At 44.3% G+C, this 144,179-nt stretch overlaps 1 protein-coding gene and 1 pseudogene across 1 annotated transcript; both read right to left on the bottom strand.

Annotated features, from left to right (window-relative positions):
- Window positions 1-39,901: 39,901 nt before the first annotated feature.
- SEC63 (SEC63 protein translocation regulator) lies at window positions 39,902-130,843 on the bottom strand. Its single transcript, NM_001171321.1, has 21 exons — window positions 130,720-130,843; window positions 93,883-93,982; window positions 88,341-88,455; window positions 85,507-85,619; window positions 79,010-79,071; window positions 78,404-78,462; window positions 77,324-77,374; window positions 75,509-75,617; window positions 73,262-73,356; window positions 73,048-73,180; window positions 70,930-71,022; window positions 70,108-70,262; window positions 68,102-68,249; window positions 64,598-64,680; window positions 62,332-62,391; window positions 61,977-62,150; window positions 59,413-59,571; window positions 57,638-57,739; window positions 51,897-51,995; window positions 44,972-45,076; window positions 39,902-40,045 (listed from the first exon to the last, which is right to left on the bottom strand). The coding sequence occupies exons 1-21, from the start codon at window positions 130,841-130,843 to the stop codon at window positions 39,902-39,904; spliced, it is 2,283 nt and encodes a 760-aa protein (NP_001164792.1).
- A 5,622-nt stretch (window positions 130,844-136,465) lies between these two features.
- On the bottom strand, window positions 136,466-137,426 carry LOC127493163 (large ribosomal subunit protein eL29-like; annotated as a pseudogene).
- Between the last annotated feature and the right edge of the window lie 6,753 nt (window positions 137,427-144,179).

Genomic DNA, 144,179 nt, shown 5'->3' with positions numbered 1-144,179 from the left:
CTCTCTCTCTCTCTCTCTAACTCTGCCTTTAAAATAAATAAATCTTTAAGAACAAAAACCACATAGGATTTGAGAATATATGAGGAGGCCAGTGCTGTGGTGTAGTGGGTAAAGCTGCCTGCAATGCCGGCATCCCACATGGCCACCAATTCAAGTCCCAGCTGCTCCATTTCCAATCCAGCTCTCTGCTATGGCCTGGGAAAGCAGTAGAGGATGGCCCAAGTCCTTGGGCCCCTGCACCCACATGGGAGACCCAGAAGGAGCTCCTGGCTCCTGGTGCCTGGTTTCGGATCAGCACAGCTCTAGGCATTGCAGCCATCTGGAGAGTGAACCAGCAGATGGAAGACCTCTCTCTCTCTCTCTCTCTCTCTGTGCCTCTGCCCCTCTGTAACTCTGCCTTCAAATAAATGAATAAATCTGTAATGAGAGAGAGAGAGAGAGAACGAGGAAGGGCAAAAGGCTCATGCGGCCTTTTCATTTCTGTGTCTGTATTTGCCCTGTAATATGGGTAATGCATTAGTACAGTTGGAGGTGTAAGTCTATGAATACTACTCAATAATTATTCCTAATTAAACAATTTCAGAAGCTATGGATGTATGTTGAGGTGATATCACAGGGAACATGGTTAAAACATTTAGTAACCATTAATGTAAAGAATGGCATGTAGGGGTCAGTGCCATGGCATAGAGGGTAAAGCCACCGTCTGCAGCACTGGCATCCAATATGGGTGACAATTCAAGTCCAGACTACTCCACTTCCCATCCAGCTCCCTGCTAATGCACCTGGGAAAGCAGCAGAAGATAGCCCATGTGCTTGGGCCCCTGCACCCACGTGGGAGACCCGGAAGAAGCTCCTGGATCCTGGCTTCGGATCAGCCCAGCTCCAGCCATTGTGGCCATTGGGGAGTGAACCAGTGGCTGGAAGACCACTCTCTCATACACACACACACTCTCAGTCTCTACCTCTCTGTCTCTCTCTCTCTGTCTCTCTCTCTCTGTCTCTACCTCTCTCTGTAACTGCATCTTTCAAATAAATAAAAAATAAATCTTAAAAAAAAAAAAAAAAACAAAAAACAGAAGAGGCTGAGGTACTTGGGATGCAAGTGCAGAGGCAAGGCCGCATGAGGGTGTGGTGGCCACCTGCCGGCCGGGCAGAGGGCCCTCAGGAGCATCCGACCCTGCCAACATCTGCCATCATGGACTCCTGGCCTCCAGAAATGGAGGAGAAGGAATTTCTGTTGTGTCAGGCACTCAGTATCTGCCGGTTTCCCATGGTAGCCCCAGCAGGCTCGCGCCAGCCACATGCATACCTCTGCTCCATAAACCCAGGAAACAGACCACTGCCAGCTTCATCCTCTGCATGTGTAACCAAAATCAACACCACTGTAGGTTTGAGAACCTGTTTGCTCTCTTTATTGAACTCTGTATTTCTCGCATTACTTATGATTCAACCTCCCCCACTCCTGTCTTGTCTTCCCCGGGACAGAAGCTGCCTTCCCTGACAGTGACGGCTGAGTGAGGGCAATAGCAGGTGACACTGGTTTACAGCACTTCGTGCAAGCTGAGGGTGGCCCTGGACAGCACAATCAAAAGCAATCAGCCTAGAGGCTGCTGCTGGGGCATAATAGGCTAAGCTTCCGCCTGCGGCACTGGCATCCCATATGGGCACCGGTTCAAGTCCCAGCTGCTCCTCTTCTGATCCAGCTCTCTGCTATGGCCTGGGAAAGCAGTAGAGGGTGGCCCAAGTCCTTGAACCCTTGCACCTGCATGGGAGACCCTCAAGAAGCTCCTGGCTCCTGGCTTCAGATCAGATCAGCTCTGGCCATTGTGGCCATTTGGGGAGTGAACCAGCAGATGGAAGACCTCTCTCTGTGTCTCTCCCTCTTGCTATCTGCAACTCTGCCTCTCAAATAAACAAGTAAATCTTAAAAAAAAAAAAAAAAATGGCAATCAGCCTAAAGAGAAAGCCGTGTCTCCTTCAGTCCCACCCGGGTGCCCAGCACTGAGCTTCTCAGCTGCAATACACTTTGTATCAAAGAAGCCAAGGAGGTAAAACTGCTGACCGACAGAGTTGGTCCTGCTTTTGGGAGCTGTTTGGACACAAATTCACAGTAGGTGGGTGAAGTTAATCATGCCAGACAAGTGGACCCCGGAACAGGACAATGACCGTGTCCAGCTTCCTTCATGGCCAGGAGAGATGGACCTGCCCTAGCTCCCATGATGTCACGTCTTACCCATCACGTCTGAGCTACTGAGCAATCTCTCCTGTTGAGCCAGACTTGATATTACATAGTGAGAAGGGGATTCCAGCACCGCTGAATCCCCGGGAAGTCATCCTCTCACTAGGGCGGGAGTGGGCAAGCTTCTTCCCGCCAACGGCCATTTAGCTATAACATCATTTGTGGCTCATACAAAATTATCAACTTAGCAATCAGCCTCCTATAGACAGATTTATTGAATTTTTGAGTCCTGCCTGTGATTGCCTTTGGCGGGACCAGATCAGGTGATTTGGCGAGCCTTATACCAGCCATGGCCTGGACACTCCCCACCCCTGCACTAGGGGATGGAGCTTGCTGTGACACACAACACTCTGTGCAGGAGCCACAGAGAGCCTGCCCTACAGGCACTATGCAGCACTGTGCGCTGTGAATGCTGGGAAAGTCCCAGTCCTGAGACAGCAGCAGTAAATCTCAAACATCCCCAGGGCTAGCGTCATTAAGGGACAGTCTCTAAAAGCCACACTGCACACAGAGCAGAAGCTTTCCAGAGGACTGCAGTCCCTGTGGATGAACTGGGCCATTCAGCTCAGCTTGGGGTTTCAGCTCCAAACCCTAGTGATCAGAGACAGGGGCAGCACTTAGCACACTTCAGATCCCTAGCGTACACCTTCTGCAACAGCTGCCATTCTGAACGTCTCCCCTGTGGTTAAGTGTATGGTTCGCCTTGACTGGCCCACAGGGTGCAGATATTTGGTCAAACACTGTTTTGGGTGTGTCTGGGAGGATGTTGGTAGGTGAGACAGATCTTTGCATTTATAGATCCAGTAAACTAGATCACCCTCTCTACATTGGGTGGACATTATCCACTCCGTGGAAGGCCTAAGAACAAAAAGGCTTGCCCTTCTGCGAATAGGAGGGAACCCCTCCAGCTCCGGTGCCTTGCAGCTGAGATGTTGACTTTATTTCTTCCTGACTTCCACTTGAACTCAAACATCAGCTCTTTTGGGTCTCGAGCTTGTTGACCTTGGGGCTTGGAATGGCACTCCAGGGTCTCCCAGGTCTCCAGGTTGTGGATCCAGGGGCTTCTTGGCTTCCACAATCACAAGGGCCGGCGTGTGGTACTAGTTTTCTTCTCACACGAACATGGACGTTCACGGAAAATGGAGTTGAAAAATCGGTTTATTTTGGTGCAAGACTAGTTTAAAGTCCATGCACACAAGGAGTCCTCAAAGAGTTCATGGGTGATGCATGGGTCTCCAGGGCCTGGCCATGCAGCTGTGGCCACCTCAGCCCTTTTTCCTCGTACCTTGGAGCTCCAAGGGTGACAGTTCCAGCGACCCAGGTAGAGCTTGCAGGCACCTTATGTCAGTCCTGGAATGTCACCTCCGTCAGCTCCATGAGCCGAGCAAGTCATCTAGGACAGCCCAGAGTCAAGTGGAGGGGGATTAGACCTCACATCTAAGTGGAAGGAGCGTCAGATAATTTGGGACCACCTTTATACCTCCATCCCACCCTTACCTTCTGAACAAAGAGAAAGTCCTCAGACATGGGACTTGTGCACCATGGATAGAAGTACACCACGGGGGCCAGCGCTGTGGTGCAGCAGCCCTGACCTGAAGCATCGGCATGCCATATGGGCGCCAGTTCTAGTCCCTGCTGCTCCTCTTCTGATCCAGCTCTCTGCTATGGCCTGGGAAAGCAGTAGAAGATGGCCCAAGTCCTTGGGCCCCTGCACCCACGTGGGAGACCCAGAAGAAGCTCCTTGCTCCTGGCTTTGGATTGGCGCAGCTCCGGCCGTTGCAGCCACTTGGGGAGTGAACCAGCAGATGGAAGACCTTTCTCTCTGTCTCCCCCTCTCACTGTCTGTAACTCTCTCTCTCTCAAATAAATAAATAAAATCTAAAAAAATAAAAAGAAGAAGAAGTACACCACGTATCCACAACGAACACAGGAGCAAAGGCATGGATTCCGAAGTCTGAGACACCTGACCTTGAACCCCCGCTATATTACTCAGGCTGGGTGGCCTTGGGCCAGTTGTTTGAACTCATTGAATCTCTAGATTTTGGTCTGTGACATGACACACTGACGGTGCCAGGGCTAACGTGTGTATGCCTGGTACAACGCCTGCACCATCGTGGTCTCTCAGTAACCATTAATATTTTAAGCCAACCCACAGAATAGGAAGGAACTTAAAGAAGCTCATGGAAAATGCACATTAAGAAAATAACATGCATAGATTTCAGAAATGTTTACACCAAAATAAACTTATCTTTTTGTCGCTCCCCCTCTTCGTGGAGGAACGACACAGGACCCTGCACTGTTCTTTTGTCTGCTCGGCCCTTCCCGGGTTTGCTGCTGGTCCTTCCCGGGTTGGCTGCCGACCCCTCCACCTCCGTGGAGGGGCAGTTCCCCCTGCCACTTTCCCCACTTCCGCCGGGGAGCGGCACACCTCCGGCCGGCTCTCTCAGGGGCTGCTCAGATGTTATCCGGATGTTCCCCTTAGATGTTCCTGGTGCATGTTGTCTCTCTCCTCCTTTATAGTCCTCTTCCACCAATCCCAACTCTGCTACCCACACGCCGAGTACGCTGCTCTCCTCCAATCAGGAGCAGGATCAGCTCCTGCAGGTCATCACTCAAGTTGGCAAGAGGCAGCTGCGTAGAAGTTGTTTACTCCCTTCTCAGCGCCATATTGTGGGAGAGCAGGTGCATAGAATAAGTCTTAATTCCAGTAACTTAGTCTAGTCCGAGTTGCTCCCCACATCTTTTAATTCCACTTTTCCACAAAGTTTTTGAAGTACCCTTATAATAGGAATTTCATAGAGGTATTTAAAAATATTTCCTTTGAGAGGCAGAGAGGGGAAGAGAAAGTGACAGAGATTTCCCCATCTACTGATTCAGCCCTCAAATGCCTAAAATAGCCGGGACTGGGCCAGACTAAGGTTGAGAGCCAGGAATTCAATCCAGGCAGGAACCCAGATCCTTGAGCCATCACCACTCCTCCAGAGTCTGCATGGACAAGGAGCTGGAGGCAGGAACCAGAGCCGGGTGTCGCACCCAGGTGCTCCGAGGTGGGACATGATGGCTTAACAACTAAGCTAAATCTGTTCCTACAAAGATCTCTTTTTCAAGACTGATTTATTTGAAAGGCAGAGTGAGAGAGAGAGAGAGAGAGAGAGAGAAATGGTTCGCTCCCCAAATGCCCACAACAGCCAGACCTGTTGTCTCCCACGCGGGTGGCAGGGAGCCAGCACTTGAGCCATCATCTGTAGCATTCCCAGGTACCTTAGTGGGAAGGGGGATAAGAAGCAGGGTAGTTGGGACTTGAAACACACTCCATCATGGGATCTGGGTGTCCCAAGCCATGGTTCAACCTGCTGAGCACAATGTTGGCCCCTACAAGGGTATTTTTTCCCAAGATTTATTTATTTATTTGAAAGTCAGAGTTACAGAGAGATAAAAATCTTCCATCTGCTGGTTCACTCCCTGGATGGTTGCAACAACCAGGGCTGGGTCAGGTTGAGGCCGGAGCCAGGAGCTTCACCTGGGTCTCCCATGTGGGTGTCAGTGCCCCCTCCCCCAAGTACTTGGGCTGTCTTCCACTGCTTTTCTCAGGCCATTAGCAGGGAGCCGGATCAGAAGAAGAGCAGCAAGGACATGAACTGGCACCCTTTCGGGAAGCTGGCGTAGCAGGCAGCAGCTTTATCAGCAATGCCAGCCCCTACAAAGCTATTTTTAATGCAGCATTTATTATAAAAACCAGGCACAATGTGAAGGAGACCTGGACAAGATAGAGAGGGTCTTTTTACTTGGTGTAAGCTGTATTTCTTCCTCCCTCCTTCCCTCCCTTCTTTCTTTCTTTCTTTCTCTCTCTCTCTTTCTCTCTCTCTCTTTCTCTCTTTCTTTCTCTCTCTCTCTTTCTTTCTTTCTTTCTCTCTCTTTCTCTTTCTTTCTCTCTCTCTTTCTTTCTTCTCTCTCTCTTTTTCTTTCTTTCTTTCTCTTTCTTTCTCTCTTTCTCTTTCTCTCTTTCTTTCTCTCTCTCTCTTTCTCTCTCCCTCCCTCCCTTCCTTCCTTCCTTCAGAAAATTCACTAGCAAGCATCTACCCAGAATATCAAGAATGCTCTAAAATCCCTCGCAAGGTCTTCAAGGAGGCTCTGTGTAGTAATCACTGATGCAAAACAGCGCCATCGTTTTTTCCAAGCCCTAAGTAAGCGAGTGTCTGGGGGAGGCAGGCGAGAGGCAAGGAATGGCGGGTCCCGCAGGCGCTCAGCGGCGGGGAGAGCAGCCTCTGCAGGGGGTGTTTGGGACACGTGCGGTGGCGGTTTCCTCTGGCACACTGTTGGGCAGAGTGAGCTGCTGGCACTCAGGCTGCTGGAGGTCCTGCAACAGCTTGGGGAGGGAGGTGCGGGGATCCCCACACAGTGAAGCGCCACCTTGCGGTAGAGGAAGTCCTGGCTTTTCTGAGCCAGGAAATAACGGCACTTCATGTATAAACACCGAATTTCCCGCCCACGCTCCAACCTACACACTTTCTCCCGGAACGCAATCAGCGGAGAAATCGAGGGCAGCATATGGCTCTCCTTCGTTCAGAATTCCAAGAGCATCTATCGTGTGACCCGTTTTAGGTTGTCGGGGCGGGGCGTGGGGCCCGCACGGAGCTTCTGGGAGCAGGTGTCGGGGCCCGATCACCCACTCTGCCACCTGCGTGCGCTGCCAGTCCTTATGAATTCCTTTGCCTTCATTCCTCTTTCTGTCTCGGTTACAACATTTTGTGAACTTGGCTTAAATGACAGGTGGCAGTGGGTTATGGTATCTGAGAAGTTCAGGATTATAAACAGGAAACTGAAAATTACTTGTAATAAAAATGAGGGCTGAGAAGGCACTGCTTTAAAAAGAAGTTTGCCGTGGATCAAAAACGCCTTCCCAAGTGGCAACACAGGGCAGTCATGTCCTTTCGGGAACCTGCTGGGCCTGGAACAGCCCAGCTGGGACGAGCAGGAGCAGCCAGCTGTGGACAATGAAAGAGCTCTTTGTCCTGCTTCATTCTCAAACTGGAGAAGAAAACACTTGGCAGACTTCCTACGGCCACGTGGCCCGCGGCAAGTTAGCTAATGCAAACCTCAGTTTGCCCATCTGGGGCATGGAGATAAAAACAATCCCCCCCCCACATTCATTTCCTGTATGGATCACACAAGATAAATCAGACTGAGCGTGTTTAGTCTGCATCCCTGAGTCTATGTCCAGCAGTGGACATCCCTTCCCCCAGGAGGGGAGGAGCTCCAGCCGGCTCAGGGACGCCACGATACTGGCCCTGGGTCACTCTGGTAGCCATCAGTGGCTTTCCATGCAGCTCCGTTTAGATGCGTTCTGTCAGCTCTGAGGACCAAAGCAAGCCCTTGGAAGAGGAAGCAGTTACCGGAGAAGGAAATTAGGGGGAGTTCTGGGGGTGGGGGGCAGATGCAGGAATGCATTGCTTGCAGCTAGAGCTTGCTCACCGTGGCAAGGCAAAGGCCGGAGCTCTCTGGGGAAGCTCTGAGCCCTGCCCTGGGAGGGAGGCCTTCGCACCAAGCCAGGGGGCAAGTCTGGGATCTACTTAGAGGCCTCTTCTTCAGTTCTTTCTTCAAACGTCAGAGGGTTATTCAACCCTCAAGTTCATTAATTTGCTCGTTTTAACCTTCAGCTTCCAGAGGCTTGAGCCGGCTGGAAAATGGTCAGGGACCGAGTGGATTCCTGTTCCCAGTGTCCATTCTCCTCACTAAGGCCCAAGCTTGTATTCTTGGAGGTGAGAAAGGAGATTCCTAGAAACCAGCGGTCAGTGCGCACAGGGAGGTCGCGGGCAATCTGCAGTGGGTGGCCCAGGTCTCCCCCCCGTCACAGGCCGCAGTGGCAACGGCATACACCAATCTGGCTTCAATTAACCAGTGACCACAAGTTTCTCACAACTGAAAAATACAGAAATCTATTCTTAGAGTGCAGCTCTTTACTGGCCAATAACCCCATACTGTAGCATTTTTGAGTTGTTCTCTTTGGAGTAAACAGCATGTCTCATAGCTAATTGTCTGAAAAGTCACCTAATTTCCCATCAGTGATGGTACCACACCCAGAGAACTGTGAAGGAAAGAGATCAGAGATCAACCTCTGTGTTTTTTGTTTTGTTTTGTTTTGTTTTTGAAGGCCACAGAGGATGATTCTTGTCCTGCACTAGCTCAGAAATGGTTAGGCCCAAAGGTATTGTTTGTGATATGTGACCGCCAAATCCTCTCTCCAAAACCATAAGCCTCGCAGGCGCTGTGGTGTAGTGGGCAGAGCCGGCATCCCATATAGGTGACGGTTCAAGTCCTGGCAGCTCCTCTTCCAATCCAGCTCTCTGCTGTGGCCTGGGAAAGCAGTAGAAGATGGCACAAGTCCTTGGGCCCTGGCACCCGCATAGGAGACCCAGAAGAAGCTCTTGGTTCCTGGCTTCAGATCGGCACAGCTCCTGCCGTTGCGGCCAATTGGGGAGTGAACCAGCAGATGGAAGACCTCTCTCCCTCTCTCTCTGTCTGCCTCTCCGTCTCTCTGTAACTCTGATTTTCAAATAAATAAAAAAAAAAAAAACAGGATCAAAAGCTGAGGCCAGCCCCAGGCTGACCTGCAGGGCATCCAAGGCCTCACCCAGAGCTTCAGCCTTGGCCTCCCTTGAGTGTTGCCTGGGCCTGCTGAAAGTGCTCAGAGGCTGGCTCTGGACTCCAGGCAGCAAAATATACTCCTGAGTATCCAACCCTGGTCTGCTCATCAGAGCAATGATGTCGCAGGGAGACCTGTGCACAAGAGAGCAAGGGAAAAGAGGAAACCTGTCGCTCCCCCTCTTCATGGAGGAACGACACTAAACCCTGGCTAGGCTTCATATCCGAGTCACGGCACCATTATGTCGCTCCCCGTCTTCGTGGAGGAACGACACAGGACCCTGCGTTGTTCTTTCGTCTGCTCGGCCCTCCCCGGGTTTGCTGCTGGTTCTTCCCGGGTTGGCTACCGTCCCTTCCACCTCCGTGGAAGGGCGGTTCCCCCTGCCGCTTTCCCCACTTCCACTTCCGCGGGGTAGCGGCACACCGCCGGCCGGCTCTCTCGGGGGCTGCACAGGTGTTCCTTCAGATAGATGTTCCTCTTAGATGTTCCTCGTGCATGTTGTCTCTCTCCTCCTTTATAGTCCTCTTCTGCCAATCCCAACTCTGCTACCCACATGCCGAGTATGCTGCTCTCCTCCAATCAGGAGCAGGTCCTGCAGCTTGTCAAGTTGGTGAAAGGCAGCTGTGTAGAAGCTGTTTCCTCCTCTCCCAGTGCCATATTGTGGGAGAGCAGATGCATAGAATAAGTCTTAATTCCAGTAACTTAGTCTAGTCCGAGTTGCTCCCAGTTGCTCCCCACAGATCCCCCTTTCTTTTTATTTTTGGCGTTGATACGCGCCTGTCTTCGGTGCCCCGCGGCACACACTCTGCTCTGCTTGCTAGAGTTGCCCACAGGTGCTTACAAGCCCTATCAATCAGGCAAACCAAATCCGGGTCCTCTCTTCGCCATGTTGTGAGGAGGTTTTTAGGCACTGATGCGTGCCTGTGTTCGGTGCCCTGCAGCGCATGCTCTGCTCTGCTAGAACTGCCTGCAGGTGCTTACAAGCCCTATCAATCAGGCAAACCGAATCCAAGCCCTCTCATTGCCGTCTTGTGGGGAGACTTATTGGTGTTGATAACGTGCCTGTCTTCGGTGACCTGCAGCCGCCCACAGGTGCTTATCGCCTTACTAATCAGGCAGACCGAATCCAAGCTCTCTCATTGCCGTCTTGTGGGGAGACTTATTGGTGTTGATAACATGCCTGTCTTCGGTGACCTGCAGCCACCCACAGGTGCTTATCGTCTTACTAATCAGGCAGACCGAATCCAAGCTCTCTCATTGCCATGTTGTGGGGAGGCCTTATTTTTCTCTATTTCTCTATCTCCGGGCATTCCTATTTCTCCTATTTTACTTCTATCTGCCAGCATTCCTATTTCTCTCATTTTACTTCTAAACTTCTGTTTCTCTTATCCCCGTGGCTTCCCGGCGCCTGCCCCGAGGCTGCTTCTCGGCGCCTCGCCCCATGGTGGCTTCCTCCTTGTGGGGAGCAACTCGGACTAGACTAAGTTACTGGAATTAAGACTTATTCTATGCATCTGCTCTCCCACAATATGGCGCTGAGAAGGGAGAAACAGCTTCTACACAGCTGCCTCCAGTTCAACCAATAAACAGCAGGACCTGCTCCTGATTGGAGGAGAGCAGCGTACTTGGCGTGTGGGTAGCAGAGTTGGGATTGGCGGAAGAGGACTATAAAGGAGGAGAGAGACAACATGCACGAGGAACATCTAAGAGGAACATCTATCTGAAGGAACACCTGTGCAGCCCCCGAGAGAGCCAGCCGGCGGTGTGCCGCTCCCCTGCGGAAGTGGGGAATGTGGCCAGGGGGAACCGCCCTTCCACGGAGGTGGAAGGGTCGGTTGCCAACCCGGGAAGAACCAGCAGCAAACCTGGGGAGGGCCAAGCAGACAAAAGAACAGCGCAGGGTCTTGTGTCGTTCCCCCATGAAGATGGGGAGCGACATAATGGTGCCGTGACTCGGATATGAAGCCTAGCCAGGGTTTAGAGTCGTTCCTCCATGAAGAGGGGGAGCGACATCTCCTAACATTTTTCTCTACCCGGTATGTTTCCTAACTTTTCTTCCAACAATATTCCCCTCTCATTTCTCCTGGCTTCTCCCCACAGTCCGTATCCGAGTCTAAGTTTCTTCTAGGTTTCACTTTCGCTTTCGACCTTAGAGATTTCTCCCAGCTTTCACTTTCGCTTTCAATCCTAATGTCCAATCCTAACTTCTTTCCCACAGTCCGTATCTGAGTCTATGCCTAGGCTTTCAATAGCTTCTTCCGGCACCTTTTCCGTCCGGCTTTTCCCTAGGCTCTTTGCTAGTCTCTCTCTCTGGTATTTTCCACTTCTTCCCGCTTCTTCCCCCCTAGGTTTCCTAATCCGAGTCACGGCACCATTATGTCGCTCCCCGTCTTCGTGGAGGAACGACACAGGACCCTGCGTTGTTCTTTCGTCTGCTCGGCCCTCCCCGGGTTTGCTGCTGGTTCTTCCCGGGTTGGCTACTGTCCCTTCCACCTCCGTGGAAGGGCGGTTCCCCCTGCCGCTTTCCCCACTTCCACTTCCGCGGGGTAGCGGCACACCGCCGGCCGGCTCTCTCGGGGGCTGCACAGGTGTTCCTTCAGATAGATGTTCCTCTTAGATGTTCCTCGTGCATGTTGTCTCTCTCCTCCTTTATAGTCCTCTTCTGCCAATCCCAACTCTGCTACCCACACGCCGAGCACGCTGCTCTCCTCCAATCAGGAGCAAGTCCTACAGTTTATTGGCTGAACTGGAGGCAGCTGTGTAGAAGCTGTTTCCTCCTCTCCCAGCGCAATATTGTGGGAGAGCAGATGCATAGAATAAGTCTTAATTCCAGTCACTTAGTCTAGTCCTAGTTGCTCCCAGTTGCTCCCCACAGAAACCAAGTGTTTCAGCAGAGAGCCACCTCTTACCAACCCCTTCCAGAGCTGCACCCGGGGATGTGAGAGGGGAGCAGCAGCCGAGGCCTCCTGGGAAGGGAAAGGTGAGGCTCCCTCCTCTGGGCTGTGTCCCAGAGCTCCTCCGTTCTGGTCCGTGTTCCCCAGGCTGGGCTTGGGTTACTCTTGCCTTTCCCCAGCCCAGTGTTGGTCCCCGAGTTCAGCACCCACGTTCATGCAATGCTGCATATTTCCTTAGGTTACCTCCAAGCGGTGCTGCTCAAAGAACCAGGGCTTTTGATGAATAACCATCAGCAGAGGGAAAGGGAAGAAAAGGGTAAAGGCTTTTGCATCCAATTATTCAGCACCCAAAAGTTGAGTCACCCTGATGGGGCGCAGTGGACAGCAGCGCCAGCTCTCCAGCCCTGGCACTGACACCGTTGTCCCTGGCACCATCATTTCCTCCTGACGGCCGGCTCCACTCCTCCTCCCTGCCCTTGTGCCTAGTGGAGACAAACCGCCACCCCACCGCCCGCCCTCCAGAGCCTCAGGCAGCCTGGGGGCCAGGAAGGACTCACCATTTCTGAAAATCCGAAATGGTGGGCCCACCCAAGTGCCATCGATCTGACCCATAAATGCACCTGCCAGAAGCAGAAACACACATCTGCCTCCCCACGAGCAACAGTGTAAGCAGCACAGGTCCAAGCGGCTGCGAGAATAAAAAGGACCTTGTGTGGCTTCACGTCATCAGACTCTCCGCAAAACACAGCCTGCACCACGGGTGCAGCCGCAGGAACCCCGGCGAGGCCCTCGCGGTGCGCTCCCATGACCGCAGACGGAAAACTGCCGCTGGGTGATCAATTCCATGCTGTCCTAAACAGCATGCCTGTGCAGTGATCATCAAAGAGGCAAGAGGCATTTTATGCCCTCGGGGTAGGAAACGGTCCCTGGAGATGGCGAAGGTTGATTGACTCCAAATGCATCAGAGCTGCCGGCTGCCGCTCCTCACCACCGCATCCCCTACCCCTGGCCAAAAGGCAGAGATCTCCACCCCTGGCCAAAAGGCAGAACTGCTGCTTCACCCGGCAGGGCGCCTTGTCCCCTGGGTTCCTCTCTGGCCAAGGCTCCTGGCTGAGAGAAGCAGGACTCCAGCAATGCTAACATCTGAAGAACCAGGGGTCTGGCTTCTGAACAGGGGATGGCACCCGTGACCATGACCACGGGTCGCCTTCCAGCTGCTCTGACCAAATAGCGGTGTCCCTGGTGAGGCTGCCCCTTAGTGTCATCCACCAGTGACCAGCAGTAGCACTGGAAAGAGTGTGTGTGTGTGTGTGTGTGTGTGTGTGTGAGAGAGAGAGAGAGAGGCTGACAGATTCAAATGCAATCCGACTATTCTGAGCCAATCTTTGGATCTCCGAAGTTTTCACCACGACCTGGGTGATCCTACTTGTCTTTGAACCACATGAGGAAATATCACAATAGATTTTTGAATTAAAATCCAGCAGGTTTTTGCCAAAAGACTGATTATTCACGATTGGCTGTATGCCAGAGAACTCACTACTAGGCTGTGGACCGCCGGGACTGAAGGAATTGCTAATTCCAGAGAAGAGCTAATTATCGCCTATTGATAAAGGGGTAATTTTTAAAGCTTGTGATGTGGCTTTCGTGACTCGTTAATTAAAATTTAAAGTCATTTACTAGACACCCTGGCGGCTTCAGGCGCATTAAATCTGTACCAAGCTGGTTGACTTTTCTCCCAGGGGCTATTTTCAGTCCCCTCATTTCTCCTCTTTTGAAGGCAGTAAAAGCAGGAAAAAATAAATATGCAAATCCCAAACTAACCTTCTGGGACATCACGGGATTAAGAAATAAGATATCCAAGGAGGTGCATTTTTTCAAAGCTCTGGCTTAGAAATGCCAAGTTTGATAACTAAAGAGAGATGTGTGCTTACCCAAGGGAACTGCTCTCACAAACCCCATCCCCCGACCGGTGAGGGTGGGTTTCACTGACAAACAGATCAGAAGGTCTCCCTCCCTCCCCTTGCCCTGCTCTTCCACTCCACCACCAAAGCCTGGGAGTCAAGGGAAGAATGCAAGGGAGGTCCTCAGAATTCTAAAACCCCCAGCCCAGAAGGCAATGTCCCCCAGGGCAACCCTCAGGACATGTGCATGGAGTGAGCACACACACACATCACCACCACCACCCCTACCTCCCCCCCAGCGTTGGGGGGGTGGGGTGGTACTGAGCCCTCCAGGGCACTGACCTAGGGTGAAATCCATCTTTGGGAGTCTAACATGCTCTAAGGCGTGAGTCATAGGGATGAGTGTGTGTGTGTGTGTGTGTGTGTGTGTGTAACAGAAAGAGAGAACTTGTCCTCCAGCCACACAAAACTATAAACCTGACACTCCTTCAGCTCCCCAAATCCCTCTGTGATTTCAGGGAACCACACTTACCACTTCTCAAACTTGTTGAAGTATTCAAGACTGAAAATTGAGATGAAAAAGACATCAAAAGCACCATACTATGAGAGGTTCAAGGCAATCTGTGATGCTTCCCGTGGTTTAGAGTTTAAAATTTTTAAAAAAAAAAAGTTCTATCTTTGGACTTCGGGCGTTGATTGAATGCCAACTCTGGTTGACTGTTGGGCTTTGGCTTGTGTCACTCGGCACCTGATCTGCTCGGTGTACCTGCTGCTGGAGGCAGCCCGAGACCTCCGGCCCTGGCCCCAGGAACCAGAAAGTGAGCGTGCTTCTGCTGGTTTCCCTTTCTTCAAAACACACCACACAAAGCCGAGAGATTTCTGAACGCTGCTGACCCTGTTTCTCAGGAGTTTTCTTGTCTTTCTATCACCCTTCATTAGCATTTATGGGTTTACTTTTTTTGCAACAAATACAAGTCATTGTGATGGCACATTGTGAAGAAAATTAAACATGCTTTAAACATACAGGATCTGGTTAGGGGATGGATTTACACTTTTCTTATAATTCCACAAATCAAGGAGACGGTTAAGAATACCAAAATATTCTCGAACTCTTCTGCAGGCACAATTTAAAGAGCTACAGAAAATGCATTCATATTTTAAAAGATATCTGTCACAGATGTTCAAAAGTAAAGCCTTGGAAGCCACCCAATGACTTCCCCGCACCTTCTTTGAGTTCTGATAACGTTCAGCCAGCGCCAGGGCTCCGGTTGCCACCCTGTTTTCCAGGCTGGTTCCACCAACCAACACAGAAAGAGCCCCACACAAATATTGCCCCCTAGACAGCTTAGCATTCCCTGAATTTGCTAGGGTTATTTTTGCATTTTCACTCCAGATAGTCTATTTTGTTTAAAAGTCTTCGGGGGAAAAAAAAAAAAACATGTCACACACCCTTCAAAATCGGACCCTTGGGTTCGAAGGAAAGAAACCACAGAGTCGACACACAAAGCCTCGGCTCCAGGCACCACACCAAAGCCGCCTTCCTATTGTCTGCCCCTCCCAGGAGCCATCGGAGAACCTGCAGATGCCAGCGCAAGACACCTGTCACCCAGTGTCGCGTCGCCATCGCACATACTGGGAAGAACTTCCACCTAAGCACATCAACTACCAGCCAGGAGCAGCCTGCACCTCACCCCCATGCACGGGTCCCATCCCTCCAACCTCCTTCAGCGACCCGGAGAGAGCCCTTTCCGCCAGCAGGGGAACACGGGCAAGGTGGCCTGGAGGGAGCGCACTGTGCATTTGAACTTCGGAAAATTTCTCCTGACACCCGGTGGTCACCTGTTTCATTTCCCTCAAAACTAAAACCAGCAACTCGCAATCATTGCTATTCTCATCTATGCCTGCTGAATTAGGGAAAATCCATCTCCAAAACACACTCCCCCTGAGATTTTCAAAATAAAATTAAATTAAAAACACTTCTACCTACCTCCCGATTTTAACCAAATGCTAAGTAAAATTTTTATCCAAAACATACTGAAATATTTTGCACAAAGCAAAGCAAAATTATTTGTGGAGAAAACAAAACCGAACAGCTATTTGAGTTTCTAATTGGGAAAAAAAAATGCAGAGCCAAAATGTAGTGACTGGGCATATATCCCAAATTTATAAACTCTGGAGTTCGATGCTACATGTTCCCTTCTGAGATCCAGTTAAGAAGTTTATGGCTGCATTTTTTGCACAGGAAGAACTCAAAGTTTACCTGCTGGGCTCAGTGTTTTAGCAGAGACACTTAGTTAGGCATGCAACCCTGCAAAACGGAAACAGGTAGCTGCCCACCACGCTGCCAGTTACATGAGAGGGAGCCTCGTCAGCGGCACGCCCTCCAGCTGAGCCTCTGCCTTACCTACAGCATGTTCACCCGAGCCCTGATCTGCTTGTCTACGAGGCCAGGAGTGTTGAGTCAGAAGACAGATGACTTCCAGCACATGCAAACCGAATATTGCAAAAGCGATCTTCCGCCTGTGTGTGAGTAGCTCACAGTCAGTCTCCAGCAGCCTTGCTCTCTGCCTGCAAACATCTCATTAGACCAACGCATTCAGCACAGGCAGAAAACTCCATTTACCATAGCCACAGCAATGAATTTCCATGACGCTGACAGCTTCAACCACATCATGTCCGGAAAAGCAGCCAACCACTGGCTTTTAAAGAACACACATATTTTACATGCAGAAAGCGGTGCGTGCGTGTGTGTGTGTGTGTGTGTGTGTGAGATTTCCTTTCTCTTAACATCCAAACTAAGAGTGATGTGCACAACAGCTTTTTGTCAACACGAGCTACAAGGTAGTAACACTTCTGCTTCTTTGGTACTTACGGCCTTGTCATAACCTGAGTCATGTCACAGTTGTCAGAAGGGGTGTTTCAAACATTTCAGTTTTCATTGCCCCTCCTCTGTTGCCATAGAAACCAGACTGTGACGGCATCTTTTTTTTTAAGCTTTCTGGCTTTTTTTTGGGGGGGGGGGGCAGGCAGAGTTAGAGAGAGAGACAGAGAGAAAGGTCTTCCTTCCATTGGTTCACCCCCCAAATGGCTGCCATGGCCGACGCGTTGCGCCGATCCGAAGCCAGGAGCCAGGTGCTTCCTCCTGGTCTCCCATGCAGGTGCAGGTCCCAACCACTTGGGCCATCCTCCACTGTCCTTCCAGGCCACAGCAGAGAGCTGGGCAGGAAGAGGGGCAACTGGGACAGAATCCAGCGCCCCAACCGGGACTAGAACCTGGAGTGCCGGTGCTGCAAGCGGAGGATTAGCCTAGTGAGCCGCGGCGCTGGCCCAAATAAATATTTTTTAAAAATAAACAAATACATCATGTGTCCACACCAAAGAACATATAATGCCAGGACCAGAAAGGATGTCATAGAAGAACATGAAACAACATGAAAAAAAAAATCTCACTATGTGGTTGCTAAAAAATTGTGGGTTACAAAGCAATACATGGGATAGAATCTTAAGTTGAAAAAAAAATGATTTGCAGAATACAGAAGATTGTTAATAGTAATGGTTCCTTAATGATAGGATTATAAGTGATTTTCATCTTTTTTCTTTTTTATATTTTCTACAAAGGAATGCTTACTTTTTGGTGACAATAAAAAGTTGCATGGAATAATCTATTGGGTTAGTAATGGAATTTTTCCTTGTCATATCAGCAAACATATTTGCTTATAATCCTCATAAATCTTCAAACTCAAATTCAATCATTGTGTCAAGTCCTGGCTGCCCCACTTCTGATCTAGCTCCTCACTAATGCACCTGATAAAGCAGTGGAGGATGGGCCAAGTGCTTAGGCCCCTGCACCCATGTGGGAGACCTGGAGGAAGCACCTGGCTCCCAGCTTCAGTCTGGCTCAGCCCTGGCCTTTGCAGCCATTTGGAGAGTGAACCAGCAGATAAAAGATCTCTCTGTGCCTCTCCCTCTCTTTCTGCAACCCTGCCTTTCTTTCTTTTTTAAGATTGATTTATTTATTATTTGGAAGGCAGAGTTATAGAAAGGCACAGAGAGAGAAAGAGAGACAGGTCTTCCATCTGCTGGATCACTCCCCAAATGACCACAATAGCCAGAGCTGTGCCTATCCAAAACCAGGAGCCAGGAGCGTCTTCCAGGTCTCCCATGCGGGTGCAGGGGCCCAAGGACTTGGGCCATCTTCTACTGCTTTCCCAGACCATAGCAGAAAGCTGGATCAGAAGGGGAGCAGCCGGGACTTGAACCGTCACCCATATGGGGTATCAGCACTGCAGGTGGCGGCTTTACCCCCTATGCCACAGTGCCAGCACCAGACTTTCAAATAAATAAAATAAATCTTTTAAAAAGTAAAATTAAATTAAAAACGTAATTATTGTAATAACAATGGTCGTAGGTTACACAGCCACTGTGTTATCTTGTGCTCCGTATTTGAAGCCCACTGTCAACTCACTGTCCTCCACTTAGGACCGCAGCATCTCCAGGTCCCATGCAGGGCACTCAGCACTGCTACTGAAAACTCAGGGAGACTCCTAGTCCCCCCACCCAAGAGATCTTTCTTGGTGGGGCCCTCTCAGAGCTGACAATATTCGATCCCAGTTTTAGCGAAGCCGCAGACCAAGCACACGGGAGTTGGTGATGGATTGAGTCCCAGCCAAGGCAAGGATGAATCACCCACATTCTCCTGGGCCCAGAACATGGCTCCTCTCAGGCCGGGTCTTGCTTCTTTGCTGCCCTGAGCCTGTGGCCCTGGCTGATACCTCGAGACTGTCTTGGTGGACACACAAGGTGTGGCAGTCTCCATGGAAGCACAGGCCAGAGTTGTCCACCCAAGGGCGGTGCCTGGTTTTAGGGTCAGTACGATGAGGGCGTGTGGCCGACGGCCAGGAGAAGGGAAAGGGACATCAGGAACTGTGCCAGGGTCTGCATCAGGCTCTGTCCCCCACCCCCACCCCGGTCCCCGCCTCTCGCAGGAAGAGCAGGGTCTGCAGCCCGGAAAGGCCCCCTGTGGCGGGGAGACCCTCTGCCCCCACCACCGAGGGCTGGCCCGATCTCCCATGAAGCCAGTCCCTCCGAGGTTCTGGGAGCTTCGAGACCCGAGTCTAGCAGTCAAGCAAGCCCCGGGCTTTGGAGGAAAGAACCATTTCTTTTTTTTTTTTTTTTAATTTTTTTTTAATTTTTTGACAGGCAGAGTGGACAGTGAGAGAGAGAGACAGAGAGAAAGGTCTTCCTTTGCCGTTGGTTCACCCTCCAATGGCCGCCACGGCCGGCGCACCGCGCTAATCCAAAGGCAGCAGCCAGGTGCTTCTCCTGGTCTTCCAAGCACTTGGGCCATCCTCCACTGCCTTCCCGGGCTACAGCAGAGAGCTGGCCTGGAAGGGGGGCAACCGGGACAGAATCTGGCACCCCGACCTGGACTAGAACCTGGTGTGCCGGCACCGCAAGGCAGAGGATTAGCCTAGTGAGCCGCGGCGCCGGCCTAGAACCATTTCTGAAGCACCACTGGACGGCTCCTCTCCCCAGGGAGGTTGTGGGTTACACGGTGTCCACGGAGAAAACGTGATGGCGGAGGCCTAGCTCCCTGGTGCCACGCAACGTGGCCTGCTTTGGAGACCTTAGGACCCACGCAGAGTCCTTAGGAATATCAGAGGGACTTGCCACTTACAAGGGATTGAGTCCTCGTCCCAATTTTTTTTAAGTAAGAGAAATACTGATCCCACAGGTGTGTCCCACAGGACACTGGGCGGGAAATGGTTACCAAGACAGAAGCTCCTGGTCCAGGGTGGTGTCCAGGTGATGCCCAACAATTCCTCATCCACCTGCACCCCAACCAGAAAGCAAATCTCCCTTCAAAATAGCAAAGTACGGATGTTCTCATAAAAACGAGCAAATGTGAAAGCATGAAACCCCTCAGAAGGGAAGTTGCTGTCGCAGCAGGTGTAGCTAAAAGCCAAGTTTAAAATGATTGGTGGCTTCTTTGAAAATATGTGAAGAAAGCTGATGGCTTGGGGACAGGGGAACTGTCACAAAGTTGTACATCAGCTTTCCTGAAATAAAACAGAGAAGCTGGATTTTTCAAGAACTCTCAGTGTTTTATAAGGGGGATTTACGATAGATGACAAATGAAACATACATACATACATGCATGCATGCATACATGGTTGACTGATAGATAGTAGGTAGATAGAGTAAAAAACCCAAGTAGAAATAAATTCGTTCCTGGCTCAGATTCTAGAAACAAACAGGACAGCTAGCCACACTTGAATTTCAGGTAAGCAAGAAATATATGGGATATACTAAAAAATAATGTACTGTTTATCTGAAATTCGAATTAAGCCCTGCATCCTTTTGTGTGTGTGCTAAACGTGCCAAGCCATCAACAGCTCGGCCGGGACACTGGATCCGGTGGCCAAACAAGGATGAAATTCGTGTTGTAGACCCCTGGTGCAGCCAGAGGCCCCCGGGAAGCCACACGTGTGCCCTGGCGAGGAGTTCAGGGCCTGGAGACAGCGTGGGGCGTCCCTGGGGGCACCTGAGGAGAAGCAGCTCGGTCCTGGGGTGGCCCCGGGGTACACTGCTGGGACTTGGGGTCAGGGACACGCGGATGCCCCAGGCCACCCTGAACTGTGGGGCGGTTGAGAGGGAAGGAGGAGACCGGTATCTTCACCGACAAAGTAATTACACAGCTGTGAGTGCCCCCATAGCCCCTACCCCGTCACCCTGCTCTGGTTCAGTGTGCAGGTGAGAGCCCAGCTGCTCCTGGGAGCATCTTTGCCAGCTGGCTTCCGCAGGCATCAAGTCGCCGGTTACTTGGCTGGCCCTACCATTTGGCCACCGTGTGTATTGGGGAAAATCCCATCTTTCTAAATGTGAGATTTGTAAGAAAACTGCACATCAACATCTTTCTCATTCAACAGTAATAATGGAACGTTCCACGTCTTCGGGCTTGGCTTGCACTGATTCCCACGATGAGTGCATCCACCTTCCCCGTCCCATAGTGCAGTGGGAACCTTCTCTCGCCCAGGCAACAACCCAGAGGAAGGTGCTCTGAGTGACAGCCAAGGGCAAGAGGTTCCTGATGTGTCCCACCCTCTCCCTCCCCACCCTAAGCAGAGACTGTGACAGCCAGCGCTTCTATGCCTGACAGTTGATTTTAGGGGTCAGTTTGGCTGAATAATGCTGGTTAAATACAGCACCCAGGGTTTTGGTGGTAATTTGAAGAGATGAACAGGGTTTTAACCAATAAACTTGGAGCAAAGCAGGTTCCCTCGGTGATGGGAGTGGAGCTCGTCTAATCTGTTGCAGGCCTTTAAAAACGGACCTTCTTGGGGCCGGTGCTGTGGTACAGCAGGTTAAAGCCCCAGCCTGCAGTGCCAGCACCCCATATGAGCACCGGTTCGAGTTCCGGCTGCTCCACTTCCGATTCAACTCTCTGCTATGGCCTGGGAAAGCAGTAGAAAATGGCCCAAGTCCGTGGGCCCCTGCACCCATGTGGGAGACCTGGAAGAAGCTCCTGGCTCCTGGCTTCGGATCAGCGCAGCTCCAGCCATTGTGGTCATCTGAGGAGTGAACCAGCGGATGGAAGACCTCTCTCTCTGTCTCTACCTCTCTCTACCTCTCTCTGTAACTCTGTCTTTCAAATAAATAAATAAATAAAAAACTTCCCCAAGTCAGAGGGGATTCTTCCCCTAGATCACCTCCTTTTCTTTACAGAAATTTATTTACTTACTTGAAAGGCAGAGTGACAGAGAGAGGGAAAGACAGAGATCTTCTGTGTGTTGGTTCACTCCCCAAATGGCTGCAATAGCCAGGTGTGGCCCAGCCTGGAATCAGGAGCCCAGAACTCGCCATCCAGGTTGCCCCTGTGAGTAGCAGGGTCCCGAGCACTTGGGCCATCCTCTGCTGCTTTCCCAGGTGCATTAGCAGGGAGCTGGGGAGTAGCCAGTACTGCCGGGACTCAAACCAGTGCTCTGACCTGGGATACTCGCATGGCAAGCAGGGGCTTAACCCACTGAGCGCCAAAGTCTGCCCCAATGCACCTTCTGACTGCATACCGCAGCCCTGGCTCTCCTCTGGGTCTCCGGCTTGCTGGCCTTCATAATCAGTGAGTCAGTGCCTTAAAATAAACTGGCTTCTCAATAGCTAGATCTCTATAGAGATCCATATATCCACCCATCCGTCTAGAGGATTCACACACACACACACACACACACACACACACACTTGATCGTGGATACACATCTACACGGCTGATTTTGTGTGCTTGCGGCCTGGCATGCGGTTCAGCCCAGCTCCACTCCCTCTCACCACCTCCCGAACATGACTCCAGCAACCCTGTGTCGTGTTTTCTCTTGGTCTTGTCTGTTTTTGCCCCTGCAGTAGGCGATTTCCTTTTGCATAAAACATACTGCTGTTTCTCTCATCTTAAAAACCTACATCGATCCCGCCCCTCTTGCAGCTGGTACTCTCGAGTTTTTTGATCTGTTTGCAATAAAATTCCTCTGAAGAGTCATCTGTCTCCAAGTTCTCGCTGCCACTCTGTTCACCTTTCTACTGTGAGACGTAGCGTGCGTAGAGAAAAAAGGGAGAAGACAGGAGCAGGCAGCTGGGATTTCTCCAGAACAAACAGCCTTGCAGCCAGCAGTCAGGTCAGGAACACGTGGGCACAAGCTCAGACGCCCTCCCCTCCCGATTCCCAGCCCGTCTGCCCCCGGGGGTCTGCACTGGACTCACTTCCTGGGTTTGTTTTGTTTGAACTTCTTAGGCGCGAAGCCCCCCAGCACTGTCCTTTAGTTTTACTTGATATTTGAATGTCAAATAATGAAATAAAACAATACGTCTTTTTCTGTGGTTGGCTTCTTTCGCCCAATACAGTCATGTGTCACTTGACAATGATTTTCCTTTAGTGGAAAGAGCATGTTCTAAAATAACAATTAGAAATATAGTGAAGGGAACCAGCATTGTGGTATAGTGAGTAAAGCCACCACCCACAGTGCCGGCATCACATATGGGCGCTGGTTCGAGTCCTGGTTGCTCCACGTCTGATTCAGCTCTCTGCTATGGCCTGGGAAAGCAATAGAAGGTGACCCAAGTCCCTGATCCCTGTACCCACATGGGAGATCCAGAGGAACTCCTGGCTCCTGGCTTTGAATGGGTGTAGCTCCAGCCATTGCGTTCAACTGGGGAATGAACAAGCAGATGGAAGACCTTTCTCTCTTTGTCTCTCTGCCTCTGCCTCTCTGTAACACTGCCTTTCAAATAAATAAATCTTTTTTAAAAAGTACAGTGAATACACCAGTAGCGTAGTTGTCTATCATCCAGCAGTTGCATCGTCCACAGTGGCATGTGGACTAACAGCACACTGGGTCAGCTCACACCAGCATCACCAAGCACACATGAGAAATGCATTGTGCTGGGACCATACGACAGCTACCACCATGAGGTCCCAAGGCGATAAGGATGCTGCAGCCTGTGGTAGCCCTGTGGGGCCACTGGGGCATGTGTAGCTGTGGTTTATCGAAACGCCATGGACCATATTGTGTCGGTGAAATCCACCCATGTTAACTGCATTTCCCTTATTTTTGTTACCCTCTAGGAATCCCATTGTATTATTTATCTAGTGCTGTGTAACAAGCGACCCTAAAACTGAGTGGCTGACAACTAACATTTATTACATCACCCTTGTTCCAAGAGTGAGGGGGCTGAGGATGGCTTAGCCGGGTGTTCTGGTTTGGGGCCTCTCAGCAGTTGTAGGCACATGGTTGCCTGAGCCTGTAAACCTCCTAAGACTTAACCAGGCCTTAGGGCTCCATCTCCAGGGGTCAGTGTTGTGGCTCAGTAGGATAAGCCACTTCTTGGGTGCCCATTCCCGTATTGGGATCCAGCTCCCTGCTAACGCAGCCCAGGAAGACAGCAGATGATGGCTCAAGTGCTTGGGTGCCTGGGAGACCTGGATGGACATCCTAGCTCCTGGCTCCAGCCTGACCCAAACTTGGCTGTTGCAAGGCATTTGGGGAGTGAACCAGAGGATGGAAGGTTCCCCTACCTATCCACCCACCCTTGCTGTCCCCATTGCTCTTTCAAGTAAACGAAAACAATTTTTTTTTTAAAAGAAAGAGACCCACCTCCAAACTCACTCCCATGGTCGCTCATAGTAGACTTCAATACTTCCACATGTCCTTTCTGTAGAGTGGCTCAGGACACAGATCACCCAGAGCAAATAAGCCAAGAGACCCAGCCTGGGAGAGAGGGTGTGCCCAAGATGGATGCTGCAGTGTCACTTCTAGCCTAACTCAGATGTGGCAAGCCACCACGCCATGCCCATGGCACCGATCCCACAGAGCAACCATGGCTCGTGTGGGCGGGGACCACACAAGGATGGAAGCGCCAGGGGACAGGGACCAGGGGCCACTGCCTTGGAGGCTACCACCACCTCTGTTCTACACACAGAGACATGTGTCTAGCTGTTCTCCTATTGGGGCTGTTTCTAGTTTGGAACTGTCAGGAACAGAGCTCCTGGGAACCCCCTTCTGCGTCTCTCCTGGTGCTGTGCACACACGGTTCTGTGAGGTGAGGACACACTAGAGCGCCCCCGCCTGTGCCTGTCTCAGCCTTCCTACCCTATAGCAAGCTGCTTTACCAAGCGCTCGACACAGTCACACTCCCCAGGTGCACACAGAGCCCCAGTTCCTCCAGCACGACCTGATCTGCTGAGTTCTTTAACTTCAGCGATTCTGGTGGGCGTGTAGCGGTATCTCACCCTGGTTTTGACTTACATCTCCCTGGTGGGTACAGAGTTTGAACGGTAGTTCGTGTCTGTGTCGGCCACTGAGATATCCTGTTTGGTGAGGGGCTGTAGATGTGGAGAGAAGACCCTTGGATCTTCCTCGAGGAAGGGCTTGCTGCCTAGCTGTGGGGGCTGCGGGCCTCCTGGGTCCAAGGTCACGTGCTTCCCCGGGGGGAGTCCAGGCACTCGGGGAATGGAGACGCAGCTGTTTCAGCCTGACCCAGGCCAGGCTAACTAGCGACTTCCACAGCTGAGCTCTGGCCACGGCTCAAGCAGACCTGGGGTGCCATCCAGCTCCTTCCTCTGCCTGCGCGGCTGCCTCCCCCTGTTGCTCGCTCTCCGCATTGTGCACCCAGACTGCCTCCCTAGGTTTGCTTCCCAAGTGCCCCGGCCCAGACAGAAGTGCCCTTTTCAAATCTGCTGCACATTTTCCTCTTGAATGTTCTGCAGTTTTGGTTTTTTTTTCTTACCAATTTGTAGCTTTTTTGTTCAGTATGGACATGAGTTCTTTGTCAATTCCGTGGGTGGTAAATGTTTTCTCCCGCTCTGTGACTTGCCTTTGAAACGTCTTTCTTATGTCTTTGAACAACAGAAGGTCTTCATTTCCATATAATTCAATTTATAGATTTTTTTTCCTTTTTTAGAAATATTCTTTGTGTCCTGTGTAAGAAATCTTTTCCTACCCTAAGGTCAGGAATATATTCCCCTATATTATAGAATAAAAGCTTTATTGTTTTGCCTTTTCAAATTTAGATTTATAGGCCACCTGGAATTAATTGTTTTTAAGGCACAGCCTGGAGGCCAAATACCTTTTCCCTCCCCAAATGGCTGTTTTCTTGTCCCATATTTTGAGAATGCCTGCCTTTCCCCCCAGGGCTGCAGTGTCAACTTGTCACATACATCAAGTGGGTCCTCCCGCACATCGGGCCTGCCTCTGGACCCTGCTTCTGCATCATTGGCCTCTCTGCTTTTGTCCCAGGCCACAGTCTAACTCTCATTCTCTTTTTTCCCAAGGTTTTTTGTTTGTCTTTGTTTTATTGTGGAAAAGCAACCATAACCTAAAATTTGGCATCTTTGCCATTTTTAATGGTGGTACTGACCACGGTCATAACGCCGTGCAGCCATCACCCGGTTTCCAGAACACTCTTTTCATCTTGCAGAGCTGAGACGCCCATCAAGCAGTGACACCAACCCCCTCCTCGCAGCCCTGGCCACCATCAATCTGCTTTCCATCTCTAGGAGTTGACTTCTCTAAGCACTTTATATAGGTGGACTCACAAAATATTAGTCTTTTTTAATCAGCTTATTTCACTTGGCATAATGTTCTCAGGGTTCATCTATACCACCATCCTTTTCTTTTTTAAAAAACAAACAAAAAAAAAAACTATTTATTTACTTATTTTGAAAGAGTTACAGAGAGACAGGAGCAGAAACAGAGGGAGAGAACTTTCATCTGCTGGTTCATTTCCCTAGATGGCTACAACAGTCAGCACTGGGCCAAGCCAAAGCCAGGAGCAAGGAGCTTCATCTGGGTCTCCCACATGCGTGCAGGGGCCCAAACACTTGGGTGACCTTCCACTGTTTTTCCTAGGCCATTAGCAGGGAGCTGGATGGGAAGTGGAGCAGCCAGGGCATGAACCAGTGGCCTATATGGGATGCCGGCACTGCATGTGGCAGCTTTGCCTGCTACACCACAACGTCAGGTCCCCATTTCTTTCCTTTTGAAGGCTGCATTAGTCTGTTTCTGTTACTATAACACAATACCCAAAGCTAGGTACTCTATGAAGAAAAGAGAGTTATTTAGTTCACAGCTGGGGAGTTGAAAGTCAGAACAACATGGCACGGGCTCTGGTAAGGGTGCCCTGGCTGCATCACATAATGGTGAAAAGCATCATGGTGGGAGCAGGAAGGGAGAGCCCATGTGTGAGATGGGAAGGCAGACCGAGAAGAGGGGCCGGGTGTGCTCCTTCTCTGAGAGACTTCTCTGAAGAACTAACGCAGAGACCCAAGAGCAAGAGCGCTACCTCCATCCCTCCTGAGAGCAGCGGCTCCAACTGCCCTCCCGCCAGGCCCCACCTCTTAAAGGTCCTACCACCGTCTCTAGCCGGCGCCGCAAGGCGGAGGATTAGCCTAGTGAGCCGCGGCACCGGCACACGGGGTTCTAGTCCCGGTCGGGGCGCCGGATTCTGCCCCGGTTGCCCCTCTTCCAGGCCAGCTCTCTGCTGTGGCCCGGGAGTGCAGTGGAGGATGGCCCAAGTGCTTGGGCCCTGCACCCTATGGGAGACCAGGAGAAGCACCTGGCTCCTGGCTTCAGATCAGCGCGGTGGCCATTGGAGGGTGAACCAACGGCAAAGGAAGACCTTTCTCTCTGTCTCTCTCACTCACTGTCCACTCTGCCTGTAAAAAATAAATAAATAAATAAAGGTCCTACCATCTCTTAACATCACCACATTAGAGACCCAGCTTGAAGCACACGATCCCTTGGGTGATAAACCGCATCCAAACCACTTAGCAAAGGCTGAATACTGTTCTATATATTGCATTCATCCATCAGTGGCCACCTGGTTGCTTCTACATTACAGCTGTTGTGAATAATGGTGCTAAAAATACGGGCATACAAGTTTCTCTCTGAGACCCAACTTTCAGTTTTTTCAACGACACACCCAGTAGGAGAAATTCCTGGATCATATGGTAACTCTAATATGAGGAACACCCTATAGTGTTTCTTTAGCACCTGTATCATTTTGTGTTCCCACCAACAACAGCACACAAGAGTTCCAATTACTCTATATTTTTGTCAATACCTGTTATTTTGTTTTTTATAACAATCATCCTATTGGGTATGGTATGATATCTTATTGTAGCTTTAATTTGAATTTCTATAGTTATTAGTGATATTGAGATATTTTCATATGCCTGTTGGCCTTTTGTCTATCTTTGGGACAATGTATATCAAGTCCTTTGTGCATTCTTTAATAATTTTTTTTAGAATTCTGTATATATTCTGGATATCAATTCCTTATCAGATACATTATTTGCAAATATTTTCTCCCATTCTATGGGTTGCCTTAAAATTTAACAGTTTTTTTTTTTTAACAGGCAGAGTTAGTGAGAGAAAGAGAGAGAAAGGTCTTCCTTCTGTTGGTTCACCCCCAAAATGGCCGCTATGGCCAATGCGCTGCGCAGATCCGAAGCCAGGAGCCAGGTGCTTCCTTATCAGTTTTTAATATTTTGCCACATTCACTTTTTATGTGGTTGTTAGTGTCTTTTGATGAACCCAGTGCTGTAATTTTTATGAAGTCCAACTTACCCATTGTTTTCTTTTGTTGCCTATGCTGTTAGTGTTGTTTCCAATAAATAACTGCCAACTGTGTTTTTTTCTAAGAGTTTTGTAGTTTTCAGTACCACATTTAGATCTTTGATGCATTTGAGCTCATTTTTGCATAAAGTGTTAAGCAAGGGCCCCCTCCCCTTCATTCTTTTGCATGTGAGTATTCGGCTTTCCCTGCACCTTGCATTGAAAGGCTACTTTCTCCACTGAATGGTTGCAAAGATCATTGGACCTTAACAAAGATCATTGGACCACACATGCGAGGGGTTATTTCTGGGTTCTCTACTCAGTTCCATTGGTCTATATGTCTGTCTTTATGCCAGCCCCTCACCGTTTTTAATTACTGTTGCTTTGTAGTATTCTGAAACCAGGGAGTGTGGGTTCTCCAGCTTTTTTTTTTTTTAGATTATTTTGCTTATTAGGGTTCCTTTGAAATTTCATATGAATTTTAAGATGGGTTTTTCTAGTCCTGCAAAAATAATTTTTGGAATTTTGATAGGGATTGGAAGGAAGCTATAGGTAGCATTGGGTAGTATTGACATGTTAATAATTTTAAACAGGGGAGCCAGTGCTGTGGCATAGTGGATAAAAGCTGCCACCTGCAGTGCCAGCATCCCATATGGGTGCCGGTTCGATACCCAGCTGCTCCACTTCCAATCCAGCTCTCTGCTGTGGCCTGGGAAAGCAGAAGAAGATGGCCCAAGTCCTTGGGCTCCTGCACCCACATGGGAGACCTGGAAGCAACTCTTGGCTCCTGGCTTCAGATTGGTGCAGCTCCAGCCGTTGAGGCCATCTGGGGAGTGAACCAGCAGATCGAAGACCTCTCTCTCTCTCTCTCTCTCTCTCTCCTTCTCTCTGCGTAACTCTGACTTTCAAATAAATAAATAAATATTTTTAAAAATAATAATTTTAAACAAGGGATATATTTCCATTTATTTGTGTCTCCATCAATTTCTTTCAGTAACATTTTATATTATTTATTGTACACATCATTCATTTCCTTGGTCAAATTGACTCCTAAGTATTTTATTGTTTTTGATGCTATTGTAAATGGAATTGTTTTGTCACTTTCTTCTTAGATTGTTCACCATTAGTGTATAGAACTGCAACTGATTTTTGTGGATTAACTTCGTATCCTGCTACTTTACTGAAATCATTTATTACCCCTAGTAGGTTTTCTTTTGTGGAATCTTTAGGAATTTCTGAGATAAGCTCATACTGTCTGCAAACAGTGGTAATCTCCTTCTTCCTTCCCAGCCTGGATGCTCTTTATTTCCTTTTTTTTTTTTTCCTAATTGCTCTGGCCAGAACCTCCAGAACCTTATGGAACAGAGGAGGTGACGGCGAGCATCACTGACTGCCCCCAATCTTATAGGAAAAGCTTTCAGTCTTCAGCTGCTGAGTACTGCGTTCACGATGGGTTTTTCACATGGTCTCTGCTAATTCCCCCCCTTTAAAAAAAAAAAAAGATTTATTTATTTATTTGAAAGGCAGAGTTACAGAGAGGCAGAGAGAGAGAGAGAGAGAGAGAGAGAGAGAGGTCTTCCATCCACTGGTTCACTCCCCAAATGACCACAATGGCCGGAGCTGCGCCAACCCGAAGCCAGGAGCCAGGAGCTTCTTCCAGGTCTCTCAAGTGGGTGCAGGGGTTCAAAGACTTGGACCATCTTCTGCTGCTTTCCCAGGCCATAGCAGAGAGCTGGATGGGAAGTGGAGTAGCTAGAACTCAAACCAGCGCCCATTTGGGATGCTGGCACTGTGAGTGGCAGCTTTATCCACTACGCCACAGTGCTGGCCTGCTTCTTGTTTTTAATAGAGAAATATACAGTAACATAACATTATCCATCTTCATTCCACTACGCAATAGAATTCCAGAACTTCCTATCCAGCTGAAACCTAGTCACGTTTTCCAATCTCTCTTGCTCCACTTTCTCTCCAGCCTCTTGTAACCACAATTATATATTTTTAAAGAATTCACTTATTTTATTTGAAAAGTAGAGTTACAGAGAGAGAGGGAAAAAGAGAGAGTGAGCTTCCATCCACTGGTTTACTCTCCAAATGGCCGCTATGGCCAGAGCTGGGCTAGGCTGAAACCAGAAGCCAGAAACTTCATCCAGGTCTCCCATGTGGGTGGCGGGGCCCACACATTTGGACCACCTTCCACTGCTTTCCCAGGCCATTAGCAGGGAGCTGGATGGGAAGCAGAGCAGCTGAGAGTCAAACTGGCACCCACATGGGATGCCAGCATTACAGGAGCCGGTTTAACCCAGTACACCACAATGCCGGCCCTGTATTTTTTTTTTTAAGATTTATTTTATTTATTTTAAAGACAGAGTTACAGAGAGAGGTAGAGATAGAGAGATAGGTCTTCCACTTGCTGGTTCACTCCCCAGATGGCTGCAATGGCCAGAGCTGTGACAATCCAAAGCCAGGAGCCAGGAGCTTCCTCCGGGTCTCCTACGTGGGTGCAGGGGCCCAAGGACTTGAGCCACCTTCTACTGCTATCCTAGGCCACAGCAGAGAGCTGGAATGGAAGAGGAACAACTGAGACTAGAACCGGCACCCATATGGGATGCCGGTACTTCAGGCCAGGGCGTTAACCTGCTGCACCACAGTGCCGGTCCGGCCTCTGTATTTTTAAACTCTATGAGATCACCTCCTGTTTTAATTTTTAAAATTCTACATATGAGTGAGGTTGTGTGATACTTGTCTTTCTGTGACTGGTCTATCTCACTTAACATGACCCCAGTTCCTCCCACGGTGTTGCACATGACATTGAATGGCATTCTATGGTATGTGTGTACTATACTGTCTTTATCCACTCATCAATTGATGGCTGAGATTGTCTCCATATCCTGTCCACTATGAAACAGTGAACAGTGCTGAAAGTAACCTGGGAGTGCAGAGGTCTCTTCAACAGGTTGATTTCCTTTCCCAGATGTGTATCCAGGAGTGGGGTTTCCGGATCACATGGCAATCCTAGTTCAGTTTTTAAGAAACACCCATACTGTTTTCCACAATGGCTGTACTAATGTGCATGCCCACCAAGAGGGTGCACAACCTTGTCACCATGTGTCACCTTCTGCATTTTCGACAACAGCCAATAATCTTACTGGAGGGAGGTAGCACCTCATTGTGATTATGACCCTCATTTCCCTGACAACTGGTGACTTGGAGCATCTTTTCACATACTGCCTGGCCATCTGTATGTCTTCAAGAAACGTCTGTTCAGATCAATCGCCCATTTAAAAATTTTTTTTGCTATTGAGTTCTTATTTATTCTAGATTTTAACCCCTTGACAGATGCACAGCTTGCAAATATTTTCTCCCCTTCTGTAGGGTGTCTCTCCGCTCTGCTGATGTTTCCTTCGCTGTGCAGCTCTTTGGTTGGATGAAATCCCCTTTGTCTATTCTTGCTTTTGTTTTCTGTGTCCTTGGGGCCTGATTCAGAAAACCCTTGTCCATTCCAGTGTTCTAAAATGTTTTTGTTATGGTTTCTTCCTAATAATCTCATGGTTTTAGGTCTTTTGTAATTGGTGAGAGACAGGGGTCTGGTTTCATTCTTGTACATGTGTATATACAATTTTCCAAGCACCATTTTTTTTTAAAGATTTAGTTATTTACTTGAAAGTCAGAGAGTTACACAGAGAGAGGAGAGGCAGAGAGAGAGAGAGATCTGCTGGTTCACTCCCCAGAGCCGCAAGGGGCGGAGCTGCGCCGATCCGAAGCCAGGAGCCAGGCGCCTCCTCCGGGTCTCCCACGCAAGTGCAGGGGCCCAAGAACTTGGTCCATCCTCTATTGCTTTCTTCCCAGGCCACAGCAGAGAGCTGGATTGGAAGTGGAGCAGCCAGGTCTTGAACCAGTGCCCAAATGGGATGCCAGCACTGCAGGTGGCAGCTTTACCCGCTACGCCAGCGCCGGCCCCCCAAGCACCGTTTATTAAAAAGACTGTCCTTCCTCCAGGGCATGCTCTTAGCACCCTTGTCAAAGCTCAGTTGGTTGTGGACATGCGGGTTTACTACTCGGCTTGCAAGAACCTAACTGACTTCCGGCTTCACCGTGCTCCTTACATAAGAAAAAAAAAATCAAAACAAAACCACAACAGCTGGAGGACTCCTTCTACAACACAAGCCAGATCTTTCACTCGTCTGCTCAAAACCCTGCAGTGCTTGGCCGACGCCATGGCTCACTAGGCTAATTCTCTGCCTGTGGCACCGGCACTCCGGGTTCTAGTCCCAGTTGGGGCGCCGGATTCTGTCCCGGTTGCTCCTCTTCCAGGCCAGCTCTCTGCTGTGGCCCGGGAAGGCAGTGGAAGATGGCCCAAGTGCTTGGGCCCTGCACCCCGTGGGAGACCAGGAGAAGCACCTGGCTCCTGGCTTTGGATTGGCTCAGCGCGCCGGCTGTAGCGGCCATTTGGGGAGTGAACCAATGGAAAGGAAGACCTTTCTCTCTGTCTCTCTCTCACTTTCTAACTCTGCCTGTCAAAAAAACAAACAAACAAAAATAAACAACAAAAAACCTACAGTGCCTCTCACCTTGCTCCCACTGGAAGTCAAACTCCTTCCAACAACCTGCAAGGCCCTGCCCGTGGGACTGCCATTCTCTCTCTCAGCTCCTGTCCCATTGCTGCCCTCTCACTTGTCTCGCCTCAGTCGCTGGCTTCTGGAACATTCGTCCCTCAAACATCCATGCAGTTAACTTCACTCCTTCAAGTCCTGGCTCAGATGTCAGCTTCCGCATCAGTTCTGTCCTGGCCACTAAACGTAGGGCCTGCCCCTCTTCCTTCTTCTAGTCCCTCTCCACCATGTCCACCATGCACTCAGCTGCTTCAGCTGCGACACTTCAATGGCTTCTGCATCCCACCTGGTGCTTTCTCCTCCCCCGCTCCCAGACTGCTTGGCAAGGCTCTTTACCTGTGTTTTCTCCTGGTTCGTTCTTTCCATCCGAGCACTTAGAATGGCAGACAATAGTCACAGCTGGTTTCGTCCCCTGCCCCTGCCTAGATGCCCAGGCGCCTGGACCGTGGCCACGTGCAGAGCTGTGCACCGCAGCTTCCTGTTGGAACTCTGCTGCAGAAAGACATTCACGGCCTGGCACCGCGGCTCACTAGGCTAATCCTCCGCCTTGCGGCGCCGGCACACCGGGTTCCAGTCCCGGTCAGGGCGCCGGATTCTGTCCCGGTTGCCCCTCTTCCAGGCCAGCTCTCTGCTGTGGCCCGGGAGTGCAGTGGAGGATGGCCCAAGTGCTTGGGCCCTGCACCCCATGGGAGACCAGGAGAAGCACCTGGCTCCTGCCATCGGATCAGGAGGGTTCACCATTGGAGGGTGAACCAACGGCAAAGGAAGACCTTTCTCTCTGTCTCTATCTCTCACTGTCCACTCTGCCTGTCAAAAAAAAAAAAAAAAAAAAAAAAAAAAAAGAAAGAAAGAAAAGAAAAGAAAAGAAAGACAGACATTCACGGGTGGGGCACTTGGGAGAGCCCCGTTCCAGGCCCGGCTCCGGCACTACCAGCGCGTCTCCCGGTCCGTGTCACTGCTGTCTCTGGGCTTGCATTTGCTGGCCGGTGGAATGCTGACATCTCATCCGTCCCGTCTGTAGGACTTGTGGGAAGGCCAAATGAGATGATGTCTTTGAGGATGCCTTGCAGAGTCTGGAGGGGCAAACGCAAGCCAGCATCACCGTGCTGTGGCGTGCAGCCTTCTCTTTGCTGTTCCCAGGACAGGATGTCAGGTTTGGGGACCCTGTGTTCAGGCTGTGCACTGCACAAAGGATGAGTGCGAGAGCAGGCCTCCCAGGTACCCCACACTGATGCTGCCTTCCCCCGCCGAGAACGCACCCCATGGAGGTACCTCCAAGACTAAAATCCCCGGGATTCTGTTTCCAGGCCTACATTCCAGCTAGAATGGGGTCTGGGGGCAGAGACTTGGTTCCATCAGGTTCTAAGTCCCCTAAATGAATGCAAACAAAACTGTAGCTCTCACACTGAGTGGAAGATGGCTTTTTTTAAAAAAATTTTTTTCTCACCCTAAAAATTGTTCAACACCTTGAAACATTCAAACTTTGACTCAAAACTCTGATTCCGTATTAGCAAGTCCAGGGAGACAGCCCGGCATTGGGTCAGCAGGCATGAAGGAGGTGGGGGTCTCAACCCTCCAGCCGCATCCCCCTTCGAATTAACCCTTGTCGTTTCCATGACAATAGACCCAGGCGGGGTTTTGTGCGCAGGAGTGGGTGGCTGGGACCCCTGAGCTGGTGGGGCAAACACCAGGGACTCCTGGCTCCTCTCAACTGAGGCGCCCCTCCTGCTACCCGGCCCCTCCCCATCATTTTGGAAGAGGAACAGCATTGCTTCTGGAGCAATCTGGGAAGTGACATAGAAGACAGCCAGTGCCTGGAGTCCCAAGAAGGTGGCAGATTCCAGGAAGATGAAACAAAACAAAACAACCAACCAATGGGAGAGAACTTGGGTGCAATTATAAGGCTAGGAGCCCAATTTAGGAGACACTGATGCAGATGAGGAATACAAATGACCGATTTCAAAGATGAGAACTTTTCTCTCACAGAGCTGCGGTCACAAACGCCCATCAGCCAGTGGGACGGCCCTCCCCGCACACCAGCCAGCTTGCTCAAAGACTTCTCACGGTTCAATCTCCCCTCACAGGAAGGCAGGGTACCAGGGAGTCTGCTCAGGCATTTCAGCCAATGAAAGTCGAAGGACTCCCCAGGCATGGGGACATCCCGACACGACTGGAAACTATTATACAAGGAACCAGCCTCCCTAGAAGGCAAATATTCCACTTACCCTGAAGGGAAGGGCACGGGTGTTGTTTGGGGAAGGGTGCAGGAGGTCAGAATTGAAATGGATGCTGGCTCCAAGAGACTTCGTGCCATTTTGTTAGACAATGCCTTTTCCAGGATCTCAATGGGCTGGGTTTAACTTGGAAATCCTGTTTTTTTTGTTTGTTTGTTTGTTTTTTTTTTTTTTTGGTGCTTATGTAATATAAAACTATGAGTCTTTTTTTTTTTTTTGAAAACAAAAATTATGGGGCTGATGTTGTGGCACAGCGAGTTAAAGCCCTGGCCAGCAGTGCCAGCATCCCATATGGGTGCGTTTGAACCCTGGCTGTTCCACTTCCAATCCAGTTCCCTGCTAATGTGCCTGGGAAAGCAGTGGAAGATGGCCCAAGCATTTGGGCCCTTGTACCCACATGGGAGACCCAGAGGAAGCTCCTGGCTCCTGGCTTCAGACCAGCTCAACTCTGGCCATTATGGCCATTTGGGGAGTGAACCAGTGGATGGAAGATCTCTCCTTGTCTCTACCTCTCTCTGTAACTCTTTCAAATAAATAAATAAATAAATCTTTTAAAAAAATTATTTACAAAGCAGAGACAGAATTCTCTGACCTTCTAGTTCACTCTTCAAATGCCCACAACAGTGGCGGGGTGGGAGCACAAAGCAGGAGGCAGGAATTCAATCCAGGTCCCACTGGACGGCAGGAACCCAAATACCCAAGCCATCGCCACTGTCTCCCAGGGACTGGGACAGTAGGAAGTTGGGGTCAGGAGCAGGAGCAGGTCCTTGAGCCCAGGCTCTCTCCTGGGAGACGCAGGCATCCTAACTAGTGTCTTCACCTCAGGCCCAAACCTCCACCCCCGCAAAGCCACCTCTGATGACTTTGGTGCCATTTGCAAGCACACATTCTTCTCAAGGACGAGGTCCTCATTTGTCCTCATTTTCACTAAATACAACTCATTCCCTTAGAAGCATTATGGGCCTCTTTGGAAGAGGCCCTGTGTGTATTGAAGCCTGACTTTCCACAAGTCTTGCCCTTCTCTGCACCCCCGCACCCAGAGGCCCACCTGCTTCTGGCCCAGACTGCAAGGATGCTTGTATGGCAAACCCCTTGGGAGACAGGGCAGCCCCTCCCAGGAAGAGCACGAGCTGTTGGCCCCTCGGATAACACAGATCGCACAGGCTGGCCTGCACACCCTTCCACAGATTCAGTTTCAACCATGCTCTGAGCCTGATGGAACTCGAGGGACAGGAGGAGCAGGCGAGGACACGCTGTGCCGCTGACCTGACACCGTGCAGGTGTTAACACGCATGTGCAGCGAAAATCTCACACCCCTCCATGCTGCCACCAACCACCAAGCAAGAACTTTAAATTGTATAGAGGAAAAAAACAGTCTGTGTCCTACCCAGCCACCCGCCTGTCCAGTACACAATCTAGAATTCTGGCACCGTGAATCAGCCCTGGAGCCTGCTGCACAGGGGCTTAGTGCTTCCAGCCAGAAAACCTACACGTGAATTGATGTATTAAAGAGTGTAGGTAAGGCAAGACATAGCTTAAGAGGATATGCAAAGGTGCAGATGGAAACAAATTGCGAGGCATTGCTTTAACCCTGGTTCTCAGTTCCACAGAAAGCCCTGTTACAGAAAACTATAGCCCTATCGCCCTCTACTGGAACCAAGCTGGAAACGACAGGGAACTAGTCCAGCTGTTTACACATCTGTCCAACTGAACATCCTCGTGCTGCCACACCCACCTCCTTAATTTGCAGGGACCAGGAACAGAGCCTCTGCCTCCCTCAGTACTTCTGCCCCACTTCCGTTCCACAGGCCACCTCTGCTTGGACCCCTCCCCCACCAAGCCTCCTGGGCTCCAGGTCACAATGCGGCTGCCTACTCCTCAGCCCCAGGGCATCACCCCTGGTCACTACCACAAAGCAGTGAGGTCCACCTTTTGATCACGCACCCGAATCAGAAAAAAATATATCTAATGCACCAATAAATGTATTATTTATTTATAAATTACAGAAGTGTACAATTGTACAATATATTATGTACATTATAAAACACACAAAAATAGAAATTTAAAAGGATGAAGATTAAATACAAATAATCACTTTTAACATTTCTCAATGGACCGGTCATCTGTATACTCCTGGGATGTACACACCCCCACTTGAAACCACAGCCCTAAAGCATAACAATGATTGATGTTATTTGGGTTCTTAGCTCAGGTTACAGAAAAATGTACAAGATCACATTTGTTTTTCATTTTTAGGTTTTGCAAAATAGCCCTAGCTTTAGGTTTAGATGTGTGAAGAGGCTTGGTGCTAACTTCTTGAGACACAGCTGGACTGACCATCCCAGAGCTGGTAAAATGTCCCAGTACAGCTCACTGTTCTACTTTAAGGCAGACTAAATAGGGGATTTCATGGAGCTGAGTCAGAGGGAGGGAGAATGCTTTAAACAAGCCTTTAAAAACAAAGGATGGGAATTAGTGTATTTTTAAAAAGTCAAAACTTAAATAGCTAGCCCCTAACCTTTCCTCTACCTACAGTGGAAAGACATTTAAAAAAAATAAAGGCATTCCAAACAATGGCTACTAGCCAAGGCAAACGGATAAACACGGACTGCCACACGTGCCTGGCTCAATCCGAGTTCTGAACTCAAACTTTTTGATTTTTACAGCCCCAGTATCCCACCCCAAGTCAGGCGCACAGCAGTTAATGGGCAACCTCTCAGAAAGGACGGAAGGTGCTGAGTCACAATGACCCAGGAACTGTCACTGAAGAACAGTCCAGAATATGGCTTTGATCGGCTGAAGCAAGTACTGAGGGAATGTTGTAGTCAGGAGCAGTGGGCTCCCAGCGCCTCCTTCCACTCCAGTGCTGGCCTTGGGCCCTCCTGCAGGGGCCAGTGAGGCTGGCCAGCTCCGCCTTCCCCACCCCCAGGGCAAGGGGTGAACCGGGCACAAGCTATGGCTCTGCAGAGTCTGTAGACAGCTTAGTCAGTGTGCTCAATTCTTTAAAATAGTCACAAAACTCTAAGACAAAATGGAAAAGGGCTAACAAGCATCTGCTTAACTTTTAAGATTGATAGGCACACGGAAACCACCACAGGGCCCTAGATGGCTTTTCAAGGCTCCTTGGAGAAGGCTCTATCTTCATAGGTACTTTCTCAATTTTAAGAGGTAAAAATTTAGTTTAAATAACTTTCATGAAAGAACCCACCTCACTTCACATACTGTGTGTCTTTCTATCCACATGCCCACCTATTGTGCTGACAAAACAGTCACCATTTTGTCAGAGCAATGAAACTTGACTTGGTAAGTTTCCACCAGGTTAAATGCAGAGCAAGGCAAGTTATGTATGAGGACGTGGAGTGCATCGGGCTGCTGGGGGAGATCCCGCAGCGCAAAGCCCAGCCTGACTCCCACCCAAGGCAGTCGGGAGAGCAGCGCCACGTGGTGGGGAAAGGGAGCCGACTGGTGGCCCTCACCACTGCCTTCAGCACCCTGCAGATACTAGTTATGAAACTGTCCTCTCCAGAGTCTTAAAACCAGGAAGAACTTTGTGGAGCCTCGTTAAGGCAAAAGAGCCACTAGAAAAGAAACCTCCTGTAGAAAGTATCTTCAAGGGAACCAGAAAAAGCGCTCACTCTGTTGTTCTATCTGCTCCCCTTCCTGGGGGAGGCCACAAGGCGCTTCCCCTGGCTCTCCTCTCCCTGCACACACAGGCTCACTCCCTGTCACCACGCCTGGAGGACCAGCAGCTGCTTCAAGACACTGGAGCCTCACTGTAAAACCTGATTTGAAAAGTGACCGTCTCAAATGATTTTACAGTCCTGCCAGTCCATGAAGGGTCTCTCCCAACTGGTGATCAAAGTTCCAAAGGAAACACATCCTTGACCATCAAATTTAGACCCAAAAGAGCCATTTGTGGGTTGTTGTTGTTGTTTTGGTAATTTTCAAATTTTATTTCCAAAGACTGCAGTAACAGAATACCAGTGGTGACTGTGCATGGCAAGTAGCAAGCTCTGATGTAAAAGAGGTAAACAAGAGACATGCTAATACTCTGACAGGGCCTTGGCCTGTGGAGGCTTCAGAGCAGAGGATGCTTACAATCTGGCCCGTGTCGTACTCCGGGCTTGGGCTCCCTCCAGGTCTGGTGGTGAAAACACTCATTGTGCCTGGGCGATACGCCATGTACACACTATGCTGCGTGTACTGCAGGAGGGGAACGCCTCATTCGTAGGTTTTCCTACAGCATACAGAAACAGTAGTTGCTTCAGCAGCAATGTGCAATATTACTCAATTTTTAGTTGAAAAACAGAAGAACGGATTACTGTAGTTATGTCCTTTCTCTGAGAATAAAGACACACACCATTACAAACATAAAACGAGTCAAACTTCTATTTTATTGACAGGAGTCCAAAATGAATACAAAAAATGCCTCCTTTGCATGTTATATTTTTTCCCTTAAAAGGCTTCTGATAGGTAGATTAAAAGCCAAGAATGTAGTTCAGCTTTTATAGTAAACCTTTTACATAAGCCACCAACATCAGAGAACATATGGTCCCACAGCACTTTCAGACTGACAGCGTATCAAAATAATTAGATCCTGCACTGATCTGCGAAGACAGAGATTTTAAAATGTTTTTAAACCATTTTCATCATCTGTCTGTTAACTCTGGCAATTAAGAAAAGGAAAAACCCTCAATGTAGCCCTCTGTAGTATGTGGAATGTGAGAGAATGCCAACTTGCAACCCAGATAGGTGAAAATAAAAGATTTAAAGCTATGTATGGAGCTGTTATAAACAGTCTTATCACCTGTAGAATGTCAATAAAGGAACAGAGCTTATCAAGAGATTAAAAACTCGAGATGTTACTTAAAACATACTTGTGTTGTTTATCACGCTTTGTTTACTAAAACTAAAGCTGAACAAATGAAAGTTGCTCATTTATAGATTGTTTTTCATGTACCTTTACTTTTACTGGGACCATAAACTGATCAGATAATACACAGCCCACACTTCTGGACAGTCACAATAACCGAGGATTTATTATCATTTGCAGATGTAGTAAATGCACCATCCCAGATTGGAAAGGCTTTAATAAACCTTCAGCTTTTCTCAGATTGTACAAGGGCATCACCAACTGCCTAGTTATTTTATGCACCCATCTCCAGTAAAGAAAATAACGCTCCCTCGACGTCAGTTCTGCACTGCTTCTGGTTTATTATACACTTTCAAAACAGCAAAAACTTTGCAAGTATATGCGAACGCTGTGGTCCATTCATAGCACTGCTTAGTCATCATCTTCCTCTTCTTCCTCTTCTTCCTCAAAGCTATCTTCAAAGCCCTCGCTGTCCTCCTGGTCTTCATCTCCCTCTATTGCTGTATCCCACTGCGGATGATTTTCTGGCACAGGCTTAGCCTCATGAACTTCCAACTATAAAGAATTAAATGCACATGTCAGAAATTTGTGGAAGAATAAGAGAAGAAATTCTGGTTAAAAAAAGCTTTTCTTTGATTATAGCAATCACAAATAAATAGATTTCCAGGGATATAAATAAATTTAACACATTTATTTAGAATAGATATTTCATCCCTAAATTTACTAACATGTAAATATACTTCAATTTCTAACACTGGAAAAAAAATTTCTAACACAGTTTGGTATTTTAATTTTATACAAATTATACTATTTTCGAAACTATTTCTGTGGCACAAAAGATTAATAATTGCAATTTCGGGGTAAGAATGCTAAGCAATATCTTAATAGAAGTTTTCTGCTAAAGAAGAAAAACTCATGTGATTTTCACACATTTGCAGCCTTCAGATTAGTAAGTAAAATTCTGTAGCCAGGGCTGGTTTGGCATAGCAGGTAAAGTCACCACCTGGGACAACAGCATCTCATACGGGTGTCAGTTTGTGTCCAGATTGCTATGTTGTTGTTGTTGTTGTTGTTGTTGTTGTCAGGCAGAGTTAGACAGTGAGAGAGAGAGACAGAGAGACAGAGAGAGAGTTATAGACAGTGAGAGAGAGAGACAGAGAGAAAGGTCTTCCTTCCATTGGTTCACTCCCCTAATGGCTGCTACTGCCAGAGCTGCACTGATCCAAAGCCAGGAGCTGGGTACTTCCTCCTGGTCTCCCATGCTGGTGCAGGGACCCAAGCACTTGGGCCATCCTCCACTGCCCTCCTGGGCCACAGCAGAGTGCTGGACTGGAAGAGGAGCAACCAGGACTAGTACCCGGCGCCCCAGCTGGGACTAGAACCCGGGGTGCCAGCGCTGCAGGTAGAGGATTAGCCAAGTGAGCCACGGCGTCGGCCCTGCTATGTTTCTGATCCAGCTTCCTGCTAACGGCCTGGGAAAAGCAGCAGAGGATGACCCAAGTGTTGGGGCCACTGCCACCCAAGTGGGAGTCCTGGATAAAGGTCCTGGCTTCTGGGTTCAGCCAAGCCCAGCCCTAGCCATTGTAGCCATCTGGGGAGTGAAACGGTGGATGGAAGATCTCTGTCTCCCCCTTTCTCTAACTCTTTCAAAATAAATAAATAAATCTTCGTTGTGGTACAATGGGTTTAGCCACTGCCTGCAATGCTGAAATACCATATAGAAGCACTGGTTTGAGTCCTGGCTGCTAACTTCTGATCCAGCTCCCTGTTAATGTACCTGAGAAAGCAGAGCAGATGGCCCACGTGCTTGGGCCCCTGTACCCATATAGGAATCCCAGATGAAACTCCTGGCTTCAGCTAGGCCCAGCTCCAGCTACTGCAGCCATTTGGGGAGTAAACTCGCAGATGGCAGATCTCTCTTGGGGCAAGGCACTGTGGCATTGTGGGTAAAGCCGCTGCCTAGAGTGCTGGCAGCCAATATGGGCACCTGCTTGAATCCCAGCTGCTCCACTTCTGATCCAGCTCTCTGCTATGGCCTGGGAAAGCAGAAAATGGCCCAAGTGCTTGGGCCCCTGCACTCACGTGGGAGACCAAGAAGAAGCTTCTGGCTCCTGGCTCTGGACCAGCCCAGCTCCAGACCAGCCCAGCTCTGGCTGTTGTGGCCAACTAGGGAGTGAATCAGCAGATGGAAGACCCAACACCGCAACACCCCCCCACCTTTCTTTCTGCCTCTGTCTGTGCCTTTCAAATAAATAAATAAATCTTAAAAAACAAAACAAAAAACTCTCCTCCTGCCTCTCTGCCTTTGAAATAAATATATCTTTTTAAAAAAATTAGTTTCAGAAACTAATAATTACAACAGAATCTGTGGTAAAATACCTATGATTTTGGGGCTGGCTTGTGGTGTGGCAGGGCTAAGCTGCTACCTGTGACACTGGCATGCCATGTGAGCACCAGTTCAATTCCCAACTGCTCTGCTTCAGATCCAGCCAGCTCCCTGCTAATGCACCTGAGAAAGCAGAGTAAGATGGCCCAACTATGTGGGTTCCTGACACCCATGCAGGAGACCAAGATGGAGTTTCTGGCTGGCTCCAAGCTTCAGCTTGGCCCAGCCATGGCCACTGTAGCCATTTGGGTAGTGAACCAGTGGACAGAAGATCCATCTTTCTCTCTCTGCCTTTCAAATAAATGAATAAATATATATTTTATTAAAAAAAAAAACAAAGCAAAACAAAAAAACAGAACTTATCTGCTGAGGTGCTGTAGTTATAGCATATTACAGCACATTTAAAATGTAATGATAAAGTAATCTAATTTATTATATGAGGGGAGTTGTCAAAAGATTCACAGAAAAAAATGTGTACTAGGGGGCCGGCATCGTGGCACAGTGGATTAAGCCACCACCCGAGATACCAGCAGTCCACATAGGCACCGGGGCTCAAGTCCCAGCTGTCTCACTTCCAATACAGCTCCCTGCCAAGGCAGCTGGGAAAGCAGTGGAACATGGTTCAAGTTCTTGGGCCGCTGCTGCCCATGTGGAAGAGATGGATGGCAGATCTTTCTTTGTCTCCCTCTAACTCTGCCTTTCAAACAAATAAATCTTGAAAAAAATAAAAAGAAAATGCATATTTCATAAATTTATACTGATTTTTTAAAAAATGTTTGAACAGAATCTAGTTTGAGGAACCAAGAAGGAAAAGACACCATTTGTCTAGCAGCCCTACCAAAACAACATGAATTCTACTAAAACTGAAGCAAAAGTAAATGTAAAATGTATGGTCAAGTTTGGGTAGGAGAATGGTGAAATCACTGATGCTTTACAAAGTTTATGGGGACAATACCCCAAATAAAGGAGCAGTTTACAAGTGAGTAACTGGTTTTAAGAAGGGACTAGGGGACAGTGCAGTGGGCACAGTATGTTAATCCTCTGCCTGCGGCACTGGCATCACGTTAATCCTCTGCCTGTGGCGCCGGCATCCCATATGGACGCTAGTTCCAGTACCGGCTGCTCCACTTTCAATCCAGCTCTGTGCTATGACCTGGGAAAGCAATAGAAGATGGCCCAGGTCCTTAAGCCCCTGCACCCGCATGGGAGACCGGGAAGAAGCACCTGGCTCCTGGCTTTGGATCGGTGTGGCTCCGGCTGTTGCAGCCATTTGGGGAGTGAACCAATGGAAGGAAGACCTTTTTGTCTCTCCCCCTCACTGTCTGTAACTCTAGCTCTCAAATAAAATCTTTAAAAAAAAAAAAAAAGAATGTTGAAGATGAGGCCCACAGCAGCAGACCATCCACATCAATTTGCAAGGAAAAAATTAATCTTGTTTGTGCCCCAACTGAACATGAAAAGTACAATTAACAGCACAAGCAAATGGCCAACACCATAGATGTGTCAAGTGGTTCCACTTATACAATTCTGACAAAAAAATTAAAGTACAGCAAACTTTCTGTTCTATGGAGGTCAAAACTGTGACACATAGATCAGCCACAAGTAAGGGCAGTGAAAATCAAGATCCTGAAATATTTCTTCAAAGAATTTATCAAGAGATGAAGCCTGCCTTTACAACTACAACGCTGAAAAGAAAGAACAATCAAAGCAACGGTTACCAAGAAGTGAAAGTGGTCCAGTTAACGCAAGTCCAGGTCAAGTCAAGGACAGAGGTCATGGCAATAGTTTTTTGGACTACTCAAGACATTTTGCTTGTTGACTTTCCAGGGGGCCAAAGAATAACAAATCATGAGTGTTTTGAGAAACATTCAGGCCGGCGCCGCAGCTCAATAGGCTAATCCTCCACCTAGCGGCGCCGGCACACGGGGTTCTAGTCCCGGTCGGAGCGCCGGATTCTTTCCCGGTTGCCCCTCTTCCAGGCCAGCTCTCTGCTGTGGCCACGGAGTGCAGTGGAGGATGGCCCAAGTGCTTGGGCCCTGCACCCCATGGGAGACCATGAGAGGCACCTGGCTCCTGGCTTCGGATCAGCGCGGTGCGCCGGCTGCAGCACGCCAGCCGCGGCGGCCATTGGAGGGTGAACCAACGGCAAAAGGAAGACCTTTCTCTCTGTCTCTCTCTCTCACTATCCACTCTGCCTGTCCAAAAAAAAAAAAAAAAAAAAAGAAAAGAAAAGAAAAGAAAAGAAACATTCAGCAGAAAAGCATCCAGTCACCAGAGTTCTTCTCCACCATGACAATGCTCCTGGCTCATTTCTCTCATCCAAAGGACAATTTTTGATGGAAATCAATCATTAGGCAGAAACCTTATAGTACTGATTTGGCTATTTATGACTTCTTTTTGTTTCCTAATTCAAAAAAAACATCTTCAGGGGTTGGTATTCTGTTGCAGAATATTGCTGCCACCTGCAAAGCCAGCATCTCATATAGGAACTGGCTCAAGCTACAGCTGCTCTACTTCTGATCCAGCGTCATGCTAACGCACCTGGGAAAGCAGCAGATGGTCCACTCATATGGGATACCCAGAAAAAGCTCTTGTCTCCCAGCTTTGGCCTGGCCTGTACCAGCCATTGCAGCCATGTGGGGAGCAAGTGAACCAGAAGATGGAAGATATCTCTCTCTAACTCTGCCTTTCAAATAAATAAATCGTTAAAAAAAGAAATCTTTAAAAGGCACCCATTTTTCTTCAGTTAATAATGTAAGAAAGCTGATAATGTTATGGTTAAGACATCAGGACCCTCAGTTCTGTAGGGATGGACTAAATGGCAGACACCAACGCTTAACAAAAGTGTCTTGAACTTAATGGTGCTTATGTTGAGGAAATAAAATTCCTGTTTTTAATTTTTATTATTTAATTCCACTTTCCATAAACCTTTGAAGTCCCTCCCAACTCCTTCTTTATAATCAAGCAACAACTTAAGTTTATTATTGAAAGAGAACAAGATGACCCATTCCATTACTCTATTTCCAAACCTCAAATGCTTCCCTAGTATATTAAACACTTAAACAAACAATTTATCAAAGAATCACTACTCTTACCTTCAATGGTTTAATCTGATCCAAACCCATATAGGAATCTGATCTCAGAAACACTGTATATTGATAATTTCCAGGCTTGCCAGGTGCAGGAAACTTCAGTTCTACCTAAAAGATAAAAATCAGTGCTTAAAAATCTGTATTTGGAAGAGGAAACAAAAGTTCACTCTTAAAATTCTTAGATTACTGACACTAAATATTGCCTAGTATTTAGTAGCCAAAGCTTACTCAGATAATACAGGAAGCCCTAACAAATGTTACCAAAGTCCTACCACCACCACCACCACAAAAAAAAAAAGCGAAATATTGACATTAATAACAGACTTCATTAGGAGGTAGAATATTCTTAGGAAATTTCCTTATTTCTATGATAAATGGTTAGTGCCTTAAAAGGTCAAGAAAGTTTGTTTACTATCAAATCATAAACTCCAAATTCAAAGAGTAAAAATCTCTTAAAAGTTTTTTGATTTTGAACCAGAATTGAGCTATAGTGAGTTTAAGCCACCATCTCCAACACCAGCATCCTATATTGGATTCCTGGTTCCAATTCAGCCACGTGGCTTCTAATCCAGTTTCCTGCTATTGCACCCCGGAAAGCAGCAGATGATGGCCCAAGCACTTGGGCCCCTGCCACCCGCATGAGAGACCAAGATGGAATTCCAGGCTCCTGTCTTTGGCCTAGCCCAGACATGGCCATTGCAACCATTTGGGGACTGAACCAGTAAACAGATCTTTCTTTCTTTCTCTCTCTCTCTTTCTCTCTTCCTTTCCCCTCCCCCTCCCTCTGCCAATCGGCCTGTTAAGTAAATCAATCCATCTTTGGGGGGAAAAATATAAATAAATCTGGGGGAACAAAAGTTTTGACTCTACTTGGATGAAGAAAGACTACATTTTTAAAAATGACACTTGGATCCTCTGGTGATCTGCCTCTCATCTCCAAATGACAAATTTTTGTAGCTCAGATTATACATTAAAATTATCCCATAAAAATAGAAAAAGTCATGAGAACTTTTTCTAAAGATTTATTTATTTATTTGAAAGTCAGAGCTACACAGAGAGAAGGAGAAGCAGAGAGAGAGAGAGAGAGAGAGAGAGAGAGAGAGAGGTCTTCCATCGGTTGGTTCACTCCCCAAATAGCCACAATGGCCAGAGCTGTGCTGATCTGAAGCCAGGAGCATCTTCTCAGTCTCCCACGCAGGTACAGGGGCCCAAGGCCTTGTGCCACCTTCTACTGCTTTCCCAGGCCACAGCAAGAGAGCTAGATCGAAGGTGGAGCAGCCAGAACTCAAACTGGTGCCCATATGGGATGCCGGCACTGCAGGCAGTGGCTCTACCTGCTACGCCACAGCGCCGGACCCAGAGAAATCTTTTTCTTAAAAAAATTAATTTCAGCTTGGCCTTTCTAATTATAACACAAATGTAAAATGTATAAAAAGTTATCAGCTGGTACCACGGCTCACTTGGCTAATCCTCCACCTGTGGTGCCAGCACCCGGGGTTCTAGTCCTGGTTACTCCTCTTCCAGTCCAGCTCTCTACCGTGGCCTGGGAAGGCAGTGGAGGATGGCCCAAGTGCTTGGGTCCCTGCACCCTCATGGGAGACCAAGAGGAAGCACCTGGCTCCTGGCTTCGGATCGGCGCAGTGCGCCAGCCGAGTGGCCATTTGGGGGGTGAACCAACGGAAAAAGGAAGACCTTTCTCTCTGTCTCTAACTCTGTCAAAAAAAAAAAAAAAAAGTTTTCCTGCAGTGGGCATCTGTAGCTTTCAACACCAGCCTATTCCAGAGTGCTTGGAACCACACCCCACCTCCACTTCCAACCTAATTTCCAGTTAACTTGCTGGGAGGCAGAAGATGATGGTCCAAATACTGAGGTTCCTGCCACCTATGTGGGAGAACCAAATAGAGTTCTGGACTCCTGGCTTTAGCCTGCCTCAGCCCTGGCTATTGTAGGAATTTGGGGAGTGAACCAGTAGATAAAAGATCTCTCTCTCATTCTCTGTCAGTCGGCTTTCAAGTAAGAAGTAAGTAAATAAATATTTAAAAAATGCTTTTTCTGGGGCAGGCGCTGTGGCACAGCAGGTTAACGCCCTGGCCTAAAGCGCCGGCATCCCATATGGGAGCCAGTTCTAGTCCTCGCTGCTCCTCTTCCGATCCAGCTCTCTGCTATGGCCTGGAAAAGCAGTAGAAGATGGCCTAAGTCCTTGGGCCCCTGCACCCATGTGGGAGACCCAGAGGAAGCTCCTGGCTCTTGGCTTCAGTTCGGCGCAGCTCCAGCCTTTACGGCCAATTGGGGAGTGAACCAACAGATGAAAAACCTCTTGCTCTCTGCCTCTCCTTCTCTCTCTGTGTAACTCTGACTTTCAAATAAATTAAATCTTAAAAAAAAAAATCCTAGGAAACCTTTATTAACCTCATTTTATGTGTATAAACATGTGAGCTCCTGGCTCCTGGCTTCAGATCAGTGCAGCTCCGGCTGTTGCGGCCAACTGGGGAGTGAACCATCAGATGGAAGACACCTCTCTCTCTCTCTCTGCCTCTCCTTTCTCTGTGTAACTCTGACTTTCAAATAAATAAATAAATATTAAAAAAAAAATGCTTTTTCTAAACTACATACAGGGGCTGGCACTGTGACACAGCAGGTTAAAACCCCAGCTTGCAGTGCCAGCATCCCACATGGGCGCTGGTTCGTGTCTCGGCTTTCCTCTTCTGATCCAGCTCTCTGCTGTGGCCTGGGAAAGCAGTTAGAAGATGGCCCAAGTGCTTGGGCCCCTGCACCCACGTGGGATACCAGGCCTCTGGGTCAGATTAGCTCAGCTCTGGCTGTTGCGGTCATTTGGGGAGTGAACCAGCAGATGGAAGAACCTCTCTGGCTTTACTTCTCTCTGTAACTCTGTCTTTCAAATAAATAAAACTTAAAAAAACAAAAACAAAAACAAAAACAAAAACAAAGACATTAAAAAAATAAACCACATACAACAAATATTAGGGTACTTCAAAAACGTTCATGGAAAAATGGAACCAAAAGCTAACTGGTATAATAGATTTTGAAATTTATACATAATTCTTTCCTAATATGCATCTTACATGAACTTTTTGAAGACTTCATAAGAAAATGAAAACATATTATGAATGTTTATATTTCTATTTGATAAATAAATACATAATAGTAAAAACAGAAACTGAGGGGAAATATTTACAACATACCATAAACTGATCATCTTTGGATGCGTATTTTTTTAAATTAAAATATAAGTTTCTTTTTTCCCTATTATTATAAATTGTACATATTTATGAGATACAGTATGATACTTTAATACATGCATTAAATGTATGATGATAAAATCAGGTTAGCATTTCCATCTCCTTAAGTATTTTTTGTAATATGTTATCGTATCAAAAAATGTATGAGCCAATTACCTAACATTTAAAAACTAAATCTGCAAAACAATAAAAAAGACCAACAAAAATAAACAATGGTTACATACATTCTCCCACCCACACCACATAAGAATTAAGACTCAAACACACAAAGCCTATTCAGTTTTGCTCCAACAGGAAACAGAAAACAAAACTACACTGAATATAATGGGCAGAGTAAATACTGATCTAGACAAGAATCATCAAAGTGTGTCAAAATGAGTGTATTAAAGACTGCTGGAGAACAGCATGTTCACACAGGACCCAAACATCATCCCATGGATTAGAGGCAGAAACACCTTTACAATAGAGAAAAGCCTTAACTAAATGACTAACTGTGGTATCACCAATGTGGGGCAAACTGACACTGTCTAAGAAATGCATCACCAATGTAGTATGCTTGCCAACATGAATTCAACAATGAGTAAGCAAGAAGACAAATTTATATTTTACAAAATATCACTAGTCTCTTAAAACTGTCAGTATCATGAAAGGAAAAAAGAGGAGCAGGTGTAAGGCCTAGTAGTTAAGATGCTGGTTGGGATGCTTGCACTCCCCATCAGAGTGCCTGGGCTCAAGTCTGGGATCCTCTTCAGATTCCAGCTTCCTGGTAATGTGCACCCTGGGAGGTGGCAGGTGATGGCTGCCACCACTTGTGTTCCTGCTACCCACATGGGAGATCCAAATTGAATTGTTGGCTCCTGGCTTTGGCCTGATCCAGGCCTGGATGTTTCAGGTATTTGGGAAGTAAACCAGCAGATGGGAGCTTTCTTTCTGTCTACCTCTCAACTAAATAAAATTTGAAAAATAAAAGATCAAGTAGGCCAAGCATATGGCATAGTGATTAACTCTCTGTGTAGAACACCCACATCCCACAGCAGAGTGCCTGGTCTGAATCCTGGCTCCTCCAATTCCACTTCAGCTTCCTGCTCATGCACCCTAGAAGACACTAAGTAATGGCCCAAGTACTTGGGTCTCTGTCACCCATATGGGAGACCTGGATTGAGTTCAGGTCTCCTGGCTGCAGTCTGGCCAACTCCTGGCCGTTGTAAGCATTTGGAGATTAAACCAGTGGATGGGAGCTGTCTCTCCTTCTCTATTTCTCTTTTAAATAAAGTAAAAATAAGTACAATAGTTAAAAGATCTGATTCCTTCATTAAAAAAAAAAGAAAGGACAAGAAGTGTTCTAAAGTGGCATGACAACCAAATAAAAAGTGCTATCCACAATGGATTCTGAATTAAAAATCAAAACACTGTAATAAACATTCGTGGAGGCCGGTGCTGCGGCTCAGTAGGCTAATCCTCCACCTTGCGGCGCCTGCACACCAGGTTCTAGTCCCGGTCGGGGCACCGGATTCTGTCCCGGTTGCCCCTCTTCCAGGCCAGCTCTCTGCTGTGGCCAGGGAGTGCAGTAGAGGATGGCCCAAGTGCTTGGGCCCTGCACCCCATGGGAGACCAGAATAAGCACCTGGCTCCGGCCTTCGGATAGGCGCAGTGCACCGGCCACAGCGCGCCGGCCGCAGCATGCCGGCCACAGCGGCCATTGGAGGGTGAACCAACGGCAAAGGGAGACCTTTCTCTCTGTCTCTCTCTCTCACTGCCCACTCTGTCAAAAAATAAAAATAAAAATAAAAAAATAAAATAAACATTTGTGGAATATCTGAGGAAATTTGAATATTGAACAATAATACCATATCAGTGTTAAATTTCCTGAGGACAACAATGGTACTGTGCTTATGAAGAAAAAGGTCTTTGCTCTTTGGAGATACATGTCCAGATTATGCAGGTGAAAGAAAAGGTAAGATGGAAGACAGAATGTGTGCTATTGTTTGATTACACTGGGATAGAATCACGTATATTTACTTGCAATTTATATACAATATCACATGAAGGATACATAAAAATCTGACAACAACATTGGCAATCTCCACAAAGAGGAAAGGTGACTAGGACCCAGGGATGTAAGATGTCTCACTGTATGTACTTCTACACGCTCTAAAATTTTTAGGTGAATGCATTGTTTTTAAAACAGGTAAGGGGCCGGTGCTGTGGCGTAGTGGGTTAAGCCGCATCCTATAATGCTGGCATCCCATATGTGTGCTGGTTTGAGCTCAGCTGCTCCACAATCCAGCTCTCTGCTACGGCCTGGGAAAGCAGTGGAAGACAGCCCAAGTCCTTGGGCCCCTGCACCTGCATGGGAGACTGGGAAGATGCTCCTGGCTCCTGGCTTCAGATTGGTGCAGCTCTGGCCATTGTGGCCATTTGAGGACTGAACCAGCGAATGAAAGACCTCTCTCTCTCTCTGCCTCTCCTTCTCTCTCTGTGTAACTCTGACTTTCAAATAAATAAATAAATAAATAAATCTCAAAAAAAAAAAAAAAAAAAAACAGGCAAAATGTAAATAAAAAAATTGCTCTGTTGAAGAAATATCTGAAGTTGGCTCTAACTTGAAGTGTTAAATAAAAAACACTAAGCTACTTCACATGTTATCAATGGGTTATACAAGTTAAAAAAAATTTTTTTAACCAAAAATCAGTCTCATACAAATATCACGAAAGTCAAGAGCCTTGCCCTGCATCAGTGAAGATCCTGGGAGGCAGTGACAATGGCCCAAATGACTGGGTTCCTGCCACCCACATGGCGGACCTGGACTGAGTTCCTACCGCTGAGTTTCAGTACTTGCCAAGGGCCATTTTGGACATTTGGGGAGTAAACCAGTGGATGAGAGTACTGTCTCTGCTTCTCAAAAAAATAAAATAAAATTTTTTTTAGAAAAAGAAAAAAAGCCTTGCTCTTGTCCACCAATCCAGGCAGACGGAACTGTCTTCCCAGAAGAAGTAGCACATAGGGGCCAGCACTGTGATGCAGTGGATTAAGCCACCACCAATAATGCCGGTATCCCATGAGCACAGGATCAAGTCTCAGTTGCTCTACTTCCAATCCAGCTCCCTGCTAATGTGCCTGGAAAAGCAGAAGATAGTCAGAGTGCTTGGGCTCCTGATACCCACATGGGAGATTAGGATGGAGTTCCAGGCTTATTTTCAACCTAGCCCAGCCCTGGCCATTGCAGTCATCTGGGGAGTAACAGAAGTAGATGGAAGAGGTGTCTGTCTCTCACCCTTTTTCCCTTTCTATAACTCTGCCTTTCAAATAAGTAAATAAATCTTAATAAATCTTAAAAATCTTAAAAGAGAGAGAAGGTAGCACATTAAAAAAAGATGAAGAAAACATAATGCATTTCCCAGGGATAAAATATGTTCATCACAATGCTACTTTAGTGATATCATAACAGTGAACAATGACTCACAAATAAAAAATTCCACTCTACAATATCAATTTCTAGTTTTTTTTTATTTTTAAGACAAAAGTCTAATACTTAGCATTAATCCAAAGAGGACAAAAATCCCAAGTCTTTATAAAATATAATGAAATTCTGGAGGAGGAAGAAAGGCAGCATGATGGTGAGATATTGCACATTGCTGAAAACTGAAATTTTGTTGTTGGATAATTACCTCTTCTGTATCTTTTAGTGTACACACATGATATGGCATAGATATTAATGTCTGTTCCTTCCTGTCTGCAATATAAAGCCACCACCATTCTTGTTTTTCCTAGAAAGAATAAAACAGAAGAATATGAACAATCAGAAAGAACTGGAGAGAATCAGTAAGGGTTTATCTTCTTTCAGAGATATTATCGTCTTGTTTTGTTCATTTTGTTCATTGTTACATCCCTAGCACTGACACAGTGCCTGGTACAAAACAGATGTTCAATAAACATTTACTGAATGAACAAACTGTTATTAACCATTTGTAAATCTATTGTCCATTCCCCAAAATAATTCTGCCCACAATTTTGGGGGTTTCAATAACCCTACCTAAAGCCCACTGATGTGCCTCCATCTTAAAACCTTCATTTACCTTAAATGAGAAAAAATATTCCAGTGGGTAGACTTTTGGCCTACCAATTAATACGCCATTTAGGAAGCTCATGTCCCATATCTGAGTGCAAGGGTTCAACACCTAGCTCCACTCCTAACTTCCTACTAATGCAGATTCTGGAAGTAAGCAGTGATAACTAAACAAACTGGGTCCCTGCCACCCATGGGGAAACCTGGACTGAGGTGCTAGCTCCTGACTTTTGCCCTAGCTGTGGAAGTCATTTGGGGAGTGAACTGGTGGATGGGAATGGTCACACTTGTGTGCATAAGCACATACTTGCTCTCTCTAAAATATTAAGTATCATGTAACAAATAATGTTAGTAATCTTACTTAGTAATAAATAAGCAAAGCCACAAAGTAGGAGTAGAAGGGATTTGGGTAGCCAAGTCAATAATCAATACATTAAAACACTCTTATGACTCTAACAGAATATCTCATATTCTATGAGTCTTAAAAATTTTCTATTCATTTATTTTCATTTTTATTTGAAAGGCTCTAAGAGACCTTTTATTATACCTTTCATTGTACATTATTTTTTAAAAAATCTTATTTAAAATATTTTATTTATTTACTTGAGAGGCAGAGTTACAGAGAGAGGCAGACACAGAGAGAAATCTTCCGTCTTCTGGTTCACTCCCCAAATGGTAGCAACAGCCAGAACTGGGATGGTCTGAAGCCAGGAGCCAGGAGCTTCTTCCAGGTCTCCTACAAGAGTGAAGGGGCCCACACACTTTTATCATCTACTGCTGCTTTCCCAGGCCATCAGCAGGGAGCTGATGGAGCAGCCAGGACTCGAACTAGCACCTATATGGGATGCCAGAGCCACAGGCAGATGCTTAACCTACTACACTACAGCGATGGCCCTGAATGTACATTTTAGTAAGTTTGGCATTTCTGGTTGAACTCCAAAAAGATTAAAAGGCTGGGTAAAGAAACTGCTACCAGAATGCACAATAACAGCAGGGATAAATGACAGAACAAGAGACAAAAAACCATTTTTAAAAAATCTTTGAGGGGCTGGCACTGTGGCATAGTGGGTAAAGCCACAGTCTGAAGTGCTGGCATCCCATATGGGTGCTGGTTCATGTTCCGGCTGCTCCACTTCCTATCCAGCTCTCCACTATGGCCTGGGAAAGCAGTGGAAGATGGCCCAAGTCCCTGGGCCCCTGCACCCATGTGGGAGACCTGGAAGAAGCTCCTGGCTCCTGGCTTCGGATTGGCCCAGCTCCAGCAGTTGCAGCATCTGGGGAGCGAACCAGCAGATGGAAGAAGACCTCTCTCTCTCTCTCTGCCTCTCCTTCTCTCTCTGTGTGTAACTCTGACTTTCAAATAAATACGTAAATCTTAAAGAAAAAAATATCTGAGAAGACCAAGCTGTCAGGAAGCATCAAATCTCAGCAATCAATGTTATATTAAAGCACATACCAATAATGGTTCAGTCATCTGCTCAGTATCATCTATTTATGAACTGCAGAAGGAAGATTTTCTTTTGAAAATGGAAAAATGTTTTGGAGCTAAAAGTGAACTGTATATGGGGCTAGATGCAGCAGGTTAAGCCTCCATGTGTGATATCAGCATCCCTTATAGAGTCCCAACTGCTCCACTTCTCATGCAGCTCCCTGCTAGTGCACCTGGGAAAGCAGAGGAAGATGGCACAAGCAGCTGGACTCACGCTACCAAACATGGGAAACCTGGATGGAATTTCAGGCTCCCACCTTCAGCCTGAGCTAGCCTTGGCTATTATGTACATTTGGGGAGTGAATCAACAGATAAAAGATCTCTGTCACTCTTTCAAACAAATAAATAAATCTTAAAAATAAAGAAATAAACTCTTATGATGTCCCAAATATTCATTTAACCAAATAGCATGAGACTATTCTGAACTCTGAATTATCTAAAACAGTTTAAAAAAGCTTCATAGAAACAGTTTCATTGGGAAAATGTCTTACAATTTTTAAACAAAAATCACAGCACTTTCTATTTCAATGAGATTTAAAATTCAGTTATCTTTTGAATACCACACTAAGTATACATTAAGTATCTAGAAAGCTTTTGATACAAAGCACTGTAACATGAATAAGCCTAATAAATAAATTATAAGTACATGATGCTGTGTGTAGCACTGAACAAGAAATTTGAATTTTGTTTAATCCAAAGGTTAGGACTACCACGACAGAGGTATTTGTATACATGTTTGTCTATGTATGTTTTGCATATACAAAATATACAATGGACTCAAATTAGAGTATTAATTAACCTGAGTTTTGTGGGCCAGAGTTTCTGTTGCAACTAACCTGCTACTGTAGCATTAAGAGTAAGTGACTATGTTTGTTTTGTTTTCTCTTCTTAAATATTTATTTTATTTGGGAGCTGGTGTTGAAGGTTAAGCTTTGGCCTGCAATGTTGGCCACGCAGACACTGGGGTTTGAGACCCAGCTGGCTCCACTTCTGATCCAGCCCCCTGCTAATGTTCCTGGGAAAACAACAGAAGACGGCTTAAGTGCTTGGGCCCCTGCACCCCTATGGGAGACCTGGAAGAAGCTCCTAGCTTCAGCCTGACCTAGTCCCAGCCATTGCAGTCATTTGGGGAGTGAATCAGTGAATGGAAGATCAATTGATCTCTCTGTAATTCTAGCTTTCAAATAAATAAAAAATAAATCTTAAAAAAAATTTATTTATGTGAAAGGAAGAGTGATGAGAGAGAGAGACAGGAGAGAAAAAAGAGACAGAGATTGAGATAGTGAGACAGATAGAGAGAGAGAGAAAGAGATGGAGAGAGATCTTCTATCCACTGATTCATTCCCCAACTGCCAGGGCTGGGCCAGGCCGAAGCCAGTAGCCTGGAATTCCATCTAGGTCTCCTATATGGGTGGCAGGTCTTCCCAGGCATATCTGCAGGAAGCTGGAATGGAATCAGAGAAGTCTCAGACTTGAACCAGCACTCTTATATGTATGGAGGGCTAGCATTGCAAGTGGCAGCTTAACCCACTGAGCCACACAGCTGATCCCATGGCTATGTTCTTACGAAACTTTACTGATAATAAAGCTTCATTCACAGAAATTGGTAGAGTGCCAGATTTGACCAGCAGGATGTATTTTGCCAGTAGCTGTTTTAAAGCTGTTCAGACCTGGGTTCTTTCACCTCTCTAGCACTTTCCTTGTCTGTAAATGATGGGTGCCTGCCTCGGGTATGTTGTGAAGATGAACTGAGATAATGTGAGTTATTAATACATGTTAGAATGCCCGGCACATTAAGCACAATAAATGATAGTTATGATTATTACTGAAATGAAGTATAACAATAAATCTCTTTTAATTGATTCTGACATTTGTCAGAAATATCATTATCACAACATGTATAAAGTATAAGCACAGGGATATGCTCAAGAATGCGCAGTTCCTCTTTACCTCCCCACTTACAGAATGCTTTTCCTTCCATTCTCCAGGCAGCTTGATTATAATGATACTCACTCAAGAACATTTACAAGGAGCTAGTGAGTATCCATCAATGGTACATCAGTGCCTAGACTCTGATGCACACGCTAAAAATGAAAATAGCTGTTCCATGAGCTATCTGCACTTTAAATAGTTTTTTTGGTATGTGAAATTTCCAGTAATTCTTAACATAGTAAACATAATAGTTCTGATAATATGTAAGTTAATTATCAATTCTAAGTAGGTTCATTAGATAAGTACCAAAATCTAAGACAGAAAGATGTTAAAAAGATGCTTTGTGTTATGTGACAAACGACACTTTGAAATGTTTATTATGCACACGTAGAATGAATTAGAAAAAAGGCATTTTCACTAATCAAATGGTCTAAGGGAATGAATGAATGTTCCATTTACTAATTAAGCATGGTCTAAAATGCAACACCACCACATGGGTACAAATTATTCAGCTTAAGCATCCCAGGGCACTTTCAAAGCCAATCAATGAGTAGGATTTATCTGCTGGATTTGGGATTGTGTGGTGTTGGCAGACTTCATCCGCAATGGGCAGAATGCCCCTAACAGATGGGCTCAAGCTCAGGACAAGACAGAAGATCAGCCTGTGCATGAGATGGAACCCTGGGCAGACTTCTCTCCAGGTCAAAACAAAAGTCTGTGCAAAGTCTATCTCAGTGCCGGGAGAGCCAAATTATGTAGGAATTTGCCTTAAACGGCCTGCTGCAGCTCTGGATTCACACTCTTGAGCAGAAAGCAGATCTATACATGCACTCTCTGGCCCGACATGACTGGGGAGCAGAGGGTTCAGGGGCAAACTGGGAGGCAGCCTGTGGAAGAGTTCCCGTGCTGGGGGTAATCAGTTCTTGATCTCTGCTCCACACACAGGATCCCCTCAAAATCAAAATGTCAAGAGAATCCCAAAGTACTCTGAAAGACAACACAGGCTACCAAGATCAAGAGTTGAGCAGGCCACAACCATGACGTAAACAAGGACAAAGGAGCAAGCAGCACTATAATTGCTATAATTGGGGCTCAGTCATGCTCAGCTCTTCCTGTACTTTATTCAGGGCCAAGAACACAGCTGGTCACATAGCCATGGGCTCTCCCATTCCACAGTATTAGACTGGCTCTAATACTGTGGCTCAGAGCAAGTCCAGTGGCTCTAGGTGGCCTGTGTAGTACCCTTAAAGAGAGTAATTAAAGTTTTTTTTTTTTAATCACAGAAAAGATAAGCATAGGGAACCAAATAAATACTTTAAAATTTATTAACAATTTCTCTTTTAAACAACACATTCACCAAATGTTACTCACACTGTAATTTACTCTTTAGAAATGCAGCCTATCTAGAAGAGACACATTTAGCACATTCTGAGCTCATACATCCCACAGGGGTGAAAGTCATATGAGAAAAGTCTGAGAAGAAAGTGAATGAATGGCCGGCGCCGTGGCTCAATAGGCTAATCCTCCGCCTTGCGGCGCCGGCGCACCGGGTTCTAGTCCTGGTCGGGGCGCCGGATTCTGTCCCGGTTGCCCCTCTTCCAGGCCAGCTCTCTGCTGTGGCCAGGGAGTGCAGTGGAGGATGGCCCAAGTGCTTGGGCCCTGCACCCGCATGGGAGACCAGGAAAAAGCACCTGGCTCCTGCCTTCGGATCAGCGCGATGCGCCGGCCGCAGTGACCATTGGAGGGTGAACCAATGGCAAAAGAAAGACCTTTCTCTCTGTCTCTCTCTCTTTCACTGTCCACTCTGCCTGTCAAAAAAAAAAAAAAAAAAAAAAAAAAAGAAAGAAAGAAAGAAAGAAAAAAAGAAAGAAAGAAAGAAGGAAAGTGAATGAAGGAAAACAGTAGGCCTGTGTTCAACTCACCTCAGGAAAGTAAAGACTGTACACAGGATGGGTTATCTTTGATTTAGTTTCCAGGAGAGCTCTCTCTTTTCGCTGTATACTTTGTTGTAGTTCTTGCCACTCCTAGTAAAGGACAAATTAAAGTATGTGAAATGTTTTTGATCTTTTTGAAGTGTTTATAGCTGTACTCCTGACAATGCTAATTAACTACTTAGAACAAGTGCATTTTCACAAATCTGATCATCCCTCCACTCAAACTTCCAGCACCTCTTTCTATACATAAATGAAATCAGCCCCTTTGGCTCATGCCACACCACAGCTACTCCAGTCTCCCGTTATTGCTTTCCTTCTTGCAGCTTCACTCTAGTCATTTCAACCACCTCCAGTTTCTGAACTTCCCAAATGATCTCCCTCCTCCTAGACCCCACTTGGGTTTTTGTTCTTCCCTTTCTCTGTCTAGCAAATTCCTACTCAGTATTGTTCTAGAACCAGCTACCGGCTGAAGTAGGGGTGCCTGAGAAGAGCCCAGAGTCTTCCTGTACCTCAGGCTGAAATACGGGTGCCTGAGGAGAGCCCACAGTGTCCCTTCGCCTCGGGCTGAGCTGCTGCTGCCCTACTTCATGCTGCCACTGCACTAGGCTCTGCCCCCTCCACTCATTTACATATCAGTCAGGGGCAGAAACTGTTTCCTATCTGGCTGCATTCCTTGTCATCTAAGACAGTACTTTGTGATGTGATAATGAGTAGTTATTTATTGATTAAAGGAATGTATTTTGGTTATGTGAAGAAATGAGTGTCAAAACCCCTAAGAATCACTTCTATTAACCCTAATATACTAAGAAAGGATATGTCAACTCTTTCCCAAAGTGAGGCTAGGGAACAATGACAGATCTTAATTTCCTAGCAATCAATTTAATTCTCAAAAAATGAAAACAATAAAGGCCCAGCAATTGGTAACAACAGTTACTCCTATTTGTTTCTCACCATTCCCAAGGCTGGGAGGGGTCCTTTGTTACATTTTGACCCTTTAATCTTCTTTCTGCCCTCTCCTTCTGCCCCAGAGGGCTATTCCCTTCTTCTCTCCCAACCCACATGGGCTGCTTTTAGATCAGTGGCCCAGTCAAAAAGAACACCACCACCAAGTGGAGGACATCATCATAGCTCACACTTCATCTACAGTGAGCCTCCAGGGACCCTTGTTTGCCCACCGAACATTTTCTTCTCTATGGTCAGCCCATAGATCATATGCCACTTAATGCCATGAGATCTTTTCCTATACTCTAGATTCCTAACCATCTTAATCAATACCTTTCATGTCTTTTCAACCCCACAAAATCAGGTGTCACTCTATAATGCTAGCTTTCCCTTATTTAACCTTTCACTATCAGGGCCCACAGGAATGTTTCTTTACTTGAAACTGACAAAAGCCTCTGTCACCTGTTTCACAGTCCACTGTCCCTTACTCATACGTCCACAGACATCTACAATGCTGAAAACTCCCTTTAGAGATCAAACTGACTTCACCTCAAAGCAAAGTCATACTTCATCTAGCAATGTAAGATTTAAGAAAATTAGGATTTCCTATTTTTCTTAGAAATAATTTTTACTCATAAGCTCTATTTATGAATAAAAAAATTCTTACAAAAACTCCTTACAAAGTAATGAAATTATGAAATATATGGGTATTACATAAGACAAGTAAACAGATACGTAAGCAAGCAAATAAATGAGGAATAAGAAACCCAAAGCAGTTGTCAGAGGTATAATTTCAATCACTTTAAACCTCTAAGTCGTACCGCTTCATCATCTTTGTTTTGTTTTTCATCTTGTTCTCTGTCAGAGTCTCTGTCACTCCCATCATCTTTTTCGCTCTGGGAATCTCTATTGGTTTCCTCTTCTTCAGAATCACTGCCTTTGTCTGATACTTCTTCTTCATCTTCTTTTACCACAGCTTCCTAAAAGCAAAAAGCAAGCACTAAAAGTTCTAAATACCGCAATGAGTATATACTATTGTGAATCCTGAATCTAACTTACTTTGACATAACCAGCCCAAGATTATAATTTCATTATTCATGTAAAATTTTTAAAAATTATAAATATTCTTATTTATAAAAAATGTGAGCGCTAGATTGCAGACTTTAACATTTGGCTTATCTATCAGTAGTTGTACTCATTCGGTATAGTATGTAAAATAAAAATATTCTATTTATATTTGCAAGGTATACTACTACCACAATGGTGAAGATGACTCAGCTTTAAAAAAAAATCAACAATTATACAAAATACTTTGAGAAAAATGAGCAGTTTACAGCAAAGTACTGCTTTGGGAGTTGAGATCACTTTCTATAAACTGACAGGGTTGTAATGCAGAAAGGAAACTCAATATCCCAGGCAAAATACCCACTAGTTCATTTCAAGAAGAAAAAAGACAGCAAATTAAAGAAAGAAGTAAACAGTATAGAAGAGAAAGCAGATATACAAGAGAACCCCCTCCCAACAAAGCCCAAAATTGGTTCTTAGAAAAGATTAGTAAAATTGATAAACCTCTAGGCAGCAAAGCTGGAGAGAGAAAAAAAAGACAGAATACAAACTACCAACATAATTAATAAAAGAGACGTAACTAGATTTGACAAACTTTAAAAATAACTTTGGGGTAGGTGTTTGTCACAGATGTTAAGTTGCCACCTGGGACATATGCATCCCATGTTAGTGTCTAGGTTCAAGTCCCAGCTCTCCTTTTGATTCCAACTTCCTGCTAATGCATAACCAGTGAGGCAGCAGGTGATGGCCCAAGTATTTGGCTCCCTGCCACCTATGCAAAGACCTAGCCTGAGTTCCTAGTTCCTGGCTTTGACCTGGCCCAGCCCTGGCTGTTGTGGGCATTTAGAGAATGAAATGGCAGATGGAGCATCTGTGTGTGTATGTGTGTATGTGTGTGTGCTTTTCACATAAATAAAAATTGTAAAAATAAAAAATAATTTCAGGTCAATACATTTAATAACTTAGAGGAAACAAATTCCTTGAAAAACAAAACTAAAAAAAACCTAAGACCTATAAAAGAAAACAGCAGAATATATGTTAAAGAAACATATTCTATAACTAAACCACATCTATTACCAGATGGCTTCCCTAGAAAATTCTTCCAAAGAAGAAACTAACAAATCCAAGCTTACATAAAACTTTCCCAGGTAAAAGAGAATATTTCCTAATTTGTTTAATGAGGTTAATAAAAATCAAATAAAAACCTGACAAGGATATTACAAAAAGGGAGCAATAAAACAGTATTATCGCATAAATGCACACAAAAGAATCAAAACAAAATACCACCAAATCCAAATAAATATGAAAAAGGATCCCATGTTATAGAGATCTGTTTAAAAAATGCAAGAATGGCATAAATTTTTTTAATCCATCAATATAGTTCACCACATTAACAAAAGGAGAAAATTAAAAATTCAGTATCTGAAGTTGGGAAATAGAAAGGAATAAATATTTCCTTAAGCTGATTTTAAAATACCACAAAAATCCTCTATTGTTGTACTTTTTGGTGAAATATTGTTTACTTTCTTTCTGAGATCAAAATGAAGACAAAGGGTCCATCATTATTACTTTTTTTAAAAAAAGATTTACTTACTTGTTTGAAAAGTCAGAGCTACAGAAAAAGAGGTAGAGACAGAGAGACAGAGAGAGAGAGAGAGAGAGACCTTCCATCTGCTGGTTCACTCATTTCCTAGATGGTCACAAGGGCCAGGGTTGGGCCAGGAGCTTCATGCAGGTATCCCACGGTGGTGGCAGGGGCCCAAATAGTTAGACCATCTTTCGCTGCTTTCCAAAACCATTGGCAGAGAGCTGGATCGGCAGTGGAGCAGCCAGGACTTGAACTAGCATCTGTATGGGATGCCAGTATGGCATATACAGGTAGGTGGGAGGCTTTACAGGCTTCACAACAAAACCTACCCCAAAGCCTCGATATTAACATGTCAATTCTCCCCAAAATGAACTACATCAATGTTATACCAATCTGAATTCCAGCAGCTTTTTAAAGTAGAAATTGTCAAACTTATTTTAAGTATTTAGCTGGAAATCCAAAGGACAAGTTAAGACAAATTTGAATTAGTAAAATAAGAGGTAGAAGACTTATACTGGGGTCAGTGCTGTTGTGTAAACAATAAAGCATGGGTCTCTGCCACTCACAAGGGAAGCCTGGATTGAGTCATGTGCTCTCAGCTTTGACCTGGCCCACTCCTGGTAGTGAAGGCATTTGGGGAATGAACCCGCACATAGATGGGAGCTGGTTCTAGTCCTGTCTCTTCCTGCATTTCCAAATAAATAAATGAATTAACAAAGTTAATAAACTTACACTTCCAACAACTCCATTTGCCTGCTTTTGTTTCTGTTGTTTTGTCTGTGGTAATGGCACAGGCGTAGGTTTTTTTTTTAAAGGCTTCTTTTTTTTTGATTTAGCAGTTTTCTTAGGTCCTTTACTCTTCTGTTGCCATCCTCCTTTTGTTCTGTTCTTATTAATATCACCCTGCTGTAAATCACAACACACAACACACTCAGTGACTTGCAGCAACAGGTTCACCTGGAACTCACAATAAATTTTAGATGGAAAGGACTGAATTACTCTCCAACAGTTACAGAAGTCAATCAGAGAAGCAAATAAAAGCTTTCTTTCACTAGGAAAGAGAAGCGCAGAAAGCTCAAGTTTTTACCGCATCTTCTGCTGGCTGTTCCTCTGCAGCGCAGATTGACTGTTCCTTTTCAAATACTTCCTAGGGATAGCAAGACAAAACGTAAAATCTGTAAACCGACATTTAACATAAACAAACAACCTTTAAAATACATAATCAGTAAGTTTCATTCAACTGGCTACAGTGGGGGATGGAGGGGCTAAGCAGTTACTAACTGAGAAATGTGTACATTTGTACATAGCTATCTTCTGATCTTCAGTATATTTTGAAAAGCATAGTCTGCTTCAGAAATAAAGTGACTCAAGATATGTAAATTTATTATAAAGCTAAAAATATTTCATAGTTTAAAATTTTACTATAATTCTAACAGGAGTCAAATTTGAGTGTTTTAATGTCATGAGAATTTAAAGACATCAAATTATTTTCTCACATTCAAACCTCATTATAGTGACACTGCTCTCAGTTCTGTGACTAAGAAATGGATCACCAATAAAATCCACATATTCCAGAATATATTTATCTGCTGCATCATCAGTTTAGAATCAGTACAGAAGTTATAAATTTAAGATTTAAATCTCATAAAGAACCCAGTAACAAGCTATACTAGAAGATGACAAAGATGTAGGCTGTGTTTTATAAACCCCCTATAGTTATTAAAGCTAACCTTATGATCTATACAAGTGTGCTGCAAAAAAGTTCATGGGAAATGGAATTAAAAGAAAAGTTTAAAGGTAGGTGTTTGGTACAATGCTTGGCATGCCTGAATCCCTTATTGGAGTGTGTTGTTGGAGTCCCCAGCTCTGCAACTGATCCAGCTTCCCACTAATGTGTACCCAGGGAGCCAGCAGGTGATGATGGCTCAAGTACTTGGAATATTGCTACCTATGTTGGAGACCCAAGCTGAATTCCAGGCTCTGGACTTCAGCCTGGCCCAGACTGGGAAGATCTCTTGCTCTATGTCTGTCTGTCTGTCTGTCTGTCTCTCTCTCTCTCTGTATATGTTATATATATATATATATATATATATAAAACATAAAGCTTTCCAAATAAATTGAGGCCAGTATTGTGGCACAACAGGTTAGGTTGCTGCTTGGGACACCAGCCTTCCATATTGGAGTGCTGGTTCTAGTCCCTGCTTCCCATCCAGCTTCCTGCTAATGTACATAGGAAGCAGCAAATGCTGACTCTAGTACCTAAGACATTCATTGTTACTCAAATGGGAGACACAGAGGAAGTTGCTGGCTCCTGGCTTCAGTTTGGCCCAACCACAGATGCTGTAACCATTTGGGTAGTGAACTAGTATATCAAAAATCTGTCACTCTGTCTTTCAAATAAATAAATTTTAAAGAAGGGGAGAGGAGGAAAAATTTTTTAAAGCAATGTACCTGATTACCCTACCCTGAAGGACAGGTTATACATGAATGGGAATATAAATACTCAATTATTTTCCTTATTCCAAGGCAATTTTGCTTTTTCCACTATCAACTAAGTTACAATTTTACTGGTTGACTTGGAAGGTAATATATATGTATGTAATAGAAATAAAAACAAGATGCATAACATGTAACAAAAAAATTAGAGAAGCATTAATGTCAAAATGTCCAGATAAAAAATATGAACATGCAGACAGCCATGAAAGGACATACATAACAGTGTGAGTTATGGTCACCTGGTACTGGCAAGGGGTTTAATCAAGGGACCCATGATAAAAACACCACTGAATTCTGCAGGCATACATGCACTAGCAGACACGCAGGGATGGGCTGTAAAACTAATCGTCTCAAAGCCGTAGGTAAATTTAATTTCTTTGCATACTTTTCTGCATTGCTTGATTTTTACCAGACAGCAAGAATTTTTCACACCAGAAAAAGTGATTTTCATTGTAATTTTTAAATGTTTTAAATTTTATGAAAGTAAATCCTCTAAGGAATTGATTGAAAATGAGTAGCTGATAAAATTCTTAATGATCAGTAATGAGCCTCTGTGTAGTACAACTTAACAACCAATATCCACATTACTTTGTTATTAATATAATGTTTTATTGATAATTAATCTACCACATGAAGAATTAATCTATTTTCTAGGCTTTTTTGCTGTATATGAAAACTATGCCTTACAAAAATTAATTTAGAATTCAAATAACAGCTAACAGAACTTGCAAAATTAAATTTAAAAAATTAAAACTGCTACTACAAGTCTCAACCTTGAGAAGTTACTTAAAATGAGAAAAATATAAAAATCTTGATCTCTTACTCTTGAACCATAAAAATACAAACAGATTACTTACTGCCATTGTTTGCCTTGTCAACTTAACCAACACGGTAACTAAGGATCCTACTGTGATATTGTTGCTATCTTCATCATCCAATACTGTAAGATGGAAAGAAAATAAAAGAGAACAAATTAAAGTTGTATGTCAACACAAACAGCAAAATTTTACTTACCCAAATCAATGTGGTACTACCATATTTTGAATATATTATATTTTAAACTTATTAAAGAATAATTTAGACTACTCTGTATGTGACTCCAATAAATACCTACAAACTGACTCATTTAACCCTTACAATAAGCTCTCCAAAGTAATACTATTATTTCCACTTCAAAGAAGAAAATGAAGTTCAGAAACTGGCATTGATGTCTTGAATCCAGGTCTTTGAAATCACAATATAATATGAGGACTACCAGAACACAGTTCTCTTATAGTGATATAAAAACAGGGCTCACTCTATTAAATTGAACAAAGCTTATACTCACAAAATTTTATCTGCATGAGCAACCCCTGAATAACATAATGAATTAAAGCTAGTGTCCTAAACCTATTAATGATCTGTTCCTGATTCTATCCTCTTGCTAACACATAACCTGTGAGGCAGCAGGTGGTGGCTCAAGTATCTGGGTCCATGCTACCCGCACGGGAGACCTAGACTGAGTTCCTGGTTACCAGCTTCAGCCTGGCTCAGCCTTAGCCATTCTAGCCATCTGTGGAGTGAAACAACAGATTGGAGCTCTCTCTTCTCTCTCTCAAACAAATAAAACTAACAATAATAAAAAGTTACTTTAAAAATATTTTTCCAAGGAGCTAGTGTTGTGGAGTGGTAGGTTAGGCCATTGTTTACAACACTAGTATCCCACATCAGAATGCTGGTTCTGGTCCTGGTGGTTCCACTTCCAATGCAGCTTTCTGCTAATAAGCCTGGGAAGGCAGCAGAAGATGGTCCAGGTACTTGGGCTCCTGCCACCCATGTAGGAGACCTGGATGGAGTTCCTGGCTCCTCACTTCAGCCTGACCCAGACCTGGCTGTTGTGGCCATCTGGAGAGTGAACTATTGGCCAGAAGATGGATAATCTCTCCATCTCTCTCTCCTCCACAACCCCCACCCTGTCACTCTGCCTTTCAGATAAACAAATATTTAAAATAAACTTTTTTTCTACAATAAATATTACTAAATAAAATTTTGCATTTAATTTTTAAAACTATATTTGTCTCATATTGACCAAATCTAAAAAAATAAAAATAAAATTAACATAATTTTTCAAACATATCTTCCATTTCTACTGAATTAACTCACTTTTTCTACAGCTTTTATCTTGAAGTGATTTCCTCACTACTTATTTTTGCCTACAGTTCTGGGAATTTAGATTTGGTACACTCCATCCTAGTCTTTTCTGACATACCAACAGTTGGGAAGCAAAGGGTCCCAACAATCTTTAACTGCGAACTCCTCACTGGCTCTGAGGTATGATCACTGAGTGTCAAAAGGGTGCAGTATTCTTCTCCACTCTGGAAGTCTCCATTACCAAAAATCAAATCCAGGGCACACATTCATCTACACTTTTCATTTTATAAAGAGGTATGTGCATGAGCAAAACATGGGAAGTGACTACTATATCAATGTCTACTGCCATTTGATAGTTTAAAATGAAGAAAAAGATTACAGGAGATTCTATACAGCCTCCAGCAACGTGGGGGAAGGAAACCCACCATCTTCAGTATTGCATTACTCATGTCCCTTTTTCTTGCTTCCACTCTTCTTTCATTAACTGTAAGTTAATATAAATATACAAAGTCATAAACTCTCTATATAAGATGCTATGGAAGGGAATTTGTGGCCATGTTTCCTGGTGAGAATGAATATTTTCATTTCTTATATGAAAATATCTTCTAACAGTATTTTCTAAGTATGTACTTTCAAAAATTTTTGATTATATCAAAGAGTACCTCTAAGTCCCAAACCAGATTTTTATTTGAACAGTTCCTGGTTAAGTAAGTGCAGTCCTAAATATACCTTTTATATTACAGTTTTTAAAGCCTGAAAACTCCAGGACCCAAAAGGAAACCTCAACACCCCACCAAAGCAGTCCAAATTTTAACAGGGATCTGATACTCTAGCCAAAGCAAAGCCAGACTGAATAGTCTGCCTTTATTTCCCAATATTTGGGAGCCATTTACTTCTTCCCAATTCCTTTTAGAATGCAAAGTCAATAAGGCAGAGATTGTGTTATCACTGTTTCCCCAGCACCAGGAAGAACACACAGCATTCAACATTTGTTGCATCAATACATGGCACAACACCTGTGTCACTCACTTAACACTTTAACAATATTTTTAACAATGTTAAAGCTCAGAACAGTATCAGAATGAAGGAATGGAGCAGGTGATGACTAACACTGTCATTATTCTACAATATTATTTTCCAGCTATCATAACTCATGCGGTGGGGTGACTTTGTGGTATAGTCGTTTAAGCATCCGCCTGTGGCGCAGGCATCTCATATGGGCACTGGTTCAAGTCCTGGCTGATCCACTTCTGATCCAGCTCCCTGCTGATACCCTGGGAAAGCAGCAGAAGATGGTCCAAGTGCTTGGGGCCCTGTACCCACATGGGAGATCCAGAAGAAGCTCCCTGGCTCCTGGCTTCGGATACACTTAGCTCTGGCCACTGTAGCCATTTGGAATGAACCAGCATATGGAAAACTCTCTCTCTCCCTCTCCCTGTAACTCTGCCTCTCAAGTAAATAAATAAATCTTAAAAAAAAGAAAAGAAAAAACTCATAGGGGAATTATATAGTTAAAAAAAAAAAAGAATCTATTTTCCTCTCAAAACAGACACAGAGGTAAGATGAGAAAAACACTTGAAATATGGCATAAAACAAGGTAATTTCCAAGGCTTAATTAACATAAACGAGTTGGGTTTGGGTTTTTAAAAATTAATTTTAGGGGGCCAGCACTTTGGTGTAGCGGGTAAGCCACTGCCTGCAGTGCCAGTATCATATGGGCGCCGGTTGGAGTCCCAGCTGCTCCACTTCCTATCCAGCTCTCTGCTATGGCCTGCGAAAGCAGGAGAAGATGGCCCAATTCTTCGGGCCCCTGTTCCACATGGGAGACCTGGAAGAAGTTCCTGGCTCCTGGCTTTGGATTGGCCATCTCTCTCTCTTCCTCTCTCTCTGCTTCTTCTCTGTGTAACGCTTTCAAATAAATAAATAAATATTAAAAAAAATTTTAGAACATGAAACTTTTTTTATATTAACAATGTGTTTCAGATATCTCTCACTGTCTTATTATACCTGAAAATCTCTTTCATCTTTGGAAAAGTTAAGAAATTCCTGAAAGCTGAAATACAAAATAGAGAGCTCTCAGTCTTAGTCTTATTATGAAGACAATAAAATCAGGATTCTTAGGTAAACAACTGTTAAGTCTAATTACAAGTTATATTTTTATTCAATAAAATGTCTCAGGAACCTTAAGTCAAATCAATGAGAGCCAATGTTCAACACAGAAACCTACTTACCCTGCGATTTTATGTCCATGGTCACATATGGAAAACTCCCAAGGACAGCCATAACTTCTTCATATTTTTCATCTTCAAGGAAGTGTAATAGACTGTGACGATCTGACTCTTTTAAACTCACCAAATCCTGGATGGTTTTAATTTTGTACTGAATAAAAAAAAGAAAATAAATTCCTAATTCATAAAATTTTCATAAAAAGGAAATTATTAGCATGTTGACTTAAGATCCAGCAGCTTTCAGAAAAAAATGTTAAGATATATGCATTTCAAAGCAGGAAATAAAACAAATGGCAAATTCATGGCTTTTCTTTCATGGAGATTTAAATAAGAATTTTTTATTACACAGTTAACAGTTAACACAGGCTTATGCTTTTTAATCTGAAAAAAAAAAAAAAAGAAAAAAGAAAGTTAGAGGCCACCAATATAGAATCTTCATCCAAGCAAGAAGTAACACCAACTGGTTAAGACATTGCTTGAGATGCCAGAATTCCATATTATAGTGCTGAGTTTTGAGTCCTGGCTGCTCAGCTTCTGATCCAGCTTCCTGATAATGCACCTGGGAAGTCAGCAGAAGATTTCTGGGTGGTTCTTACCATTCATGTGGGAGACCCACTGGAGTACCTGGCTTCTAGCTTAAGCCTGGCCCAGCCCTGGCTATTTCAGACATTTGGAAAGTGAACCAGGGGACACTGGTTTGAGTCCTGGCTGCTCCACTTCCGATCCAGCTCTCTGCTATGGCCTGGGAAGGCAGTAGAAGATGGGCCAAGCCCTCCGGCCCCTGCGCCCGTATGGGAGACCCAGAAGAAGCTCCTGGCTCCTGGCTTCAGATCAATGCAGCCAATCGGGGAATGAATCAGCAGGTTGAAGATCTCTCTCTCTCTCTCTCTCTCTCTCTCTCTCCTCTCTAGCTCAGACTTTGAAATAAATAAATCTTAAAAAAAAAAAAAAAAAGTGAACCAGTGGGCAGATTTCTCTCCCTCTGTATCTCTCCCTCTCTCTATACAGCTTTGCCTTTAAAATATATAAATCTTAAAAAAAAAAGGGCTGCAAAGTATACAAAACATTTTTAACTGTTACGTTATTTTTGGTAATACAACGCTATTTCAAAAAGTTTATGGAAAATGGAATTAGAAGTATGAGTCTATTTTGATGTAAAAACAATTTTGAAACCCATATATAGTTTTTTATAATATATATTTTCCACCTATTAGGAAAAAAACCTTTTTTACCAAAATAAACTCACTTTTAATTTCATTTTCCATGAACTTTCTGAATACTGTGAGGAGTTAGATGGGCAGGTCCCTGTGTTAGGCCAGGTCCCTGTGGAACGAAAAAAGGGAGAGTCTCTTTCAGAGTGGACAAGATGCTTCTGCCAAAAGCTACCTTTAGCAAGATGAAAGTACTGATCCCACCCCTCTGAGTTTCTAGTTTTATCATGAGAATAGAAAGGTGAGGTTACCTGTCTCTCAGCCTTTTGATGGCTTTTTTGTTTTATCACTATCAGGCTAGACAGGATTATAATTCTGGCCCTCTGGAGGGTTTTGTGCCTTCCCTCTGATAGCTGTTATTCCCCTCCCCCAATTGCATTTAAAAGACCCCAGTTTGGCAAGTTTCCTCTTGGAGCCTCCTTCCTTTGTGGTAGGTGATTTCTGACTTAAATAAATTTTGCCTTGCTCACTGTCTTGTCCACATGAAATTGAGACAGGAATGGAGGTTGCCTTCGTAGCCATTTCCCTGTTAACAGTATCTTCATATAAGATAATAAAGTGCTAACTGCTAAAACACACTGACCCACCCAAAACAGTAAAAGTATTTACAATAGTGAAATATTCTAAAATAAGCTACCTAATCAAGAAAATATTAGCAGAACCACAAGAGAAAGTTTTAGAATACTTAAGACATTCTAAATCTAAGAAATTCATGGTAACCATTTTAAATAATTTTTTATTCATGTTACCTTGAAGAAACATGACAAACTGCTAAAAACAAAAGTGGCAGCAAACTACCTTTTTATGATTGGAAACCCGTCTCAGATTGTCTTCTTCAATGTGAGGGAGCTGCAGAAGAGGAGACTTAAACTGCTGCAGGCCTTGAACAGCCATCTGGGAAAGCTTCATGCAGTTTTCTAGGGATGCCAAAGTTGGAGCGCGAAACTCCCTTTCTTAGAAAGAACAGGAAAAAACAAGCAGGGCTGGATTTTTCACTTGTTCAGGAATATACAATCCATCACAAACACAAAATTCACACTAACAGCCTTCATACCTCAAATTTTAAGATCATAATGTTGATTTTTCTTTCAAAGTTAATGAAGAAAATATTTAAAAATCACAAACTTGGTCAAATACACATTATTCAGCAACAACCACTGATTTAATGAAAACGTCTTTGCATTACCCTCCACAGCGGTAAATTATCAGACGCTCATTATTCAGAACACACAGAAAGCATGCGAGCAACGGACATCACCACAGCTGCCTCCTTCTTAAGGGCCTCCCTTTCCATCGCTTTCTACAAATCCCAATTCTCTTCCTTTCACACACACACACACACAAAATCATGTTGGGGGAATCACTACATCAGTTAAATAATTATTATTTCAAGCCCATTGTTAAAATACAGAATGACCTAACTACAAAAATATTCAGAGAAAGGCAAAAGAAGATTTTAAATCTCTGCAAGTCAAACAATGAAACAATAAAAATCATGAAAGCTGATTGAACTGGTAGAGAGAATTACCGTAAGTACTCATAAAACATAAAACTATAAAGAGTAATCTGCATATGCTTACAAGAAAGAGAGAAACACAATGAATTACAGTTCCTCCTCACCTTCCCGGCTGCGCGCCATTATTATGAGCTGGCAGATAACATTAACCATTTCTTGAAGTAGAGCGGGGCATTTTTTTAGCATAAATTGCTGATCTGTAAAATAATCAAAAACCTGAAACAAATCATTCTAATTTTATAGTAAAGCATCTTTATCACCTGCAGCCCAAGACTAATACTAAATTGAAGCTGTACCACAAATATTTCACATGAGCTCCAAGTTTTACAGGTTGAAAGGAAGTTTCTCCTCAGTATCACTATGTCAAAAACGAGTCAGAAAACCTGGGCTCTTACCAGTCAAAGTACTTTTTCATATTACAGAGTTTAGCTTAATGAATCAATGTTTTTGTTTTTAAAAGGCTCAATAGGCTAATCCTCCGCCTTGTGGCGCCGGCACACGGGGTTCTAGTCCTGGTCGGGGCACCGGATTCTGTCCCGGTTGCCCCTCTTCCAGGCCAGCTCTCTGCTGTGGCCAGGGAGTGCAGTGGAGGATGGCCCAAGTGCTTGGGCCCTGCACCCCATGGGAGACCAGGAGAAGCACATGGCTCCTGGCTTCAGATCAGCGCGATGCGCCAGCCGTGGCAGCCATTGGAGGGTGAACCAACAGCAAAAGGAAGACCTTTCTCTCTGTCTCTCTCTCTCTCACTGTCCACTCTGCCTGTAAAAAAAAAAAAAAAGAAAAAAAAAAAAAAAGTCTTTAAGTTGGGGCCAGCACTGTGGTGTAGCAGGTAAAGTTGCCATGCAGTGCTGGCATCCCATATGGGCACCAGTTCAAGTCCCAGCTGCTCCACTTCCCATCCAGCTAAGGCCTAGGAAAGCAGTGGAAGATGGCCCAAGTCCTTGGACCCCTGCACGCATGTGGGAGACCTGGAAGAAGCTCCTGGCTTCAGATTTTTACTTTGTAAAAATTAAGATGACTACATATCTGTACAGAACATTAGCAACAGAATTACTAATTAAATGAATACTTCAACTCCAAAGTTCCCAGACAGTACTCCTACATTCTATCATAAGCATCTATTCTATCACCTATTACTGGGTATCATTTTCCAGAGGCACTTGACCGCATTATTAGCTTAAAGAGAAGGGAAGTGGGAAGATCTCATTGACAAAGAACATTTATTTCCTAATAACTTTCTTTGAAAATTTCAATTGAAATAACATAGATGGGGGCCTGCATCAAGGCTCACTTGGCTAATCCTCTGCCTGTGGCGCCGGCATCCCATATGGGTGCCAGGTTCTAGTCCCGGCTGTTCCTCTTCCAGTCCAGTTCTCTGCTGTGGCCCAGGAGGGCAGTGGAGGATGGCCCAAGTGCTTGGGTACCTGCACCCACATGGGAGACCAGGAGGAAGACCTGGCTCCTAGCTTCGGATCGGCGCAGACGCCGGCCATAGCGGCCATTTGCGGAGTGAACCAATGGAAGGAAGACCTTTCTCTCTCTCTCTCTCTCTCTAACTCTGTCAAATAGAAAAAAAAAAAAAAAAAAAAAAAAAAAAAAAAAAAAAAAAAAAAGAGAGAGAGAGAGAGAAAAAAAAGAAAAGACAAAGTGGAAATAAAAAAAGAAATAATACAGATGAACAGGTGACAATCAATTTAATGGCATCCATGGAAATAACATTGTCCCAATCTACTACTTTTCATTTACATAGAATAGACAGCTTCAAGTGTTTAAATAAAGATCAAACAGATACTATTAGTAACCACTGTTGGAAAGAAGGGGTGGGTAGGGAAGGAGGTGGATGTCAGTGGAAATATTTGCTGCAAAACTTTTTGTCTCTCCAAAATGCTTACAATGTCCCTTTAAAAAAGTCATAAAAAAAAAGTCATTAGGAACTTTTTCTATAATCCACAATTATCCAAATATTTTTCATACAGAGCATTCTCTCTCACTGTGAAGTATTAGACTTTTGACATTTGCCAAAACCTCTGACTTATTTAGTCCTTCAAACTCTATGTACAGTAATTATATAGCATATAGGTATCTTTTTAAAAGGTCCTTGAGCAATTTTTGAGTAAAAAAAAAAATTTTTTTTTGAGTGAGAAAAACACTGCACTATTAGGTCTAACGAAATCTGTTCTTCGGTACAATCAAAACCTTGTAGATATTAAAATTACAAGTACCTTCTTCAAGGGTCTCAGGAATTTTCATTCTAGCAAGATGAGACAGTAAAAGAACTCTGGCCTTCAGGCTATATGGGCAGGTAAGTGGAGGCTCATTTTTCTTCAAATTAATGCTGCCAATTTCTCTGATTAGCTAGAACAAATAAAACAATTATTCAAAAATACATTCTTTAAAGCATTCATTCTGGTGCTTAACTGAAGAGATGATCCTAACCTGTGGTATTAGAATATTATCCGTTGGTCTGCTTGTGGCATCTTTATTATACTGAGGATCAAATTCAGAAGCTCCAGCCAAAACCATGATAAGGCCTAAGGAAATGAAAGAAATTTTTGAAAGTAAATAAATCTGCTTCTCTATTAATTTTCCTTTCAGGAATACTTCATTAATGTTAAAGTGGGACACTTTTCAAATTGTGCACAATGTTAAAAACCATCTGAACTCCACTACTGAAAAGTGATAACTTTTCCCACTAAAAAAAATTTCACTTTTTTAAATGTGCACATCATCTATCCCAAGTGACGTTTATATCAAATTTAGAGAACCAAAGCAATTGATGCATTAAAATCACTAAAAATAGTATCTATTTCTAAACCTCAAGCATGTGTTCCATAGCAATGTTCTACAGAGTATTAGCATTCCACGTGATGTTAACTGTTAGGTTAAAAAAAAAAAAAAAAAAGAAGGGGCCCTGTGGCTAAATATGCTTGGAAATAATGGGCTAAAAAGAGTGAAAGGTTTCTTTATTGCATGACTTCTCAGAGCTGAGTAAACTAAACTAAACTAAACTATGTTGTGATTTCCAGAAATTGTACTATAGAAGCCTGAAGGGTTTTGTGGAAATACACACGACTGAAATACACAATTCATAGCCTCAAATACTAGCATTACTTTTGTTAACCATTATATGGCTCTTCAAGAACTGGCACTGTAGTCATCAATCTCATATTACAGCAGAAAATATATGTAATGGACTCACGAAAGGCAAGACAATAGATGCTGGAATTTGGTCACTTTCTAGCTAAATGATCTCTCTGCCCTTCACTTTCTTCAATGTGCCTGACATACGGCAAGCACAGTGGGAGCTATTACTGTTACTACCCTCAAATTTCAGGAAAATGCTCAAGACAGCTGAATTACCTAAGGATGTAAAGGAATTCACTAGCTTAATGTTTTTCAAAAAGAACTGTGTAAGGCTACAATGACACTCTCAGAAATTAAACAGAAATCAAGATTGAGGCAAAAAAAGATATTAAACATGAAGCATTTTTATAAGGGAGTAAGATTCTGTATTAGTATTTCAATCTTATGTAACAAAGAATAAAATGTATAAAGGAGAGAAATACTTAGAAACAGTTATCTGTTCACACACATTCATAACAATCCTAAGGAGTCATTTTCTCACTACCAAGAAACTCAGTAAAATTGGAAAATCCAAAAAGGTCAGTTTCAATTTTGGAGGAAAGAAAACAAAAACAAAAAAACAGGGACTCTCCCATAGCAGGCAATTAAAAACTTATGTCTTTTACTTTTAAGGAAGGAGAGAGGGGTATCTGTGATGCTGCAGAAGTCATTCTGAAAGGCAACATTATATGCAAAGATAAATGCTACAAAGTTTGCTTTATGGAATCAAGGAAAAAGATTTAGGGAATTTTTTTTTCATAAAAAGCTTTATAAGTAAGACTCTGGGAGTAAAATATTCTGTCAGTTTTCTTTCAATATACCCAAGACCTCAGTTTATTTTTATTGTCTTAACAGTATATTGTATGCAATGGTTTCAAGATCAGAAACTAGTACACCAAGTTCCATCCTGACTCAGTCACTTAGATATCCCTTCAGCACGTTACTTCAGTTTGTCAAGTATAAAATGAGCTTTAAAACAGCACATACAGAGGGCAGGTATTTGGCACAGCAATTAAAAACCTACCTGGGACATGGCATTCCTTATCAGGGTACCTGGGGTCACGCCTAGCTCTGCTTTGGATTCCAGCTTCCTACTAATGTACACTTTGGGAGGCAGCACACTCAAGTACTTGCTCCTTGCCACCCACACAGGAGACCCAGACTGAATTCCAAGATCCTGGCTTTAGCCTGGCTTAATCCTGGCTGTTGAGGTCTTTGGGGAGTGAACTAGCGGAAGTTCCCTCTCTTTTTCCCTAAATCTGTTGCTCTGCCTTTCAAATAAATGAATCTTTAAACACACACACACACACACACACACAAAATTTGTATACATAAAATTTTTGATGATATACATAACTGAGTAAATGGGAATAATATAAATAAAAATCAAGAAATGTGATAAATGGTCAGAGCTCTTTGCTTCAGCTTTAGTTACATGAACTGATTGTCTATAAAACTGTAAAATGAAATTCTTCCAGTAGAGTTTAGGAATATATCTCAACTCCACATAAATGACTCAGAAAGTAGTGTGACTAATAGTATAGCTATTTGTTTACTTACGTTTCATATCCATATTTCGGGTTTTATAAACAAAGTATGTATAAATCTGTGTTGTACGTATTAGAATCTGGTCCCCACTATAGCGTATTGAGCGATACCACCAAGAGCCCTAAAACACAAATAAAATTAAACAAGAAATAATGCATGAAAACAACACTGATAGTTTGATGCAAAATATAATAACAGTCAACTTTTCCAAATACTCACAAACCAATAAAAATACTGAGCTTTAGAACAAAACCCTGTTATAGCTTTCAAATTATTTGTTTAGCAAATACTTATAATGCCTGAAGCCAAAATACTATCCTAAGTCACTGCATTTATATGATTAAAGCATATAAGTTTTATGTAAAAACTGAGGATGAAATAGGAATAAAACCACCCACTGCTACAAGCAACAAATTTATTCCTGACACAAAAAAATGTCTTAAACAAATACTGTATAAATATAGGAACAATTTTAGAGTTGACATGATATTTTCATTCACAAGGTTTCAAATAAATGGATTCTCACACAACTCTATGAAGAATGCATGACAGGTTAATTATTAGCCTACAAACGGGACTCAGACAAATTGCAGACTTAGAAAGAACACAATTCACTAAGTAATAAAAGATACAATTCATAAACTTGATGGGATCTCCATATTATGATACTAGGAAGCTATTGTTTAAAATGAAGCTGTTCTGTATGCTGTACCCTCTAATTATTAAGCAGCAAAAAACACACAGAACAACACATCGAGTAAATTAACATCAAAGCATACAAAACCATTTGTGTACAAAAATTAGTAGAAAACATCTAAGAGAAAACACCAAATCTAGCAATGATTATCTCTGATAAAAATGGAACTGAAGGCCGGCGCCGTGGCTCAATAGGCTAATCCTCCACCTTGCGGCGCCGGCACACCGGGTTCTAGTCCCGGTCGGGGCGCCGGATTCTGTCCCAGTTGCCCCTCTTCCAGGCCAGCTCTCTGCTATGGCCAGGGAGTGCAGTGGAGGATGGCCCAGGTGCTTGGGCCCTGCACCCCATGGGAGACCAGGAAAAGCACCTGGATCCTGGCTCCTGCCATCGGATCAGCGCGGGGCGCAAGCTGCAGCGGTGGCCATTGGAGGGTGAACCAACGGCAAAGGAAGACCTTTCTCTCTGTCTCTCTCTCTCACTGTCCACTCTGCCTGTCAAAAAATAAAAAAAAATAAAAATAAAAAAAAAAATAAAAAAAATGGAACTGAAGAGATGAAGAAGTAAGACTTTCATTCAAGACTTCAAATATATCTGTATTATTTCAGTTCTATGTTTTTGCATTGGGAAGGAATATACATTTAAAGATTCAAGTGATGTCACCTTTAGAAGATCCTATAGTTGCCTAGAAAATTCTTAAATTCAAGGATCAACAGATTGGGGCTGACACTGTGGCGTAGTAGGTTAAGCTGCCATCTGCAGTGCCAGCATCCCATACAGGCACCAGTATCCCATATGGGTGCCAATTAAAGTTTCAATTGCTTCACTTTCAATCCAGCTCCCTGCTAATGAGCCTGGGAAAACAGCAGAAGACGGCACAAGTCCCTGGGCCACTGCACCCATGTGGCAGACCCAAATGAAGTTCCTGGCTCCTGGCTTCGGCCTGGCCCAGCCCTGGCCACTGTGCCCATTTGGGAAGTGAACCAGGAGATGGAAGATCTCTCTCTCTCTGTCTCTCCCTCTTTCTCTGTAATTCTAGCTTTCAAACCAAATAAACAAATCCTTTTTTTTTTTTTTTTACAAAAAAGGGTCAATGGATTATATTCTAATACAGATTAAAATTTTACACTTACCACAACAACTGGAAGGATAACCATAAACGCCAATCCATATACAAGTAAAACCTAGAATTGAAGCAGAAAAAAGGATGGCCTTCATCAGGTAGATTGTAACAATACTCATGAATACTTATTTCAAGGTTTATAATGGGAAAAGCACTATCAAAAGCACCCTTCGTGTATTATTTCAATCAACCCTTATTATCAGTCTATAATAAAGGCTTCCTTTTGTGAACAGGGTACCTGTTATACATACAGATTGCATAGCCTGTCTGAAGTCACACTGCTCGTAGATAAGAGCCTATGCTCTTATCCACTATAATAAATTACCACTTAATTTGCTATTTACTGACACAATATAGATAACAACAGCAGAACAATTTTATAAGTTATTTTACCTTCCAGTAAGGTATTTATATATTCAGACTGTGCCAAGTTATTGGCACCTTGGAAATTAATGAGATAAGAAGCCCTTGGCTAAACTGGTTCCTCTGCCCAACTAAGCCACTAAATAATAGTGATCTGTTTGCTAGTAATTTCTATCAATTTTTTTCCCTAGTGTTTAATCTTAAATCTGGCAGTTAACTATTTTTCCCTTCTTTATTGTTCTCACAAAGTAATCCTAAGCATGATAAACACACTTAAATGATAAACACAGCAACTATGTACCTCTCTCTTTCTCTCCTCTGTGTGTAACTGTGACTTTCAAGTAAAAAATAAATCTTTAAAAAAAATTACATTTAAAACACACTCTCCCAAACCAGTAGCCTGATAATGGTAACCAATTCTTTTCTCCATTATGTAAAAACCATCTTCATAATACATAGTTAAAATAAAAACAGTACATCAGTATTTTCTTTGAAATAGCTCTCTTTATAGCAACACAAAAAACAGCACAATAATTTTTGAAATCTATAATTTTTCATAATATTCCTTTTCCAAATCTAGAAGACCCACACCCCCATGCATGGTTTTCAAATTTTTGAAGCAAAATAAACTTACCATTTAATTCTATTTTCCCATGAGTTTTCTGAAATGCTCTTCTATAACAGTACATCAAATACATCATAACATGCCTTATTTAAATGTACTCACCAAAATTGAATTTTTCTGGTCAACTATCCAAGCTGGCAGGGCAATTCCAAAGCTTGTGGCTGAAATAGGAAAAATATCAATTTCTAAGGTCTCTACTTCCACTTATATATTTATTCGTATCTCAAAAACTCTCCTTCCTCCCCAAGAAAACAGTAAAAAAAAAAACTTTTAAGAAATATTACATTAAGTGGGTCCCTATAACAAAATAGTTGAGATATGCGCTATTAAAATTTTTAAGGGAAAAAAACCCTTAAGTAGACTAAGTCCTTCGCTCTTTTTTATGTTTTGAGTTTATATTACATACTATTAATATATGATAAAGTGAAGTCAGCAAAGAAAAATGTTTTCTCATTTAATTTTTATCTACTAACCTGAAATGACTAATAATAGTGATTATTCCCTCCAAATCTAAGTTTTATCTTTAAGATTAATCGTAAGAATGAAAAATAAAATTAGAGAGACATCAATTAATATATTTGTTTAACTCCTTGTAGCTATACCTTTCCTATTAAGAAGTTAAAATAATCAAAATATCCCTTTTAATGCACTTAATATTTTCATAATGTATACCATTTGCCAATATTTTAAAATCATCATTTACCACACCTTGCGGCCCATCTGGATTTCCAAATTCTTCCCAATTTTTCCGGGACTCTTCATCTGTTAAACTAGCATTAAAAGAACAGTTACAAAATTAGCCACATCTGAAAAATTAAGTATATATATGACAAACTCCATTAACCAACAAATTCATTTCTTAGAAGACATTAATCCATGGAATCAATACAATTCTCTCTAAAATCAGAAAAAAGAAGGGAAAGGACACATCACGATGCATCATCTAACTACAGAGCCTTGACACAAATTCCTGCTGGGCCCACAAGTACTAAAATTCCTTTCATGCGTATGGGAAACCTGATGGAGTTACAGGCTCGCGGCTTCAACCTGGCCCCTAGCCATCCATACCTGTTGCGAGCATGTGAGAAGCCAGTGGATGGAAGGTTGGGAGAAATCAATTTCGTTTTCTCTGCCTCTCCCTCTCTTTGCCACTTCGCCTTTCAAATAAATAAATACATCTTAAGAAGGAAAAAATTATTGATTCCTTCAAAAACTCCACAAAGTAGTGAAAAGGCAGACCCACAAAAAAACTGACCAAAATTATTTGCATAGTAAGGAAGGCTTTCTTATAGATCATCAATGAAAGATTCTGCTCAAATCTTACTTTAACCATATTTCTACTTCCAGGAACTTAAAAAGCAAGTTTCTATTCTATAAAGTTCCAAGTTCAGAAAGGGGATGCAGAATTACCTTCATAAAATAGCAAAAAATACTCTTACTAGTTTTCAATGATTTGAAAATATTTTTAGGGGCCTATGGCACTGGCATCCCATATGGGCACCAGTTCAAGTCTGTCTGCTCTACTTCTGACCCAGTTCCCTGCTAATGTGCCTGGGTAGGCAATGGAAGATGGTCCAATTCCTTGAGCTCCTGCACCCATGAAGGAGACCCAGAAGAAGCTCCTGGCTCCTGACTTCAGACCAGCCCAGCTTTGGGCATTGTGGCCATTTGGGGAGTGAACCAGTGGATGTTCTCTCTGTCTCTTCCTCTCTCTCTCTGTAGCTCTTTCAAATAAATAAATAGATCTTAAAAAAAATATTTTTAAACTTACACATTTGGTCATTTGTGAAAACTACCTTGATGACATCTTTAATACTCAATAAATTGCAACTACTATGTAACTTAATTCCAACTACTATTCAACTTAAGGCCACAGTAAAATACAGAAGCCAATGAAAAGCATTACTAGAGAATTTGCAAGTTAAAAAGTGCTAAGGGAGCCGGTGCTGTGGCATAGCAGGTAAAGAGACCACCCCTGTAGTGCCAGCATTCCATGTGGGCGCTGGTTGGATCCCTGGATGCTCCATTTCCGATCCAGCTCCCTGCTACAGCCTGGAAAAGCAGAAGAAGACAGCCCAGGTGCTTGGGCCCCTACACCCACGTGGCAGATCCAAAAGAAGCTCCTGGTTTTTGATTGGATCAGCTCTGGCCATTGCAGCCATTTGAGGAGTGAGCCAGCAGATGGAAGACCTCTCTCTGCCTCTCTGTAACTCTGCCCTTTCCAAAAAAAAAAAAAAAAAGGAATTGTATTTTTAAAAACATGCTAAGATTCCTGCTGATGTCGGTATGTTTCTCAAAATATTTTGCCCTGGTTTCCCTGTACAATTTGTCCACTCAACCTAGACCTTTAATGTTTCTCTGAATATTCTGTCTTCTAATGAGATTCTTCCCCAAAAATAGAATCTCTGTCCCTGTCTGCCTTTCTGATAACTGCACAACAAACTGTTCTGTTCTCTACACAGTATCTCTAGATTTTGCAAAACACAGCTCACAACACAAAGTACTGCTGATTTTGCAAACTGTATATACATACATACATTTGATTGCAATCACATTAACTCATTCATTAATCTGACTTTTATAATTGTTATGTGACAGGTATTATGTTGAAGAATCAAATTAAAGAAAGTAGCAACCCTTTTACAAGTAGTTTAAGAAAGCAAATGACTTTTTGTTACTTACTAATGGTTTGGTATAGTATCATTCCTAAGAGTTAAAATACTAAAAAATAATATAATTGCAGTATAGTTCACATATAGCAAGGTTAAACATGATCAGTGGTATTAACAGTATTAATATAATTTCTAAAATTTAAGCGGATATGGTTTCCCAAAAATTATTGTGGGGAGCAATTCGGACTATACTGTTACTGGAATTAAGATTTATTCTATGCATCTGCTCTCCCACAATATGGCGCTGGGAGAGAAGTAAACAGCTTCTACCCAGCTGCCTCTCACCAACTTGACAAGCTGCAGGAGCTGCTCCTGATTGGAGGAGAGTGGCGTGCTCGGCGTGTGGGCAGCCGAGTTGGGATTGGTGGAGAGGACTATATAGGAGGAGAGAGACGGCATGGTGGTGTGGGTTGGTTGGAGAGTGCGTTGGAGAGTTCGCGGGGAAGTTCGTTACTTCGTTCTTTCTCATTTCTCTCTACTCATTCTTGCTTTGGGAGTTTGCTGTTTACTTATTCTTACTTTACTATAGAAAGGACTTGTAAAAAAAGGGAACAACAAGCGCCCGGTCCGGTGTGGCTCCTCCGCGTGCGGAGGAGCAGCAAGTGGTGCCGTGACTCGGATATGAAGCCTAGGCAGGGTTCAGTGTCGTTCCTCCACGAAGAGGGGGAGCGACATAATGGTGCCGTGACTCGGATATGGAGCCTAGGCAGGGCTTAGTGTCGTTCCTCCACGAAGAGGGGGAGCGACATAATGGTGCCGTGACTCGGATATGAAGCCTAGGCAGGGCTTAGTGTCGTTCCTCCACGAAGAGGGGGAGCGACATAATGGTGCCGTGACTCGGATATGAAGCCTAGGCAGGGTTCAGTGTCGTTCCTCCACGAAGAGGGGGAGCGACATAATGGTGCCGTGACTCGGATATGGAGCCTAGGCAGGGCTTAGTGTCGTTCCTCCACGAAGAGGGGGAGCGACAATTATTATATCCCTTAATGTAGAGAAACAGAGAGTAGAGAATGGAGGAATGGGAGGCAAGGCATCATAAATCCTATTGGGAATCTAATTCGATACAGCTAAAGTGTAGCCTAGTAGTTAAGACTCTGGTAATGAAGCCAGCATCCCGCATCAGAGTATCTGGGTTCAACTCCTCCCTCCAGCTTTCTGCTAATGCAGACCATGTGAGGCAGTAGTGATGGCTCAAGTAATTGGACTCCCACCACCCATATGACAGATCTGGATTAAGTTCCTGATTTTGGACCACGCCCAACACTGGAAGGTTTAGGCATTTGCAAAAGCAATCAACAGACTGGAGAAGATAGAAAAGGTTGCTTCTCTCTTGGTCCCCTGCCTGTCTCTCAAATAAACAAATAAATAGAACAGGATGAAATATATGCTCCTTTTGGCCTGGAGAAAAAATATACACATTATAACATACATAAGTTTTGTACTAAATTTCAGAGACCCCAGATTTTAAGGTCTGATCTAGAGAATGCTTTCACTGAACTGTGAATAATACCAAGTTAGCTATGTGATGTTAAGTTACATACTCCTGATGGAAGCACATGAAAACACATGCTTTTTAAAAATTAAAATTCTTTGGCCTGGTGTTGTGGCATAGGGAGCAAAGCTGCCACCTGCAGCGCCAGTATCCAATATGGGAACAGGTTCGTGTCCTGACTGCTCTGCTTCCCTGCTAATGGTCTAAGAAAAGCAGCAGAGGATGATGGCCCAAGTGGTTGGGCCTCTGCACCCTTGTGGGAAACCTGGATGAAGCTCCTAGCTCCTGGTTTTGGCCTGGCACAGCCTGGCCATTGAGGCCATTCTCTTTGTCTGTAACTCTGCCTTTCAAGTAAAATAAAAAAATCTTTTGAAAACAATTAAAATTCTTTAAGCTAGCACCTATTCTTTCCACTTGCTATAAAACAGTTTAAAGACAGGTTTTATACCTGAAAGCCAAACTTAAACTGTATCCGGAAAAATGAACCAGAGAATTAGATGGTCTGACTCCTCTAATTTAGTTATACTCATGCAAGTTACAAGATCTCTAAGATAATTTTACTTCTTTATTGTTCTGATATTGTGTATTTAACACATTTTATAAACAAAATAGTCTATAGCATTATCATGTAACTGAGTGAAAAATGAAAGCCTTAAAAATGTATTCTTCTTCCACACCTTTTAGAATAGTGACTATACATCATAAACAGTTAAGTACCTGTAACCTGAGAACAAAATAATGAACCTGTTATAATACCTGAATACTAAGGGGGTCAAAAAACTTGCACCAAAAACATTAGAGTTGCTAATTAAATAATCTTGGCTATCTCACACTTTCTAGAAATCCAATTTTCCTTAAATGACTTGAAGAAAATACAAGGATAAATGGGGAAGGGGTTGGCATCATGGCACAATGGGTTAACCAACCACTTGGGACACTAGCATCCCATATTGGAATGCTGGTTTGAATCCCAGCTACTCTGATCCAGCTCCCTGCTAGCAAGCCTAGGAAGCAGGCTCAGATGGAGTTCCTGACACCTGGCTTTAGCCTGGCCCAGCCCTGGCTGTTACTGCATTTGGGGAATCAACAAATGGATAGAAGATATCTCTATCTATCTCCTTCCACCCCCCCACCCTCCAGCCCCGTTACCCTTTCAAATAAATAAATAAATAAATCTTGTAAAAACATTAAAAAAGAAAAAAAGGAGAAAGGGACACCAACTGAAAGACAGCATACGGACATCTGCTATGCGGAAAATGTACACACTTCAGAAGTTCCTGGGTAGCTCTGCTTTATTAAAGTGAATGGTAGGAAGCCGGCGCCGTGGCTCAATAGGCTAATCCTCCACCTTGCGGCGCCGGCACACCGGGTTCTAGTCCCGGTTGGGGCGCCGGATTCTGTCCCGGTTGCCCCTCTTCCAGGCCAGCTCTCTGCTATGGCCAGGGAGTGCAGTGGAGGATGGCCCAGGTGCTTGGGCCCTGCACCCCATGGGAGACCAGGAAAAGCACCTGGCTCCTGGCTCCTGCCATCGGATCAGCGCGGTGCGCCGGCTGCAGCGGCGGCCATTGGAGGGTGAACCAACGGCAAAGGAAGACCTTTCTCTCTCTGTCTCTCTCTCTCACTGTCCACTCTGCCTGTCAAAAATAAAAAAAAAAAAAAAAAAAAAAAAAAAAAAAAAAAAAAAAAAAATATTTAAAGTGAATGGTAGGGGCCAAAGTTGTGGCTCTGTAGATGCCAGCAACTCATACGGGTGCCAGTTTGAGTCCCGGATGCACCACTTCCAATCTAGCTCCCTGCTAACGTACCTGAGAAAGCAGCGGAAGATGGCCCAAGGGCTTGGTCCCCTGTCATCATGTGGAAGACCTGGATGAAGCTCCTGGCTCCTGGTTTCAGCTTGGCCCAGCCCTGGCTGTTGCAGCCATTTAGGAAGTAAATCAGCTAATGGGAAGATCTCTCTCTGTCCCTCCTTGTCTCTCTATAACTCTATCTTTCAAATAATAAATCTTCTAAAAAAAAGTGAACGATAATTTATGACAACTACAAAGCCACAGAGAGAGACATGGTGCACAGGGACATAGTCTATACTAATCACAAAAATAAGATAATACTTCCAAAACTTCTGTTAGCCACATGCCACTTTCACAGTTTACTATTAAATCTACTTGTCTTCTACTACTTACTTGTGTTTTTTAAATTAGCTCATAAAATTATATATCAAGTCCTCAAAAATTTTACCCCTAATGCAATGCAAGAGATGAGTAAGGATATCTCTATCCTGAGTCCTGTAGAATCCAGCTAATCTTTTAGATCTATTATAATATTAGCATCCAATAAGTAACTACTTCTAGTTTTATATACTTATATACTCTATTCTTCCCCACACAGTGTGCACATAATGCATTTATGAACACTACATGGATCTTGACAATAACAATACACCTCTCTAGGCAACCAAGGATTTGCAAGTTCTAGAAAGATGATTAAAGAAAAATTCTCTAGGCAATAAAAAGGAGACTGTAAAACTCTGGATCACAAGTACAGTAATTAACACATAGGAACCAGGAATAATTTGTTATAACAAAATTCTAAAATGAAAAAGACTCCAGAACTGAAGCACTTAAAAGTAAAAAGTGAACTTGTGTTTAGTTTAAATGAGAGAAGCTGTATTGCTAAAACAAGAGAAACAGATCTAATTATAAATAGGAACAAAAAAGTCTTCAAATGAGAATAAGGAATGAGTATATCCAATTCTAATCAGGATACTTGGGAAACAATTCTATTAACTCATCATTTACTCTCTGATTTAACCAAGTCCACATGGCAAATGCACTATCTTGACTCTCAACTTTGTTACTTAAAATTAAGGTTTAATTGAATTACTAGATTAGGACTACTGAAGAGTCCCATTTAAAAAGGACTAAGCACACAAGGTCAGCGTTTAATAAATGTATGTGACACCTATTTTACTTACTATTTTATTAAAACAGAAAAAGCTATATTTATCTCTCTTAAAAATGTATAACATGTCATATGGTACTTACGCGGCATAAGCTTTTGCTATCCTCATGAACATAACCTCGTCACCTCCTTTATCTGGATGATATTTAAGTGATAATAAACGGTACTGTTTCTTAATTTCTGCTACTGTTGCTCCCTAAAAGGAAAAGCTTTGTGTTCGTCAAAGTAATCACAGAACTGTAAAGAAGTAAGCTATCCTATTTTAAACTGAAAACACAAACTACTCAATTAATAATCTGAGAAACAATTAAGATTTATCCCACGTATTTTCTCATACATTTTAAAATAAGAATTACACTTACTTTGTCCAGCTTTTATTTTATTGAGCATTTACTGAGTGAAGTGCAGTATATTAGGCACTGATGATTTGAGATTGAAACAATATAATGACACATATAAAGAAAATAAAGAAATACTGATATCTAAATGTCAAAACATGATCACAGCATATAAGACTGGCTCAAAGACACTTTAGATCAAAGGTTAACTTCCTTTATAATCTGAGAAACACCTGGCGGCTTTATCTGCCTGTCAATATATTATCAATATAAAGTACATATTTAATAACCTGGCCTGTGTCTTAATTAACATCAGTTTCTACTAGTAATTAGTTTGTTGCCCCCAAACCTTCCAATCCTGGGAAGTCTCTCTTGATGACCATGGGCATCACACAAGATAAATCAGATGACATGCAAACCTTTTTTCTGCATGGAAGAAAACTAGATAAATATACTCCTTCAAGGATTCTACTGAACAAGAGACTAAGTAAAAAAACGTGGTTTAGGGGAAAAGTTGAAAACAGTAGTAGATTTAGCTTGGCTACTAAGAAGCTATGGGACTCTACGCAAGATACAAATTTTTCAAGCTTCATTTTTTACTATCAAAAAAGGCTAGATGGGCTGACGTTGTGTTACAGATAGCTGGGCTGCCACTCGGGACGCCTGTACTCCATGCAAGTCAGGTTCAAGTTCTGGCAGCTCCGCTTCCAATCTCTGCTACTGTGCCCGAGGAAGTGGCAGATGATGGCACAAGTACCTCAGTCCCTGCTACTATGTGGCAGACCAGATGGAGTTCTTGGCTCCTAGTTCCAGAACAGCCCAGCCCAAAATGTTGCAGCTATTTGGTGAGTGAACTAGCAGATGGAGGATCTCTCTCTCACTCTGTCTTTCAAATATATAAACAAATATTTTTTAAAATGTTATCAAAGCATTTTTTTAAAAAAACAAGGCTAGGCCAGCGCCGCGGCTCACTAGGCTAACCCTCCGCCTTGCGGCGCCTGCACACCGGATTCTAGTCCCAGTCGGGGCGCCGGATTCTGTCCCGGTTGCCCCTCTTCCAGGCCAGCTCTCTGCTGTGGCCAGGGAGTGCAGTGGAGGATGGCTCAAGCGCTTGGGCCCTGCACCCCAGGGGAGACCAGGATAAGTACCTGGCTCCTGCCATCGGCAGCGTGGTGCGCCAGCCACGGCGGCCACTGGAGGGTGAACCAATGGCAAAAGGAAGACCTTTCTCTCTGTCTCTCTCTCTCACTGTCCACTCTGCCTGTCAAAAAATAAATAAAATAAAATAAAATAAAATAAAATAAAATAAAATAAAACAAGGTTAGATGATCTGCCATTAATTTTAGTTCTAACAGACTCCTGACAGACCCAAAATTTTATTTTCTATTAGGACTCATCAATCAAGGTCAATCAAGAGATCACTTAAGGGGCCATTCAAGGTTAATCTGATCTTCTGTGAGAATGGTAATACTTTCTTTTTCTTTAAAAAAAGAAAGATTTATTGGGGCCAATGCTGTAGTGCAGCGGGGTTAACGCCCTGGCCTGAAGTGCTGGCATCCCATATGGGCGCCAGATCGAGACCCGGCTGCTCCTCTTCCGATCCAGCTCTCTGCTATGGCCTGGGAAAGCAGTGGAAGATGGCCTAAGTCCTTGGGCCCCCGTACCCATGTGGGAGACCCGGAAAAAGCTCCTGGCTCCTAGCTTTGGATCGGCACAGCTCCAGCTATTGCAGCCAATTGGGGAGTGAACCATTGGATGAAGACCTCTCTCTCTCTCTCTCTCTCTCTCTCTCTCTCTCTTTCTCTTTCTCTTTCTCTCTGTGTAACTCTGACTTTCAAGTAAATACATAAATCTTTAAACAAAAAAAAAAAAAAGATTTATTTATTTGAAAGGCAGAGTTACAGAGAGGCAGAGGCAGAGAGAGAGAGGTCTTGCATCCACTGGTTCACTACCCAGATGGCCAAAACAGCCAGAGCTGCACCAATCTGAAGCCAGGAGGCAGGAGCTTCTTCCAGGTCTCCCACATGGGTACAGGGGCCCAAGGACCTGGGCCATCTTCTACTGCTTTCCCAGGCCATAGCAGATCTGGATCAGAAGTGGAACAGCTGGGACTCGAACCGGTGCCCATATGGGATGCTGACACTGCAGGCAGTGACTTTACCTGCTACGCCACAGTGCCAGCCCAAACAGTTTCTTATAGGACACTGTAACACAGACATAACTGCCTAAGTGTCAATTAACAAGGTCATAAATTTTTACCATTTAACTAATATAAATAGACCTCCTACTTTGATTTTATTTTACATTAAAGCCAATCTTACAGGTGACTTTTAAAAATATGCTCATTACCTTCTCATCTCACCTTCAAATATTCTTAGATTTTACCAACTGCAAACCAGTCCTGAATGTAGCAATCAATAGCAATAGCTTAAATATATAAATATATGCACATTAAAGTGGTAATAAATTAGATGTATCATTTTAAAAAAACAAATTTAGCAAACCAAATTAGACATTACTCAATTTCTTGTAGGATATGGACTATAGATTTTTAACAAGCATTATTGAGAAATACTTACAGGATCCAAATTTAATACTTCATAAGGATTGTATTCTTGATATTCTCGGTCTGTTTTGGAAACTTTGTATGTAAGGAATAAGAACAATGCCCATCCTGCAAGCAGAACTATTTTCCTGTTTAGGAGAAAGAGAAGTGAAATGTAAATAAGCTCATCCGAACGGCTTTCCTTTAAGAGTCACAGGCATTAAGGCATTTTAAGGCATAAGACAATCTAAAGCAATTCCATATCACCATGCTACTAACTAAAATTCTGTAATCACTCAGTTGTAAACTCCTGTTACAGCAAAGACAGTGTCTTTCTCACCTGATTCCCTAGAATATAGTATACTGCTTTGTTTGTAATAGATTTTCTCAGTTACTACTTGTAGAATTTTAAGTACAGAGGTTAATTCAATTTAATGATTTACTGGATTCATTATAACAAAACACATAAATACTAAGTATTATATATTTAATGTAAAAAAAAAAAGAATTGCTCTTATCCTAGTAATTATACTCTTAGACAAAAGTAGAAAAATAATTTCTATGAGGGAAAGAGGGAGGAATGGAAGTATGGTTATCTTTTTAGAATTATCTGCGGGGCAATGCTGGCATCCCATATGGGCACTGGTTTGTGTCCCAGCTGCGCCACTTCTGATTCAGCTCCCAGATAATGGCCTGGGAAAAATAGCGGTGAATGGCCTAAGTATTTGGGCCCATGCCACCTACATGGAAGACAAAGAAGAAGCTCCTGGCTTCAGTCTGGCCCAGTCCCGGCCCAATCCAGCCATCTGGAGAGTGAACCAGTGGAGGGAAGATCTCTATCTCGTTCTCTCTCTCTCTCTCTCTGTAACTCCTTCAAATAAACACATAAATCTTAAAAAAAAAAAAAAAAAAAAAAAACTATGAAATCTGTTCTCTTTATATTAGTAAAAATTATTTTAAAAATTTATCAATTGTATAAACATGAATAAACAGTCTTGGTTACAAAACTTCGGAAAACAACCTAAACATTCATTTATAGAGAACTAAACTATTTATTGGAGACTAATTAAATAAGCCATAACAGAGACATTTTGCAGCCAATACAGATATAATTTTCTGTCTTTTAAATAAATCCTAAATAAATAAAAAAGCTCACAAAAAACAGAATTTCATTTGATTTGATGCAAAAAATTAGAAATCCATACATATAATGACTCTCCAAAAAATTCACACAGAACATGCATTATGAAAAAGTATCCAGGGGCTGGTGCTGTGGCGCAGCAGGTTAATGCCCTGGCCTGAAGCAGTGGCATCCCATATAGGTGCCAGTTCTAGGCCCAGCTGCTCTACTTCCCATCTAGCTCTCTGCTGTGGCCTGGGAAAGCAGTGGAAGACGGCTCAAGTCCTTGGGCCCCTGCACCCACGTGGGAGAAGCAGAAGAAGCTCCTGGCTCCTGGCTTCGATTGGCACAGCTAAAGCTGTTGCGGCCAATTAGAGAGTGAACCATCAGATAGAAGACATCTCTCTTTCTCTCTCTCCTCTAACTCTGACTTTTAAATAAATAAATAAATAAAATAGTTTTAAAAAAATAAAAACTATCCACAAGGGCTGGTGTTGTAGCACACAGTAGGTTAAGCCACCATCTGCAATGCTGGCATTCCATGTAATCACCAGTTCAAAACCTGGCTGATACACTTCTGAACCAGCTCCCTGCAAATGTGCCTGGGAAAGCAGTGGAAGATGGCCCAAATGCTTGGGCCCCTGCCACCCAAGTGGGAGACCTGGATAGAGTTATGGCCACTTCAGGAGTGAACCAGGAGATCGGAGATTGTACTTTCGATCCAGCTCTCTGCTCGTGTGCCTGGGAAGGTGGCTGAGAGCAGGTACTTGGGCCCCTGCACCCATGTGGCAGACCCGAAGGAGGCTCCTGGCTGCTGGCTTCTGCCTGGCCCAGCGCTTGTCATTACAGCCATTTGAGGAGTGAACCAGTGGATGGAGGATTTTTTTTCTCTCTCTCTCCTCCTTTTTCTGTATCTCTGCCTTTCAAATAAATTAATAAATCTTTAAAAAAGAAAAGACAAGTAAAAACTATGCACAGATCTCAAAAATTTTTTGTACCAAAATAAACTTTAATTTAAAATAATAAATTTGTAACTCAAAGTTTACTATAACCCCCAACATGATGAAGATGACTTAAAAATACACTCCATTCCCACACAAATTAGTAACTCCACAATTTGTTGTCAATTTCCCCCAAAGGCTAACAAAGTTCACAGAACTCAAAAAAGTAACTAAAAACCACAAAAGCAATATTTTAGATCAAATGGAAAGAGTACAAACCATGCAGGATATTCTAGACTCTACGTTATATGCTACAGGCATCTGGCTCTTTGAGCCAAGAAATGAGGACAGGGAAAGATCATGAGAGAACTCCCCCACCCGACAGTTGATGAAAACTACCATAGCTACTAAACCATGCTCAAGTCTCCTGAAAGCCAAAGCAAAGGTGAAAAGACATAAATTACATCATGCTGTGTCCAATAAAGCATATTTCGTTCCTAAAAAAAAATTCTCCTGAACGTAGTTTTAGGAACTAACATATGAAGTCTTACATCTTGTTTCTATAAGCATGATTTAAGCATAATGTTCTATAAGTACTTTGGAGGCAACTTCCAGAATTAAATACTTTAGTTTCAGAGATGCTATCAGAAGAGAAACATTACACAATGACGTGCTTAATTTTGAAATAATGCTTCAGGAATGAGTAGCAAAAATGTTTTAATGATTTCTAGCCTTATCTAAATTGTTACCAGTATCTACTCAATTCTCCTTTTCTTAAGTATCCCTTAATTCGCACTTTGATTTAAATAAATCAATCAATTAATCACTGAAAAGAGCTTGAGTTTTTTTTCCCTTCAAAGTTGAGGTTCAGATACCCACAAAATGCTGAATAAAATCGGAACAAGGATTTGGAGGCCAAAAGAATTTGCCTGGCTGCTCCATGAAAGTTTAATTTAAAACAAGAACCAACATTTATGAACAGCCAAAAGTTTCATATCAATGAAGAATCAACACCAAAGCTAAACATTTCCCTCTTCTTACAAAGGAACTAGCTAAAGTTAAACCTTACAAACAAACAAACAAAAAAACACAGAAAACATATTTAAGACACTAAAGTAACACAGCTATAATTAAAACTATCATCATTATTTAAACCAAGATTTAAAAATAATCAGTTCTGGGCCGGCGCCGCGGCTCACTAGGCTAATCCTCCACCTTGCGGCGCCGGCATACCGGGTTCTAGTCTGGGTTGCCCCTCTTCCAGGCCAGCTCTCTGCTGTGGCCAGGGAGTGCAGTGGAGGATGGCCCAAGTACTTGGGCTCTGCACCCCATGGGAGACCAGGAGAAGTACCTGGCTCCTGCCATCGGATCAGCGCGGTGCGCTGGCCACAGCGCGCCGGCCGCGGCGGCCATTGGAGGGTGAACCAACGGCAAAGGAAGACCTTTCTCTCTGTCTCTCTCTCTCACTGTCCATTCTGCCTGTCAAAAAATAAAAAAAATAAAAATAAAAATAAAAAATCAGTTCTACCTGCTCTTAAAAAAAAAAAAGATTTATTTATTTACTTATTTAAAAGTCAGAGTTACACAGAGAGATAAGAAGAGGCAGAAAGAGAGAGAGAGAGGGGTCTTCCATCCACTGGTTCACTCCCCAATTGGCAACAACAGACGGAGTTGTGCTGATCCGAAGCCAGGAGCTTCTTCTGGGTCTCCCACATGAGTGCCAGGGCACAAGGACTTGGGCCATCTTCTACTGCTTTCACAGGCCATAGCAGATCGCTGGATTGGAAGCGCAGCAGCTGGGACTCAATTAGTGCCCACATGGGATGCCAAAGCTGCAGGTGACAGCTTTACCAGGTATACCACAGTGCCAGTCCCAGTTTTACCAATTTCTTCTGTTAGGTCTTCCCACTTACTGGATGGACAGATGTAGGCAATAAAGCCCTCCGTGGAGCTGACATTGTGGTGCAACAGGTTAAATCACCACTTGAGATGCCAGCATCCAGTATCAGAGTGCTGGTTCAAGTCCTGGCTGTTCTGCTTCCAATCCAACTTCCTACTAATGCACCTGGGAAAGCAGTGGATAACGGAACAGTTTACTTTGGACTCTGCTACCCACGTAAGAGACAAGGATGGAATTCCAGGCTCATGGTTTCAGACTGGCCCACACTGGGCTGTAATGACCATATGGGGAATGAACAGTGGACAGAAAATCTATCTTCCTCATTCTTTGTCACTCTGCCTTTTAAATAATTAAATCTTTTAAAAAATAAAATATAGGGGCCGGCACTGTGGCATAGCAGGTAAAGCTGCCACCTGCAGTGCTGGCATTCCATATGGGCGCCAGTTCGAGTCCCAGCTGCTCTACTTCTGATCCAACTCTCTTCTGTGGCCTGGGAAAACTGTAGAAGATGGCCCAAGTCCTTGGGTCCCTGCACCCGCATAGGAGCCATGGAAGAAGCTCCTGGCTCCTGGCTTCGGATCAGCACAGCTCCATCCATTGCAGCCAACTGGGGAGTGAACCAGCAGATGGAAAACCTCTCTCTTCTGCCTCCCCTTCTCTCTCTGTGTAACTCTGACTCTCAAGTAAATAAATAAATCTATTAAAAAATATATATAAAGAAAAGAAAAGCTCTCCAATAACAGAAACTCTTTTACCTCTTATTCATTTAATATCCCTACTACCGCTATTGAAGACTTCAAGGAAAGGTCCAAAGCCTAAGCTCCAAACCAACACATCCCACAACCTGATCGAACAGAAGATGCCAGTAGGCTGTGTAAGCAGACAGATTTGCCAAAGTAAAGATGACCAGGGCCCTTGCTCCACTATCTTCAGCTGTGTGAGCTTGGTCACATTACCTCTTCTTCCTCCCTATCCTCAGTTTGAGGAAAATGTAAGAACATTTACCTTGAATTTCACATGTAATCAAATAATATAACATATGAGGAAACTTCAAAAAAATCATGGAAAATGGAATTAAAAGATAAATTTTTGTCCCAAAAATTTTGAAATCCAGTCATAGAAGGTTTTTTATAGTATGCATTGTCTATGACCTTTTTGAAGACCCTGTCAATGCACAGATTTCAAAATTTTTGGAACCAAAACAAACTTACCACTGAATTCTGTTTTTCCATGACTTTTTTGAAGCATTCCAGTACAAAGCACCTGGCATATGGTATGTGCCCAACAATCTTTGTCACCAGGAAATGCAAACTGACCATGACATCTCCCAGCTTTTGAAATCTTTTAAAGATGCTGTAGTCTTTAAGGTAAAATTCGAGTCATTTCTCTCTCTGTCCTCCTCTCCCTAGTCAGAAGCACACTCTCCCTTGTCCTTTGGATTTCTAAACCATTCTGTCCAGACAGCTGCGATACTTACTAATTATACCTTACCGAGACCACAGGCTACAGCTTCTTTACACAGTGTCTGATTACATTATACACCACTGTTTAGTGTGATTCCCAGCAAAGAGTATATAAGCACTATGTATTTTTTTAAATTGAAACCATTACTTACTTTACTGTAGGGATAATATTCGGCTGAGGTTTTAATAACCGTAAACGATACCACATACATCTTCCATACACTTTTCTGATATTCTTTAATCGAATTTGCTCTGTCAAGAAAGAAAAATAAGATGGGTTAAAACATTTTCCACATGAAGGTAAAACCAGAGTTAATACCATCCTAACCTTTATTACCATACTAATATTTTACTGGAACATGAAACTACTGCTTATTCAAATAACCTTTTAAAAATTCACAAGATTCTGCCATTTAGAACAGTCATTTTGAAATACTTTATTCAACTACCAGACAACCATTTTTCATGTGAGAATTAATTAACTTCTTATTGAAAACATAGAAACTGTCCTGAAACCAAAATGTTTATAGTCACAAAATAATTTTTGAGAAGTTCACTACTCCAGTCTTTTCTCTTACAGAAGGAAAAGTATAAAGTAGTCAAAATTGGTTTATCAAAGAAGCTAATTAGAAATTACATTCTTCAAACATGAAAATAATTGCCTAACAAAAGATCCTCAAATCAAAAATCTAATTTAATCTTCTTAACGTATACAACCAACATAATTTGGAGGTTTTTTTTGTTTTGTTTTTTGGTTTTTTTTTTTTTTTTTTGGACAGGCAGAGTAGATAGTGAGAGAGACAGAGAGAAAGGTCTTCCTTTTGCTGTTGGTTCACCCTCCAATGGCCGCCATGGCCGGCGCGCTGCGGCCGGCGCACCGGGCTGATCCGAAGCCAGGAGCCAGGTACTTCTCCTGGTCTCCCATGGGGTGCAGGGCCCAAGTACTTGGGCCAGCCTCCACTGCACTCCCTGGCCACAGCAGAGAGCTGGCCTGGAAGAGGGGCAACCGGGACAGAATCTGGCGCCCTGACTGGGACTGGAACCTGGTGTGCTGGCGCCTCAAGGTGGAGGATTAGCCTAGTGAGCCGCGGCGCCAGCCATAATTTGGAGATTTAACATAAAAATCAACTTTCAGTAAAAACAATAGCAAAGAGTAAAATTCAAAATCACAAATTCTAAGATGAGCACTGTGGTGCAGTGGTTAAGTAACCACTCGGGCTGGCACCGCGGCTCACTAGGCTAATCCTCCACCTGCGGCACCAGTACTCAGGGTTCTAGTCCTGGTTGGGGCGCCGGATTCTGTTCTGGTTGCTCCTCTTCCAGTCCAGCTCTCTGCTGTGGCCCGGGAGTGCAGTGGAGGATGGCCCAAGTGCTTGGGTCCCTTCACCCACATGGGAGACCAGCAGGAAGCACCTGGCTCCTGGCTTCGGATCGGCGCAGCGGGCACCACAACGCACCAGCCATAGCAGCCACTTGGTGGGTGAACCAATGGAAAAAGGAAGACCTTTCTCTCTGTCTCTCTCTCTCTCACTGTCTAACTCTGCCTGTCAAAAAAAAAAAAAAGTAACTACCCACATTCCTTTATCGGACTGCCTGGTTTCAAGTGACAGCTTCTCTTCTGCTTCTGCTTCAGCTTCCTGCTAACACATACCACAGGAGGTAGCCTGAAACAGCTCAAATACTTAGGCCCCCACTCAACCATCAGGAGAGACTCAGATGGAGTTCCAGAATCCTGGCTTTAACCTGCCCAGCCCTAGCTGTTACGGGCATTTGGGAAGTGAATCAACAGACTGAAGATCTCTCTGTCTCTGTCATTCTCTAAATGAAATAAAATTTTTTTAAAAAATCATAAATTCTCATTATTCTATGTTAAACTGTTATCCAGAACCATAAAGTTAAGGCAAATTTATATACAGTTGTGACAAAAACTATTATTTTAGTCAACAAGAAAAAAAATCTGTGAATCAATTAGACATTGAATCAAACCTAAATACCATGTATTGTTTTTGCTAAAGTTATCACAATCACTTGGTTTGAATTATTCTCCCAAGTTTAAAAAATTTGTCAAAAAAATAAAAATCTACTTCTCACAAGATAGTGTAAAAAGGAAAGATGTCCTTGCTCACTGCAAGCCAAATCCAAATCCGAGAGCTCTGAAGTCCCAATCACAGAATAAGTCAGTTCCACATGTCACCCACCCTCCAATGGCCTAAGACATTGCAGCTCAAATATCCTCAGAAGAGCGCCCTCTCCAGAAACAAGCTTGATAATGATGCTATCATCAAGATCTCCCTGACAAAAGAGCTAGTTGAAAAGACAATGACACACTTATGTTTATTATGGATGTCTAGATTAAATAGGAGCCAAATTACCACCTCTAATCGGTGTCTTTTAGTATAGAAATACAGATGCAGCTCTATATACACACATATATATTCCAGATCTTGGTTTCTAAATGGTATCTGCCAATAACAGGAACCAGGAATCCCAATCTATTCCCCTAAAATCTTAACTGCAAAGAAGAAAAGAATGAGTTTATAGTAAGCAAGCATGACAGGTTGAATAATGGTCCACCCAAGAGGCCCACAGTCTAACACCTAGAACCTATTATTTTAAATGGCAAGGGGACTAAATGTGACTAAATGAAGGTTCCTGAAATAAGGAAATTATCCTAATGCGACTAATATAATCATAGCGGTGCTTAGGCAGAAAGGTCAAGGGTCAAAGACAAAGGATATAATGAAACAGATATTGAGGAGATGCTCTGTTTGAAGATGAGAGACATACCACAAGCCAAGGAATACAGGCAATCTTTGGAAGCAGAAAAAAGGAAGCAGATTCTACTGAAAAGCCTCCAGAAGGAACTATCCCCACCAACACTGTGGCTTCCACCCTGTAAAACTGATTTTGAACTTCTGGTTTCCAAAACTGAAAAATTTATTTATTTGAAAGGCAGAGTTAAAGAGAGGCAGAGACAGAGGGATAGAGGGAGAAAGGGAGAGCGAGAGAGAGATATCTTCCATCCACTGGAACTCCCCAAATGGCTGCAATGGCTGGAGCTGAACTGATCGGAAGCCAGAAGCTTCTTCTGAGACTCACACACAGGTGCAGGAGACTAAGGACTTGGGCCTTCTTCTACTGCTTTCCCAGGCCATAACAGAAAGCTGGATCGGAAGTGGAACAGCCAGAACTCGAAATGGCACCCATATGGGATACCGGCACTGCAGGCGGCAGCTTTAGCCTCTATGCTACAGTGCTGGCCCCTGAATTTTTTTTTTTTAAGATTTATTTATTTATTTATTTGGAAGGCAGAACTACAGAGAAGCAGAGGCAGTGAGAGAGAGAGAGAGAGAGATTCCATCCTCTGGTTCACTTCCATGATGGCCACAACGGCCAGGAGCTTCTTCAGGTTTCTCACATGAGTGCAGGGGCCCAAGGACTTGGGACATCTTCTACTGCTTTCTCAGGCCATAGCAGAGAGCTGGATCAGAAGTGAAGCAGCCGGGACTCAAACTGGCACCCATATGGGATGCCAGCACTGCAAGTGGCAGCTTTACCTGCTATGCCATAGCACTGGCCCCAAATCTGTTGTTTTAAGTCACTAAATTTGTAGTATTTGTTGTAACAACAAAATGAAACTAATACTAACTAATCTGACAGTTACCACCTTAATCATGTGTTCAAGGAACATCACCAAAGAACAAACTGAAATCATAGTAGAATGCAGAGAACACCACACACTCAGTTTTATGATACTAATGCCTAAGAAACAAAATCTGAATCTAATGACAACCTAAATTACAGTTCATTCTACTAAATAATTGGCCTGTAACATTTAAAGTCAAGAAAGACTGAAAAACTATTTTAGATTGAAGGAAAGTAAAGAAACATGCCAACTAAATATGATACGTGATTCAGAACTGATCTTTTGTTATAAAGGACATCATTGAGACAAGAGACAAAGCCAGAATGGGGTCTAACAATGAGATCACAGAAATATTAAATTTTCTAACTTTCATAAGGTTATATTATGAATACTTTTCAAAATACCACTTGCAATTTAATCTGTATTTCACTTAATTAAACCTTTACAGCCTACCATTTTCAAGAATAAAATCAAAGTTTGATAAGGTTTTATGTGAATAATGGTGATGTCTCCTTATGTACCAGACAGCTTGATCTATTTAAAGAAATGTTCTTGTAACATCCTTGGCCAAGAGAAGTATATGTGCTTTTCAGCACCCACAGTCTTACACAGTATGTACCTGCACCGTGTATGCCACACTCTTAACCTAAAAATGAAATCTTAACCTTTTAGCAGAATATTTAAGTCACTCACTAAGTATCACAGGGTATGTTTTGCATATTAACACAGTGGCATTTATATGTCCAATACAACTAAATATTCATTGCACATGGCATGCATTCCAAATCTCTGTACCCTGACCTCAAGTCAAAGTAACTATCACAAATCCTTCCAGATAAATTTTTAATAAGACTTTTAGTATAGCAGTAAGTTCATTTATAAAATTTTTTTGGTTTATAGAATTACTGGTTTCATGGCTACTAAAAATCGTTTGGAATATCATTAACTGACAATGTAGTTTTTAAAGAAATGTTCCAGGGGCCAGCATTGTGGTATAGTGGGTAAAGCTAACACCTGCAGTGCCAGCACCCCATATGGGTGCCAGTTTGAGTCCCAGCTGCTTCACTTCTCATCCAGCTCCCTGCTAATGCACCTGACAAAGCAGTGGAACATGGTCCAAGTACTTGGGGTCCTGCACCCACATGGGAGATCCCCCAGACACTCCTGGCTTCAGCCTGGCCAAGCCCTGGCTGTTGCAGCCATTTGGGGAGTGATGGAAGATCTCTGTCTCTTTTCTTTGTAACTCTTGCTTTCAAATAAATAAATCTTTAACAAAAAAAAAAAAAGAAGAAGAAGAAAGAAAAGAAAAAAGAAAGAAAGAAAGAAAGAAAGAAAAGAAAAGAAAAGAAACGAAACGGAAAGAAAAGGAAAGGAAAGGAAAGGAAAGGAAAGGAAAGGAAAGGAAAGGAAAGGAAAGGAAAGGAAAGGAAAGGAAAGGAAAGGAAAGGAAAGGAAAGGAAAGGAAAGGAAAGGAAAGGAAAGGAAAGGAAAGGAAAGGAAGAAAGGAGGGAGGGAGGGAAGGAGGGAAGAGGGCAGGTGCTGTGACACATCAAGTTAACACCCTGGCGGAAGCGCCCGCATCCCATATGGGTACCAGTTTGAGTCTTGGCTGCTCCTCTTCTGATCCAACTCTCTGCTATGGCCTGGGAAAGCAGTAGAAGATGGCCCAAGTCCTTGGCCCCTGCACCCACATGGGAGACCCGGAAGAAGCTCCTGGCTTCGGATCAGCACAGCTCCAGAGTTGCAGCCAATTGGAGAGTGAACCATCATATAGAAGACCCCCCCCCCCCGTCTCTCTTCTCTCTGTGTAACTCTGACTTTCAAATAAATAAATAAAACTTTTAAAAAAATTTTATAAAGAAAGAAAAGTAAAGAAAAGTATACAGAAAACAGAGAATTCCAAGGTCATAAATCAGTTTTGTAATTTAAAAACAAACAGCACAGTGGATCCTGACTGTTGTCAAGATCTGGCCTTTATAAAGTTGTTGGGACAGTCCAGGTTTGGCATGAGGTTATTAAGATTGTGCTTCACAAGCTATATGGTGCCTTTGCTGAAACAGTTACATGGTCCTTTGCAAGGACAATCTGCCAGTCTGTAGTATAACTGAATGAACTCTTAGCAACATATCCAGAGAACCCATAAGAGCTGGAAGAATGTCAGCCAAATCTGACATCTTCGTACTTGCTTGTCTGTTTACCAGAAGAGAAAAATCATGTATCTTCTTGTAGACTTCCAATTTTTCATCAAAAGTTTGAAACCCACTGAGGATGTCATGTCATTTCTGACCAAAAAAAAAACCTGACATTTTAAAATAAAATAGTTCCATTGCTCTTAAATGTTTCACACAAAATTTTAAAAGCCATCACAATTTCAAACCCACCATCATCCATTAACAAAAATTCAGAAATAAGCCTGTAATTCTGCCTCTCCCATATAATTTTATTCTGATGGAATATATTTCTATCCTGGTACAACATCTCTTGTACTACTAAAACATATTCATTAAATTTATTATTTTGGGGGCAGACATTCAACCTAGCAGTTAAGACATGGGTTAAGACGTCCATGGCTGGCTGGCACCGCGGCTCACTAGGCTAATCCTCCGCCTGCGGCGCCAGTACCCCAGGTTCCAGTCCCGGTTGGGGCGCCGGATTCTGTCCCAGTTGCTCCTCTTCCAGTCCAGCTCTCTGCTGTGGCCCAGGAAGGCAGCGGAGGATGGCCCAAGTGCTTGGGTCCCTGCACCCACATGGGATACCAGGAGGAAGTACCTGGCTCCTGGCTTCAGATCGGCGCAGCGTGCCAGCCATAGAGGCCAGAACGAACGGAAGGAAGACCTTTCTCTCTGTCTCTCTCTGTCTAATTCTGCCTGTCAAAAAAAAAAAAAAAAAAATGTCCATGGCTTACATCTGAATATCTGAATCACACCTGGCTTTGGCTCCTGAGTCCAGCTTCCTGCCAATTACTTAGGTTGAGTTCCTGGCTTTCAGCTTTGCCTAGGCCCAGACCCAGCCCACTGCAAGCATCTGAAGACTTAACAAGTAAATGAGAACTCTGATTCATTCTCTCTCTCTCTCTCTCTCTCTGTCTCTCTCTCTCACACACACACACACACACTCATAAATAAAAATTGAAAACATATTTTGATTCCCTATGACTATAAAATATTCTCCACATACTTATTAATTTATTTAAAAGAATGTGTGTGACAGAGAGAGGTCCATCTACTGGTTCATTCTCCAAATGGCCACAACAGCCAGGGCTGAGCCAGGCTGAAGTCAGGAGCCAGAAGCCTGAGCCGCCTATGTGGGTGGCATAGACTGACAAAGTCAAGTCATCATCTGCTGTTCCCCAGGCACATTAGCAAGGAGCTGGATCAGAAGCAGAGTGGCTGGGACTCTAACTGGTACTCAAATATGAGATAGAGGTGTCCCAAGCAGCACTTGACCCTTTGTACCACAACACTTGCCCCTCCCCTCCCACACTTTGTTTCAAAATTAGTCACACAATCATACACTGAAAGAACATTACAATGAACAATATTCTTCACTCAAATTCACCAATTACTAACAGGTTGTCACTCGGCTTTCTCTCAATTTCCTTTTTCCCCTTTCCTCTCATTTTCATCTGAACTATTTTACACTAAGCTGCAGACATCAATATGATTTACTTCTAAATGTTCTGGGCACGTATCACCCAAGAATATCAGTAACCAAGTCTATCATACTCAACTTTAGCACCCATAAATTCTTTTACACTGATATTATATTTTCTGGGTGGTATCAAAACAACATAAATATAAACAAATTATTAAAATAAATTTAAACTATGTGTATGTTTTCACTTTTAAGACATTTGCAAATACTCCACATATCCAAAAGAGATCAAAAACTAAATATGGGGCCATCGCTGTGGCATAGTGGGTAAAACCACCACCTGCAGTGCCGGAACCCCATATGGGTGCCAGTTCAAGACTCAGCTGCTCCACTTCCAATCCAGCTCTCTGCTATGGCCTGGGAAAGCAGTAGGAGATGGCCCAAGTCCTTGGGCCCCTGCACCCACGTGGGAGACCCGGAGTAAGCCCCTGCACCTGTGTGGGAGACCCAGAGGAAGCTCCTGGCTCCAGAAAGGCTCAGCTCCAGTCATTGTGGCCATCTGGGGAGTGAGCCAGAGGATGGAAGACCTTCTCTCTCTGCTTCTGCCACTCTATAACTCTACCTTTCAAATAAATAAATATTTTATTAAAAAACTTTAAATACTCAAACTTACTTTTTAATATCTTTATTTTCATTTTACTTAAAAGGCAGAGAGAGAAACACAGAGAGAGATCTTCCACCCACTGGTTCACTCCCCAAATGCTTACAACAGCCAGGGCTGGACCAGGCCAAAGCCAAGAGCCTACTATGTTCTGGGATGTACATTACCAAGGGGTGGGACTGAAGTAGCTATGATCAGGACTTGAACCAGGGAACCCAATATGGGATGAAGGCATCCACACCAAACACATACCCCAAAATATACATTTTTAATTAAAAGGACAGAGGTAAGACTGGTGTTGTAGTGCATCAGGTTAAGCTATAGCTTGGGACACCAGCATCCCATACTGGAGTGGTAGTTCAAGTCTCATCTGCTTCGCTGCTGATACATCTCTCTGCTAATATGCCTAGGAAGACAGTACAAAATGGCCCAAGTACTTGGGCCCGTCACCTATGCAGGAGACCACGACTGAATTCTTGGCTCCTGGCTTCAGCATGGCCCACACCTGGTTACTGCAGCCAGGGAGTGAAGCAGATGGAACATCCTCTCTTTCTCTTTCTCTTTCTCTTTCTCTTTCTCTTTCTCTCTCTCTCTCTCTCTAACTCAGCCTTTCAAATAAAGAATCTTAAATAATAATAATAATAATAACAACAAAAAATACAGAGGTGGGTGCTTAGCATATTGGTTAGAGCCACTTGGCACGTTGTGAGCTCCACCTCCGCTCCCCATTCCAGTTTCCTACTGATGTGCACCCTTGGAGGCAGCAGGTGATGAGTCAGAGCCGGGGTACTAAAAACCACAAGGGAGACCCAGACTGAGTTCATGGTTCCTGTTTTGACTTGGCCCAGCTGTGGCTGTTGTAGGCATGTGTCGAAGACAGGAGATAAATTTTAAGATATTTTTAATGAAATAAAAAGTACACTTTTGTGAATATGGAACAACACTTGGTAAAACAGCTTTTTCTTACTTCAAGTATATCTTGTCAAAAAAAAAAATGAAGGTGAGATTAACTATTCAACTCACAAAAAATATATACTGCAGAAATCCAATTGGCAAAGGAGTGCTCACTGTTCAATCAATCAACGAAATCAAAATATCATGAAAAGTCTGACTTCATTTTTCACTAACAATAAATACATCAATATAGATTTTGTTTTTTTTAAGGATTACAAAAACCAATGAGAAATTTCAGAACATGCCTGTATATAGGTTACTAAAACTAATAAAGCCAAATAACAGATACATAATTTATTTCACTGTAAACTATTTTTTAAGACTTACTTTATTTGAAAGGCAAAGTGACAGAGAGATGAAGAGGCAGAGACAGAAAAAGATCTTCCATTCGATGGTTCACTCCCAAATGGCTGCTGAAGCCAGGAGTCTAGAACTCCATTCAGATCCCCAACGTGGGTGGCAAGGACCCAAGTACTTCGATCATCTTCTTTCCACTTTCTTCTCAGGCACATTAGTAGGAAACTGTATCAGAGGAGACTTGAACCATTGTGAAGGGACTTGAACCACTGTTCCAATATGGGATGCTGGCATGGCAAGCAATAGCTTAACTCACCATGCCACAACACTGGCCCCTCAATATAAAGTATTAAAAGAAAATGATGTACAACTTCTATTCCCAAAATGTAAAGATTCTTAAATCCCTAAGGACCTAAGAAAATAGTAACAAAAATCAGAAAATCATATGCAATAGTCCCAAAAGTCTAAAAGATACACATGAACTTTCTAGCTACACAAAGTTCCTCTGAATCTAGTCAAGATGCCAGGTACTTTACAAACAGCATGGAATGAGGTAGGCGTTGTGGCATAGCTGGTAAAGACACCATCTGTGACACTGGCATCTCTTAAAGGTGCCAGTTTGTGTCCTGACTATACCACTTTGATCCAACTCCCTGTTAATGGCCTGGGAAAAGCAATGGAGAATGGCCCAGTGCTTAGGCCCCTGCTACTTGTGGGGAGCAACCCGGACTAGACTAAGTTACTGGAATTAAGACTTATTCTATGCATCTGCTCTCCCACAATATGGCGCTGGGAGAGAAGAAAACAGCTTCTACACAGCTGCCTCCAGTTCAGCCAATAAACTGTAGAACTTGCTCCTGATTGGAGGAGAGCAGCGTACTCGGCGTGTGGGCAGCCGAGCACGGATTGGCGGAGGAGGACTATAAAGGAGGAGAGACGGCATGCACCAGGAACATCTAAGGGGAACATCTAAGGGGAACACCTGTGCAGCCCCCGAGAGAGCCGGCCGGCGGTGTGCCACTCCCCCGCGGAAGTGGGGAATGTGGCAGGGGGAACCGCCCTTCCACGGAGGTGGAAGGACCAGCAGCCAACCCGGGAAGGACCAGCAGCAAACCCGGGGAGGGCCGAGCAGACGAAAGAACAGCGCAGGGTCCTGTGTCGTTCCTCCACGAAGAGGGGGAGCGACATAATGGTGCCGTGACTCGGATATGAAGCCTAGGCAGGGTTTAGTGTCGTTGCTCCACGAAGAGGGGGAGCGACATAATGGTGCCGTGACTCGGATATGAAGCCTAGGCAGGGTTTAGTGTCGTTCCTCGAAGAGGGGGAGCGACATAATGGTGCCGTGACTCGGATATGAAGCCTGGGCAGGGTTTGGTGTCGTTCCTCCATGAAGTGGGGAGCGACATAATGGTGCCGTGACTCGGATAGGAAACCTAGGACGGATAGGAAACCTAGGACGGATAGGAAACTTAGGCGGGAAGAAGTGGAAAATACCGGAGAGAGAGACTAGCAAACAGCCTAGGGAAAAGCCGGACGAAAAAGGTGCCGGAAGAAGCTATTGAAAGCCTAGGCATAGACTCAGATACGGACTACGGGGGGAAGCTGGGAGAAATCTCTAAGGGCGAAAGCGAAAGTGAAAGCTAGAACAAACAGGCTCGGATACGGACTGTGGGGAGAAGCCAGGAGAAATGAGGGAGGAGTATTGTTGGAGGAAAGCTTGGGGAAATATACCGGGTAGAGAAAAATGTTAGGGAAATTGAAGCCGCGGGGGGCAGGCCGAGGCGGAAACGAAAGCCACTTTGGGATTCTCAAGTTAGCCCGGGAATAGGGGGTGAAAAGTTAAAACCAGAAGCGGAAACGTAAGCCTGGTTGGGATCCGTCTGATTAGCCCGGGGAGCAAAGGACGGGAAGCCAAATCGTGGGGCGGAGACGTGAGCTGGGTTGAATTCGCCAGGTTAGCCCGGGGAACTTAGATTGAATGCTAGTGGCGGAGACGTAAGCTACGCTGTGTGACTCGCGGAGGCTGCCGCGCGCAGACAGAGCGTGCGGGGCTCAAGTAGATAGGGAACACGGGGCTAGTGCGAAGCCGCACAGATGAGAGAGGCGCGGGCTGAAGCGGCTCAGAGCCGGAAAGCCGCCGAGAAGCAGCCTCGGGGCGGGCGCCGGGAAGCCGCGGGGATAAGAGAAACAGAAGTTTAGAAGTAAAATGAGAGAAATAGGAATGCTGGAAGATAGAAGTAAAATGGGAGAAATAGGAATGCCCGGAGATAGAGAAATAGAGAAATAGAAAGGCCTCCCCACAACATGGCAGTGAGAGAGCTTGGATTCGGTCTGCCTGATTAGTGAGGCGATGAGCACCTGTGGGCGGCTGGCAGCTTATGCACCGCAGGTCACCGAAGACAGGCACGTTATTAACATCAATAGTCTCCCCACAATATGGCAATGAGAAGGCTTAGATTCGGTCTGCCTGATTAGGGCGATAAGTACCAGCAGGCAGCTCGACCAGAGTATGAGCTGCAGGTCACCGAAGATAGGCACGAACCAACACTAATAAGTCTCCCCCACAATACGGCAATGAGAAGGCTTGGATTCGGTTTGCCTGATTGTTAGGGCTTGTAAGCCCCTGCAGGCAGAGCAGAGCATGCGCTGCAGGGCACCGAACACAGGCACGCATCAGCGCCTAAAAACCTCCTCACAACATGGCGAAGAGAGGACCCGGATTCGGTTTGCCTGATTGATAGGACTTGTAAGAGCCTGTGGCAACTCTAGCAAGTAGAGCAGAGTGTGTGCCGCGGGACACCGAAGACAGGCGCGTATCAACGCCAAAAAATAAAAAGAAAGGGGGATCTGTGGGGAGCAACCCGGACTAGACTAAGTTACTGGAATTAAGACTTATTCTATGCATCTGCTCTCCCACAATATGGCGCTGGGAGAGAAGAAAACAGCTTCTACACAGCTGCCTCCAGTTCAGCCAATAAACTGTAGAACTTGCTCCTGATTGGAGGAGAGCAGCGTACTCGGCGTGTGGGCAGCCGAGCACGGATTGGCGGAGGAGGACTATAAAGGAGGAGAGAGACGGCATGCACCAGGAACATCTAAGGGGAACATCTAAGGGGAACACCTATGCAGCCCCCGAGAGAGCCGGCCGGCGGTGTGCCGCTCCCCCGCGGAAGTGGGGAATGTGGCAGGGGGAACCGCCCTTCCACGGAGGTGGAAGGACCAGCAGCCAACCCGGGAAGGACCAGCAGCCAACCCGGGAAGGACCAGCAGCAAACCCGGGGAGGGCCGAGCAGACGAAAGAACAGCGCAGGGTCCTGTGTCGTTCCTCCACGAAGAGGGGGAGCGACACTACTCATGTGGGAAGACCTGGAAGAAGCTCCCTGGCCATTGTGGCCATCTAGAAAGTGAACCATCAGATGGAAGATCTCTCTTTCTCTTTTTCTCCCATTCTCCAACTCTGCCTTTCAAAATAAAAAAAAGTCATGGAAATTACATATTGTGAAAAAAACTATGCATGGATTTAAAAAAATTTTTTTAAGATTTATTTATTTATTTGAAGTCAATTAGAGAGAGAGGAGAGATAGAGAGAGAGATCTTCCATCCACTGGTTCACTCCCCAAATGGCCTCAATGGCCGGGTCTGGGCTAAGCCAAAGCCAGGAGCCAGAGCTTCATCCGGGTCTCCCAAGTGCAGACAGGGGTCCTAGCACTTGGGCCATCTTCCATTGTTTTCCCAGGCACATTAGCAGAGAGCTGGATTGGAAGAGCAACTGTCAGGACTTGAATTGGTGACCATAGAGATGCCGGTACTGGCAGATGGTAGCTTAACCCACTGCACCACAGTGCTGGCCTTTCAAAAAAATTTTGCGCCAAATAAACTTATCTTTCAATTTTATTTTTCATAAACTCTTTCAAGTACATGCATATTATATTCCTATGGTAAAACTGTCTCACTTATTTGGACAATTTTTGTAGCTTTATTAATGTTTTTAAAAACAAGAAAAACACTAATAGTAGTTTGTTTCCTAGAATGTTTCAAAATACGAAAGGCGTATGATAATTTCAAAGTGCAATCTTGAGAACTGCCACTCTAGAATACCAAAAATAAAAGTGACACAGTCATCCTAATCACAAAGGAGTAGCAGAAATTAAAGGTTCTGTTACATCATCAACATGAATCTGACACTTAGCCAATTAAGAACCAGTTGGACTTGGAAGAGACAGAGGCTTCACTACACATTGTTCAGCATTCCCACCACACAGCACACAGTCGGATTATCTAAATTGGAAGATTTAAGGAAATCTGCATTCATCTGCCACCTATACTCTGTGCATACTCTAGCAAAAGAGTATGTCTCAAAAGACAACTGAAAAGTTTCTTGAACTTAAAAAAAAAAAAAAAAAAAATTAGAGCAGAACTATCCCACAACCAAAGTTCACAGCCCTCGAGAATGCCTAGGCAGTATAAGTGCCAACAAAAACAAACCAAGTGGTTTAAACACATCAAGGGCTATTCAGTCTTCCAAAGCTGGTACTTGACTGGACAGAAGCACAAAATTACATTGTATGCTTACCTACCACAATGTTTTTCCGTTTATGGTACTAAAACAAGTACTATACAGCAGAATTTTTCAACCTGGCCCCCACTGATAGTTTGGAATACCTGTATTACATAGTTTGTTGTGGAGGGCTGCTCTGTACATTACAGGAAGTAGAGGAGCAAGATGGTCTCTATCCACTAGGTGCCAAAAACCACCTTCTCAGTGGAGACAATGAAATACACTGCTGGGACCGGCGCCGTGGCACAGTAGGTTAATCCTCCACCTGTGGCGCTGGCATCCCATATGGGCAGTGGTTCTAGTCCCACTGCTCATCTTCCAATCCAGCTCTCTGCTGTAGCCTGGGAAGGCAGATGGCCCAAGTCCTTGGGCCCCTGCACCTGCATGGGAAACCAGGAAGAAACACCTGGCTCCTAGCTTCGAATCGGCACAGTTCCGGCCGTTGTGGCCATCTGCGGAGTGAACCAATGGAAGGAAGACCTTTCTCTCTATCTCTCCCTCTCATTGTCTGTAACTCTACCTCTCAAATAAATAAATAAAAAATCTTTAAAAAAAAAAACCAGCAAAAGCAAACGAGCAGATGGAAAACCTTTCTCTGTCTCCTCTCTGTGTGTAACTCTGCCTCTCAACTAAATAAATAAAATCTTTAAAAAGAAAAAAAAAAAGAAAATAGCTCTGTGATGACAAAGATACTGAGGTCAAATACATGAGGAATTTGAAAATAACTGTTTCCTGAAATGTAAGGGATTAAAATTGTACTTTTAAAGTATAGTTGTAGGGAGCCAGCACTGTGGCACAGTGAGTTAAAGCAGTGCAGGCATCCCATATGGGTGCCGGTTTGAGTCCTGGCAGCTCCATTTCCAATCCAGCTCCCTGCTAATGCACCTGGGAAAGCAGAAGATGGCCCAAGTCCTTGGATGGAGTTCCAGGCTCCTGGCCTAGGACTGGTCCAGCCACACTCACAACAGCCATTTGGGGAGTTAATCAGCAGATGGAAGACCTCTCTCTTTCTCTCTCTCTGCCTCTCCTTCTCGCTCTGTGTAACTCTAACTTTCAAATAAATAAATAAATCTTTAAAAAAAAAAAAAAAGATAGCTGCGGGCACCTTCAGTCAAGGTCTTCAAGAATTTCCATAGTGTTGATAGCTGGTGCTTCTTTCTATTTCAGCAGTTAGCTAAGTGATAGTTTGTCATAGAGCAGAACAGGATATACAAAACCCAGCATAAGCATAGTATGTATAATGTACCAGTGTCTAAACTGAGAAATGATAACATGAGGCTGAAGCTTGTGTGAAGATGGCATTAGCTGGGGCGGATATTTGACACAGCAGTTAAGATACCACTTAGTATGCCTGTATCCCGTAACAAAGAGCCTGCCTATGAGTACCAGCTCCATTCCCAATTCCAGCTTCCTGGTGATGGAGTTGGGTACCTGCCATCCAAGTGGGAGATCCAGACTGAGTTTCCAGCTCCCAGATTCAGCACTAGCTTAGGCCCCAGTGGGGACACTGCAGGCATTTGGAGAACAAATCAGTAGATGGAGGTTTGCCGGAAAAAAAAAAAAGATCTCTTTCTGTCTTCCAAATAAATTTTTTTAAATTTTTTAAAGATGACATTAGCTGAAATTTTCAAAGTCCTAAACATCTGTCTTTTCAGAAACTCATTGTAAATATCACTCAGTGAAGGGCTAGCCTTGTGATGAAGCAGGTAAAGCTACCTGCTGCTATACCAGCAATCCCACACGGGTGCAGATTTGTGTCCCAATTGTTCCACTTCTGATCCAGCTCCCAGCTAATGGCCTGAGAAAAGCAGGGGAGGATGGCCCAAGTGTTTGGGTTCCTGCCACCCAGGTGGAGACCCAGATGAAGTTCTTGGCTCCAGGTTTCAGCCTAGCCCAGAGCAGCCAATTGCAGCAATCTGGAAGAGTGACTTAGCAAATGAAAGCTCTCTTTCTCCCTCTTTCTGTCTCTCCTTATCTATCTATTTATCTATCTTCATATATATATATATATATATATCCCTCTCTATATATATATCCCTATACATATATATAACTGTGACTAAATATTATATCATATTACACCTACCATCCTATAATTAGACATATAAATTATTACTAACTTTTTATTGTTAAAAAACAAAAAAGAGTATCTTTGGTTTTGTATTTCGAACACTATATCCCTTATAACTCAGTACCAGAGGTGGAATTTCTAGGTTTAAGAATTCCAACATTTTTAGTGCTCCTTTCTTATATTTTTAAAAAGATTTTATTTATTTATCTGAGAGGCAGAGTTACAGACAGTGAGAGGGAGAGACAGAGAGAAGTCTTCCATCTGCTGGTTCACACCCTAGATGGCCGCAACGGTCAGAGCTATGCAGATCAGAAGCCAGGAGCCAGGAGCTTCTTCTGGGTCTCCCACGTGGGTGCAGGAGCCCAAGGACTTGGGCCATCTTCTACTGCTTTCCCAGGACATAGCAGAGAGCTGGATAAGAGGAGGAGTAGCCGGGATTAGAACCAGCACCCATATGAGATGCCTGCACTGCAGGCAACAGCTTTACCCACAGCGCTGACCCCAGCGCTCCTTTCTTATTCCTCATCACTGTGTCAGTCATCCCTCAGTAACCAGTACTAAAATCTGTAGATGCTCAAGTCCTCTATATAAAATGATACAATATTTACATATAACCTAAAAACACCTGCATGCAAACTTTATTTAAAAAAAGATTTATGGGGCCAGCACTGTGGCATAGCAGGTAAAGCCATCGTCATACGGTCGCCGATTCTAGTCCCAGTTGCTCCACTTCTGATCCAGCTCTCTGCTATGGCCTAGGAAAGCAGTGGAGGATGGCCCAAGTGCCTGGGCCCCGGCACCTGTGTGGGAGAACCGGAAGAAGCTCCTGGCTCCTGGCTTTGGACCAGCGCAGCTCCAGCCGTTGTGGTCAGGGGGGAGTGAACCAGTGGACGGAAGACCCGTCCCCTCACCTCTCTGTAACTCTTCCTTTCAAATAAATAAATAAATCTTTAAAATATATTTATTTATTTATTTATTTGGAAGGCAGAGTTACAGAGAAAGAGAGGGAGAGACAGAGAGAGAAAGAGATCTTCTACCCATTTGGGATGCCTGCATTGCAGACAGTGGCTTAACCTGCTACACCACAATACAGAGCCTCTGCTACACCACAATACTGACCCTCTCACGTATACTTTAAACCATCCCTAGATTACTTATAATACCTGATACAATGTAAATACTATATAAATAGTTGTTATACTGTGTTGTTTAGGGAATAATGACAATCAAAAAGTCTGTACACAATTTCTGTTTATCTATTTTCAGCCTGCAGTTGGCTGACTCTAGATGCAGTCACAGAGGGCTAACTGCACATGCTCTGCAGTTTGTACATACGACACCACCATTCTTCAGCAGGAATATTAAAGTCAATTTTGACTCCTCTGCACTCAGGCTATTAAGGGGAAGATTGTATCTCAACCATAAACAACTGCCCCGCCTGGAATATCATAGTCACTATTTGTAAATATTTGTAGAGAATGATAGACTCCTTTATTTAACATATATTTGGTACCTACTATGTATCAGACTTTTCTGGAACTGAGAGCACAGCAGAAAACAAAAGAAAAACCCCTACTCTCATAGACCATAAAGTATTCCAGTAGATAATAAATTAAATGAGTAAATTGCATAAAAATTTCACATTTTTAACATGATGTTTAAGGACGGCATCACTGAGAGACTGTATTTGGACAAAGACAAGAGATGAAGGAGGAGGTAATTTGGCTATCTGGAGGAAAACCACTCCAGGCAAAGGTGAGACAGGATAGAAACAGCACTTAATTCACAAAATCAGAATTCTGCCAACCCAACCATGCATCCATTTGCCCAACTGCATCCATGGGCTGCCTCACCCAACAACACCCAGCCAATTGGGAATAAGAAGCTCCTAAGCCTTAAAAGTAAGGCCACCTCTGCCCTGACAGAGATCTTCCCTACTTGCACACACGCCCAGGAGAGTCCAATGTAACTGACATGTGACCTTCCTGGGGCGGCAATAGTGAGCGACACTGCCATTTTGGTCACGTCATGTGCAAGAGGTACAACAGGACCTGCACAAACCACTGGGCAAATGGCAAACTGTGCCCAGGGGGTAAGTCAAAAACCTAGAGGATGCTGCCTCAACCTCCCCAACCCAATAAAAACCTTGCCCAGCTCTCTTTGAAGAGCGAGTGTGTCAAAGAACCTTGGGTGGATAACAACAGGAGAAACAACACTGAGGGTCTGAGGGAAGGCATGTACCTCTATTACCTCTACTTAGTTAACTCCAGCAGAGGCTGCTGTGGCTGGAGTAGGAAAAACAGAGACTGGTTTAAAAAAAAAAAAAAAAAGGAGATCAAAGATAAACACCCTAAAGATCTGAGCTTCTATTTGGATTGAGATAGAGAGTCTCAAGGGATTCTAAGAGCTGGTTCCTGTCTAAAAAGGATCACTCTAGTAGCATTTCAAGAAAAGAAACAATGAGCAAGGGTAACAAGAAGACTAGTTAGGAAACATGACTTCAGTCAATAAACCAGATAGTAACTGGGATTGGAGTGATGAGAAACAGACCAGATGTAGCATGTTTTTCTAGGATTTATTAGTTTATGTACAAGGCAGAGTGACTGGGAGGAGGGAGATAGAGATCTTCCATCTGCTGATTCACTCCCCGGATGACTACACAGCCAGCACTGGGCCAGACTGAGGCCAACAGCCAAGAACCCCATCCTGGTCTCCCATGTAGGTGAGAGACCAAGTACCTGGGCCATCGTCCACTATCAGGCACATTAGCAGGAAGCTGGATCACACAGAAGTTGAGTGCCTGATATGGAATGCCTTGGATATGGGATGCCAGTGTCATAAGTAGTGACTTAACCCACTGTGCAAATACCAGCCGCTGAATATAGTATTTTAAAGGTAAAGTCAACAGGACATGCTAACAGTCTGTAAGAAAAGTATGAGTCAAGAAAAATTCCAAGGGGCTGGCACTGTGGTGCAGCGGGTTAAAGCCTTGGCCTGAAGCACTGGCCTTCCATATGGGTGCCAGTTCTAGTCCTGGCTGCTCCTCCTTGGATCCAGCTCTCTGCTATGACCTGAAAAAGCAGTAGAAGATGGCCCAAGTCCTTGGGCTCCTGCACCCACGTGGGAGACCCAGAAGAAGCTCCTGGCTCCTGCCTTCGGATCGGCACAGCTCTGACCGTTGTGGCCATTTGGGGAGGGAACCAGTGGATGGAAGACCTCACTCTCTGTCTCTACCTCTCTTTGTAACTCTGTCTTTCAAATAAAATAAACTAAATCTTCAAAAGAAAAAAAAAAAAAGAAAAAAGAAAGGAAAACTCCAAGGCTTTTTGCCTGAAAAGCCAAACAGAGTTGTTACTAAGCTGTACTCTTTTGGTCAGGATTAGGGGGTGAAAGGAAAGAAATGTCAATTTTGTGCCCATCAAGATTAAGAAAGACCAGATATCCAAATGCAAATGTGGATTAGGCACCAATACACAAGCCATAGTTCAAGGAAGGAGGTCTAGACTGGAAATAGAAATTTCGAAGTCCTCAACATATAAGTGGTCTTCAAAAAGTTCCAAGAAAATGCACATTATGAAAAAATCACATCAATTTCGAATATTCTTGCACTAAAATAAACATCTTTGAATTCCATTTTTCCAATCTTTTAAGTACCCTCAGAGACAACAGCTAAAAGCTTTTAGACTGGAATGATCACCAAAGCAGTTAAGTGTAGATGGAAGTCAAGAATTCAATCTTGAAGAATTCTAATATTATGAGGCCCTCACTACTATGCTCAGTAAGTTACCCCATATTCTATCTATACATCTATGGCAAGCTGATTTCAGACAAAAATACAAAGCCACTACAAGGGGAAAGAACATTCTTCAGTAGTGCTGGTTTGCAAACCGAAAACAATGAATTTGGACCCCTCCCTCATTGTATCTTATACAAAAATTAGCTCAAAGTAGATCAAATACCTAAATATAATAGTTAAAATCATAAATCTCTTAGAACACACCATGAAGGTAAATTTCCATTTACTTAGAGTTGGCAACAGATTCAGAGATATGACACCAAAAGCATAAGCAACCAAAGAAAGATAAATTGAATTTCAGCAGTATCAAATACTTTTGGCTTTTAGTTCAAAGGACATTATCAAGAAAGTAAAAAGGCAATTCATAGAATGGGAGAAAATATTTGCAAATCATATATCTAGTAAGGGATTCGTAGCAAGAATACATAAAGAATTCCTATAAGTCAGCAAGAAAAAGATAAACCACCCAATCAAAAAACGGGCAAATGGAGTAGATGTTTGCTCTAGAAATTAAGATACCAATTAAGACATCTCAGCCATAGTAGAATACCTGAATTCAATTCTCAGCTCTGGTTCCTGATTCCAACTTCCTGGAAGACAGATCACAGCTCAAGAAGTTGGTTTCCTACCACCCACCTGGGAGACCTGAATTGAGTTCCTGGTTCCTAGATTTAGCCTGGCCCACTTCTGGCCACTATGGGCATTTGGGGAGCTCACTAACTAAGGGGAGCTCTGTCTGTCTCTGTCTCTGCCACTCAAATACATTTAAAAAGAATTTTAAAAAATTTAAAAACAGACAACAGCTGGCGCCGCGGCTCACTAGGCTAATCCTCCACCTTGCAGCGCCGGCACACCAGGTTCTAGTCCCAGTCAGGGCACCGAATTCTGTCCCAGTTGCCCCTCTTCCAGGCCAGCTCTCTGCTGTGGCCCGAGAGTGCAGTGGAGGATGGCCCAAGTGCTTGGGCCCTGCACCCCATGGGAGACCAGGAGAAGTACCTGGCTCCTGCCATCGGATCAGCGCGGTGCGCCGGACGCGGCGGCCATTGGAGGGTGAACCAACGGCAAAGGAAGACCTTTCTCTCTGTCTCTCTCACTGTCCACTCTGCCTGTCAAAAAATAAATAAATAAATAAATAAAAATAAATGAATAAAACAGACAACAGATTTGAATAAAAATTTCCCCCAAGAACTTCAACAAACGGTCAATAACCACAAACCATAATGAAACCATTTCAAATCTAGTAGTAAAGTTACAATTTTTTATGGAAAATATTGACGATATGTGGAAATTGGAACCCTCACACACTGATGCTAAGAGAGTAAAAGGTGCAGCCACTGTGGGAAACAGTTTGGGAGTTCCTCAAAAAGCTAAACAGAATTACCATGAGACCCAACAATTCCACTCCTAAAAACATACTCAAAAGAACTGCCATGAAGAATTCAAACAGATACTGAATGCTAATGTTCACTGCAGCATTATTCAAAACAGCTGAAGGGCAACAGCCCAGTTTTCAACAGATAAACAAAATGTGATGGATCCAACAATGGAATATTACTGGGCCATAAAAAGAATAAAGTTTTGATACATGCTACAATATGACTGAACACTGAAATTATGCTAAGTGAAATGTCAAACACAAAAGAAAAAATTCAAGATTCTTAGAAACAAAAGGTTTTCTGTGGTTTAACTCTGCTTTTTTGGCCTTTCTCACATTTTTTTCACCCTATGAACCCTGGCTCCAACTGACCCAATCAATGCTTTGAACATATTACATGCTTCCTAGTCTCTACACTTCCACTCAGGCTCTTTGCACTATCCTCTGTCCTCCACCCCCACAATTCCACTCATTAAAATCTTTCCTCATCCTAGCCGGCGCCGCGGCTCACTAGGCTAATCCTCCGCCTAGCGGCGCCGGCACACCGGGTTCTAGTCCCGGTCGGGGCGCCGGATTCTGTCCCGGTTGCCCCTCTTCCAGGCCAGCTCTCTGCTGTGGCCAGGGAGTGCAGTGGAGGATGGCCCAAGTGCTTGGGCCCTGCACCCCATGGGAGACCAGGAAAAGCACCTGGCTCCTGGCTCCTGCCATCGGATCAGCGCGGTGCGCCAGCCGCGGCGGCCATTGGAGGGTGAACCAACGGCAAAAAGGAAGACCTTTCTCTCTGTCTCTCTCTCTCACTGTCCACTCTGCCTGTCAAAAAAAAAAAAATCTTTCCTCATCCTAAAGCCTAAATCCACTTATACTACAAAACCTTTCCTAATGTCTAGATCCCCATTATTATCCCAATTAGGTACAAATATTTATCCAACTAATTTCCACAGCACTTGTTTTTACTTCTTTTGCATGTTTTTTTTTACTGATTCTGGATATAATTCATGAATTTGTCTAATCCTAATCCTCCATACCCCACCCACATTACAAACTATCAAAACAAGACTATATTTTTTTTAATATTTATTTATTTATTTGAAAGTCAGAGTTAGTGAGAGAGAAGGAGAGGCAGAAAGAGGAAGATAGAAGTGTTCCATCCACTGGTTCACTCCCCAGTTGGCTGCAACTGCAGGAGCTGCACCGATCCAAAGCCAGGTCTCCCAAACGGTTGCAGGGGCCAAAGGAACCAAGCCATCTTCCATTGCTTTCCCAGGCCACAGTAGATAGCTGGATCATAAGTGGAGCAGCCAGGTCTCGAACCGGCACCCACATGGGATGTCGGCACTGCTTAACCCACTACACCATAGCGCTGGCCCCAGCTATATTTACATTGCATTCATCTTTGTATCACCTGCTGTACCCAGTACAGTGAATGCTAAGTACCAGATTTAACTATACAAACAAAATCTAAAGCTGAAGAGATTTATAATAGACACAAGAAAACTCCTTCATCCTTACTGACACACAATTCCAAGATGTAAGAAACATCTTTTTAAGAGAATTAACTAACTAGACCTTTCAAGAATGCAGTGGTGGGGCTGGTGTTGTAGCACAGGGAGTTAAGTGGCCACTTATGATGCCGACATCCAATATGACTGCTGGTTTGAGCACTGACTGCTCTCCATTTCCAATCCAACTCCCTGTTAATGCACCTGAGAAGGCAGCAGAGGATGGCCCTTGCACCCTCATGGGGGACCCAGATGGAGTTCTGAACTCCTGGCTTTGGCCTGGCCCAGTCTAGTTCTGGCATTGCAGTCATTTGGGGGTGAACCACAAATGGAAAATCTCTTTCTCTGTTTCTCTAACTCTGCCTTTCAAATAAACAAATCTTTGGAGAAAAAAAACGAATGCAATGATGACATGGTATAACAACATTTCTCATCAATAAAATCTGGTAATAAGAAACATTTCTAAAAGGAAATCCAAGAATATGGATATATTTGTAACGACCTTTGTGTATGAATAAAAGGCATGACTAAAGGAATAAACACCTGAGGGACCGGCGCCGTGGCTCGCTTGGTTAATCCTCCGCCTGTGGCACTGGCATCCCATATGGGCGCAGGGTTCTAGTTCCGGTTGCTCCTCTTCCAGTCTCTGCTGTGGCCTAGGAAGGCAGAGGAGGATGGCCCAAGTGCTTGGGCCCCTGCACCCGCGTGGGAGACCAGGAAGAAGTACCCAGCTCCTGGCTTTGGATTGGCGCGGCACCATCCGTAGCAGCTATTTGGAGAGTGAACCAATGGAAGGAAGACCTTTCTCTGTCTCACTCTCTGTCTATAACCCTACCTGTCAAATAAAAAAAAAAGTAATAAACACCTGAAAAAGTGAAAATAAACCTTTTTTATTTCCTAGGTTCTCCTAAGACCAAGCAGCTAGCAACAAGACCTTCAAATAAAATCATATTTACATAATATAGTTACTAATCCTTGTTTGTCACCACACCTATAAATTCTAAATGTAGTACTATTATTCTTTCTGCCACAAGTTCCCAGCTGGTTTCCTCTGTGTGGGCTAAGTGGGAATGGGTTTTTTTAAGATAATAACTCAAACTTTTCTTAATCTGTAATATCACTTCAAGAACTAAAGTCTTAGCAAGACCATGCACTCCTACAAGTGAACATTCATAAAAATACACTACTTGGAACACAAAGCTGAAACTCATTTTTTCAAACAATTATTTTTTTATGTAATTTGGGTTACACTTTTCTTTTTTAAAAAAGATTTATTTGAAAAGCAGAGAGAGAGAGACAAAGGGGAAGAGACACAGAAAGATCAACCTTCTACCTTCTGGTTTACTCCCCAAATGGTCACAAGAGCCAGGGGTAGACCAGGTAGAAACCAGGAGCCAGGAACTCCATCCCAATCTCCTATATGGGTGGCAGGGGCCCAAGTTCATGGATCATCTTCCCCTGCCTTCCCAGGCACATTGGCAGGAAGCTGGAATGGAAGCAGAGCAACTGGGACTCAAACCAGTGCTCTGGGATGTGTCCCAAAAACTGGCTTAACCTGCTCAACTACAATGCCAGTCTCCTACTCAGTAAGAGATGAGATAATCAATCATATTATTAAAGCATAAATAAATAAATAAAAGTCATCCTCCATCCTTAATCCCAAAACTGTTCAATTACCAAATAGCTTTTAAGGGGTAGAAATAAGTAAAGGGGCCGGTTTGTGTTGCAGCGGATCAAGCCACCAACAGCAACGCTGGCATCCTAGTTGTTCTGCTTCTAGTCCAGCTCCCTGTTAATGCACCTGGGAAGGCAGAAGATGGCCCAAGTATTTGAGCCCCTGCCATACATTTGGGAGACTGAGATGGAGTTTCAGGTTCCTGCCATGGCCTGGCCCAGCCCTGGCCATTGCTCTTCAGGCTGCCTGCACTTATGTCTGAGTGTGTATTACCCTTCTGCCTTTCAATAAATCCTGCTCTTCTATTCACCTCTACCTACATCTCCCAGTTTATTCTTACACTTGAGAAGACAAGAACCTGGACTAAGTCTAGCTGGGGGTCTTTCCCAGTCCAACCAAGGTTCTCCATCCCCACAATATAGTTTGGGAATCTCCATTCCCATCAGAAAAGGATATAAACATGTAATTTGGGGCCAATGTTGTGGCAAAGTGGATTAGCTGTCAACCTGTAACACCAGTATCCCATATGAGCACCAGTTCAAGTCCAGCTCCTCCACTTCCCATCCAGCTCCCTCATGCACCTGGGAAAGCAGAAGATGGCCAGAGTACTTACTTGGGCCCTGGATACCCACATGGGAGACCTGGGTAGAGTTCTAGGCTCCTGGTTTTGGTTGGCCCAGCCACAGCCTTTATGACTATTTGAGGAGTGAACCAATACATGAAAGATCTGTTTCTGTTTCTGTCCCTCTGTTCCTTCCTCTCTCTCTCTGAAACTCTCTCACATAAATAATCTTTTTTAAAAAAAAGCATAATATATCTAGTGAGCAAACATATGGAGAAATAATAGTAATAAAAGAAATGTAAAAAAAAAAAAGAACAAAGCACCAAAAAAAGATGAAAATGAATGACAATTTAAAATCTGCACTCTACTCTCTCACTCACCCTGCCCCAGTACTTATATTCCACAGAGAGCCCAAACTATCTTATAATTTTCCTTCTAATCTGAACCTCCCTCTACAATCTAATGTCTCAACAGAACAAGCCTCTGAAATGGATTCCCCTACATTTAGTTTCTCCCTACCCAGCCTGCACACAGAACTCCACAAAAGAAAAGCTGACTAAATATCCTACTTAGAAACCTGCATTGTTTACTAAATGACTTTTATGATGAAGTATAAGCTTCTTTAAACAGCTGACTTAGTCCTAAGGGTCAATCCCATTCACATCTTTACCATTTACTACATTTCACGCTTTTGCACAAGCTTTCACCTACTTCTAGAAGGGTCTTCTCCCGCTTACCTTTAAAATCTACCTTAAATCACCTCATTTACATGAACACTTTCCCAAATAAACAGAATCACTTACTCCCATAGCACTTTCCACTTGCCATTTTAAATTATTATACTGTTATATTTATTTAATTACAGGAGTCAGAACACAGTGGTGGCTAACAAGAGAAGTTTTGACGTAAGACAGATCTAAGTTCAATGTGGTGGAATGAGAGGGCCATGCCAAGATGGCCACTGGCAACAGAGTCTGCCTGGCAACAGGCTGTTTTTGGATGGTTTCAAAAACCACATGACGGCTGAGTCTGCCTGGCAAGAGGCTGTGATTGGATGGCTTCAGAAACTGCCTGGCAACAGGGTGTGATTTGTTAGGGCATAGACCGCCCCTTGACCAGATTGGCTGCCTTGGCTATATAAGCTGTTGCAGCAACTGAAATAAATGAGTCTGCAGGCTGCTTGCCTCAGGCCTGCTTTCACCTGACTCCCTCCCGAGGTCTGTGTGGTGACTCCAGGCCTCTTGCCCCGACCATGCTCCTCCTCCCAGAAACGAATCCACTGCAACAGTCCAACAACCAGTCTTCCCCAACAGCGATACTGCTTTACGTAAATTGATTACCTCCTCTAGAGCTCAACTTTCTCAAAACTAGAATTGAGATAATACAGGAAGCCAGCTCAAGTGCTGTTATGAGTAGAATGATCTCTCCTCACCTCAAGGTTAGTGAGCATCCAATAAACGGCAGTTGAGCTGAGACTCAGCCTGGAAGGGGAGGAAGAGCCTTCCCCACCAAGAGACTAGGTCTAGTCATCCCAGAAGAAGGTGGAATAGGGAACACAGGAATCTGTCCTATGTAACTGCTATAGAACTCAGGAATCTATTGTTTTAAATATCCATTTATTTATTTGAAAGAGACAGCACACATGCACTTCCATCCATGGGTTCATTCTTCAAATGACCACCACATCAAGGCCAAAGCCAGGAGCCAGGAACTTGCCCCAGGACTTCCAGGTGGGTGGAGGGCCTCAAGCACTTGGGCCATCTTCTGCTGCTTTCCCAGGTGCATTAGCAGGGAGCTGGATCCCAGAACTCAAAACCAACACTCATAATAGATGCCTAGTACCACAGACAGTAGCTTAACCCACTGCATCACAATGCTGGCATCCAACTCTGAAGTCTACTGAAGGCTTTTAACTTTCAAAGGAAAGGCTTGACATAATTTGTGATTTATTTCTGTTGGTTTCTGCTCTTAGCACAGTACCTCTTGCCATTCCCAGCTTTCTGGCAGGAAGCTGGGCAGATATTCCTGGAGCAGCTTACAACAGCAAGTGCGGGCAAAAAGGACCTTATTTTCAAAATACTAAGGATCTGTGCTCTTGGGGCTGGAGCCGTGGCTCACTTGGTTAATCCTCCACCTGTGGCGCCAGCATCCCATATGGGCACAAAGTTCTAGTCCCAGTTGCTCCTCTTCCAGTCCAGCTCTCTGTTGTGGCCCAGTAGGGCACTGTAGGATGGCCCAGGTGCTTGGGCCCCTGCACCTGCACAGGAGACCAAGAAGAAGCACCTGGCTCCTGGCTTTGGATTGGCGCAGCGCCGGCTGTAGCAGCCATTTGGGGAGTGAACCAACAGAAGGAAGACCTTTCTCTCTGTTTCTCTCTCTATCTATAACTCTACCTGTCAAATAAAAAAAAATAAAAATAATTTTAAAAAAGGATTTGTGCTCTGATCACAAAAAGATACAGAGGCACGTGGTCATTTTGACTGTCCTCCTCCAGCCACGTGACTTCCAAGGAATTTAAAAGGTGGCACCTTTACCTCTGTCCCTTTACTATTCTCTTTTTCCCTTTCGGGAGCTACACATTAAAGAGTAGGGCATTCAAAACCAACCACATATATTGGGGGGAATAAGGAAATGAATGCATATAAAGGGAAAGGCTCACATTCAGAAAAGAACTGAGACCTTTTAAAAAAAGATTTATTTATGCATTTGAAAGGCAGAATGACAGAGGTGTTTTTGTCTTTTTTTTTTAATTTATTTGACAGGCAGAGATACAGAGAGAGAGGAAGAGATAGAGAGATCTTCCACCTGCTGGTTCACTCCTCAAATGACCACAACAGGAGTCAGGAGCTTCTTTTGGGTCTCCCACATGGGTGGCAGGAGCCCAAGCATTTGGGCCGTCCTTTGTTGATTTCCTAGACACATTGGCAGGGAGCTGGATCAGAAGTGGAGCAGCCAGGACTCGAACTGGTGCCCATATGGGATGCCAACATAGCAGACGGCAGATTAACCCACCACAGGGAGAGCAAGGGAGGGAAGGATGAAAGGAGGGAGGAAAAGAGCGAGAGCAAGAGCGAGAGATCTTCCACTGGAACTCCATCTGGGTCTCCCATACTGCTGCAGGGGCCTAGGTATTTGGGCCATCTTACACCACTTTCTCAGGTACAATAGCAGGAAGCTGGATTGAAAGTATAGCAGCCAGGACTGGAACTGCCAATCATACGGGATGCTGGCATCACAAGTGGCAGTTTAACATGCTGCACCACAATGCCAGGCCCAAGACTTGAGACCTTAAGCTTACATCTCAAGCTGATCCTATGAACAGACAAGGCCTACAATTAAATACAATAACAAAAAAAGCAAAGGCTGGAGAAGATTCCCAGAGTTATCACATTATTAGATTCAAATGTCCAGTTTTCAATAACCATAAAATCATAAGGCATACAAAGAAATAGTTAACTATGGTGTCTGGTGCTGTGGTGCAGTGGGTGAAGCTGCCTAAGGTGCCAGCATCCTATGTGGGTGCTGGTTCAAGTCCTGGCTGCTCCACTTCAGATCTACCTCCCTGATAGTGTGCCTGGGAAAGCAGCAGAGGATGGCCCGAGTGCTTGGGCCCCTGTACCCACGTGAGAGACTTGGAGGAAGCTCCAGGCTCCTGGCTTCGGAACAGCCGAAATCCGACCACTGTGGCCATTTGGGCAGTGGAACAGCAGATGGAGGATCTCTTTCTCTCTCTGTGACTCTGCCTTTCAAATAAATAAATAAATCTGCTTTTAAAAATTAACTATGGTCCATTCAAGAAAAAAACACATCAACAGAAATAAATCTGGGGCCAGCATTGTTTTGTAGTGAGGTTAAGCTGCCACTTGCATCACATACTGGTACCGGTTCGTGTCCCATTTCCAATCCAGCTCCCTGCTAATGGCTTGAGGAAAGCAGTAGAGGACGGCCCAAGCATTTAGGCCCCTGCCACCCATGTGGGAGACACAGATGAAGCTCCTGGCTTTGGCTTGGCCCAGCCCTGGACATTGCAGCAATCTTGGGAGTGAATCAGCAGATGGAGGATAGCTCTTTCATTTTAGCGCTCTCTCTCTCTAACTTTCAAAATAAATAAATCTTAAAAATTATAAACTCAAATCAGCAGATCTACCAAAGACTTTAAGAAAAGATGTACAAAGAATAAAGGAAGTCATGAAAAATGTCAAGAAAATTACATATGAGCAAAATGTTAATTTCAATAGTGAAAAAATCTAAAAAGAAACCAAAAGGAAATTCTGGAGCTGAAAAGCAAATAACTAAAATGAAAACTTCACAAGAGGGATACAAAGGCATTTGAGTAGGCAGAAGAAAAAGGTAAGTGAAGGGACAGGGTTGTGGCGCAACAGTTTAAGCCACTGCCTGCATTGCTGGACCCCATATTGGAGCACTGGTTCAAGTGCCAGCTGCTCCGCTTCCAATCTAGTTCCCGGCTAAGGCGCCTCTAAGGCAGCAGAAGATGGCCCAAGTACTAGGACCCCTGCCACCCACATGGGAGATCCAGATGAAGCTCTCGGCTCCTGGCTTCTGCCAGGTACAGTCTTGGCTCTTATGGCCATTTGGAGAGTGAACCAGTGGATAGAAAATGTCTGTCTGTTTCTCTCTCTGCATTTCAAATACATAAATAAATCTTGAAAAAAAAATTAATAGAAGCAAAATTGTTATAGTAAGTAAAATTCACCAAAACAAATAAATTAAATAAGACTTTCTTAATAGACCAAAGAAACAACAAGAGAAATCAGAAAATTTTCAGAGAAGAATGAAAACCAGAACACTACATACCAAAATTTATGGGACATGACAAAGTCAGTGCTAAGGGAGAAATTCATAGCTATAAAAACACATTCGCCAATTGTTAAATCAACAACAGGAGTCACTGGGTACATGCTCCCCACGTATTATCTCTGTCCTTAATGTGTTTTACTATGAAACTTAAAGACAACACTACTAGTCGAACAATACCCTATACCTTGTGTGGTTGTGTGAGGGCAGCCTGCTGAAATCCTTGCTTAGTATATACTAAGATGATCTTCTGTATATGAAGGTAATTGAAAATGAAACTCGATGAAGGGCGGGATGGGAGAGGGAGAGGGAGAGGGAGAGGGAGAGGGAGAGGGAGAGGGAGAGGGAGAGGGGAGGCACGCAGGAGGGAGGGAGTTTCGGGGGGGGAGCCACAACAATACAAAAGTTGCACTTTGTAAATTCACATTTATTAAATAAAAAAAATCATTCATTAAAATCATCCCCACAGCTCGCACTGCGGCCCAGCAGGTTAAAGCCCCAGCCTGCTCCACTTCCGATCCAGCTACATGTTAATGCACTTGGGAAAGCAGCAGAGGATGGCCCAGGTTTTTGGGCCCCTGCATTCACGTGGGAGACCAGAAGTAAGCTCCTGGCTTCAGATAAGCTCAGCTCTGGTCATTGCAGCCATCTGGGAAGTGAGCCAGCAAATAGAAGACCTCTTTCTCTCTCTCCTTCCCTTTCTCTCTTTCTCTGTCTACCTCTTTCTGTAACTTTCAAATAAATAAAATAGATCTTTAAAAAAAATTCTTTTATTCCCCACAGGAATAAAAAAGGGATGCACACACCAAAATGTTAACTGTCTTGTATTGATTTGGGCAAAAGCATTATAAGCAGTTTTCATTCTGTGCTTTTCTGCATTAAGTATATGCAATTTAAGGAAAAAATTACACTCACTTAAAAATCTGATCCATTATCAGAGTGCCTACAATCAAGTCCAGACTTCAATTTCAGGCTAATGTGTACCCTGAGAGGCAGCCTATGGTGGCTCAAGTACTTGAGTCCCTGGTACTCATGTGGAAGACCTGAATTGAGTTTCAGATTGCTTCCTTGAGCCTGGCCACAGTCCTGGCTGTTGGTGGTTGCAGAGTAAACCAAAGAATTGAAGATCAGTGTGTCTTTCTGTCTGTCTCTCTCTTTTGCTCTCACTTTCTCATTCTGCCTTTCAAATAAATAAACTTAAAAAAAAAAAAAAAAGCGGTGCCAGCTGTGGCACAGCAGGTTAACACCCTGGCCTGAGGAGCCAGCATCCTTCGTGGGCACCGGTTTGAGACCCAGTTGTTCCACTTCCGATCAGGCTCTCTGCTGTGGCCTGGGAGAGCAGTGGAGGATGGCCCAAGTGGTTGGGCCCCTGCACCCACATGGGAGACCCAGAGGAAGCTCCTGGCTCCTGGCTTCAGATCGGCACAGCTCCAGCCATTGCGCCCAGTTGGGGACTGAACCAGTGGATGGAGGACCTCTCTCTCTGCCTCTCCTCTCTCTCTGTGTAACTCTGACTTTCAAATAACAATAAATAAATCTTTTAAAAAAAACTAAGGTAAAATAGTTGTCACTCTTAACATATATATAAAAGTGACCCATCACCTAAAAGCAGCATCTAGCATAAAAGTAATACTCTATAAACAATTGTAAATGAAGGAACGCCTACAGTGCAATCAGCCAGCATGTCTTCATGCATTTCTTCCTCTGCTTCTTACAATCACTTCTTGAGTAGGTATTATTACCCTTAGAAAATGAGGCTGAAAGTTCAGAGATAACTAAATGAGGACTAATATGGGACTCAAAAAACAAAATTTCTACCTTTTCAAATTAAAGGTTTTCTTATTACTATACTATTAAGCACCAAAAGCGGGCTCCCGCTCACACTCCCAAGCCACAAAGCCAATTCACTTATGAACTGTTTGAGAGCAAACAAGTAATGAATAAATGTATTTTTTAAGTTTCATTATCCTCGCTACAACAACAACAAAAAAACAAATGTGCTTTAGTAGCAAACCAAATTATCTGAGAAAGTCCATGCAACCAGAAGAAGAAGATAACAGCATTGCTATATGTCAGACACTGTTCTAAACATTCTACATCTCATTTAATCCTTTTTTCAATCCTCACTTTAATATGAAACAGATTACTGTCTCTAATTAACAGAAGAGTACACTGAAATGTACAAAAATCAACTAACTTTCCTAAAATGAGAGTAAGTAAGTGACAGAGCAATGCTTCAAAACCAACCAGTGTTGAAAAAGTAAAAAAGGGAGTAAGGCCAAATTTTCAAAAAGTAAGATGGAGGCAAAGACAAGGGCAAGGAGTCAAAAAATAAACAAAACCCAGGAAAATGTCATGATTTATTTTACCTCAATTCAAAAACCTATAATCTTTAACCTATGGAATGAAAAGCATTTTTTGATTAACTGAAATTCTATGAATTCTATGAACAAGCAATCAGTTATTTTCTTTTGCCAAATACACCAATGCGAATCTGGTATAAACAACTGAGAACAATGTTTAAAATGTAATAGACAAAATTATGTACTTATAACAATAATGGTCAGATTGAAATTACACATAAACATTAAGAACACTTGTAAAAAGTACTATGCAAGAGAACTGTTAACACTGTCAAGACAGAACAAAGCGGACAGCCATATAAGGTCACAGGACAATATTAAAAGCAACATCAAAGTTAGGTAGTGGCTAAGGTAACTAGGTGAAATTATTTCAGAATTTAAGGATACCCAAAATACCTAAGGCTCCAATCACAGCAAAATGTTAAATACTTTGGAAGCCATTAATAGGTGACTTTGATACATTAGTTGTGAACCTGTATTATTAAAGTTGTTTTTTCAAAAATATTTGGTTTCCAACTATTATAACTTTACAGTGCTGTTCTATAATAAGCATTTTTTAGCTTTGTAAAACAAAAAAGCTAAGACTTTAGTTTTTTTGGATTTTTTTCCTAAGCAAAAAGAACATATCAAAACAAACTTACTACCCTCCAAAAGGACAACTATAGCAAAAGACTATCCTAAGGAAATTCTCTTCTAAACATCACTTCTCAAACACAACTACAACTTAGGATCATACAAGGACCATTTAAAATATGAATACGCAGCACATACTCCAGATCAATTAAATCAGAATAACTGAAGATGGGCAGGAGTGTTTTTAAAAGCTCCCCAGGTGACACTAACAAAGAGACTGAGAACCATCATTCTTGGGAAACTGAAACCCTTCATATTATTATTTCTTCATATAAAATTTTTGTCTGTAACTGTCTAAAAAGTATTTTGTGATTTCATTCACCCAATTTGCAAACACCCAAGAGTGCAGGGCCCTTCATGACTAAAAGGGATATTATCACAAGTCAAACAACAGCCCAGCAAGTCAAACAAAAATCAAAGCAAAAGGATTCCATTAATAATGCTTTAGACAACAGCGTCAGTTCAATTCACATGTCAAATATGCAATCACTAACCAAGCTAAATCTACTTTCCAAATGCTAGTTCTTACAATCTTTGAAATGGCAATATGCCTCCTGGTGCACTTAAGAACCCAACAATTCCAAGAGTCATCCTGAAACAACCGCCAACTGTGACATTCAAAATCCCTCATGTCATTTAAAAAAAAAAAAAAAAAAAAAAAAAAAAAAAAAAACTTAAAGATTGCTTAAACCAGACTTTAAGGTTGTGTGACTGGGGCCGGTGCCGTGGCTCACTTGGTTAATCCTCCACCTGTGGTGCCGGCATCCCATATGGGCGCCGGGTTTTAGTCTCGGCTGCTCCTCTTCCAGTCCAGCTCTCTGCTGTGGCCCGGGAGTGCAGTGGAGGATGGCCCAAGTCCTTGGGCCCTGCACCCGCATGGGAGACCAGGAGGAAGCACCTGGTTCCTGGCTTCGGATAGGCGCAGTGCCGACCATAGCAGCCATTTGGGGAGTGAACCAACGAAAGGAAGACCTTTCTCTCTGTCTCTCCCTCTCACTATCTATAACTCTACCTGTCAAATAAAAAAAAAAAATTAAAAAAAAAGGTTGTGTGACTGTCAGCAAAGAAAATCTTTTCATACTTTCATGCAGAAAATATCCCTGAAAACTCAAGACTGTCAGAAGAACTCTGAAATTCAAACTCATGCCTTTATTTTTTATTTAGCAATGTAAGAACTTCACAGGAATACTAGATAATCTTTAAAAGCAAATATTAAAATATGTTACGGTGTTACTCAGAAACCCTACTCCAAGTCCACAGCCTCTATTCAGAAACTTGAGGGCAGACTTCTGGATTTCAGAAAAATTAACAGTGTTTATACCCCGGCCTGGCCTGGAAGGTCTCAAAAAGCACAAACAAGGCCCGCCGTGGCTCACCAGGCTAATCCTCCGCCTGTGGAGTCGGCACCCCAGTTCTAGTCCCGGTTGGGGCGCCGGATTCTGTCCCGGTTGCTCCTCTTCCAGTCCAGCTCTCTACTGTGGCCTGGGAGGGCAGTGGAGGATGGCCCAAGTGCTTGGGCCCTGCACCCGCATGGGAGACCAGGAGGAAGCACCTGGCTCCTGGCTTCAGATCGGCGCAGCGTGCCAGCCGTGGCGGCCATTTGGGGGGTGAACCAACGGAAGGCAGACCTTTCTCTCTGTCTCTCTCTCTCTCCCTAACTCTGTCAAATTAAAAAAATAAAAAATAAAAAAGCGCCAATAACCAAATACATTAATATTCTAAAAGCAAAACATGACTTTTTTAAGTAAGATGAATAAAGATTAAGCAGGGGCCAGCATGCGGAACAGCGGGTTAAGTAGCCACCTGCAGTGCTGGCATCCCATATGGGTGCCTGTTTGAGTCCACGCTGTTCCACTTCCAATCTAGCTCCCCGTTAATGTGCCTGGGCAAACAGTGGAAGATGGCCCAAATACTTGGGCCCATGGCACCCAAGACAGAGACCCCTGATGAATCTCCTGGCTCCCGGCCTCTGGCTTCCACCTAGCCCAACCCTGACCATAGCAGCTAGCCATTTGGGGACTGAACCAGTAGATGGGATGGCAGATCTCTAACTCTGCCTTTCAAATAAAATTAATCCCCCCCCCAAAAAAAGATTAAGTAACCTCCATCAGTAAAGTCAACAAATTATTTTGTTGCAAACATCTGAAAAAACTTTTACAAAGTTTTGTATGAACCTGTAATTCAAGATTTCTGCTTGATATTCAAGATACTGTAACTAGGCTTGGGAGTGGGGAGTATTCACTATGATGAAAACATCCTTTTAATTCCATTGTAATTTTAAAGAAACAAATTATTATGGTAAATCCATGATAAAAGTCCAAGTGGTGCCCAGCAATTTTCATCATGATCAGAAGAGTATATAAGTGTCCACATTAATTTTAATAATGAAATTTGGGGCAAGACCAAACAAGCGCATCAACACGTGCATACGTTTACTAAGGCAAATGGAGGTACAGAAGGGGCAAATCAACATCCATGGTTCACCCAGTTTTCTACCCAGCGGTATGCCGACACAGAGCTTTGCAGCTAAGCAGACCAATGTTCTAATCCAGACTCCACCACATAGTAAGGTTACTTAGGCCCCCCAACCTCCAGTTTCCTCATCTGTAAAACTGGGTTAATCATTGTAGCTATATCTCACTACATTTTTTAAAGGATTAAATAAAGTAACATTTGAAGTTCATGACTTACAGGCCGTCAATTCCCTCCACCTAAACTGCCACCATCTGTCTAAAACCATCTATGCATTAAAGGGGTTCAAGAACGACTTGCCTGTGTCATCAAATTTTATACGGTAAAAGTCACTATGAAAAAGGCTTTCAAATTTCAGAAATTCAGTTAGTGGTGACTAATTTCTGAAATCAGAGCAGCTTCTCCAACCACACTGTAACAAAACCTACCTATCCTGCTGATACTCTTTTGTCTTCTACACAGCCAACTGCATGTACAAATGGGTGACAAGTAAAAACACCATACCCAGAAGTGGGCCCTTCTACCTTGAAGTACCAGACTGGTCAAGGTTTTACAGATAAACCATTACAATACTTAGAATTAATCACTTAGAGACATCCATTGTCCAAAGAACCCACACAATCCAAATGCACCTAGGAAAAAACAAGACAACAGTCCAAAATCCACATTTGGTAAACTACCCACTGAATGAGAAAACTCAACACTGGTAACTATGGCAGAGTCTTGCATTGCCTATTTAAACTGTCAAACGTTCCAAAACATGGAGTCCTTTGTTGCTCTTTACCCTAAACGCACAGTGTTTTGGTTCTATTATGCATAACTTTAGAATTTTACAGGGCTTTAAATCAGTCTTAATGTACAACAAGCTCTGAGTTGATCCAATGTTTTCCTATTAGCAATTTCCCCAAAGTACAATAAGTAACCTAGACAACCTAGACTTCCACCACACCCGACTTAAGATATTTAAGTTAGCATATCTCTTGTAACAAGAAAGCTCTCTCTAAATGTTAATATTAAAATCCAAGTAGTCACTGCTAACACTACCATAAATAACCCACGCAGACTCCTGCTGTTCCATCGACTTTAAGAACATCATCTGTCAACATGTCCTCGCAGAGGACAACAAATGGAATCGAAACATTACTCGAACAGAAAAATGACTTTTAAAGAACCTCTATTATCCTGTGTTCTAATACGATAGTGTTCGTCGCGAAAAGATTCAGAACTAAAAGCAAACGGATCTGGCACTGCACAACTACCTACGACTTACAGGAGTCTTAATCCCACACACTTGCACTTTTTCCGTCATAAACAGGAAACTCCAAAGAAAAGAAGAGACACAAACGCCTTTTTTTTTTTTTTTTTTTTTTTTTTTTGGCTAGGAGGAATAATAAAGGCATCGCTTCCAACCCCCACAGTCTGAGTGAATAAAAGAAAAAGCCACGGGAGGAAGTGACGGGGGTGGGCGGCTGGTGAGCTCAGTTGAGACTCCTAAACATGCCACCCAGCTCGCAGGGTGCCTCGAAACATCTGTACCGTCAGCTGCGGCAGGCGAACGGGGGAGGGTGCGGGCTCGGAGTTGTGTGCCTGCACGCCTGGCTTCCTCCTTCGCCAACTCCTCGCACCTCCCCATCCCATCCCATCCCGCTCCCTTCACGAAAAAAAAGCAAGCGAGCCCATAAAAGCAGAGGCAAGAACACAAAGAGGCAGGAAGCGGCTGCAACCAGCGTCCAGAACAATGGAGAGAGGGTGCGAGGCGAACTCTCGAGGAGGACAATGAAGAGGGGTGGGAAGGCACCGAGGCCAGCGCCGCCGAGCCCGGGTCCTGCCGGCGGCGGACGCCTGGACGCCGAGGCCGGACCGCGCGGCCCGTGTCACCCCGGACGCGGAGGGCTGGGCTGGGCTGGGCTGGGCCGGGCCGGGCCGGGCCCGGCCGGGGCAGGCAGGCGGGAGCGGCGGGGCCCAGAGGGGGCGGCGGGGCCTGCGCGGAACCGCAGGCAGGCGCCGGCAGCACTCACCGGCATTCTGGTCTCGGGGCCAGAGGTAGTAGGTGGCTGGGATCACGATGAGCCCCACGAAGGAGGTGAGGAAGTAGAAGAAGGTGTTCCCGCTGTCATCGTACTGGAACTGCTGCCCCGCCATGGCACTCCCTCCTCCTGGCTCTTCTCACCACCGCCGCCGCCGCCGCCGCCACGACCCCGCTCGGCGCTCCGACTCCCGGCGCTCCGGCCCCGTGTGGCGCAGCTCGGACGCCGCCGCCGCCGCCGCCACCGCCGCCACCGCCTCTCCTCCCCGCCCCCACGCTACTCTCACGGACACGCCGTCGCCGCTGCTGCCGTCGCCAGCTCTCGCGAGAGGAGCTAGTTCCCGCCCCGTTCTGCTTTTCCCTCCTCCGGGCCTGTCACCCAAACGCTCACTAAGAGAGACGTGGCGCGCGCAGCGGTGGAACTCTGCGAGGGCCTCCCTTAGCCACGCCCCCAAGCCCTTGTAGGCCCGCCCTGAGGCCCCGCCCCTAGCCCAGAAGACCGCCCCTTTCTCCGCCGCTTCCTTTCCCAGCGCCCGGCGCCGGAGCCCGGATTCCTGCACGTGGGGTCCCCGCGAAGGCTTCCCGGCGGAGAGAGCGGGCACGGGCGATCCCCCAGGAGCAGAGCAAGGCTTCCTCGCCTCCCGCTCTGGGTCGTCCCTACCCGTGCCGGCCTCTCGCTTTTCAGTTGCCCTGGTGGTTGTGATCCCCTCCTGCAGCCCCCACAAGTTGGAAACAAGTGTTTCCCAGGAGAGGGGGCTGGAGGAGGGAGTTGCTGCTGTGGGTTTTTTGCAAGATAATGTTTGCTATTAAAAGACCACTGCCTACGCCACGCCCCCTTGCAGACGCGCCCCAGCGCGGCTGACATCTGTAGTTTCCAGCTCAGGAGCGCTCTCCACCGCCCAGGCGCTAGGCTGGGACCTTTACTGCTTTCTATCTCTTACGCCTCAGTAAAACCCGCTGGGACTAAGCCAAGCATCGCTGCCCCTAACAGATGAGGAAAACTGATGCCCGCAGAGATTTGCCCAAGGTCAACGCAGAAGGCACAGAAGGTCTGGGGATTCCAACCCAGATGGCTCTGACGCCACAAAGCCGGTGCCCTTGAGCTCCGCGTCGCGTGCCCCTGCAGGCTGCGGGCTGGGGGCAGCCGGGGCCGGGGGCGCTCTGGGGAGCCCGGGGGGCGGTGCCGGCGTGGCTGGGGGCGGGGCGAAGACCCTCTCTCTGCAACCCCTCGCCTCGCCCGCCCTTCTGGGGGGGCCTGAAGGGTGGTGGTGAGGATTCCAGGAAATCGTTGTGAAAACGCCTTTCAAAGGAAAACGACGTAACCTGGAAGACCCCACGTCAGGCCGCATTTCTGAAGCCTCCCTTGAGGGGCGAAGTGGCTTTCCGTGTGCCCGGTGTCGGTGGCCCGTCCTCTGTCCAGGACCAGTGTGGTGACCAAGGCTGTTCTTCCTAACATTCCGTTCGCCTGCCTTCTGTCGTCCCTTTCACACTTCCCACCCACCCGCTTGGAGGGAACATTTCTCCAAGTCGTTTTCCCTGCGTTCCCTTTGCTGTGGGAAGTTTCCAAGGACTCCACTGGAGGGGGACAGTGACCAAGGACACCGTGACCAGCAAGCTGGGCTGCCAAGCCAGCGCAGCCTTGCGGCCGCCGGGCACCAACATATCGACGTGCCCGGCATGAGCAATTCTTGGCCAGCTCGGCTCCACTCAAGCGAGTGGGACCCTGAAGTTCCTTTTGTTTGTGTTCAACCTGTTGTTAAGACTGCCCAGGTTTTAATAATGTTGAACTGGTTCTAATTATGTTCTACTCCGCTTTTGCGTAAAGATAATAGGTGGGTTTTATAACCTTGTGGCAATATCCATTATCGATGACAAACACTCCGCTTCTGGCTTCCCTCATCTACTTGGTGCAGTCTGCGGATCATGCATGAGAGTGGCTTCAACCAAGCTTAACCACGGAACAATTTGAACAAATCACATTAGTTTGCTAAACTCATGAACAATCTAAAATAAGATTTTTTTTCAAAGCATATTACAGATTTGAAAATGGATCTTCTGTATTCAAAAGTATAAATACCTTTTATCCTCAAAGTTAACATAACTGAGCATAGGTAAACTCTGACCACTCAAGTATTCTCCAAACCTAAATCGTACCTTGAATTAATTTCATCACAATCTCTGATTCAATTTCTTATTCATGATGTTTTTAACCTAACAAACTTTTTCCTTGAATAGAGTTTTTAGGGAAATAGTTCATAATAGTAAATGGATATGAAGAAAGCAGAACTACAAACATATTTCATCCTAGTCTAACACCACATATTAAAGGGTATTTTAGTCTCATCTGCATTTGTTTCTGTAAATATGTATTTTAATCCATTTCGTTGTAATTGCTGAGTAGATATTTCCTGTCCAGTATAGAAAGCCTGATCCTTTTTAGATTCTTCTTAACTCATTTTTTCCCTGAGTGAAATTTTCCTTCATTATTGTATTCTTTATATTACTGGTATTGGTTTACATTTATACATTTGTTTAGCTATAATCAAAATTATTCATTTTTCTATTTAATGGAATTAGTTGCTACACAGAGATTGAAAGGAACCGAATTATTAAATAGGTACACGCAGTGATTTCCAGTGATCCCCTTCCCTCATGTTCCCGTGGACTGCAACCTTTACTACCAATGCCTAGAAAATGACATTTAATGCTAAGCCCCTCTTACCTTGTTTCAGAGTCAGGATTTTCTTCCCGTAAGAGGATAAGTGTTGGGGCTGGTGCTGTGGCACAGCAGGTTAAAGCCCCAGCCTACAGCGCTAGCATCCCATATGGGCGCCAGTTCGAGTCCCGGCTGCTCCTCTTCTGATACAGCTCTCTCCTATGGCCTGGGAAAGCAGTAGAAGATGGCCCAAGTCCTTGGGCCCCTGCACCCGCGTGGGAGACCTGGAAGAAGCTCTGGCTCCTGGCTTCCAAGCTCAGCTCCAGCTATTGTGGCCATTTGGAGAGTGAACCACCAGGATGAAAGACCTCTCCCTCCTGCTCTACCTCTCTCTGTAACTCTGTCTTTCAAATAAATAAAATAATTCTTTAAAAAAAATAGGATGTGTTTTCTGATACAAATTAACCAATTGTTTTTTGTACATAATAACAATGAAATGTCCCATCATAATGACATTAGTAACATCAACAAAGTAACACTTGTGCAACACTTATGATGTACAAAAATCTTTTACATCATTAACCCAATTGAAATTTCAAATCATGACCCATGTGCTGGGAAAATGGTTCCAAATGATTACAACCCTTTCCTCTGCTAACCCAAGGATCTTGGGACCCAATGAAACCACAGCATCATATCTGGAAAGTAAAGGGAGCCAGGAGCTGGAAATCAGTGAGACTATACTCAACTCTGAAATCACGAAAACAATTTTAAAAGAGAAACTCAGAGCTATAGTTTTAGCATTGGGAGCAGCTTAATATTTTGACTCCTCTTTTCTAAAGCATGTTGGACTTGTTGATACTGTTTGTTCTTTTCTGTCCCTCCTTTCGTGATTACAAAGCTGAGAATTTGTTGTCCACAATGAATTATAAAACTCAGATTATTCCTTTATGAATTAATTTTATGCCTTACCAACTGTTACGGTTTGAATGTGTTCATTGGAAAATTCAGGTACTAAAGTGTAGTTGCCAATGTTATAGCATTAAAAGGTGGGGCCTGGGACCCATGCTTGTGGCACAGCAGGTTAAGCTGACACTTTGACACCGGTACCAACACAGGTGCTATTTCAAGTCCTGGTTGCTCTATTTCTGCTCCAATTCTTTACTAATGAGCCTTGGAAAGCAGCAGAGGATGGCCCAAGTCCTCAGGTCCCTGCCACCCACGTGGGAGACCTGGGTGAAACTCCTGGCTCCTACCTTCCAACTTCTGCTGAGTAGATCCTCCCCTCTGGAGGCTGCAGCAGCAAGGCTCCGTCTTGGAAGTGAGATCATGCCCATCACTGGGTGCCAAGCCTGCCCTGGCCTTGATCTTGTACTTCCCAGCCTCTAGAACTGTGAGAAATGTTTCTACTCCTTATAAATTCCCCAGTTGCAGGTAGTTGGTCATAGTAGCACAAATGGACTAACAAACCAACATAAGCAAAAACGATCCACAGGGACTGGTGCTGTGGCTTAGCAGGTAAAGCCACCGCCTAAGTGAAGCATCCCATATGGGCACCAGTTCAAATCCTGGTGGCTCCACATCTCATCCAGCTCCCTTCTAATGTGCCTGGGAAAACAGAGGAAGATGGTCCAAGTCCTTGGGCCCTGCGCTCTTGTGAGAGGCCTGGATGAAGCTCCTGGCTCCTGACTTTGGTCTGGTCCAGTCCCAGCCATTGCAGCCGTTTTGGGAGTGAACCAGCGCCAGCGGGTGAAAGACCTCTCTCTCTCTCTCTCTCTCTCTCTCTCTGCCTCCATAACTTTGCATTTCAAACAAATAATAAATATATTTTAAAAATAAGATTGATAGTTTACATTAAGCCATTAGACTAGCACTTAATGGAATTTCCCAACCAAACAGAGATATAACTTGGTGGGGCCGGCACTGTGGTATAGCAGGTAAAGCTACTGCCTGCAGTGCCAGCATCCCATATGGGTGCCGGTTCTAGTCCCAGCTGCTCCACTTCTGATCCAGCTCTCTACTGTGGCCTGGGAAAGCAGTGGAAGATGGCCCCAGTCCTTGGGCCCCTGCACTCACGTGGGAGACCTGGAAGAAGCTCCTGGCTCCTGGCTTCAGATCGGCGCAGCTCCAGCTGTTGCAGCCATCTGGGGAGTGAACCAGCCGATGGAAGACCTCTCTCTCTCTCTCTCTCTCTCTCTCTCTCTCTGTGTGTGTGTGTGTGTATGTGTGTGTCTCCTTCTCTCTCTGTGGAACTCTTTCAAGTAAATAAATATTAAAAAAATATATATATAATAGGAATGGTGTCACAAATAGAGGCATTCACTATGGGCAGTTTCACAGGTGTATATTCAAGTAATAAGAAAAATTTTCAGTAGAGATTAAAATTAAAACTCCAGGAAAAAACAATCATCTTGTTGAAAAGCAAATGTTGTGGGTCCTGAAGCATAAAAAAGTTGGGGGAGAACAGATATTATGGTTCCGTGGGGTAAGCCGTTGCTTGGGACCTACACATCCCATATCAGAGTGGCTGGGTTCAAGTTCTGCCACCACTTCTGATCCAGCTTCTTGTTAATGCACACCCTGGGAAGCAGCAGATGAGGGTTCAGATATTTGGGTCTTTGCCAACCATGTGGGAAACTCAGATGGATTTCCTAGCTCCTGGCTCTGACCTGTCCCAGCCCTGGCTCTTGCATGCACCTAGGGAATAAACCTATAGATAGAAAATCAATCTCTCTCTCTCTCTCTCTCTTACTCTCTTCTTTCCCTCTCTGTTGTTCCTCTTTTAAAATAAAAACAAATTAAATGGAGGCAGGGACCACATTATGAAAAAATACTGGATTATAAATATAAAGCATGAACAAAGTTAATATCTATTTGTTATATAACCACTATGGCTTTGTGTTCCACAAACAGAAATATTCTGACACATTCTAGTTGGTGTGATTTCCATCAGAAATTTTTCTTTTTCCTTGACTCAGGTTTATTTGTACAAACAGCACAGGAAGTCACAAGCCCCAGGCACACACAGCCCAGGGGTCACATCCGTCCTTCTGTCCTTTGTATTGGCAGACAAAGGCACTTACTATGGAGCCTTCGCAGGGGGCTGGGAACCTTTGGAGGGAGCCTGAGCTGGAACTGGAGCTGCAGGAGCAGGTGCAGCCTGGGCCTGAGCCTTGGGCTTGCTTTGGGCCTGGACTCTGGGTTTGGTCTGAGCCTGGGCCTTGGACTTGGTTTCAGCATGGGCCTTATCTTTGTCTTTCATTTGAGGTTCAGTCTTGACCTTTGCCTTGGTCTTTGGCTGGGACAGCCTGAGATCCCTGGCAATGTGGGCAAAGCACACTTCTCAAACTTGGGGTAGGCGATGTCGGCAACTCAATCCGGCTTGTGGCTGACACCCTTTGGGATCGTGGGCTTAGCTTCCTTAGGCTTGACCAGGGCCTTGATAGCTTCAGCAGGTGCACTCACAGCCTTGGCGGTGTTGTCCTGCTTCTTCTTCAGGCCCTTCTTGTTGCGCTTCTTGGAAAAACTCATGGTCCTCAGGAATTTGGGGTCCACCCCTTTAAGAAATCTTTGTGATCAGGGTTTCTTTTTACTTTTTATAAGCTTCAATCCTTTTTTTAAAAAAATATTTATTTGAAAGCCAGAGTTACTGAGAGGTCTTCCCTCCTCTAGTTCACTCCCCAGATGGCCGCAATGGCTGGAACTGTGCCGATCTGAAGCCAGGAGCCAGGAGCTTCTTCCAGGTCTTCCATGTGGGTGCAGGGGCCCAAGGACTTGAGCCATCTTCTACTGCTTTCCCAGGCCATAGCAGAGAGCTGGATAGGAAGTGGAGCAGCCGGGACTAGAACTGGTACCCACCTGGGATGCCGGAGCTTCAGGCCCGGGTGTTAACCTGCTGCGCCACAGCGCTGGCCCCTTTGTGATCAGGGTTTCTTGATGCCATTTCTGTGCCATTTGTGGGACTGGTTGTAGGTGGTGTGAGTCTTGGACTTGACCACGTCTACGTGGTAACTTGCAACTGCTGAAGTGCCTGGGACCAGCATCAATTTTTTTTTTTTTTTTTTTGGACAGGCAGAATTGGACAGTGAGAGAGAGAGACAGATAGAGAAAGAAAGGTCTTCCTTCCGTTGGTTCATCCCCCAAATGGCTGCTACTGCCGGCGCACTGCGCCAATCCGAAGCCAGGAGCCAGGTGCTTCCTCTTGGTCTCCCATGTGGGTGCAGGGCCCAAGGACTTGGGCCATCCTCCACTGCACTCCCTGGCCACAGCAGAGAGCTGGCCTGGAAGAGGGGCAACCAGGACAGAATCCAGAGCCCTAACCGGGACTAGAACCCGGTGTGCCAGCGCCACAGGTGGAGGATTAGCCTAGTGAGCCACAGCGCCGGTTAGCATCAGAATTTTTTTTTTATTTTTATCTTTTTTATTTATTTTTTTTTAATTTTTTGACAGGCAGAGTGGACAGTGAGAGAGAGAGACAGAGAGAGGAAGGTCTTCCTTTTGCCGTTGGTTCACCCTCCAATGGCCGCCGCTGCAGCCGGCGCACCGTGCTGATCCGATGGCAGGAGCCAGGAGCCAGGTGCTTTTCCTGGTCTCCCATGGGGTGCAGGGCCCAAGCACCTGGGCCATCCTCCACTGCACTCCCTGGCCATAGCAGAGAGCTGGCCTGGAAGAGGGGCAACCAGGACAGAATCCGGCGCCCCGACCGGGACTAGAACCCGGTGTGCCGGCGCCGCAAGGTGGAGGATTAGCCTATTGAGCCACGGCGCCGGCTTAGCATCAGAATTTTTTTTAACATGAAACATTTAGTATTGTATTCACTGTATATGTGGTCCATTACTACCAATATTTTCCTTGTTTTTGTTGTTGTTTTTAAAGATTTATTTATTTTTACTTAAAGGCAGTTACAGAAAGACAGAGAGAGAGAGAGATCTTACATCCACTGGTTCACTCTGCAAATGGCCCCAATGGCCAGGGATGGTGCAAGTGGAAGCCAGGAGCCCAGAACTTCATCTGGGTCTCCTATGTGGGTGGCAGGGGCTCAAACTCTCAGGCCATCTTCTGCTGGCATATCAGCAGGGAGCTGGATCAGAAGCGGAGCAGCCCAGACTTGAGCCTCTGTTCTGATACAGGATGCTGGCATCGCAGGTGGCAGCTCAACCCGCTGCACCACAAAGTTTACCCTGAGATTTTTCCTTTCTGATGAAGCTCAACCAGGAGATCCAAATCAATCCTCTGCTTACAATTTTAGAATCTGGTAAGTGGAAGAATTTTCCAGGGAGTAGTTTTTTGACCCCACACATTTCAAATGATGTTTCTCCTCCAATAGCTACATGCCTCAGGTGCCAGGCCCCATGGATGTTATTCATATCATGAATCAAGGCATAGCACTCTTTCATGTTACAAGGCTGAGTGAGTTTGTCCCATAGGTGGAAGGAGTCTCCTGGAGGTGATGGATAACTATACATAGACTAGGTATCCCCCAGAGCTCCGGAGGACCGTACAGGGTTCCCAGCTCTCCCACCTAGCCCCTCTCCAAGTACTCCCACTGAAGCTGTTTGAATACTAGCCAAGAAGCTTCAGCACCAGCAGGCATGTCCAGTCCACCAAAAGCAGATTGGTATGGGCCATCCCTGCCAACACTAACTAATTAGACAGGATGAGGGTAACATTGACCTATAGAGCAACTATATTCAGCCTTCATTTTAATTTCTGATTCACTGGACAAGTTGGCATGAGACCAGAAGTGTCAAATAAATGAATAAACTTGCCCTGCAGGTTAAGTTGTTTTGGTAGGTAGAAAGGCAGTAGCCAGAACTATACGACAATAGAACTCTGACCCACAGCCCTCCCAGGAACCAATCCAGGAAGCCAACTCACAACGTCTGCAGCAACTGGCCTAAAACACGAGGACTTAGTCAATGACCATCAGCCTCCCAATTTTTTAGCCCCACTTTCAAATCAGGATCAACCTGTCAAATACATTCTCAAAGCTAATCACATCAGATGGCCTGCTTCTAATTAGCCTCCCTCCAGCTTCTCCAGGCCAAAAGCCTACATCCCAGCATAGCTGAAGTTTTCCCATTTTTCACTCCAAAGCTTCCTTGCTCCCCTTCCTGGCTTTGAGTCTCTGCCAAACACAAATGATGGTGGTAGAATCCTTTGCTCTATAGCAAGCTCTGAATAAATAGTGTCTTTTCTCATTTGGGTGGTCTTCATTTATTTCTTCGGCAGGTAAATACTAAATGAATGACTTGTAATAGTCAAGTATGGTATTATACGTACATTGGTAGTCTTAGCCTAGATGTCTCAATGATCTGCCAAGTGTTGATTACTTTCTCTAAAACGCAGACACTCAGGGAAAAAAATCAGACAACAACCAGCCTGAGACTCACTCCCACTGCCAAAATCCAATTCAGGTCCATAGAAACAAAACAAGCCTTTTTAGAACCTACGGAACAGGAGTCAGTGTGCACTTGCTCCCTATGTAGGATCTCTGTCCTTAATGTGTTGTACTATGAGAATTAACAGTAAAACTAGTCTTCAAACAGTACTTTATACTTTGTGTGTCTGTGTGGGTACAAACTGTTGAAATCTTTACTTAAGTATAGATTTGGCCTTCTGTATATAAAGATAATCAAAAATGAATCTTAATGAAGAAAGTGGGACGGGAGAGAGAGTAGGAGGTGGGATGGTTTGGGGGTAGGAGGGTGGTTACGGAGGGAAGAACCGCTATAATCCAAAAGTTGTACTTATTAAATTTATATTTATTAAGTAAAAGCTTTTTATAAAAAAAAGAGCCTAAGGAATGTTCTTCCTTAATTTGACCCTTCTCAATGGCCTTGTGAATGCATATGGATGTGACATTCCCAGCTCCCATGGAGAGCCAGCAACCACTAAACTCCATATCATACACAGCCACACTCTTTGATCTTTGTATTCAAAAGATATATTTATGTTATGACTCAGTGTATTATTGACAAATGTTATTAAAGAATACTCAACTTTCACCAGGTACAATGCCCTGTGATATTTTTCTCTTATTATATATATTTATATTAAGTATAAATAAATTATATATATTAACATATAAGGTGCTTTATGAAAGAAATACTCAGCCACAGTCCAGAAGCTTTTAAAATGTGCATGGGGTGCTCAATTATAAAATACAGATAAGGTCACCTTAGACAGTAAGTGTTTTTGGACATTCTTTGGATTATCAAGTAAAGAGTTTCTCATTTAAAGAACTGGGTCCAGTGCTGTGGTACAGCGGGTTAAAGCCCCGGCCTGCAGAGCCAGCATCACATAGGGGCACTGGTTCAAGTCCCAGTTGCTCCACTTCTAATGCAGCTCTCTGCTATGGCCTGGGAAAACAGTGGAAGATGGCCCAAGTGCTTGGGGCTATGCACAAGCGTGGGAGATGTGGAAGAAGCACCTGGCTCCTGGCTTCGGATCAGCTCAGCTCTGGCCATTGCAGTCTTCTGGGGAGTGAACCAGCAGATGGAGAGAACTTTCGCTCGCTCGCTCTGTCTCTCTCTATAACTCTGTCTTTCAAATAAATAAAAATAAATCTTTTTAAAAAAATAAAGAATTCCTCTTGTACAACAATTCTCAAACTTCAGAGTGTGGTTGCATGTGAATCTCCTGGAAGGTTTGTTAAAACACAGATTGCTGGCCGGCGCCGCGGCTCAATAGTCTAATCCTCTGCCTTGTGGTGCCGGCACACCGGGCTCTAGTCCCAGTCGGGGCGCCAGATTCTGTCCCAGCTGCCCCTCTTCCAGGCCAGCTCTCTGCTGTGGCCCAGGAGTGCAGTGGAGGATGGCCCAGGTGCTTGGGCCCTGCACCCCATGGGAGACCAGGAGAAGCACCTGGCTCCTGGCTTCGGATCAGCGCGGTGGCCATTGGAGGGTGAACCAACGGCAAAGGAAGACCTTTCTCTCTGTCTCTTTCTCTCACTGTCCACTCTGCCTGTAAAAAAAAAAAAAAAAAAAAAAAAACACACACACAGATTGCTGGGCTCCAGCCCCAGAGTTTCCAGTTCAGGCCCTCCAGGTCAAAATGTGCGTTTCTGGAGTTCCCCCGTGATACTGCTGCTGCTGCTGCAGGTCTGGGAGCTGCACTGCCCTTGTGAGTCATTTTTGCAATTCAAATAATCCTTTTGCACAGTGAACAATTATTTTATCTGTCCGTCCTATGTCAAGTATATGGTACCGGTTGGAGAGGTGTGACTGTAATTTGTGCAGTTTGTGTGGGAGGTCAATGGTAAGTAGTCCAGGGACACAGCCTGCTTTCTAATTCTTTCTCCAGCTGCCTTGGTGTTCCTTTTCTGAATTACTTAACCATTCCTTCATTTACTTAAAGATTGAAACCCTGGGCCAAGAGCCATGCTAGGTTCTAGATTACAGCTGGCCTGAGCATTTAAGAACGTATTTCCCTTCAGAAGGTTGTCAAACTTGCTAAGACCACTTTTCTGCCCTTTCAAAACCATTTAGTTCTTGATGGTGAGGATCTGGTGCCCTTCCAGAAAAAGATGACAGAAGCAGACAACTGCTGCAGTTGTTAGGGCTACAAATCTACTGGTCTTAGAAAGCTATATTTCCTTAACCTCCCCCGTGAAAACAGGCGGCCCTGGGTGCTGGCTGAAATGACAACCCCCACGTCCCCAATGATCCTCAGGTCGGGGGATGAGAGCTGCTCATTGTATTTCGAGCAAGCACTTCAGATGAGTCTTAAAACCAAAGCAGTATTGGAAACACTGTTTTAAAGTATTTTTGAATGCAACACAGAACCCAGAATTATGTTAACCAAACAGGGAAAGCACCCACAATAGTTCAGGGGTCCTCAAATATTGCTGTGTGTGAGAAGCAGTTGGAGAACTTAAATAATTTCCAATGCATAGGTTACTCCAATTGATTTATTTATTCTGAAATAAATTATAGCAGAATCTCCCCCCAGGGGATTCCAATGGGCAGCCAATTTTTAGAACTGACACAATCATTCATGGAAGATAAGCCCTCTTCATGTTGAAGCACCTTTCATAGCCCTCTTCCCATTGTTGCCTCTGCCCTCTCATCACCATGACAACCTACATCCTTTTTGTTTATTTGTTTGTTTTTTAAAGAATTATTTACTTTTTTTTTTTGGACAGGCAGAGTGGACAGTGAGAGAGAGACAGAGAGAAAGGTCTTCCTTTGCCGTTGGTTCACCCTCCAATGGCCGCCGCAGCCGGCGCACTGCAGCCGGCGCGCCGCGCTGATCCGATGGCAGGAGCCAGGAGCCAGGTGCTTTTTCCTGGTCTCCCATGGGGTGCAGGGCCCAAGCACCTGGGCCATCCTCCACTGCACTCCCTGGCCACAGCAGAGAGCTGGCCTGGAAGAGGGGCAACCAGGACAGAATCCGGCGCCCCAATTGGGACTAGAACCCGGTGTGCTGGTGCCACAGGCGGAGGATTAGCCTAGTGAGCCGCGGCGCCAGCCAGAATTATTTACTTATTTAAAAGGCAGAGTGCCAGAGAGAGAGAGAGAGAGAGGGAGGGAGGGAGAGAGGGAGAAACAGAGATCTTCATCCATTAGTTCACTCCCTAGCTGGCCACAACAGCTGGAACGAGGCCAAACCAAAGCCAGAAGCCAGAACTCTAACCAGGTCTCCCACGTGGCAACAGGGGCCCAAATACTTGGGCACATTAGCCAGCAGCTGGATCAGATGCAAAGCACCTGGGACTCAAACTGGCACTCCAGCGTGGGATGCTGGTATCACAAGCAGAGGCTTGACCTGCTGCGCTATGACACCAGCCCTCTACCTCCTCTTAAAGTGCAGGGGAGTTCTCATCAGGTGATTTTGAGGCCTCTTGATCTACTGAAGCCAGTAACCCCTTAGCCTTTGACAGCGCAGTAAGGGATCAGGAACTACCCCAAAGTTAATGTTTAGTGTCTTCAGATTCTACTCAAAGCTGTAGACCATTGCCTCTCAGGCTTCAATGTGTATATGAATCCCCTGGAGATATTATTGAAATGAAGTCAGGGGTGGGATCTGTGATTTTTGCATTTTTTAAAATAATTCTTTATGTATTTATTTGAGAGCCAGACACATAGAGAGCCACCGCCCACAGGTTCACTCTCCAAATGCTGGGCTAGGCTGAAGCCTGGAGGCAGGAACTGAATCCAGGACTCCTGCTTTGGTGGCAGGAACACAATTACTCGAACCATCACCTGCTGCCTCCCAGGGTCTGCGTCAGCAGGAAGCTGGAGTCAAGAACTGGAACCGGGACTCAGACACAGGCACTCTGATACAGCATGTGGGTGTCTTAACCACTAGGCCAAACCCCTGCCCTGATTTTTATTATTTCTGACAAGCTCCAGGTGATCATGTGGCTGGACCATGAAGTATACTGAGTAACAAAGCTGTGGTCCTCCGTCAAGTCTAATGTCAACAGGTAAAGGTAGCAAGGGTACATAGCAATGGTGACTCACATGTGCATAATGCTCTAAAGCCTGTTGAGGGGCAGGTACTGTGGCATAGCGGGTAAAGCCACCACCTGCAATGCCGGCATCTCATATGAATGCTGGTTGTAGTCCTGGCTGCTCCATTTCTGATCCAGCTCTCTGCTTTGGCCTGGGATAGCAGTAGAAGATGGCTCAGGTCCTTGGACCCCTGCACCCATGTGGGAGACCTGGAAGAAGCTCCTGGCTCCTGGTTTCAGATCGGCACATCTATGGGCATTGCAATAGCCATCTGGGGAGCAGATGGAAGACCTTTCTCTGCCTCTCCTTTTCTCTCTGTGTAACTCTGACTTTCAAATA

Source organism: Oryctolagus cuniculus, chromosome 5 (genome assembly GCF_051225735.1).
Source record: "Oryctolagus cuniculus isolate XC-2025 breed Fujian yellow rabbit chromosome 5, ASM5122573v1, whole genome shotgun sequence".
Lineage (NCBI taxonomy): Eukaryota > Metazoa > Chordata > Mammalia > Lagomorpha > Leporidae > Oryctolagus > Oryctolagus cuniculus.
Note: the sequence above shows the minus strand (reverse complement) of the source record. Positions and strands in the feature narration are given on the sequence as shown.

Excerpts from the sequence above, each read along its gene's own strand:
- SEC63 (NM_001171321.1), bottom strand. The coding sequence starts at position 130,843 with ATGGCGGGGCAGCAGTTCCAGTACGATGACAGCGGGAACACCTTCTTC. Across the intron at positions 62,392-64,597 it reads TGACAAGGCAAACAATGGCA|GAAGTATTTGAAAAGGAACA; the intron begins GTAAGTAATCTG and ends TGCTATCCCTAG. Across the intron at positions 45,077-51,896 it reads CACTAAAAGATACAGAAGAG|GTAGAACTGAAGTTTCCTGC; the intron begins GTAATTATCCAA and ends TTTATCTTTTAG.